The following is a 115,337-nucleotide window of genomic DNA, read 5'->3' on the forward strand; positions in this document are numbered from 1 at the left end:
GGTGAAAGCTGTATACAATGATTATAAAATTATATAACTAACAAGATTATATATAATTATGTGATTATATGCCATCATTTATTATATAAATTTTCTCATGACATTTATTGTAGTACATGTATTTTGTATATTATACAGTTTTACATATATTGCTACAAAACATATTATTTATCCTTTATGTGTATTACACATGTTATTTTGTAAAACAACATGTGATATATTACATGTGATATTTAACAACAGAATTACATATATGTTATATGATATTTTAGATATCCAAGGGTTGATAGAGTGGTTTAAGTGGTAGACTGCCGGCCTAGGAAGCTTGAGGCCCTGAGTTCAAGCCCAAGTACCACCAAATAAAAAAAAACAAAACAAGAGAGATTTCCAATTAGTCCAAGTCCCAAATCTTGGTGTGTGTGCCTATATATGTGTATACAGAATATTAAATATCTAAACTACTACATAATTTTGTACATAATTTTCAATTACCTTTTATTTTCTACCCTAGTGTCTATGTGGTTTCACCTTAGATTTTGTTCATTTTGTTTGTTCTATCTTTTTTTTTCTATTTGTGGACTGGGGATTGAACTCAGGGCTTCCTACTTTCAAAGCAGGCATCTACCATTTGAATAAAATGTCCAACCCTTGTTTTTTCTCTATGTCTCTCTTTTTCTTGTACTTCTAATTTACTGAAGCAGGGTTAATGGTAGTTGTCTCCAGCCCATAACTCACTGTGAACCTTCCCCATGGCTGCAGGAAGAGAAAGAGAGACAGGGGGCATGTGTCCTGCCACTAAGAAGCCTCTTTGTTTTCCAGCTTCTCAAAAGCCTTCAAGGGTTGGGATTTGCCTGAGTGGCTGTGTGCATAGTTGGCAACCTCCCTCTTTCTTGTGCTCCAGTTGAACTTTGAGGCCCTGAGTTCAACATCCAGTACTGCCAAAAAAAAAAAAGGGGGAAAAAAATTAAAAACCAAAACCACAAAATTTTAAAGTTCTTGGCATAAAAGGATTCAATCAACGGAATGGAAGGCTACCTACAGAATGGGGAAAATATTTGAAAATCATATATCTGATAAACAATAACAAAAATATATGAATAATTCCTTCAAATCAGCAAGAAAATCTCTGGCCAAAAAACCCGGACATAGGGCTAGTGGAGTGGCTCAGGTAGTAGGGCACCTGCCTAGCAAGTGTGAGGCCCTGAGTTCAAACCCCAGTACCACCAAAACAGAAAAGCAAACAAACAAAAAAAAACCCTGAACCTATGTGGATGTGGTGGCCCATGCACTTGGGACGCTGAGGCAGAAGGATCACAAGTTTGAGACCAGCCTGGGCCACATAGCAAGAACTTTTCACAAAAATGAAAAGAAAAGAAAAAAAATTACAAATTTGCCCTGATTAGGACTTGAGGTGTGGCTCAAACAGTAGAGTGCCTGCCTTGCAAGTACAAAGCCCTGAATTTAAACCCCAGCGTTAACACACGGCACACACACACAAAAGGATCCTGGTGCTCACTCTGGATCCTTCCTAAAATGGCCATCAGAACCCTTGAATATTTTTCTATCTAGACCATTTTATAATGAGAAAAGGGAATGAAGCTGGTAATATGCTATGTAGCTTTGGTACTATAGTCAACAATAAGACATAGCAGAATACAAGAGGGAGATATGTACACTCTGACCACAGGCACCATTGGGGCAGTGTTTGAGGCTAGGCTTTTCATCTTGACAAGAGGGTGACCAATTGCCTAGGGAGATGGGGCACCATATTGGCTATAGTGACACTGGAATCTTCCATCCCTGTGTTGCTGTCATTTCTTGCTTTGGCGGCTCTTCATCCCCTGACCCATCCCGCTATGGGTAGAAGCCACGGTGTGAAGTGTCAAAGGACTTCATGCTTCAAATCGGAAGACCAGTAAGTCTCCTCGCCACCCTTCAAGATTGCCGAGGAGGTTAACACACTCATTAAGGACATGGGAAACGTCTGTCCAGTGCTGAGTGCACAGGAGTCTGACTGAAGTGTGTGTGTGTGTGTGTGTGTGTGTGTGTGTGTGTGTGTGTGTGTGAATACCAAAAACAAAATAAAGGAAAACCCAAACAAATAAACAAAAAATACTACAATGTCCACACCTCCAAGTGATGTACAGATTCAATGCAACCCAGATCAAATACCCATATCAGGCCAGTGGAAGTGTTTCCCTCAGGGCACATGATGTCTCTCAGGCTCCATGTCCCAGCTTCACTTGTCACCTACATGAGCCCTGGCAGGCCAGGAGCTCAGAACCCAGAGCTGCAGGAGAGAGTGGAGGCAGCTTTCTGGCAGGGCAGGGGCTTGGAGGAGGGAGGACAGCTCCTTGTGGGTGGTATGTGGTAGTGCTCAGGCAGGAGGGAGAGGAAGGAAATGCACAATGTGACAGAGAGCAGAGCGCACTTGGCAGGTAGGGGGCAGAGGGCAAGGAGGGACAGCCACCTGCCACAGCACACTCAGAGCTCTGCCTGGGATCCTCCACTCCTCGGATCCCCTCTCCCCTTCTCTTTTCCTCCCCTCCCTGCTTCCTGATGGTTCCCTGAGGGCTGTGGTGCTGGTGGCCTATGCAGGCAGGCACTGGTTTTGATCCAGTTGCAGAACAGAGTGTACCGATGTCGAAATGGGAGCCCAGGAAGTACTGAGGGGGAACATTAAAAGGAACCCCGCAGCCCTGCGTGGAAGTGCAGCCTGTAATTCTGCATCTCAAGATGCAGGCTGGGGGATGGGCTGAGCAGAGGGATCCTGTCACAGGAAAGGAATGCTGTTCTGGCTGCAGGCTATGCTACGGGAGGCGCCAGGGCTTCTGCCCTGGTAAGCTGTCCCCCTTCAGGCCACGGGGAGCTCGTTGTCATCCTCAGACCCCATCGCGTTCTCGCCCTCCACCCTCTGCACCTAGATGTTTTCTCCCGGATCTGGATTTTGTTTTGTTTTGTTTTGTTTTTGATATCGTGAAACTGCTAGAGAAAGAACTGCACGGATTCCTTCTCCCCACCGACATGCCTTAGTTTGGGGGTCCGTGGCACCCTGTCCTCCGCTAATGAAGTCCCCTTTCCCCCTGCGACGAGCGATGGAAACGCAGGTGATTTCTGCAGAAGGAAGGATTTGCAGCTATGTCCTCTCATCTGCCATCTGTCTTTTCAAACTGCTTGGTAATGCAGGCAATATGGGTGAGAAGAGAGAGACCAAGCTCCTGGTAGGATTTTTTCGGCCTGTGTGCACTTTTCATATTCTTTTTCTTTGCCCACATATTTTCCTAGATCACTTCCTCTCTATTGCTGGCTTCGGCTAAGTCGTTTGTGACATCCATGTGTCACACGTGTCATCTCTTTAACAAATGGTTTTCTAGCCACGTCTTTCATGCTCTCTTTACAAAACAATTTGTAAGTCTGTGCACGATGGATACCATGAGAATCTTCAAACCTTCTTCTCCTGTCATATTTTACCACAAACAACATGGAGAAATCAACTCATGCTTCAAGACTTTGGATAGAAACCTCAGCCAAAAAAAGAAAGAAAGAAACCTCAGGCAAGCTGGAAGAGTAGTCAAGTGGTAAGAGTGCCTGCCTAGCAAGTGTGAAGCTCTGAGTTCAAACCCACGTATCACCAAAAAAAGCAAAGTAAACCTCGACCAAATATCCAAGTTCGACACTAACAAATTCTACTTTTCACGAAACACTAGAAAACAATTTGGCAATGTTCCTCGCTCCCCTTCTAACAAAGATAGCCACTTCTTTTTTTTTTTTTTGTAGGATTGGCATTTGAACTCAGAGGTTTTGTGTTTGGGAAGCAGGCACTTTACTGCTTTAGCCACACCTCCAGTCCATTTTGTTCTGGTTATTTTGGAGATGGGGTTTTGGCAACTATTTGTCTGGGCTGGCCTGGAACAGGTATCCTTCTGATCTCAGCTTTCCTCCCAACTAGGTTTCTAGAAAAAGATCATAATTTCTGTACATTCAATAACATGGCGCTCATTTCTAAAACCTCACCAGAAGAACCTTTAACATTTGTATTTCTTGCGTAGGGATGTAGCTCAGTGGTAGTGTGCTTGCCTAGCATGAATTGGGCCCTTGATTCCATCCCCAGAACCACAATAAATAAATAAACAAATGCATAAGTACAAACATACATAAGCAAAGTTAAAAATGAAATAAATAAAATAGCTTGCGGAGTGGCTGCCTAGACAGCATGAGGCTCTGAGTGCAAGCCCCAGTACTGCCAAAATGAATAAATAAATAAAACTTAAAAATTCATATTTCCACCACGAAAATGTTCATGATGATATACATAGTCAATAAATTCAATAGTATTCTGTACAGTTCTTGTTTTTTGAGCTTTCACTACAATCCTCTTCAATGTCCATATTTCATTGTGGCAAATACCGGAGAGAAACAACTTAAAGGAGGAAAGACTTATTCTGGTTCGGTTTCAGAGGTTTCAGTCCAATGTCAGGTGGATCCACTGCTTTGGGTCTGAGGTGAGGCAGAATCGTGCCAGTGGGCCTGTGACAGTGGAGCCTCCACATCTCATGGCAGCCAGGAAGCAGAGAAAGAGACAGACAAGAAGGGGCCAGGACAGGATACAACCTTCAGAGAAACCCCAGCGATGTACTCTCTTCAACCCGGCCCCACCTGCTAATAGCCCATTCAGCATGAACTCATCAGTGGGTTAATCCATTGCCGAAGTCAATGCCCTCATGATCTAATCCCCTCTCAATGACTTGATCTACCATTTGGGGAGCAACCCTCCAATACTGAGACTTTTCAATGTGGAGCTAGGTACACCCCTCAGACCCCAAAGGTCCTTGCAGCTATAAGACTTAGGTGTGACTTTGCTTAGTGTCACCTTAGGTGACCAAGTAAATTCAAACCCCAGTACCACCAGGAAAAAAAAAAAAAAGCAATTGAAAAATGTGCAAGCTGGTGGAGTGACTCAAGCAGTAAGAGTTAGAGCATCTGCCTAGCAAGTGTGAGGGCCTGAGTTCAAGCCCCAGTACTGCCAAGAAGAAAGGGGGGGGGAGCAATAAACCTAAATAGACAGATCTCCAAAAACATCATACAAATGGCCAAAGGTAAACAAATCAAAACCCCAATGACTCACCTCACTCCAGTGAGAATGGCTGTCATCAAAGAGAAGATTACCACCATCGAAAGTTAACCTAGACCCTACCTCCTCCAAAACAAAATTCTACACAGAAAAGTAACCAATCATTAGAGTGAAGAGACAATCTACGGGATGGGCAAAAATCCTTTTAAAGTGTATGTCTGCCAGGGGGTTAACATCCTGAACACATAAACTCCAAAAGAGAACAAACAAAAAGCAAAATTAAATGACCCGATTGAACAATGGGCCATAGGCCGGCAGATTGGGTGAAGGGGTAGAGCGCTAGCCTGGCAAGCGTGAGGCCCTGAGTTTAAGCCCCAGTGTCACCACCAAAAAAAACCCAAAATGGACCGGAGGTTCAGCTCAAGTGTTAGAGTGTCTGCTTTGCAAGCAGTAAGCCCTGAGTCCAAACCCCAGTCCCATTTAAAAGAGAAAGAAAGAAGAGAAAGATGGGCAACAAACCTAACAAACATTGCTCCAAAAATAATACAAATGGTCAAAGGTAAAGCAAATCAAACCCCCAGGAGAGTTCCACATTTTCCCCTTTCCCTTCTCCTCCTGATCCACCTGGGGACCTCCTCTTTTGGCCCCAGGTGATGTGGCAAGGTGTCTCTTCCTGCCATCTGTGAGTAGGACAATTTTCTCCTGATTGGTTCCAAGCATCGTAACTAAAGAGTAGTGAGAGCTCTAGTTTGGAACAAGTGGTGCAGGAAGCAGGGTGGGTGGCCTCACACTGGGAGGCCCTCCACTAGGCACTGTGGGCTTTCCAATAGTGCAAGGGGGCAGCAGCCAGCCCTGGTTTGTTCCCTCACTGCCACTGCTGCAGTGGCTTCACACCAATTCACGACTTGAAAGCTGAGTGCCCTGCAAGTGCTGGTCTGAGCTGACTTAACTTGCCTAGATCCAGAGGTTACAACCCTGGGGCCGTGCCTTTTACCTTGACTAAATCAAGTTATACAAGAGTCTTCTGAGCCAGGAGCCAGCGACAGAAGTCAGGAGGTTTACAGTTCAAAGCCAACCCAAGTAAACAGTTTTCGAGACTCTATCTGAAAACACCCAACACAATAAAGGGCAGGTGGCGTGGCTCAAGTACTAGAGTGCCTGCCTAGGAAGCATGAAGACCTGAGTTCAAACTCCAGAACCACCAATATATATATATATAAGTTCTTCAGAAGAGAGTGAAGTGTGATGTGTAACTTCCCTCCAAATGTTATGGGGCAGGCCTGGCTTGTGTGCCTGCTCAGAGGACAGGGCAGCACTGACAAAGTGCACTGCTGTTGTCCCATCCAGCCCCATCTTCCTTGTTGAGTAAAGGAGAGTCCTATTTGGGGACTGGCATGTGTGGTCAGCCAAACACACAATCAGTATGTAGGTTCAAATCAGGACCCTGGGTGTGGCACCCAGCCATAGAGGTTCGGGATTTAATACCCCTTACCATCCTTCTTTTGCAATTCTTTTCCAGATTCAGTGGGTAACAAGATATTACACTTTGGAGATCAGAGGCAGGATGGTTAATGAAAAGGAAAGGGAGAGAGAATATTTTATTGTCACCTTGCTCTAAACACACACACACACACACACACACACACACACACACAAGCCTTTTGGGGGGGTTGCCTGGGAGATACTGGGGTTTGAACTCAGGGCCTCACGCTTGCTAAGCAGGAGGTCTGCCACTTGAGCCATTCTGCTGCCCCTTTTTTGTGTTGGGTATATTTGAGATAGGGTCTTGATTCTTTCCTTGGCTGGCCTCAAACCATGAACCTCCTGATCTGTGCCTCCTGAGTAGCTAGGACTACAGGCACAAGCCACTGGCTCCCAGAAACACATACTTTTAACAACATGTAAAATGTCTGTCCAATGCCCCTGGGCCCTGTTGCATGCTCCAGAGGTCTTGGGGCCTTGCCAAAACATTCTGCCCTCCTTGTTCTAGTGTTGGCTTTATCTAAACCAGGATGAGGTCTATGGGACATGTGTGAGAGAGAGAGATGGCTGCATGGGGTTAGGGCAGATGGGAACCACAAGTGAAGGGCGCCAGTCAAAACTAGGACCATCTGGAACCACAGCAATGTGGTAGATACCCATCCAAAGAAAGAAGAGAAAATACTTTTAGTCTATGTAGAAATACAAGTCATTCTGAAGCTTTTGCTTAATATAACAAAAAAGGGACAGAGGGACTGATAATCTGCCCTGTGTGTGTGTGTGTCTGTGTGCGTGTGTGTGTGTGTGTGCGCGTGTGTTGTGCGTGTATAGACATCCCAGGGATAGACTCCTGCCTAGACATACCAAATCCATTCCTCCTCTTAATTCCCTCTTCTCTTCCAGACACAGAAACTAAGAACAGCAACTTCAGGCCTCTAAAATATTAAAGAAAAACTTAAAATTTAAAAAGCAGCAAATACTGCAGCTCAAGGCAGCTACCAGTCCAAGGGGGAAAAAAGAACTTTGAACTCTAAGCAGTGAGCAAACACCAGGTGTAGCTAGCACAACAAAAGCCCTAGATTCCTAGATTACTTATTAATTTATTAACAAAGCACTAAATAAAAAAGGCTAAGGGATGACGATGGTGTAGCTCAGTAGGAAAGCATAGATTACCATGTAAGGGAGGCCCTGGGTTTGATACCCAGCACCAATAACAAAACAAAACACTTAAAAACAAATAGGGTCCAGTGCCTGTGGCTCACGCCTGTAACCCTACCTACTCAGGAGACAGAGACCAGGAGGATCTCGGTTCAAAGCCAGCCTGGACAAATAATTTGCGAGACCCTATCTCAAAAAAACCCCTCACCGAAAAGGGTTGGTGGAGTAGCTCAAGGTGTAGGCCCTGAATTCAAACCCCAGTACCACAAAAATAAATAAATAAAACAAAAACAAACAGGGCTAGCCAGGCACCTTTGCCTCACAACTGTAATCTTAGCTACTTGGGAAGATGAAATACGGAGAATCGAGGTTCTAGGCCAGCCCAGGCAAATACTTCACGAGACCCCATCTCCAAAATAACAAAAGCAAAAATGGATTTGGAGGTGTGGCTCAAGTGGTAGAGCATCTGCTTTGCAAGTGCAAAGCCCTGAGCTCAAACTCCAGACTCAAAAAGAAAAACATTGGGCTCAAGCTGTAGCTAAGTTGTAGAGTGCTTGGCTACCATGTGTGAGACTCTGGGTTTGATGTGCAGGACAGTTAAATATATACACATATATTTATATATATATATATTTATATGTATAAATTTATATATACATACAGACATGCACACCTATATACATACATATATATACATTATATATGTATATATACTATTCCAATATGCACACATGGGGTTGGCATTGTGGTTCAAGTGGTACAACTTTTATGGGGGACAATTGCAATTGGGTCCATGGAAAAAGTATCGTTAGTTTCACTAGGTTTTTGAAATATCAGTATTTCTTCTTTTTGACTCTTTTTTTCTTTGGCAGTACTAGGGTTTGAACTCAGGCCTTTGTGCTTGCTAGGTGGGCACTCCTCCAGCCCAAAATACTAGTTTTTTTTTTTTTTTTCTTTTTCTTTTTGCAGTACTAGGGTCAATCCCAGGGACTAGGCAAGCACTTGCCACTCACTGAGCCTATCTTCTTTGTTTGTTTGTTTTTTTTTTTGGCAGCACTGGCGATTGAGCTCATGGTTTCATGCTTCTAGGCAGCAGCTCTACCACTTGAAACATTCCACCAGCCCTAAGCCCTTATTCTTATTGGTTCTCAAATTGTCCCAGTTTTGGCCTGTGGGATCCTTTCTAAATTGACAGCTTTGATAGGATACAGTGGTCTTTGTAAATTTCCTTGTGTTCTGTCCAAGAAAAAATCCTAGCCCCCAAACCTGAAATCAGCCATTATCCCAGGAGGACTCATTCCTTAAGGAGAAGAGAAATGTGGAGGCTCCATTCTGGGCGTTGTGGGTGCTTGCTCTTAATGGATTGGTACTTACTGCAAGAAATTTTCAGTAAACACATTTGTATGTCATGTTAATATACTACATGAGAGACTACTGAACCTACAGCTTGAATTCAGGACATGAGTAAGTTTTAAACCATACTATTGTTAAATCCGTATCTCCTTTCTCCTAACCTAAAACAAAAAGCTTATAAATGATATCAACAAAATATCTAGTTGGTAATGTCCAAACACACACAAAGACACATACACCACAAATAAAAGGTTACTGATCCTACATTGGTTCTGGTTGTGTTTTTACACTAATTTTTGTTCTTAGGAAAATAATATTACATGTAACTTACATGATTAAATACTATGTCTTATATTACATGATATGCATGATACAACTATTTCCTTCATGTGGTTATTATATTATACAATCTATATTGCAATAAATGAAATCTAATGTAAAAATTATATTTAACGATTTACAAAATATGTGATTTCCATAATAAACATTATAAGTTCTACAAATATTTTAAATCTAAGGTATGCTATATAATATACATATTATGTGTCATATAATTGTGCTAGTTAGTTTTCCATCATTGTGGCAAATATCAGGGAACAACAACTTAAAGGAGGAAAGATTTAGCCTGGCTCCTGTGGTTCACGCCTATAATTTTAGCTACTAGGGAGGCAGAGATCAGGAAGATTGAGGTTCAAAGGCTGCTTGGGCAAATAGTTTGTGAGAATCTTTCTCAAAAATACACAACACAAAAAATGACAGAATGGCTCAAGTGGTAAAGCAAACATGAGGCCCTGGGTTCAAACCCCAGTACTGTTAGAAATAAGACCCCTGAAGACCATTGGAGTCACAATTGAAGACACAGAAATGGAGAATTGTCACAGCAAGGCAAAATTTGCTTCTGCAGAAGGTGCACAGGCACACAGACAGCACACACAAAGAGGCAGGGCAGTCTGTCCCTCCTTATATTTCTGATACGACTGACCCTGCATCTTGGCCTGGATTGGTCCAGATCAAAAGTTCACAATCTTCTCAATTAACTGAAATCCTATACTAACTAGGGGGAGGGGTTAAGAAACACAGCACAGAGGGCCATTTTTGCAGGCAAAGGGGCTTAGCAAGAATCCAGAAGAAGAACCCGGAACTACAGACAATGTAGGTAATTAAAAAGGGTGACACACTGATAGAAAAGACTGCTTTCTCACAGTACTGCCAAAGAAACTAAAAAAACAAAAAAAAAAAAGGAGGAAAGACTTATTCTGGCTCAGTTTCAGAGTTTTCAGTCCAAGGTGAGCCAGATCCACTGCTTTGGGCCTCAGGTGAGGCAGAATTGTGCCAGTGAGCCTGTGATGGTGGCGCCTCCTCAACTCATGGCAGCCAGGAAGCAGAGAGAGACAGACAAGAAGGGGCCAGAACAAGATGTAACCTTGAGAGAAACCCCAGCGATCCACTTCCTTAAACCAGGCTCCTGATCTAAAAGAATGGGCAAATTCCTGGACCCATACGTCTTACCAATATGGAATCATGAAGAAGTAGAAAACTTTAAAGAGGAATTGATGCCAATTTTTCTTACCTTAATCTAAAATCTTCCTGAGGCCAGGGTAACCCTGATACCCAACCAGATAGACAAAAAAACAAAAATAAAAAACCCCAAAACTGTAAGTCAATATATTTCATGAATAGAGAAGCGAAATCCTCAAGAGAATACCAGCAAGCTGAAGGCAACAGCATATTAAAAATATTATTACAGATAGCAACCGTATAAACCTGTAGTCCCAGTTACTAGGAAGGGCAAGGCAGGTGGACCAGCTTGGGCTACATAGTAAGTCCCTGTCTAAAATGAATTAAAAAATATATAAAAATTAAAAACACCACCCCCAATTCTATTAGAACTAACGGAGCAATTCATCAAGGCGTCAGCATACAATATCAGGCCCATAGTTACTCAGATGGCAGCCACGGTTATACAGAATATCTATGAAATGGCACGCTCAGGTTACATAGAGTATCTATGAAACTAATCTAGAAATAAATGTAGCCAGAAGTGAAAGATCTGTACAAAGAAAGCCCTAAAACATTGATGAAGGAATCTGAAAAGGACACACACAATGAATGAAGAGACATCAGTGTTTATCATTGGAAGAATAAAAACTATGATGTCCATGCTACTAAGTGATCTACAGATTCAATGCAGTCCAGATTAAATATCTGTATCAGGCCAGCGGAAGTGCTTCCAGCAGGCAGGGCACGTGATGTCTCTCAGGCTCTGTGTCCCCAGCTTCACTTGTCAAATACGTGAGTCATAGCAGGCTAGGAGCTCAGATCCCAGAGCTGTCTACTCTTCAGCAAAATTGGAGAAAAGGGCAGACAGGTTCTGCTTGGAAGCGAGGGGGTTAGGGAAGAGAGGAGGGGTGTGGGGGTGGGGGCAGGGCAGAGAAATGGCCCCAACAATGTAGGCACATATGAATAAAGAAAAGAAAAGAAAATACTGGGGAAACATTGTGACATTGGACTTGCCAATGATTTCTTGGATACAGTATCAAGACATAGGCAACAGTGCCTAGGGGTGTGGCTCAAGTGGTAGTGTGCTTGTCTGGCAAGTGCAAGGCCTTGAGTTTAAACCTCAGTACTGCCAAAAGACACAGGCAACAAAAGAGATAATATACAAATAGGAGTAAATAAAAATTTGGGCAGGTGGAGTAGCTCAAGTGGTAGAGCACCTGCATGTAGTGAACTCTAGGCCCTGAGTTCAATGTCCAGTACTGCCAAAAAAAAAAAAAAAGGGAAAAAAAATTAAAAACCAAAACCACAAAATTTTAAAGTTCTTGGCATAAAAGGATTCAATCGACGAATGGAAAGCTACCTACAGAATGGGGAAAATATTTGAAAATCATATATCTGATAAACAATGACAAAAATATATGAATAATTCCTTCAAATCAACAAGAAAACCTCTAGCTGAAAAACCTGGACATAGGGCTAGTGGAGTGGCTCAGGTAGTAGGGCACCTGCCTAGCAAGTGTGAGGCCCTGAGTTCAAACCCCAATACCACCAAAACAGAAAAGCAAACAAACAAAAAAAAACCCTGAACCTATGTGGATGTGGTGGCCCATGCACTTGGGACGCTGAGGCAGAAGGATCACAAGTTTGAGACCAGCCTGGGCCACATAGCAAGAACTTTTCACAAAAATGAAAAGAAAAGAAAAGAAAAAGAAATTACAAATTTGCCCTGATAAGGACTTGAGGTGTGGCTCAAACAGTAGAGTGCCTGCCTTGCAAGTACAAAGCCCTGAATTTAAACCCCAGCGTTAACACACGGCACACACACACAAAAGGATCCTGGTGCTCACTCTGGATCCTTCCTAAAATGGCCATCAGAACCCTTGAATATTTTTCTATCTAGACCATTTTATAATGAGAAAAGGGAATGAAGCTGGTAATATGCTATGTAGCTTTGGTACTATAGTCAACAATAAGACATAGCAGAATACAAGAGGGAGATATGTACACTCTGACCACAGGCACCATTGGGGCAGTGTTTGAGGCTAGGCTTTTCATCTTGACAAGAGGGTGACCAATTGCCTAGGGAGATGGGGCACCATATTGGCTATAGTGACACTGGAATCTTCCATCCCTGTGTTGCTGTCATTTCTTGCTTTGGCGGCTCTTCATCCCCTGACCCATCCCGCTATGGGTAGAAGCCACGGTGTGAAGTGTCAAAGGACTTCATGCTTCAAATCGGAAGACCAGTAAGTCTCCTCGCCACCCTTCAAGATTGCCGAGGAGGTTAACACACTCATTAAGGACATGGGAAACGTCTGTCCAGTGCTGAGTGCACAGGAGTCTGACTGAAGTGTGTGTGTATGTGTGTGTGTGTGTGTGTGTGTGTGTGTGTGTGTGTGTGAATACCAAAAACAAAATAAAGGAAAACCCAAACAAATAAACAAAAAATACTACAATGTCCACACCTCCAAGTGATGTACAGATTCAATGCAACCCAGATCAAATACCCATATCAGGCCAGTGGAAGTGTTTCCCTCAGGGCACATGATGTCTCTCAGGCTCCATGTCCCAGCTTCACTTGTCACCTACATGAGCCCTGGCAGGCCAGGAGCTCAGAACCCAGAGCTGCAGGAGAGAGTGGAGGCAGCTTTCTGGCAGGGCAGGGGCTTGGAGGAGGGAGGACAGCTCCTTGTGGGTGGTATGTGGTAGTGCTCAGGCAGGAGGGAGAGGAAGGAAATGCACAATGTGACAGTGAGCAGAGCGCACTTGGCAGGTAGGGGGCAGAGGGCAAGAAGGGACAGCCACCTGCCACAGCACACTCAGAGCTCTGCCTGGGATCCTCCACTCCTCGGATCCCCTCTCCCCTTCTCTTTTCCTCCCCTCCCTGCTTCCTGATGGTTCCCTGAGGGCTGTGGTGCTGGTGGCCTATGCAGGCAGGCACTGGTTTTGATCCAGTTGCAGAACAGAGTGTACTGATGTCCAAATGGGAGCCCAGGAAGTACAGAGGAAAAGGAATCCCATAGCCCTGTGTAGAGGCGCAGCCTGTAATTCTGCCCCTAGAGATGGAGGCTGGAGGTTGGGCTGAGCAGTGGGACCCTGTCTCAGGAAAGGACAAAGAAAAGAATGCTGTTCTGGATGCAGCTATGCAACAGGAGGCTTCAGTGCTGCCGCTCGGATTGCTTTCGCCCTTTCAGGCCACTGGGAGCTCCTTCTCATCCTCGCACCCCATGGTATCCTCGCCCTCCACCATTTGCACCTAGATACATTTTCTCTCAGACCTGGATTTTTTTTTTTTAAAATAGGAAACTACTAGGGAAAGAACTGTGGAGGATACCTTCTTTCTACTGACATGCCTTAGTTTGGAGGGGCCAAGGCATCCAGTCCTCAGCAAATGAAACCCCAAGCCCAGAGGGATCAAAATGAAGGGAATTTCTGCAGAGCAAGGAGGGCTCTGCAGCTAGGACTTCTCGTCTGCCATTTCTCTTTTCAAACTGCAAGATAAAGCAGGCAAGATGAGTGAGAAGAGGAGAGCAGACTCCTGGTCGCAGAAGAGAAACCTGTAGAGGCCCTGGGGTACTGTGGATGTCCTCTCCTACTTAGCACTGTGGCTTGTGCGTAACTCAGATAACAAGGCCTAGGTAGCCCCTGCCTGACAAGGGAGGGAGAACCTGGTCTGGATGCCCCTGGAATCTGTTGCCAAGAGGTGAGTCAGGACCTCTGACCTAACCAGGGCAATCACCTTTAATGTTCTCCTTTCCTAGCCCCACCCCTCTTTATGGAGTGGTTGGGGAAAGGGGAGAAGACATGTTGAGGTAATGGCAAGGATTATAAATGATGTTAACTACCACTGAATCCAGACTAGTAGGAGATCTTTGGAAACAGAAACAGAACTGTGGGTTTTGTTTTGTTATTTGTTTTTTGGAATATAAAGAAGTGGATTTGGCTTACAGTAAAAAAGAACACACACTTGAACCTTATTTCTAGGTTTAGATCACTTTTTAGGAATCCATGCTACTTTCATTACTCAAATGTTACCAAATGTATAGAATAATTGTTAAGGAAGCCAGACTTTGAGATTTCCTTCCTTCCTTTTGTTGTGGCTGGGAACCTAGAGGACAGATGAGTGAGTCGGTATCCCATCCCCCACGAGAGCACTGTAAGCCCTACATCCTGTAAAGGCACATGCGGTTTCACAAGTCACGGCCCCCTGAGGATGCCTCAAAAATGCCACAAGGTCGATACCCAGGAAGCTTTCACAGGACTGTGTATATACTCCTGCAGAGATATGTTAAAAGACCACTCCACCCCCTGACTCCCCTGACTCCCCTCCCCAACAAAAAGGGCTCCCTGTCCGTCTCTAGGGGTAGCTTTTCCTGTCTCTCTAATAAATCCTACTTTGTGTGCTGACTTTGTCTCACGAGTCAATCTGTGCCTCACGAGCCAATTCTTTGGCCCATGAAGGCAAGAACTCTCAACACCGGCCTGCAATATTTCTGGTGAGCCAGATGGGACACCTCTCCTGGACCAAGGTCAGTACGACTGAGCACCAAACCAGCAGGAGTTTCCCTAAGGTGTGACCGTGAGCCTCTGGCGCCCTGCTGGATACTCCTGCTGGGGGAAACCCCCTGCTGAGGACTAGCCAAAAGCAGACTTCCCTGTGCCACTTCCCTTGTCTCTCTCTCTGTTCCTGTCTTCCTGAGGGACGTTCCCGTCACAATATCGGACCAACAGCTCCTAGCAAACTTTTGCCTCATGGCAATTCCAGCACTGGGGGGCTGTCTGCTCCCTCCCTGCGAGTTGAGACCGAGCCTGGAGTTGATTCGGACACACCTTATGCTACGTTGGAGGAAGCCTGTTTGGTTTCAGAACCTGGCGTTCTTCTTCTTCCCCCACCTGTGAGAGTGGAGATTTTGTGTGGCTGACAGTGTTCCAGTACCACTTAGTGGGAACGACCCGAAAGCACACCTAATCATTAATCTCTCGAGCATGTGTCATGTCTCTCAGCTCTGTTCCCCTTCCTCACCTAGGATGTCAGGTTGCACATCCTGCCCTCGCCAGAGGTGGCAAACATTCTTCCCGGACTGTTGGGAACAGACACTCCCTCAGTCCTTTTGCCGCCTTGTCGTGAGCACTTATGGTTCGTTACCAATCGAGTAGGGTAAGCAGTACTCAGGAGACTCTTACTTCAGAGAACAGGATTTTGTTCAAACAAATCCCCATGGCACTCTCACACGGATCCTAATGTCCTGTCCTCTACTATCCTAGCCAGCCAGGAACCTACTCAGGCCTTCCCCAAGCCTCACTCACCGTGTGACATCTTCTCAGCCGATAAGGGGAGTCCAGCCGAGCTCCGGGGAATCTTTACGGCCGACCTCAGTTGCAGGCCCGGTCTCACAGTTCACTGATGACACCCTGTCGCCGGGACACAGGGCGCACTCTCAAGCGGCGGCTGCCTCTGTGTCAGAGCTTCCGGACGGGCTCCGACAGCACAGTCTCCAGCGTTCAGAAGGCAAGCGATGAGTGGTAGCGAGGCTCGGGTTTTTATGCTTGGTGGTGACCTCATAGTTGGTGTTATTGGTCTAACCAACTTAGGGTTGGCTCATTTGCATATCGGCCTGTCATTCTCTGGCTTGGTTTCTTAGTCCTAACACCCACTAGCTAATAATTCTTATTACAACAATTTTCCATACTTTAACACAATACAATCATTCAATAGAACAGCAATCTTATATGTGTTCACCACACACCTCCTAAGTCATCTCTGTCCTCCACTCCCTCCCCAAGCCTGTCCTTACTGTGACCCCCACCTTCCCATGGAGACTATGCTCTCTGTCTTTCTATGACCTCTTTGACTTCCTCCAGCATTTACTCTACCACCCTCCCTGGCCCAGGGGTGTGATTGTGTGATGATTAGGGAAGAGCCTAGGGAAATTTGACATCACCATGGTGGCCCAGCCTTTGCTCTGGGCTTGTCTGGGAGAATGCCCCTGGGAGGAAGAGGGACACCCCTTCCACCTTGTAAAGTATAACGTTCTCTTTTGGGGCTCTCCTGGAAAATACCTCCCCAGAGAAAAGAAGACATGTTATCAGCCCTCTTCCTCATGTACAGCGCCTTTATGGTGGTTATCAGTCCATTTATTCATAGGATCCTATTTAATTGCCTTGCTTCTTTTGGTGGAAGCATATCAGATGCTTAGGATATAGGGTAAGGAGACAAGGCACCTCATCAGTTAGCGACTTCAGTAGGGTGGCTGGAATCCAAGTCACAGTTTTATTTCCTTTGGTCCTAGCCACGGGCAGGTGGTAGAAGGGAGTCATGATGTCATGGGGATGACCGCCATCATTCAGTCAGCTCCTATCAGGATGCCTTTAAAGGGGGGGACTCTGAGTGTGAGTTCCTTGGCCTTGTAGATGGGACCTGCTCCTTCTTGTCTTCCGGCCTCCGTGCCTGAAAGATCCCCACTGGTTTGCCTATTGTAACACTGGAAGAACCCAGACCCCAACAACCTTAAGAAGAAATCCCTCATCTTTCTTTGTTCTGAGGCCTGGCCCCAGTATCCCTTGGATGACCAAAAGAAGTAGCCTTCAGAGGGCTCCTTAAATTATAATACCATACTCCAATTAGACCTTTTATTTAAAAGGGAGGAAAAGTGGACTGAGGTCCCCTATTTACAGCTTTTCTTTTATCTCTGGGACCAACCAAAATGGCTCCACAATTACTATCTAGATACTCAAACCCTGGCTGTACTTTGCAAGCCACAGGATAAACATGGGGGAAGGAGGGCAAAAAAGCCCCTTACCAGTGATAAGGCCCCCATCCCTACTGCTCACTCTACTGCTCCAGCCTCTGCCCCATCTACTGAGCCACCTCAATATTCAGGACCTCCTAATGAATGTTTCCCCCTTCAACAGGCATTGGTAGGAAGAGGGCAAGTCTATGTCCCCTTCCAGTTGTCAGATCTAAGGGAGATTAAAAAGGATCTGGATAGCTATATTGATGCCTCAGACCAATATATCCAGGCCTTTATCTCTGTGATCCAAACCTTTGAATTGGCATGGAAGGATATCATGCTTCTCCTGGACCAGCTCTTTCCTCATTAGAAAACCAACTGGTCCTGGCCCAGGCCACTCAGGTTGGAGGCGATTTCCATCTACAATGAGCCTCAATACCCTTGGCACCTGGAAATGAGGAAATGAATATGCTCACGCCCATGGAGGCACAGGCAGGCCCCTTGGCAGATCCACATTGGGATCAAAATGATGAGGGGGATGAATGGCTTCGATGCCAGTTCATCCATTACAGTGGAAGGGCTAAAGTTGGCCAAAGTTAAACCTCTAAACTATTCCCAGGTGACTCTAGTACAACAAGGCCATGATGAACACTCCCTTACCTTTCTTCAGTATCTTAAGGATGCTATCAGAAAGCATACCACAGTGGACCCAGAGTCACAGGTGGGAGATGTTCTCCTCAAAGATAAATTTCTAACTCAGTCAACCCCAGATACCCACAGAAAAATTCCAAAAGTCTGTGGCTGAAGACAAAAAGTCATTAGACCAACTAATGCAAGTAGCCATGTCTGTGTATTATAACCGGGACCCCACTAAAATGATAAGAAATAAAAACACCATGATCTAATCGCAACTCTCAGGGAGTGCCCTACCTGATGGGGCCCTACATCCCAAATTTGCTACCATTGTGGACAGGAGGGGCACATCCACAGGGAATGCCCCAAAGGGGGACAGCCTGGGAGACAGCCCTGGCCCCCATAGGGACCTTACCCACCCTACAAAGGTAACCACTGGAGGTATAAGTGTCCCTGTCTCCAGGTGGAAGGCAGGGTGCCACCTCCTATGGACTGATGAGTTCTGGGGCTTCCTGTCCAGGTTCCACTTCTTGACATCAATGTTGAGGATCCTCGGGTAGCCGTAATAGTAGACAGGCAAAAGGTTACTTTCCTCCTAGACAGTGGACCCTGTTTCTCTGTCTTACCATTCTATCCTGGTCCCCAGTCCAATAATAAGGTTATCGTTTGGGGCATACCTGCTCAACCCCTAGAGTGCTATTTTACTTGGCCTCTGGCCTGCTCCTGGGGAGACCTCCACTTCTGTCACTCTTTTCTCATAGTCCATGAGACTCCAGTGCCCCTGCTGGGATGGGATTTACTATCTCAACTAAAAGCTCAAATTCTGCTCCCCCCTGGGGACTATCTCTGCTGCCCCTTCTTAAGGAACAAGTAGATCCCACAGTGTGGACTGATGGAATGACTGTAGGGTGAGCAAAAACACCCCTCCTGATTTAAATAAAACTCAAAGATCTCTCACCATTTCCACATCAAAAGCAGTATCTCTTCAAGTCTGAGGGACAATGGGACCTCTTACCTATCATAAATTCCTTAAAAAAAAACAAGGGCTACTAATCAGTTACTCCAGCCCCTACAATTCTCCTATTCTTGCTGTCCAAAAAGGACCAGATAAATAAAGACTTGTTTAAGACCTTGGCTCATTAATGAAGTAGTCATTCCCCTCCACCCAACTGTTCCCGATGTCTATACTCTATTGGCTGAAATACTCTCAAAAGCCCAATGTTAGTCTGTACTAGATTTAAAGGACACTTTCTTTTGCATTCCTCTGCATCCTGACAGTCAGCCTCTGTTTGCCTCTGAAGACCCCACTAACCACCTCACAACAACTAACTTGGACAGTTTTGCCACAAGGGTTTAGAGAAAGTCCTCATCTTTGTGGACAGGCCCTAACCAGAGACTTATTAGATTGGCATTACCCAGAGGTCACCCTTCTTCAATATGTTGATGACCTACTTCTGTGCGGAGCCACAGAGCCCCTCATCTCCAGGGCAGCTGAGTCCCTTTTAAACTTTCTGGCCTCCCGGGGATACAAAGTCTCCAAGGAAAAGGCCCAGTTATGTTTCCCACAGGTCACCTACCTAGGCATGGTCTTAAAGGGACAGACTCGCTCCCTGAGTCACCAGTGGATCAACACGATCCTCTGTTACCCACTACCCCAAACCATAAAGCAGCTTAGAGCTTTCTTGGGAGTTACAGGATTTTGCAGAATCTGGATCCCCGGATATACAGCCCTTGCCAGGCCCCTGTACCAGCTCCTAAAAGATGCTCAGCGAGGCTCTCAATCCCTTTTAGAATGGGACCCTGAAAACAGAAAAGTCTTTCAGGCCCTTAGTCACTCCAAACAGCCCTGGCACTGAGCTTTCCCACCCAGCTCTGAAGGCCCACTCCACAACCAGTGGAGTTGGACACCAGAGCTTGACGCATCCACCCCGGAGCCACATCCTGCTCCACCAGCCTACTCCTGTGAGCCAGTGGAAGACCTCAAATATCTTTTCAAATGGAACACTTCAAACACGTAACTTTATGTCTTCACTTTTACCCTTTTTGTGGGCTGTTTATATTCTGGTCCCCTTTGTTCTGAGTGTCAGTTTGTGGGCAACTTCTCTCCCTGAGTGGATATGGCCCCAATGAATAGCCTTAACTGGTGGGTATCTCATCCTGTGCACCCTGCTCTTTGTGCTCTCCTTCCTCCTGTAGTCTGTGCCTTGGCTGCGGGTCCCCCTCCCTGCCCCCACGATTGTAGTTACTACAACGCTGCGCCTGTTTGTTCCAACAGCAACTTTCGTTGTTTAAGAAATGGACAACTATACGGAAAGGCCTTAGGCACAGGCTTTGTCGGCATGTGTGGTCCCACCCAATGCCTTCAGAGAGCAGGCCAATGGGTCTGTTGGCCATAGGAGGGGACAACGGGAAAAAATTAAAAAAAAAAAAAAAACAGTTTATTAGAAACAAAAGTCAACATACTGGCTGACATGTCACATCAGGATCACGTAAATTATGTATCACAGAGACTCCCACTTCCCACTCCCCCTCCCAGAAAGACAATAAGACCCCCATGGCCTCAGCCCACTCATGGATCTAGATCCCCAGATGTACAGGTTACTCAACTCTGCCCATCATCTTTTAAACTCTACAACCCTCACTTTTGCTGAGGATTGCTGGCTTTGTCTCTCTCCAAGCCTCCCACAGGTATTGGCAACCCCCATGGACTCACCTGAGGCCTCACCAGGTAATAAACTAAACCCTTGGGGATGGGGGACTAGCTCAAATGGTAGAGTGCCTGCCTAGCAAGTGTGAGGCCCTGAGATCAAACTCCAGTACCACAAAAAAAAAAAAAAAAAAAAAAAAAAACAAAGAAAGAAAGAAACCCTCCTCAACAAGACCTAATATTGCCAATATAAAATAACACATCCTGCTCCCCAATGCCTCCAAAGTATACAGGGGTCAATTCCCCTGGGGGAAGTCTCTAAGAGCCTTTGCATCAATATCACACAGTCAACAAACAATACTCAGGTGTGTGTTTTCTCCTGGAACTTATTTTGTTTGTGATACTGTCTCCTACACTTGCCTACCTCCTGGCTGGAAGGGAATCTGTACTAAGGCTCTCCTAACTCCACAAATTGATGCTGTCACTGGTAACCAATTCCTTCCTATTCCTCTAGTGGCCTACACTCGATCAAAGAGAACTATCCAAATCATTCCTCTACTGATAGCCATGGATATCACGGCTGGAATAGGTACTGGCATTGGGGGCATTTCCTCGTCAGTCTATACCTATCAAAAGCTGTCAAGAGAATTTTCTAATAACATAGAACATGTCACACAGTCCTTAGTGGCTTTACAAGAGCAGGTAGTCACTTGCCTCAGTAGTGCTCCAAAATAGATGTGCACTTGACCTATTAATGGTGGAAAAGTGTGGGACGTGCCTTTTCATAAACAAGGAGTGTTGCTTTTATACTAACAAATCTAGGGTGGTCAGAGACATGGCCCGACAGTTAAGAGAACACATTACAAAAAGGAGACAAGAGCTAGCCGATTTGTGGTCCTTCTGGAACAACATATGGAGCTGGGCTCCTTGGGCACTACCTCTGGCTGGCCCCCTTTTTATGCTCCTTCTCATATTCCCATTTGGGCCTTGTATAATAAATGCTCTCTCCAGATTCATATCTCAACAGCCAACGGATCAAATTCCAGCTCTTAGTCAAGGAATACTCACCTCTGCCTATGCATGAGCCCTGCATCCAGTTCTATCAGGGGCCTCTGGAGACTACAGGGGTCAACCCCTGAGACAAGTACCACCACACTTACCCCATCCTCACCCCATTGTCAGCAAGAAGCAGCTAGATGAGTCATCGCTCCTCTCCCCAAGAGCAGTTGGGTACTTGTCTCAGAGGGGGAACTTGTTGGGGCTGGACAGTTGAGTGAGTTTCCCATCCCCCATGGAGAGCACTATGAGCCCTGCCCTCTGAGGAGGAGATACATGGTCTCATAAATCTGCCATGGGGCCGATAGATAGGATGCTCTCAAGGTGGATTCCCCCCAGTAACGGGCAAACAGACCAGCTCATCGAAGAGAGCTTGTGTACACGAATCCACGACCAATGGAAAGAATCCACCTAACCCTTACCCTAACCCAGAGTTAAGCATCCATAAAAAGGCCAAGCCTTCATCTGAGCAGGGAGCTACCAGTTTCCAGGCTCCACTGCACTGCTCTAGCTGCAGCCTTTTCTTTCTCTAATAAATCCTACTTTGTGTGCTGACCTTGTTGTCTCACGAGCCAATCCACTGCCTCAAAGCCAGTTCTTTGGCCCATGTGGGCAAAAACTCTCGACACCAGACCACAACACCTATATCAGCCTTCACAGCCAAGTAGCTTAAGCCCAGAGCTGCAGGAGAACCAGGCTGAGCAGTGGAAGCAGCTTCCCAGGAGGGCAGGAGCTGGCAGGAGGGGAGGGCAGCTTCTTGGGAGGGCTGGGTGGGGGTGGGGGTGGGGTGCAGGCCTCTGGCATTCACTCACTGCAGCCTGTGACTGGAGAAGACCAGTCCTTCCTGGAGGAATTGAGCTCGGGCAGGATGGAGGAGCAGGAAATGCAGAGTGAGACAGCCAGCAACACACTGGCAGGCAGAGGGCAGAGGGCAGAGGGCAGAGGGCGAGGAGGGGCCGCCCCGCACCTTCTGGTGCACTGGGAGCTCTGCCTGCTGATCCTACACCCTTTCCCCTCCCATCTTCTGTGTCCCCTCTCCTCCCCTCCCGCTTTCTGCAGATCCTTGTCTGATGGTTCCCTGAAGGCTGTGGAGTCACTATAGATGATAATAGTGTGCTGACTATTTCAAAATACAGGAAGATGCTTAAGGTTTTCTCCATAAAAAATGATCAGTCTTTGCAGAGATATGTTTAATCTGATTAAACAGTATAAAAAGCATACATTTATCAAAGTGATACATGGTATCCAATAATTACTTATAATTTTACGCTTTTATATCTCCATTAATTTGAAATATTAAAAGGAACGGTACCAACATCTAAGTAGAAATTACCCTAGCCCAATAAAATTCCATACAGCAAACTAAACAACCATCAGAGTGATGACACATCTACAGAAAGGGCAAAAATACTTCTAAAGTATTCCATGACAAGGGGAAGTTAATACGCAGAACATAGACGAACTCCTCAAACTCAAGAGAACAAACAAAAAGCAAAACCAAATAACTGCATTGGAAAAAAGGGTAATGAACCTAAATAAACATTTCTCAAAAAAATTACTACAAATGGTCAACAGGTAAGGGAAATCAACCCCACGAGAGTCACCTCACTCCACTGAAAATGGCTACCATCAAAAAGACAAAATGAAGCAAGTGCTTCCCTGAAGACCCCAACAAAAGCTGTTGCCCACATCTTCCCTTTCCCTTTTCCTCCTGACTGAGCTGGGAGCTTCCTCTTTTGGCCCCAGGTGATGTGGCAAGGTGTCTCTTCGCGCCATCTGTGAGTAGGACAATTTTCTCCTGATTGGTTCCAATCATCATAACTAAAGAGTAGTGAGAGCTCTAGTTTGGAACAACTGGTGCAGGAAGGAGGGTGGGTGGCCTCACACTGGGAGGCCCTCCACTAGTCCCTGTGGGCTTTCCAATAGTGCAAGGGGACAGCTGCCAGCGCTGGTTTGTTCCCTCACTGCCACTGCTTGAAGCCCTCCACTAGGCACTGTGGGCTTTCCAATAGTGCAAGGGGACAGCTGCCAGCCCTGGTTTGTTCCCTCACTGCCACTGCTGCAGTGGCTTCACACTTTCAGTTCACAACTTGAAAGCTGAGTGCCCTGCAAGTGCTGGTCTGAGCTGACTTACTTGCCTAGGCCCAGAGGTTACACCCTGGGTGCAACCATTTTACATCCACTAGGTCAAGTTATAAAACAGAAGAGAGTGAGGTAAGTGTTATGGGACAGGCATGGTGAATGTGCCTGCTCAGAGGACAGGACAGCATTGAAAGGTGGTGGGACAAAGCTACTGTTACTTGGCCATCCACCCCTGCCTGGCCTGTGTGGCCTGACTTACCCTAAGCAGCCCTCCCACCAGCCCCCCACTCACCCCGGAAGCTGTGTAATTCATTCAGGAATGTAAAGTGCCCAGATAATGGCCAAGGACCTTAATTGAGTGCTCTTGCTTACCTCCACATGAAGGGATTCTGCTAGCAGAATAGGCCACCTTTAAAAACAGAAGCAAAGTATGAAAAGTGGCTAGAAGTGTGACTCAAGTGCTAAAGTACCTGCCTAATAAGCAGGAAGCCCTGAGTTCAAACTCCAGTACCACCACCACCACTATCAAAAAAAAAAAAGAAAAAAAAAAACAATGTCACGGGCACGAGATGTCATGGGGGAATCCACGGACGCGGTAATGGGCTCTTGCTCTCAGAACACACTCAGGAATGAGAGGCTGGAGCACCTGAGTTACAGGCAGAAAAAAAATTTTACTCATAGAGAGCGGCAGATCGGAGAGATGCACAGTGAGGTCTGGAAACCACGGGCCCCCCAGCGTTGGAGTGGGGGTGATATATACATGTAAGGCTTCCACCCTAACCTAAAGAACAGTCTGTAATGGAATCCTATAGGTCCATTCTTGGCGCGCAGGCCTCCAGTACATCCTGGTCATCTGGCCAAGCTGGTTCCTCAGCTTCTCCCAGGTTGGGGAGGCTTCTGCATTCCTAAGGTGTCATAGGGCTGATTTATGTTCTGGGACTGCTAGCTGCGCTTTCCCTGGAACAGGTTCTAGCTCTCTGGGCAAACCCCAATTCTTGAAGGCATTTTGGGAAGCTGGAGAACCAAGAGGCTGCCTAGAGGCAGGACACAGGGCCCCTGTCCCTCCTTCTCTTCCTGCAACCAAGGGGGAAGGCCCACAGTGAGTCATCAGCCCAGGACAACAACTAATAACCTTGCTATAGGTAACTAGAAGTGCAGGAAAAAGAGGGGCAGGAAAGAGCAAATGAACAAAATCTAAGGTGAAAGAGCTGTAGGCTTATGTAGTCTCTGTTCAGAAGACTCCCAAATTCTTTGTGTCCCTCATAGAAGCATCCATGCATGTGGGTGTAGTAAGAGAGGTAACAGTTTACTAAAGGTTCAGGAGAGGAGTTACAAAAGTCATGATGTGCCAGGTATGAGGCAGAAGCTGAGAGCGAGTTCTCTTTTATCAACGGTTTTTAAAAGGTGTCTCTAGGCAGTAGGTGGAACCTGAGCAGTTCTTGATCAGCAATAATCGATGAGACGAGAGGGATTTGGGTGGTGTTTTGAGCTGTCTATGGGCTAAAGTGTGAATTAATCTACAAATGTTTGTAATTGAAAAGAAAGCTGAGAGGTAGAGAAAGAGTGACAGAGAAATTTTCAATGTAAAAGATAATATTAAGCCATAAGAATCGGGGTCTTTCCCTATCTTATCCTGCCTCAAAACATCATAGATGCTGGACGTTGGAGGTTCACTCCTGCAATCCCAGCTACTCAGGAGGCAGAGATCATGAGCATCTCAGTTGGTAGCCAATCACAGCAAATAGTTCATCAGACCCTAGCTCAAAAAAAAATAAAAATAAAAAAGAATCACTAAAAAGGGCTGGTAGAGTGGCTCAAGGAATGGGCCCTGAGTTCAAACCCCAGTACCTCAAAAACAAAAACAAAAACAAAACAAAACAAAAAAACAAATCATAGATACTGGTATAGAAAATGAAAGAGAACTGAAAATTAAATATATATCAGATATTTACTTAATATTCTGTATACGCACAGGCAGACACAGAGATTTGGGATTTGGCATAATTGGAAATCTAAGTATCATCTTGGCCTGGCACTGGTGGCTCACACCTATAATCCTAGCTATTCGGGGCACAGATCAGGAGGACTGCGGTTCGAAGCCAGCCTGGACAAGTAGTTCACCAGACCCTATCTTGAAAATAGCCATCACAAAAAAGGGCTGGTGGAGTGGTTCAAGTGGTAAACTGTCTGCCTAATTATATAACATACATAAACATGTACAAAAATGTCATGAGAAAATTTATATAATAAATGATAGTACGCAGAGAAACTAAAGCAGATACTTTAAAGCAATTGAGGCCAATAGGAGAAGGGGACCAGGAACTAGAGAAAAGAATTAACTTAGAACATAACACACACGTACAGGGAATCAATGCGAGTCAACTCCCTGTATAGCTATCCGTATCTCAACTAGCAAAAACCCTTGGTCCTTCCTATTATTGCTTATACTCTCTCTTCAACAAAATTAGAGATAAGGGCAGAATAGTTTCTGCCGGGTATTGAGGGGTAAGGGGGGGTAAGGGAGGGAGCGGGTGGGGGGGAGGGTAGGGGGAAGGGAGGGGGTGGGGGGAAGGGGGGAGAAATTATCCAAACATTGTATGCACATATGAATAAAATAAATAAGTAAATAAATAAAGGAAAGAGTGCATGCATCTAGTAAAAAGCATTACAAGAATGTCCATAACATCTTTAATAAAAATAAATAAATGATTGTATATATTCACATAAATATATATAATCTTACATGATTCTGTAATCACTGTGCATAGCATTATTGCATCTTATTAAATGTTATGTACCCACACTATAAAATATATCATAATTACATTAATTATAAACCATACTGTATAATATAAGGTGAATAAGTTAAACTTTTATATCATAAAAAGTGGATTATAACATACTATAATATTTGTTATACAGAAGAATATAAAATACATGATACCACATCAAATTATGTGTGAGGCTAGAGATCTGATCCTTTGTTCAAACCCTAATATCCTTCACGAAAAGAAAACTAGCAAAATAAAAAATAAAATCATTTGTGTTAGCTGGGCACCGGTGGCTCATGCCTGTAATACTAGCTACTTAGGAGGCAGAGATCAGAAGGATTGTGGTTTGAAGCCAACGCAGGCAAATAGTTTACATGACCCTATCTTGAAAAAATGCATCACAAAAAGGGCTGGTGGAGTGGTTCAAGGCATAGGCCCTGAGCTCCAACCCCAGTAGCACACACACACACACAAAATTCATTTGTGTTTCAACATTTTCTAAAATATTATATAATTTACATATAACTATGATATGAAAAGATTCTATCATGTATACCATTTGTGGCACATTACATATAATATAGAAAATGTACAGTAAGTTTTTAATGGTTTTTTTTTAGAGGTTCTGGAATTTGAACTGAGGGCCTCACACTTGCTAAACAGGTGTTCCTACTGCTTGAGCAACTCTGTCAGCTCCACAATAACTTTTATATTGTAGTACAATTCATAGTATGCAGAAATATGTGATATATAACAATTATATAATCTTATATTTGAGAATACAAATTTCATCATAGTATAAAGGTGCATAAAGAGAACGAATGATATTGTCATATTTTTTGCAAAATATAAGATATGCTATATATAAAATATATGATATTTGGAAATCCCTATACAATGTTATATGCTGTTCACAATATAATATAGTATACTCGGGTTCCATTCACTCACAACTGTAATCCTGCCCAAGAAAAGCCAGGTGTTGGTGGCTCACGCCTGTAATCCTAGCTACTCAGGAGGCAGAGATCAGGAGGATCACGGTTCAAAGCCAGCCCAGGCAAATAGTTCTGTGAGCCCATCTCGAAAAAAACTTCACAAAAAAAAGGGCTGGTGGAGTGGTTCAAGATGTAGGCCTTGAGTTCAAGCCCCAGTACTGCAAAAAAAAAAAAAAAAAAATTATATTACACATTACATATACAAATTCATATGACATGTTGCTATGACTATTTAATTATAATAATGTTTGTATACTGTGGGCAGGTGACAGTGGCTCAGGTCTGTAATCCTAGCTACTTGGGAGGCTGAGCTCAGGAAAATCCAGGTTCCAGGTCAGTCTGGGCAAGCAGTTTATGAGACTCCCATCTCCAAAATAACCAGGGCAAGACAGATTGAAGAAAAAAACAGATAAAAACAGCAAAAAGTACAAAACAAAGCTGGGCACTGGTGGCTCACACCTATAATCCTAGCTACTTAGGACAGAGATCAGGAGGATCATGCTTCCAGGCCACCCTGGGCAAATAGTCTGCAGGACCTTATCTTCAAAATATCCAACACAAAACAGGGCTGGTGGAGTGGCTCAAGTGGGAGAGCGCCAGCCAGAAAGCCTGAGTCCCTGAGTTCAGACCCTAGTACCATCAAAAAAATAAAAAAGTTTATTGTTATGTATACAATTATAGTTTATGTGCCTATATCTTCACATGTAATATTTTGGTATATTAGACATATAAGTACATATTGTACACATTATTCTTTTATTACATGTAATTATGATTAATTATTTACAGATTATATATCATATCATGTGCTTAGTATTGTATATTTCATAGATCACATCCTTGAGTTATATATAATGATATATTATACAATATTTACATAACTACACATAATTCATTAAACATATTCATAGCATATATGATTACATATGTAGTTATATATGTGGTTATAAATGTCATATACTACTACATGAGGTATGCTGAAATATCATAATATATGAAAATATATGACTACATATCATAGAATATAGGCAATAAAAAATATGTTATATGTAATATCAATAATGATGTGGGTGATAATAGCTAATGTATATGCACATATTTCCCTTCACCAGATTACACAATTATATACATGTTTTATATATATATATGTACAATACCCTTTAGTCACACACCCAATATATGTGTGTTATTATATGTAAGTGATAATGATTTTATACTATATATATCAATTGTAGAAATTTTGTGTATGATATAATTTGAAATTCTTAATTTTATGTGATTATATTGCACAATGTGTAATAATAGACAATATACAAGGCCGTAGAGTTATATATACTTTCATATAATATATAATAGATAAAACAGGTAATATTATCACATATATTTTCTTTTTTTGGCAATACTAGTGTTTGAACTCAGGGCCTCTTGCTTGTCAGCAGGTGCTCTACCACTTGAGCTACTCCACCAATCCTATTTTCTCATATATTGCATAAAATGTAATTTTTACTGTGACAATTTTATATATAATGATGTATTCAAATGTGATGTTCCAGTGTATAATCCTTGCTCATAAGATGATCATATATAATTTTATGTGATATCTGTTATATTTTACACTAAATATGACCATTTTTAATATGCAACATATTATGTGCATACTATAGTTATATAAGACACATGACAATTAATTATATAGTATAGTGACATATGGCATATGAAATTATATCATTTATGAATATAAACAAAATAGATAACAGGTTGTATTTCATGTCACTTGTGACATAATGTATTATTAATTAATTATATATGATATGGTACAATGTAAAAATATCCCAATGGTATTATAACTATTCAATTATATATAAGATTATATTATATAATCATTACGCATATAATCATTATATATAATTACATGTGATATGTATAATACATTTGAGATTACATCTGCATCATATAGCATTCTATATGGAATTCAATGTATTAGTTATTTTTATGGTTATATTATACAATGTATACAACTCATGAGATATAATTTACATGCCGCAAACAATATTAATGTGCTTTTACAAATAATACTGAATATCATACATTACATTCATTACACATTGTGCATTTGATATTTTATATAAAATGTATGAACTATCCTTATCTAAACTGATTATTCAAAACTCATTTACGATTAAAGACACTGCCCTCTGTGTCCAGGAGCAAGATGCCTCACCTGTGGATTATTACGGGGCGGGGGCCAGTTCAGAGAGGTGCAAGCAGGAGGCCAGTGGATTGCTTGGTTCTCACAGCTGGCACACTACTCTGCAGAACTCAGTGCTCTGTTTGCTTACTTCACTCTTTGAAGTACTCAGGGATAGACTTTGGCTGGTGGTGCATCTGCCACATCCACATCCATGGGTGCACAGAGAGGGGGCCTCTGCAGGAAGTGGAAACCTGGCCCAGAGATAGCAAGGCTCAGTGGGGTCAGCACTGGGTCTGGTGGGCAAAGAACAGAACGGTGTGACTTGAATGAGCATTGTGCTGACAGCACATCCTTGATGGGACAGCTCAGCCTGCTGACAGCACCACCCTGTTCCCTGGGAACAGAGGGATTAAATAGACCCCAGCTGAGACCTAGGAGCCCCCAATTATTGAACCAGAAAGAAGTTGCTCCAAATGAAGGACCTTGGGTAGGAGGAATATTGTTTTTTATTAGTTTTTCTCCTCCCTCCCTTTTTCTTCCTTTTATCTAAAGTTATTCATGTATTTGAATTTATTTATTTTATTTTGCAGTACTGGGGATCAAACCCAGGCCCTGGTGCTTGCACTCTACCCCTTGAGCTACACCTCAGATCTTTTGTTTTATTTTGTTTTTGAGATACTTAGTCTTGCTAACTTTGCAAAGCCTAGCTTGGAAGTCATCACCCTTGTGCCTCGGCTTCTCAAGCAGCTGGGATGACGGTGTGTACCTCCGTGCCTGACTACCTATTTCACTTTTATTCTTCTATTGGATGTTTTATGTCTTGCTCTTTGCTCCTCTTCTTTCACATATTCTTTTACCTTTTTATGTCTGATGTCTTCTTTTTTCCCTTTCCCTACCCCTTTTTATTCCATTATTTCATTACCATTACTTTTACCTTTCTTCATTGTTAACCTCTTGCTTTATTGTCTATTACTTTGTCCCTTTCTCTGATTATTGTTGGACACACAACAAGTTGCACAGCTATTTGGGCTCCAAACCACTTTCACAAGAGCTAAGGAAGCCAGGTAAGAGACCACAGGGCCTAGTTTGACTATAATAAGAAAATATTCATTGAAGAATTCACTTCTCCCCCCAGTTCCAAGCAGCTTGGACAGAGATGCCTCCCACTTGGGGGAAGGAGAAGCAATTAAGTCCAGGCCTTAGACTTGAAACCCAATGGAGACCTGACACAAAGAAACCCAGTGCTTGTAGAACACTGTGATCCCTGCCTGCCCACAGGACAGTACCAGCGGAATGATCCAAGAACTGGAACTGGTTAGCCAGGTGGTCAAGGGACCGCCTCCCCACCCCTCCCCCTCCCCCACCCCAGCAGGCAGCAAGGAAGTAAGACTCCACCCACTGGGGAGCTGGGTGTGAAGGCTAATCCAGACAGTGCCTTGGAGCTGTTTCAGCCTGGCAAGGGATTCAACAGAGGAAGAAAGAGGCCAGAGCTTACGGAGGGAGCCCTCGCAGCAGCAGGTGGAGAGCAGCACCCTGCTGGGATACGCTGGAATTTCAGCCTGCATTACTGCCAGCTTTGGAATGTCCTGGGACACACTGCCTCTGTGAACTACACAGGTCCCTGTGCTTGTGTGACTCAGCGGTGACTCAGCTCAACAGGAGCCTTGGCAGCCAAGGGAAGGTTTCCAGCGCCTCTCCTTCAACCTGGGGCAAAGCAGCTATCCCCAGACTGCTCCTCCATATGAAGCCTGGAGACTTGGACCAGCACAGGCAGAGACCTGCACACAGTGGGGCAGAGTTTGTCCCCCATCAGCGCCAGCTTCAATGTGGAGCAAGGATGCCCCTCGGCTTATGTAGGTCCCTGCAGCTATGATTTAGGTGTTGGCCCAGCTTAGTGTCAGCCTGGGTGGCCAAGGGACTGCTTTCACCAAGGTTACCACCACCTCAGACGGCAGAGTGTGGAGGAAGATTCTAGTTGCTAGTGGTGGGAGAGGTAGTAAGCACAGCCTTACCAAATGCAACTAACCAACATGGGATCACGAGAAAAAAGAAAACCTGAACAGAACTGATAACGACTAACTGCAGTGAATCGCTAATACATACATGCCTTTCGCCAATGAAAGACCAGGAACAAATGGCTTCACTGCTGAGTTCTACCAAGTATTTAAAGAAGAATTTAGGGCAATTTTTCTTAACTTATTCCAAAAGATTAAAGAGGAAGGAACTGAAGGGATTGTTCCCAACACATTCTTTGAGGTCAGAGATACCCTGCCACCCAAAACAGGTAAAAGACACAAGGAAAGGAAAACAACAAGTCGATAAGCTCGAGGAACACAGATGCAAAAATCCTTAAGTGAATACTACCATACTGAAATTAACAGTATATTTAAAAGATTATTGTAGACAAGTGCAGTGGCACAGGACTGTATCCCAACCACTTGTGAGGAGGAGGAGGAGGAAAAAAGTAGCCATTGGAACTAAAACCAATTCCGCAAAGTTGCAACATATAATATCAGCATCACTATAAGCCTCTCTTGCATTATGTGAGATGGAAATCAAGAAACCAATCTCAGGTACAGTACTTACGAAAAATAACCTAGGAATAAATTTAGCCAGAAGGGAAAGACCTGTACAAGGAAAACTCTAAAACATGATGAAGGAATCTGAAAAGGACACACACGGCGAATGGAGAGACACCATTGTTTATCATTGGAAGAATAAAAACTAAGATGTTCACGTACAGATTCAGTGCAGCCCAGATCAGGCTAGTGGAAGTGCTTCCTGGGGGCACAAAGGTGTCTCCCCCAGCTTCACTTGTCACCATATCCCTCACAGCTCAGAGCTCAGAGCTGCAGGAGAACCAGGCTGAGTCTTGGAGGCAGCTTCCCGGGAGGCAGGAGCTGGGGGGGGAAGGGAGGACAGCTTCTGGGAGGGCCGGGTGGGGGTGGGGGTGGGGCGGAGGCCTCTGGCATTCACTCACTGCAGCCTGTGACTGGAGAAGACCAGTCCTTCCCGGAGGAATTGAGCTCAGGCAGGATGGAGGGGCAGGAAATGCAGAGTGAGACAGCCAGCAACGCACTGGGCAGGCAGAGGGCAGAGGGCGAGGAGGGGCTGCCCCATAGTGGAGCTGTGCCTGCTGATCCTACACCCCTTCCCCTCCCATCCTCTGTCGTTCCCCTCCCCCCACCCCCCTTCCTGCAGATCCTGGCTGATGGTTCCCTGAAGGCTGTGGCACTGGTGGTCCATGCAGTCAGGCACCGGTTTTGATCTCGTTGCAGATCAGAGTGTATTGATGTCGAAATGGGAGCCCAGGAAGCACCGAGGGGAAACATTAAAAGGAATCCCGAAGCCCTGAGGGGAGGCGCAGCCTGTAAATCCCGGCAATGGAAGCTGGAGGTTGAGCTGAGCAGAGGGACCCTGTCACAGGAAAGGACAAAGAAAGGAATGCTGTTCTAGCTGCAGGCTATGCCACAGGAGGCCCCAGGGCTGCCGCTCAGAACTGCTTTCGCCTGTTTAGGCCACGGGGAGCTCCTTCTCATCCTCGGACCCCATCGCATCCTGGCCCTCCACCCTCTGCACCTGGATACATTTTCTCCCGATCCTGGATAATTTTTTTGATATTGGAAACTACGAGGGAAAGAACTGCGGGGATTCCTTCTCTCTAATGACTTCAAACTCTATTATCATCAAAAAAGAAAAACAAAGTAAACCATTTGCTGACCATTGATTACAGAGAAGATACATGTGACTCATGGATGTAACACACACCTCAGCAAAATCCAGGAATAGCTGGGTGCTGATGGCTGACGCTTGTAATCCTAGCTACTTAGGAGGCAGAGATCAGGAGGACCATGGTTCAAAGCCAGCCCAGCTAAATAATTCCACAAGACCCTATCTGGAAAATCCTTTCACATAATTAGGGGCTGGTGGAGTGGCTCAAGGCGAAGCCTCTGAGTTCAAGCCCCAGTACCACAAAAAAAAGAAAGAAAGTAAGAAAAAGAAAAGAAAGAAACATTGATCTCATAGGAGTTGCCAGCAGAATGGTGGTTAGCAGAGGCTGGGAAAAGTGGGGATAAGGGTGGAGGAGGGAAAAGTTGATGAATGGGTACTAAATTCTAGGTAGATTGTAACAAGAAGTTCTAGTGGAGTCACTATAGATGACAATATTGTACTGAGTTTTTCAAAAAACAAGAAAAGATTTTTAAGGTTTTCTCCATAAGGAATGATCAATCTTTGAGGAAATAGACATGTTTAATGTGGTTAAACAGTACAGAAAGTACACATACATCCAAATGATACATTGTGTCCAATAATTATTTCTGATTATGTTTTTATATCTCCATTAATTTGAAGAATTAAAAGGAACAGTACCACCATCTAAATGGAAATTAACCTAGCCCCCCCACAATAAAATTCCATACAGCAAACTAAATAATCATCTAAACAAACAATGTAGATTGTGAAGATATTGTCTACAGCCAGGTACAGGCTGTTCAAGGTTGTAATCTTAGCTACTCAGGAGGCAGAGATCAGGAGGATGGAGGCAAGAAGCCATCCCTAGGCAAATTGTTCCCAGCACCCTATCTCCAAAAAACTCATCACAAAAAAATAAGGGCTGGCAGACTGGCTCCAAGCAGTAGCAGCTGCACCTGTTTAACGAGGGTGAGGTCCTGAGTTCAAACCCTTGTGCCACCAGGAAAAAAAAAAAAAAGACAGAGACAATTTACAGAAATGGCAAAAATACTTTTAAAGTGCACATGTGACAATGGGAAGTAAATATACAGAACACAGAAGGAACTCCAAAAACTCAAGAGAACAAACAAACAAAAAAATGCAAAAGCAAATAACCCAATTTAAAAATTGGTAATACTCCTAGATAGACAGTTGGGCATGGTGGTACTCCTTTGTCAGGAACATGGTAGGCCTTTTCTGAAAAATAACTAAAAAGGAAAAAAGATCTAGGGTGTGGTTTATGTGGTAGGGCACCTGCCTAGGAATCTCAAGGCCCTGTGATTTAAAAACAAAAACAAAAACCCCCTAGTAGTCACCCCCAGAATGCCCACACATCACTACTCAGGAAAATACAAATGAAAGCCACCATGAGATGGTCACCTCACACCAGCACAAATGGCTATCATCAAAAAGACAAAAGTTAAACGAGGGCTAGGGAGGGCACGGAAGAAAGAAAAGAGTTGCACACTGCTGGTGGGAATGTAAGTGGGTACAGTCCTTATGGAAAACAGTGTGGAAATTCCTAAACAAATCAAAAATAGAATAAGCACATGGTCCAGCATTCCATCTCAGGACTGGGTACATAATCTAAGGAAAGAAATCAGTATGTGAAAGAGACATCTGTACTCTCTTGTTTACTGCAGCACAGTCACAATATACAAAGAAAGAAATGGTAGCATTGTAAGTGGACATCAATAGACGGATGCAATACAATGTGCTATCTTAAATGTGAAAAAGTGGCAGTATAAAAAAGCAAAAGAAGTGAGCTGGAGCCATGGCTCAAGCAGTACACCACCAGCCTACCAAGTATGGATTCTGAGTTCAAGCACCAGAGCTGCCAAAAAAAAAAAAAAAAAAAAAAACCCAAAAACAAACAAGAAAAAAAAAAAAAAGGTAAATGAGGGACCTACACACAGTGAAATTCTATTCAGCCTTAAAGAAAGAAACCTTGTCATTTAAGATAACATGATGGACTGGAAATGATTATGTTAAGTGAAATAAGCAAGACCTGGAAAGACACAAACTTCATGATCGTACTGCTATGGGAAATATAAACAAACCGTTTTATGAGATCAGTTCTATTCTACCTCACGGAATATAGTTTGTGTCATAGAATATCAATAAATTGTTCTTATAGTTATTGGGAACAGAACAGTGGTTACCAAGGGCTGAAAAAAAGTAGGGATAAGGGTGTAATGGGGAAGGGTTGATCAATCAGTGCTAAGATACAGTTAGATCGGAATAAGAAATTCTAGTGGAGTCACTATAGATGATGAAAATGTACTAATTATTTCAAAAAGCTAGAAGCAAGATACTTAACGTCTTCTCCATAAGGAACTGGTCCATCTTTGAGAAGATGGGTATGTTTATGGTGATTAAATATTATACAACATACACATACATTAAAGCATCACATGGTTTTCAAATATATGTATAATTCTATGTTTTTATGTCTCCATTGAAAATACATGTAGAGGACTTCGGATGTATGTCAGCAGTTGAGTGTTTGCCTAGCATGCATGAGGCCCTGGGTTTGATCCCCGGTACTGCTACAATATAAAAATAAATAAGTGAATTAATAAATAATAAAAAATAAATTTAGGGCTGGAGGTGGAGTACCTGCTTTGCAAATGTGAAGCCCTAAATTCAAACCCCAGGCCAACAACAACAAAAAGGTGGTGGATGGCAGAGTGGCTCAAGCAGTAGAGTGTCTGCCTCAGAAAAGGCCTTGAGTTCCAATGCCAGTATAGCCAAAAAATATTAAAAATGAATAAGTTGAGCTGGGCGTTGGTGGCTCATACCTGTACTTCTAGCTAGTCAGGAGACAAAGATCAGGAGGATCACGGTTTGAAGCCAGCCCAGGCAGATCCTTCATGAAACCCTATCTCAAAAAAGCCTTTACAAGGGGAGGCGGGTAAGGGAGGGGGCGGGGGGAAGGGGGGAGAAATGACCCAAACATTGTATGCACATATGAATAAAATAAAAATAAAACCCTTTACAAAAAAGGGTTGGTAGAGTGGCTCAAGGTGGAGGCCCTGAGTTCAAGCCCCAGTATCACAAAAGAAAAAAAAAAAAAGGAATAAATTTACATATAAAAATTTAAAGGGAGCATCATCATCAACTCAATAAAAGTAAACCCAGCTACACCAAAAAAGAAATAAAATAAAATTCAACACAGCGAAGGAAACAAATATCACAGTGAAGTTACAAGTGAGAAAATGGGCAGAAATCTTCGTAAAGTATGTACCTGACAGGGGATTAATATCCAGAACCTAGGAGGAACTCCAAAAACTCAACAGAACAAGCAACCAAACTAAAAATCAAATAACCCAGGTCTCCAAAAAAGTCACACAAATGGCCAACAGGGTTACAAATCAAAACCCCAAGAGAGTCTCCTCACTCCAATTAAAACGGTTATCGTTGAGACAAAATGAAGGGAGTGCTTCTCTGGGAGACCCCAGTTAAAGCTGTTGCCCGCATCTTCCCTCTTCCTTTTCCTCTTGACTGACCTGGCAGTTTCTTCTTTTGGCCCCAGGTGATGTGGCAAGGTGTCTCTTCCTGCCATCTGTGAGTAGGACAATTATCTCTTGAATAGTTCCAATCATCATAACTAAACAGCAGTAAGAACTCCAGTTTAGAACAAGTGGTACAGGAAGCAGGGTGGGTGGCCTCACACTGGGAGGCCCTCCACTAGGCACTGTGGGCTTTCCAATAGTGCAAGGAGGCAGCTGCCAGCCCTGGTTTGTTCCCTCACTGCCACTGCTGCAGCGGCTTCACACCTTCACTTCACAACTTGAAAGCTGAGTGCCCTGCAAGTGCTGGTCTGAGCTGACTTACTTGCCTAGGTCCAGAAGTGAAAGCATTAGTGATTTGTTATGATTATATTGTACAATTTATACATCTTATGACATGTAATTCATATGTAACATATAATATCTGCTTTTATATATAATATTGAAGTCATACATTACATGTATTATACATCTTATATTTAATATTTTGTATAAAATGTATGATTATCTTTATATAGAAATATATTCTGAAATTCACTTACAATTAAACACCATGATTATGTAATTATGTATTATTGTATATGCTATAACACACTGTATATTTTCCTAAAATATTATAATTGTCACAATATTCATTATATACTTTTCTAATATTATATGGATTATATTGCAAACTTAATATACATATGCTCATATAATTATATGCAATGTTCATACATAATTTATATAATCTCATGCATAACAACTGCACATAAAATATTGTATAGCCTCATGAAGTTTACATTGTTGTATATATTATAAAATGTAATATCTTATAATTTATCATATAGGATATAAAATTATAACTAACATAATTGGTATAATGAGTATAACTATATGATTGTACAATACAACCATCATAAAAAACAACTATATACAATGGAACTGTATACAATGATTATAAAAATAATCCAATATTTTATATACTTGCCATTATTTGTAATTTATTATATAAAATTTGTCATTCCCTTTCAGGTATACTAGGTACTACAAAGTATATTTCATGTATTATATGTAAATGTTATATTGCATTACACTGCCTATACTAGATTATAAAATGTATTATCCATATTTCATGCTATGCATAATACATGTCAAAAACAAAATTTTAGGCAGGCACCTGTGGCTCATGCCTGTAATCCTAGCTACTCAGGAGGCAAAGATCGGGAGGATCATGGTTTGAAGCCAGTCCTGACAAATAGTTCACGAGACCCTGTCTCCAAAATACCCAACACAAAACAGGCCTGGTGGAGTGACTCAAGTGGTAGAAAGTAAAAAAAAAGTAAATAAAAGAGGACCTTGAAGGTTTAGAATTTATTAAACTTGAGTGTATGTAAAGATACAGGTATAGGCCAAGAGAATAGAATACAGAGCCTGGAAACAAACCCTCGTACCATGGCCAAAAGATTTTTTGACCAGAGTCTTTTCAACAAATGTTTTTGGGATTGTTGGATACCTACATACAACTGATTTTCTACAAAGTCACTTAGAACACATGCTGGAGAAAAGAAAAAGTCTTTTCTGGTTTTTTTTGGGGGGGGGTGTACTGGGGCTTAAATTCAGGGCCTTTACCTTGAGCCACTCCACCAGTCCTATTTTTGTGAAGCATTTTTCAAGATAAGGTCGTGCAGAACTACTTGCCTGGGCTGGCTTGGAACTGCAATCCTCCTGATCTCTGCCTCCTGAGTAGCTAGGATTACAGGCATGAGCCACCAGTGCCTGGCAAAAAAAGTCTGTTTCAATAAATGGTGCTGGGGAAATTGGATATGCACATGCAGAAGAATGAAACTAAGCCTCTTCTTACTCATCATTTCAAGACATTAGCTACCAAGGCCAATATGGGTAAAAGTTTGTGAGGCCCCCATCTCAACCTATAAAAGTTGGGTGTGATGGTGCACTCTTGCCATCTCAGCTACCTGGGAAGCATAAATAGGAGGACTGCAGTCCAGGCCTGCCAGGAAAATGTGAGAAAATATGTGAAAAATTACCAAAAAGCAAAAGGGGTAGGGGTGTGGCTCAAGTGGTAGACTACCTCCCAAGGATTCTCAAGCCCTGTGGTCAAACCCCAGTAACCATCCCCTCAAAATTGCTCAAAATCACTACTCATCAGGAAAATACAAATGAAAGCCACCATGAGATCGTCACCTCACTCTAGCACAAATGGCTACCTCTCATGGCCAGTGTGAGCAGTTCCCTTGACCTGACTGGGAGCTACTAGGGGTTGAGAAAAAAGACAGAAAGACAGGCATATAGAGAAGCTGAGGTTGGGTGGGTCCGACACTCCTGATGGGAGATGCTGGTGACCCCCTCCACCTCCAAGTACATTTATTTATGCAGAATGTATGGGAAGGCGGGGTGAAACACAGGTCGAGTTCTCATGAGTCCAGTCAAGTAGGCGGCGGGAACAGAGCAGATATGGTATGTCGTTATTAGTCTGACCCAGTCAGACTATCCTGACTGGGTCAGCGTGTCATGTTTTTCTTGCAAGGTAGCCTTGCTGAAGCTTGCGTCCCATGCAGAAAGACAAAAGTTGAACAAGAGCTAGGGAGGGCACAGAGGAAAGAAAGCAGTTGCACACTGCTGGTGGGAATGTAAGTGGGAACAGTCCTTATGGAAAACAGTGTGGAAGTTCCTAAACAAATTATAGAATGAGCACATGGTCCAGCATTCCATCTCAGGACTGGGTACATAATCTAAGGAAAGAAATCAGTATGTGAAAGAGACATCTGTACCCTCTTGTTTACTGCAGCACAGTCACAATATACAAAGAAATAAAACGGAAGCTTCCTAAGTGGACATCACCTGTACCAGCAAAATCAGTCAGTCAATAAATAAACAAACAAAACAAAATAAAATAAAATAACAAAGTTGAAAAATATACTAAGAAAACTCTATCAATGTGATTGAAGGCATCAATAGCAGAATACACCATACAGAACAAAGAATTAGTGAGATTGAAGATAAGCTATTTGAAAATAAACAGTCAGGGGAGATTTTAAAAGGGTTTGTTTTGTTTTGTTTTAATGAGACTCATGGTAATCACAAAGCAAATCTACCATAGGAAAACTGAGAAAACAAAAAGTTTATCACAACCAACCCCTACATCAAAAGAGGAGAAAGATCTGTAATAAACTCCAAAAACTCAAGAGAACAAACAAACAAACAAACAAAAAGCAAAGTTAAATAACTGAATTGAAAAACGGGCAACAGACCTAAACAGTCATTTCTCCAAAAGTCATGCAAGTGGCCCAAGGTAATACAAATCAAACCCCAATGAAAGTCACCTCACTCTTCTTCCTTTCCTTCTGACCCACCTGGGAGCTTCCTCGTTTGGCCCAGGTGATGTGGCAAGGTGTCTCTTCCTGCCAAACTGTGAGTAAGACAGTTGTCTCCTGATTGGTTCCAATCACCATAAACTAAAGAGCAGTAAAAGCTCCTGTTTAGAACAATTGGTGCAGTAAGCAAGGTCCATGGCCTCACACTGGGAGGGCCTCCACTAGGTACCTTTGGGCTTTCCAATAGTGTAAGGGCGTAAGAGGGGCAGTAGGGAACCTAGGTTTCCAAAATGGAACAGTTGAAGAATACCAAGAAAATACTGAGGGAAGCTTTGTGACATTGGACTTGTTACTGATTGCTTGGACACAGTGTCAAGACACAGGTAACCCAACTGAAAATATATAAACTGGAGTAAAAAATATTTGCAAGTTCTGTGCATTAAAGGTTACAGAACGGAAAAGGAAGGAAGGAGTAACTATTTGATACTCATATGTCTGGTAAACGATTAGTAATAAACATATATAAGAGGCAGGAGTCATGGCTCAAGCTTTTGAGTGCTTGCCTGGCAAGCATGAAACCCTGCGTTCAAACTGGACTATTGCCAAACCAAATCAAACAAACCCAACAAACAAAAAAAGCGTGTACCTCCAGCACAATAAAAATAATAATAAGTTTTTTAAAAAGAAAAAAATTGTGAATATTATTTTGGACTGGTGGTGTGGCTTAAGTGTTAGATATGCTCCTGTCTAACAAGTGCAAGGCCCTGAGTTCAATCCCCAGTATTGCCAACACTAACTAACTAAATAAGGGAATAAATAAAATATATAGAAAATTCCTCCACATCAAAAGAAAACTTCCATTTATAAAACTGCACGTTTAAAAACAAAACAAAAAAAAAACTGGACGAAGCCAGGTGCAATGGCAGCTTAAGAAGGAAGATTAAGAGTATCAGGGTGGAGCATGGACTAGGTAGCTAGATAGTGTCTGGAACAAAAAGAAAAAAAAAGAAAATGAAATTACAAATATGTCCTGGTGCCATTCTGGATATTCCCTTAAATGGCCATTCAGAACCTCTGAGTCTTTTTCAAGATTTGAAGTTGTTTCCATTTCTATCTAGGATATTTTATAGTGAAAAAAGGGAATGAAGTTTGTAATGCACAATGTAGCCTTGTAGCTACAGTCAACAAGGTGGTGATGGGGGCATGGGGGTGGGGCGCAGTTGGCAGCTCCTAAATTTCACTCACCTGAGCCACTGACTGGAGAAGACCAGGCTGTTCTGGTCTAATTGAGCTGAGTCAGGATCTAGAAGCTGGAACTGCAGAGAGCAAGACAGAGAGCAGAGGGCAAGTGGTGACTAGGGCTAGGAGGTCCTTGTGCCTTCTCTGCTCGCCCACAGAACCTCCACCTCCTCCCCTCCCCTTTTGTCACCTCCTTTCGCCTAATCAGCCTGGGCCTGCCAGACCCAGACTAAGAATTGTTACCTGAGGGCTGTAGTGCTGGCCACCCATTCAGCCTGGCACCAGTTTACAGCAACAGAACACAGTTTATTGATGTTGGAATGGGAGCCAAGGAAGAAGGGAAGCAAAACATTAAAAGGAATCCTGCATCCCTGAGTGAAGGCACAGCCTGTAATTCTGCAATTCAGAGAAGGAGGAAGGAGGATGGCGAGTTACAGGCCAGCCTGGGCTACATAGGGAACCTTGTGTCAGGAGGGAAGAAAAAACATTGAGAAAGAAAGAAAGAGAGTGCAAAAGAGAGGGAGGGAGGAAGGAAGGAAGGAAGGAAGGAAGGAAGGAAGGAAGGATGGATGGAAGAAGGAAGGAAAAGAAACAAAAGCTGTTCTGGCTGAAGCTACGTCTGCTTTTGTCTTTTCAGGCCACGGGGAGGTCCTTCTCATCCTCAGACCCCATCATTGCATTCCCGCCCTCCACCTTCTGCACCCAGGTGCGGTCTCTCCGCAGCTGGATATGTTTTTGATATCTTGAAATTAAGAAGGAAAGAACTGAGGTGATTCTTCTCCCTATGAACGTGCCTCAGTTTGGGGGTCTGAGGCACCCCGTCCTTGGTGAATGAAGCCCTCCCACCCCCACACCTCCATCCTGCCCCACCCCGGCCATGAGGGATGGAGATGAAGGGAATTACTGCAGAGGAAGGAAAGCTCTGCAGCTAGGCTGTCTCACTTGCCATTTGTCCTTTCAAACTGCATGGTAATGCAGGCAGGATGAGAGAGGAAAGAGAGAGACCAGGCTCCTGATCAGATGTCTCTGCCTGTATTCACGTTCAGTGTTTCTTTTCCTTGCCTTCCTCTTTCTTGCCTGACTCAGGCTGCAGAGGCGTACTGTGGGCATCCTGCTGGTCAGCAATGTAGCTCCTGGGTAGCCCAGGGTGACAAGGCCAGGTTGGCACCCGCGCTGCTACTGCCCCTAGCTACAGAGAGGAGGGACCTCCACAGATATTCCTGGATCACTTCCTCTCTATTCCTGGCTTCTGCTAAGGTGTTTGTGACCTCCATGCGTGACATGTGTCACCTCTTTAGCAAATGATTTTCTAGTCCCGTCCTTTATGCTATCCACAGCACTATTTGTAAGGCTGTGTGTAAGACGTGTTCAAACTGCTTTGCTGAAAAGCACTGACTCCTTACTTGGGCACACGAGTTAACTAAAAACAGGAGAAGCTTGGCATCCCGGCCTCCATTTTGTATCTGTCTTTGTTCTAAGCCATTCTCTTCAGTCACTTTGCATTCACCTTGGATTCCAGAAAGGACAGAACTGATAACATCTTTATGACAAGAGACTGAAACTTCCCATATGAACGGTGGAGACTTGCAGAACTGACCACCCCTCCAAAGGAGGACAATTACCTATAATGAATGAGGCTGCACCCTGGAGCAAGAGCAACCATCATTTCATGAGAACCAGACTGCTCCCCTCAAGTGATGACAGTGATATCATCTTCTCCAGAACCCCTCTCAGAATCCTTGGACCGAGATAATGGACAACCAGAACTCACCTGTGACTGGGACTGTTTATGCACACCTTTTGTCCCCTGCTCCCAGTTCTTTTGTCTACTTAAACCTATAACTCTGTATATGTCTGTACCTGCAGGTGGGTGAAGATGAGCTGAGTGCTTACTCTGTCTCTTCTCATGGCATGTCACCGAGCCATGTAATAAACCTCCTTTCTCTGCCTTCACCATGTCTCTTCATTTGGCATTTAGCGGTGGGTGGCTTGACCTGGCATACGGAATCTCAGGAGTTTGGGCCTTGCGTTCAAAAACTCCACTTTCCTGTGCACTATGGATAGGGTGAGAATTTTCCAAAGCTTGACCACTCATTGCTTGGTTGAACACACACTTCTTCAACATAGCTCCCTCCTCTCATATTTTACTATAAGCAACAAGGAGAAATTAGCTCATGATTCAAAACTTTGTTTAGAAACCTCAGCCAATAAAAATATACGATGGGGAAAAGACATCCTCTTCAACAAATGTTGTTGGGAAAAGTGGTTATCTGTCTGCAAAAAACTGAAACTAGATCCATGCTTATCACCCCGTACTAGTATCAACTCAAAATGGATCAAGGACCTTAATATCAGACCCGAAACTCTGAAATTGGTACAGGAAAGAGCAGGAAACACTCTGGAAGTAATAGGTACAGGCAAGGACTTCCTCAATAGAACCGCAGCAGCTCAGCAACTAAGACAAAGTATGGACAAATGGGACTCCATAAAACTAAAAAGCTTCTGCGCAACAAAAGAAATGGTCTCTAAACTGAAGAGCCCAACCCCAGATTGGGAGGAAATGTTTGCCAGCTGTACATCAGACAAAGGACTGATAACCAGAATATACAGAGAACTTAAAAACTCAATTCTCCCAAAATCAATGAGTTGCCCAATCAAAGAAATGGGCAACTGAACTAAACAGAACTTTTTCAAAAGAAGAAATTCAAATGGCCAAAAAACACATGAAAAAATGCTCACCATCTCTGGCCATAAAGGAAATGCAAATCAAAACCACACAAAGATTCCACTTCACCACTGTTAGAATAGCCATCATCAAAAACACCACCAACAACAGGTGTTGGCGAGGTTGTGGGGAAAAAGGAACCCTAGTCCACTGCTGGTGGGAATGCAAGCTGGTGCAACCACTCTGGGAAAAAAATTGAAGGCTTCTTAAAAATCTAAACATAGACCTGCCATATGATGCAGCAATCCCACTCCTGGGGATATACCCAAAGGAATGTGACACAGGTTACTCCAAAAGCTTCTGCACACCCATGTTTATTGCAGCACTATTCACAATAGCCAAGTTATGGAAACAGCCAAGATGCCCCACTACTGACAAATGGATCAAGAAAATGTGGTATTTATACACAATGGAAATTTACTCAGCCATGAAAAAGAATGAAATCTTATCATTCTCAAGTAAATGCATGGAACTGGAGAACATCATTCTGAGCCAGGTTCGCCAGGCTCAGAAGACCAAAAATGATATGTTCTCCCTCATATGCGGACTTTAGATCTAGGACAAATACAGCAATGTGGTTGGACTTGGGTCACACGATAAGGGGAGAGCACACACGGGGGGCGGGGGGTAGGGGAGGTAAGGGGATAGCTAAGAAACCCAAAACATGAAAGTATTTGATGTCCCCACTACAGAGGAACTAATACAGAAACCTGAAAGTGACAGAGGTCAATATGAGAAGGGGATCAGGAACTAGTGAAAAGGTCAGGTAGAGATGAATCAACATGGGTTGTAACACATTTGTACATGGAAGCAATGCTAAGAATCTTTCTGTATAGCTATCCTTACCTCAACTAGCAAAAACGCTTTGTTTTCCTTATTATTGCTTATGTTTTCTCTTCAACAAAATTAGAGACAAGGGCAGAACAGATTCTGCCTGGAAGCGAGGCAGGGGGAGGTGGGGGGGGGGCAGGGAGATGGCAGGGGATGGGGGAAGAAATGACCCAAACAATGTATGCACATGTGAATAAATGAATAAAAGAAAGAAAGAAAGAAAGAAACCTCAGCCAAATATCCAATTCCATTAGTTACAAATTCTGCTTTTCACAAAACTAGAAAACAATTTTGCCAAGCTCTTCACTCCCATCTAACCAAGATTCCCATTCTTGCTCATTCCAATAGCATGATACTCATTTCTGTCTAAAACCTCACCAGAAGTGAGGCAGGCTACTGACAGGGAAAGTAACCTGCCTTGGGAACTTCATCCTCTTCAGCAAAAGGTCACCCCATGCTGAATTCCTTCTCCCCACCCAGTACCACCATTGGACATCCCCTCAGTTATAAATTCCTTTTCAGTTGTAAATTCCTTTGCAGACATAAGTGCCCCCAAAAGACAAGAAGCCTCTTGGCCAGTTCAGACTGGAAAATGACACATGCCCAGCCCAGTAAAAGGCAATCTGTCCTCAATTTCACCTTTCAGGTAAAGCTCTCTACTTAAGACCTTATGAAGGATGGCAAGAGAAGGAGGTTAAGAAGGTGAATAAGGTTGATGTACTTCCTATATAAGAATGAATATTGAATTTTTAAACCTGTGAAATCACCATAAGAAAGGGACTAAGATAGAAAGGAGAAAGATAGAGGGGATGAACCTATTTGAGTTATAATACATATATACTTGGAAATGTCACAAGAAAGCTCCCTGTATAGCTATCTTAAACAAACAAAAATGTCATTTTGTTGTTTACAAACACGGAGAACAGGAGGGCAGAACAGGTCCTGCCTGGGGGTTGGTTCCGGTGGGAGGGGAAAGGAGATGGGAAAAAGGCATAGGAGGGTGAATATGGTGCAAGTACTGTGTACACGTGTATGCAAACAGAAAAATGATACCTGTTGAAAGTATTCCAGGAATGGGGGAAGGGGAATAAAGGAGAATGATGGAGGGGTCAGTTTCACTAGGAGATATTGTAAGAACTTCTGTAAATATCACACTGTACTCCTAGTATAGCTATAACAAAAAAAATTTTTAAATTTAGTAACACCTTGTGAATACTGGTAAATCTCATATATATAAGTAAAGGCCTTTTCAATCAAACCTGTCAATCACCTGAGCTCTTCCTGCTAAGGCTGCCCAGATTTGTCCCTGACATTTGAACTTACAGCTTATAAATTGCGGTTCATATAAAGATCTGTGTTTCTTTTCCACGTGGCCAGGGCCTACCACTGTTTTTTCTTTTGTGGTGCCTATTCTCTCCTTTGTCTTTCAGTAAAACCCAGCTATGGGTTTGCAATCTGTGTCTCCATCCAGTTCTCTCTTCAGGAGATACAAGAGGCTGAGATCTTCTAGACCAGGGTCTTCTTAAGACCACCCATCTGGTACCAGAAGGACACTTAACATTCATATATTTTTCCTGGGGATGTAGCTCAGTGGAAGTGTGCTGAGGAAGTGAGTAGGGTACTTGATTCTATCCCCAGAATCACAAAAATAAACAAGCAATACAATAAATAAAATAACGTGAAGAAACTACTATCTCTACCAGCACTATGTTCACGATGATATATATACGTGGCCTATAAATTCAATAGGATTGTCTATAATTGTTATTTTCTGAGCTTTCACTACAATCATCTTTAATGTCCACATTTTTACTGAAGTCCTTGAAGGCAATGAAGGCTTTTACTAAGATGCCCCTATTTTAATTGTTATTTTTTCAAAATCCTGTCTCGAAACACTATACTATCGTGAGGCGTTGAGGGTTAGGGGTTCGATACATGAACCATTACAGGGAAAAGCACAGTAAGGGCCATAACAACATTACTACTTTTTCAATGATCAGAATTTCTTGCCTATAATCAATCCTAGCTACTCAGGAGGTGGAGATCAGGAGGATCTCAATTCCAAGCCAGCCTGGGCAAACAGGTAGAGAGACCCTACCTCAAAAACACCCACCACACAGGAAAAAGGGCTGGCGGGGTGGCTCAAGTGGCAGAGTGCCTGCCTAGCAAGCATGAGGCCCTCAGTTGAAACCCTAGTTCCTCCAGGAAAACAAACAAAAACAAAAAAGAATTTCTTTTTGCAGTACTAGGATCAAACCCAGGGACTAGGTGAGCACTACACCCCTGAGCTACCTAACTCTCCAACTCTTATTTTTATTGGTTTTCAAATTGTCCCATACTGGCCTGTGGAGTCCTTTTCAAACTGGCTGCTGAATCTGTTTGACAGAATTCAGTGGTCTTTAATTTCCTTGTCTTCTGTACATGAAAAAATTCAAGACTCTAATCTGAAATCAGCCATTTTTCCAGGAGGACTTCTTCAGGGAGAGGAAGGAGGTGGAGGCCCCATTCTGGGCCTTGTGGGTACTCACTCCTATTGGATTGGAACTTATTTCAAATAATATGCCTTATGACATAATACTGAATCTACAATTTCAATGCAGTACCTGAGGGCTTTTTGTTGTGGTGGCTTTTTGTTTTGTTTTGTTTTTTAGTACCTGAGTATTTTCAAAACTATACTGATGATACATCTGTATCTCCTTTTTCCTAACCTGAAAAATCCAAGTTTATAATACTAACAAAATTTCTAGTTTATATTGTGTAAACACACACAGACACACACATACACACACACACTCATGCAAACACTGCCCACAGTTTAATGAGCGATCGTACATTGGTCTGGGTGTGTGTGTGTGTGTGTGTGTGTGTGTGTGTGTGTGTGTGTGTGTGTGTTTTAGTGATTTTTGTAGTTAGGAAAATAATATTACATGTAACTTACATGACTAAGTATTACATCTCATATAGTGTATAGTATGCATGATACAAGTACTTCTTTCATGTAGTTATATTACACAATCTATATTGCAATAAATGGGATATAATGTGAAACTTACATTTACGTATTTAAAATACCTATGATTTTTCATATAAACATTGTATGCCATACAAATGTTTTATTTTTTTCCCCATTTTTATTAGCATATTTTCATTGTTCAGGAGGGGATTTATTGTGACAATTCTGAATAGCCTTACATTGTACATTGGTTAGATAGTCCCCTCTATGTCCCTCTACCACCCCTTCCCTGTCCTGCTTAAATCAATTAGAATGGGTTTCATTGTTCTATTTCCTTTAAGCAAATGAAGCCCATCAATCATATTCCTTCACCTTCATCTCCTCCATTCACCATCCCACAACTCATTGTACCTATTTTATAGTCTTGTCTTTTGATTTCAAAGATAATGTTCAAAGGGATTTCTCAACGTATCCCAGCTGTAAATATGCTCCACTTTGGTCAGTTCGACGCCCTCTGTTAGTCTCTCTTACCCATTCCCTCCAACGCCCCATTATTCGGCAGCTTTCAATACATATCAATATATCCTCTACCTGCACACGTGGTAGGTATTTCCCTGTTGTTGACCCTATCATTTTCTTTTCCTTTACCTCCCCACCGGGTTCCATAGTGTGGTTCAGCATTGCCAATATAGTCTACCTGTAGACGTTTATATCATTGAATTTGTTTTTGTGCACACATTTATCTTTTGGATCTATCTTCCACATGTGAGAGAAAACAAGTGACCTTTGTCTTTCTGAACTTGGCTAACTTCACTTAACATGATGTTCTCCAATTCCATCTATTTACCTTCAAACCATGTAGTTTCATTCTTTCTTATGGTTGAATAAAACTTCATTGTATATATTTACCACAGTTTCTTAATCCACTCATCAATTATAGGGCATGCAGGTTGTTTCCATAGCTTGGCTATTGTGAACAGTACTGCAATAACCATCAGTGCACAAGTGTGTCTATTATATCCTGACTTACATTCCTTCAGGTATATGCCCAAAAGTGTTATCACTGGATCATGTGACAGTGGTATTTTTAGTTTTTAAAGGCATCTCCATACTGCTTTCCGTGACGGTTGTACTCATTTACATTCCCACTAACAGTGTATAAGTGTTCCTATATCACCGCATCCTCGCAAACCTTTGGGGTTGTTTTTGTTCTTGAAGACAGCCATTGTAACTGGGGTGAAAAACAGCAGAATTAATAGACACCTTAGGCCAAATGGACCTAACAGACATCTACAGAGTGTTTCTTCCAACAACAGAGAAATACACATTCAGAAGAAATACATATTCAATACACATTGTTCTCAGCAGCTCATGGAACTTTCTCCAAAATAGACCATATTTTAGGACACAAACCAAGTCTTAATAAACTTAAGAAAACTGAAACAACCCCCTGTATCATATCAGATCACAGAGGGACAAAACTGGACAGCAGAAAATATTCAAACACATGGAGGCTGAACAACATACTGCTCAATGACCAAGTGGGTCATTGAAGAAATAAGGGAAGAATTCAAAAAGTTCCTACAATGCAAACAAAAACACAACCAACCAGAAACTGTGGGACACAGCAAAGGCCATGCTAAGAGAAATAAACAACGTAACGATGCACCTTAAGCTTCGGGAAAAACAAGAACAAACCAAACCAAAAACTAGCAGATGGAGAGAAATAATAAAGATCAAGGCTGCTATCAATGAGATTGGGACCAAACAAAATGATGAACAAAACAAAAAGTTGGTTCTTTGAAAAGATTAATAAGATTGATAAACCCTTAGCCAATCTGACTAGATGGAGAAGGGAAAAGACCAATAAATAAAATTAGAGATGAAAAATGGGACATAACTACAAATACTAGTGAAATCCAGAGGATCATAGGGAATCCTTTGAAAACTTATATTCGAGTATACTGGAGAATCTAGAAGAAATGGATAAACTTCTAGATGCATTTAGCCAACCAAAATTGAACCAATGAGATATTAACCACCTAAACAGATCTATAACAAGCAATGACATTGAAGCAGTAATACAGAGTCTCCCAAAAAAGAACAGCCCAGGACCTGATGGATTTTTGGCTGAATTCCACCAGTCCTTTACAGAAGAACTATACCAATCCTCCTCAAATTTTTCCAGGAAAGAGAAAGGGAAGAAACACTACCAAACTCTTTCTATGAAGCCAGTATAACACTCATTCCAAAACCCAACAAAGATTCAAAAAAAAAGAGAGAGAGAATTACAGACCAATATTTTTAATGATATAGACGCAAAATTTCTCAACAAAATACTGACCAGACAAATTCAACAACACATCAAAAAGATCATACACCATGACCAAGTTGGTTTCATTCTAGGGATGCAAGGATGGTTCAACATATGCAAATCTATAGAAGTTATACAGCATATAAACAGAAGGAAGAACAAAAATGACATGATCCTCTCAATAGATGCAGAAAAAGCCTTTGACAAAATTCAACACCCTTTCATGATTAAAGCACTGAAGAAACTAGGACTAGAAAGAATATTCCTCAACTTAATAAAGGCTGTATATTACAAACCGAGCTAACATTATACTAAGTATAAAAGATTTCCACTAAAGTCAGGAATAAGACAAGGATGTCCACTTTCTCCACTCTTATTCATTATAGTTTTGGAATTCCTACCCAGAGCAATGAGACAGAAGTGAGGCCTCATGGTTTGCTAGGCAGGCACTCTACCACTTGAGTCACTCCGCTAGCCCTATAAATTCTACTTTTCACAAAACTGTAGAAAACAATTTCCCCAAGTTCTTTGTCCTCATCTAACCATGAATGCCGTTTTGTCAGTTCCAGTAATATGGCACTCATTTCTGTCTGAGACCTCATCAGAAGGACCTTACCATTCGTTTTTCTGATCTGGGGACGTAGCTCAGTGGTACTGTGCTTGCCTAGCATGCATGGGGCCTTCGATTCCATCCCCCAAACCACAAAAATAAATGAGTAAAGTAAAAATAATATGAATTAATTTGTATTTCTACCAGCACTATGTTTACAATTATATATATATATCCCATAAATTAAATAAGATACTCTACAATCCTTGTTTTCTGAGCTTTAACCACAATCATCTTTAATGTTCACATTAATACTAACAGTCTTTCAAAACAATTAAGTTTTTTTTTTTTTTTAACTAACATGTCCCTTCCCTTATTTTGTCTTTTCAAAATCCTGTCTCCAAATTCTATTATATTCTGAGGTGTTGAGGATTAGGGATTCAATACATAAATTACTACAGGGAAAAGCACAATTAGGGCCTTGTTAGTATCATTACTTTTTCAGTTATCATTATTCCTTTTTGCAGTAGTGGGGTCGAACCCAGGGAGTAGGCAAGTACTCTTCCACTGAGCTACCCAAGCCCTTCGCCCTTATTCGTATTGGTTTTCAAACTGTCCCATACTTGGACTATGGGATCCTTTTCAAACTGGCTTGATTTCTTTGACAAGATCCAATAGTGTGGAGTCTTTGATACCATTTCCTGCATGAGGAACAGCAAATATTTCTCTCTCTTTTTCTCTCACTCTCCCACCTTTGTATAGTTTACCCTGTTATATTAAAATAAATCCTTGGTAACATTTCAAAAAAAAAAAATACAATGGTCTTTGTTAATTTCCTTGTCTTCTGTCCAGGAAAAAATTGTAGCAATCTAATCCATTTTCCCAGGATGATTCCTTCCTTAGGGAGAAGAGGGTTGTCGACACTCCATTCTGGGCCTTGTAGGTTTTCTCTCTTCCTGGATTGGTACTTCTTTCAAGCAATTTTCAGCAAATACATTTATATGTTAATATACCTTATGACAATAATGAATCAACAACTTGAATTCAGTGCAGAAGTATTTTTTAAACCAACGTGTCTCCTTCCTCCTAACACTAAAAATTCAAGTTTGTAATGACACCAACAAAATTTCTAGTTTGTATTGTGGAAACACACGCATGCATGCACACACACACACACACACACACACAATTAAACGTTTTAATGATTTCATAGTTTTTCTGGTTGTGGTTTTGAAGTGGTTCTTGTACTTTGAAAAATAATATCACATGTAATTTATATGATTAAGTATTACAGCTCATATTTATCATATATACTGTATGGTATGCATGATACAAATACTTCTTTCATGTAATTGTATTACACAATCTATATTGCAATAAATGATATAATGTAAAAATTATATTTAAGTATTTACAAAACACTTGCTTTTTTATGTAAACATTGTAAGCCATACAAATATTTTAAATGCTAAGGCATGCTATATTATGTGTCATTTAATCATGTGAGTCACTTTTCTGTTGTAACAAATACCGGAGAGAAACAACTTAAAGGAGGAAAGACTTATTCTGGTTCGGTTTCAGAGGTTTCAGTCCAATGTCAGGTGGATCCACTGCTTTGGGTCTGAGGTGAGGCAGAATCGTGCCAGTGGGCCTGTGACAGTGGAGCCTCCACATCTCATGGCAGCCAGGAAGCAGAGAAAGAGACAGACAAGAAGGGGCCAGAACAGGATACAACCTTCAGAGAAACCCCAGCGATGTACTCTCTTCAACCCGGCCCCACCTGCTAATAGCCCATTCAGCATGAACTCATCAGTGGGTTAATCCATTGCCGAAGTCAATGCCCTCATGACTTCATGCCCCTCTCAGTAATTGGGTCCACCAGCTGGGGAGCAAGCCTTCAATACTGAGATTTTTCAATGTGGAGCTAGGTACACCCCTCAAATCCTGCAGGTCCTTGCAGCTACAAGACTTGGGTGTAACCTCACTTAGTGTCAGCTTTGGTGACCAAGTGACTGCTGTCACCAACATTACTACCAGCTCAGGTGGCATAGTGTGGAGCAAGATTCTGTTTGCTGATATGCAACTTAGCGCCTGCCCAGCAAGGTCAAGGTCCTGAACGCAACCTCTAGGACCACCCAAAATAAATAAATTCAAAGCTGACTAATAGACCAAGAAAAAATCTAAAAATGTAATTAAAGGCATCAATAGCAGAATAGATGAAACAGAAAAAGAATTAGTGGGATTGAAGACAGGCAACTTGAAAGTAAACAGTCAAAGGAGATTTCAAAATAGCTTATTGTAAGCAAAAGGATTTTTGTAAGACTCATAGTAACCACAGTACAAAACTCCACCTTAGGGCAAATGGAAAACAATTTTATCACAATCCACCCTGATATCAAAACAGCAGAAAGATCTCCAAGAAACAGCCTATTGGTACATCTAAAGGAACTGGGAAAAGAAGAACAAACCAAACCATAAAGTTTTCGAAGGAGAAAAATTCTACCAATCGCAGTAGAAATATAAGAAACTTTAAAAATTCAAAGACCGACAAAATGAAGATCTAGGTTTTTGAATATACATGATCAACAAACCTAGAGCCACACTAAGAAAAACAGTGTTCAAGCGTATGAAATCAGATGGAAAGGGAGACATTACAATCAACACCATAGGAACAAAAGATTACTAGAAATTATTATGAACAACTATACACCAACAATTTAGTGATCTAAAAGAACGGCCAAATTCATGGATCCATATACCTTACCAATATGGAATCATTAAATAGAAAACCTGGGAGTCTGCTCCCATTTCCTGGGTGAGGAGCAGGAAATGCTTCTCTTTCTTTCCTCCACTTGTCCACTTTATCCCATTAAACTAAAACAAATCCTTACTGAAACTTGGAAGGAAGGAAGAAAGGATACCTGAACAGACGGATTATGAATAATCAGTGAATGAACAAGCCCAGGACCAGAAGGCTTCACTACTGAGTTCTACCAAACATTTAAAGGCTTAATCCTGATTTTTCTTAACTTATTCCAAAATAATTGAAGAGAAAGGAATAGAAGGAATTGTTCCAACACATTCTAAGGCCAGAGTTACCCTGTTACCCAATCCAGACAAAGACACAAGGAAAAGAAAGTGACAAGCCAATATGCTTGATAAACACAGATGCAAAAATCCTTAAGTGAATACTAGCAAGCTGAATGCATCAGTATATTAAAGATTATAATCCCAGCTATTTGGGAGGAGGAGGCAGAAGGATATCAAGGTCCAGCCCAACTTGGGCTACATGCCAAGTTCCTATCTCAAAAGCAAACTAAACAATAAAATTATCAAGAAAAAAACCTCCTGGAAGTAAAACCGATTCATCAATTTTGCCACATACATCAGTGGCAAGGCTTTAAGCCACTATTTAAGTACTTGAGATGAAAATCAAGAAAGCAGGGGCTGGGGATTTTTGGTTCAGTGGAAGAGCGCTTGCCTGGCACGTGCAAGGCCCTGAGTTAGGTCCCCAGCACCAGGAGAAAAAAAAAAAAAAACAAAGGAAGAAAGTTCGTTTACAGCACCTATGAAAAGTAAACTAAGAAGAAATTTAGCCAGAACCGAAAGATCTAGGAAAACTAAGACACTGATGAAGGAAACTGGAAAGGACACCCACAACAAATGGAGACACCGGTGTTTATCATTAGAAGAATAAATACTAACCTGTCCACACTACTAAGTGATGTACAGATTAAATAAAATCTAGATCAAATATCGACAGCAGGGCAATGGAAGTCTCTCAGGCTCCCTGCCCCCCAGCTTCCTGCCTCCCCTACATCAGCCCTGAAAGTGAAGGATCAGACATCACAGGCTAAGAGTTGGAGGCAGCTTCCTGGGAGGGCAGAGGGTTGGGGGGAGGGGTGAGCAGCTTCCTGGGAGGATTGGGTATGGGAGGTGTTGGGGGATGGGGCGGGGTGAGGGCGAGGCAGCTTAGATTCACTCACAAGAACCAGGCTTTCTTGGTGGAATTTAGTTCAGGCAGGATCCAGAGGCAGGAATGGCACGGAGGAGACAAGGAGCAGAGAAGGAAGAGTGCAAGCGGAATGCAGAGAGCTGAGGCCGAGAAGAGGTAGCATGCATCTCCTGAGCGCTCAGAGCTTGGCCTGCACACCCTCCACCCTCTTCGCCACCCTTCTCCTCTACTTCCTAGGTCTGCAGAACCTTCTTCACACAGTTTCGCGAAGGCTGTGGCGCTGGCAGCTTATGGAGCCAGGCACAGGTTTTGATCCAGTCGCAGAGCAGAGTGTACTGATGTCGAAGCGGGAGCCCAGGAAGCACCGAGAGAAACCTTACGAGGAGCCCCGCAGCCCTGTGTGGAGGCGCAGCCTGTAAATCCGCACCTCGGCGATGGAGGCCGGAGGATGGGCTGAGCAGAGGGACCCTGCCACAGGAAAGGACAAGCAAAGGCAAGGATGCTGTTCTGACTGCAGGCTATGCCACAGAAGGCGCCAGGGTTGCCATCCTGGTCCGCTGTCGCCCTTTCAGGCCACGGGGAGCTCAATCTTATCCTTGGACCCCCATCATCGCATCTCCGCCCTCCACCCTCTGCATCTGGGTACGTTTTCTCCCCGACCTGGATGTTTTTGATATGGAACTAGGAGGGAAAGAACTGCGGGGATTCCTCCTCCCCACCGCCATGCTTTCCGTTAAGCGGGCCGAGGCATTCAGTCCCTGGCAAACGAAACCCCTCCCCCAGCCGCGAGGGACGGAAAGGCAGGGAATTTCTGCAGAGGAAGGAAGGCTCTGCAGCTAGGTCCTCTCTTCTGCCATTTGTCCTTTTGTTAAGGGCAACGGTGTAGTCTCTGGTCAAAAGATCTCCACATTTTTGTGTCCCACGTGGAAGAATCCGTGGTGAGACGGGTGGGTGTTAATGGAAGGTTACAAACGACTTGAACAAATAACCCCGTCTTAAGGCTACCTCAAAATTCCTCTCCTCCTCTGAACTGTTGCAGGTCTTGCAAAATGACGTATTTCGCCCAACCAGGCACCTGTTCTCCCTTCCTGGAACCAGGTACCCGGTGACCTTTTTTCCTCCTCCCTCCTTACTTAAGGACCGTGCTTTACCACAACCATGTGCCACTTACTTTGGGATTAGTCCAGGGGTATTTTGCTCCCCTTTCTGGCTTTTAATAAAGGCCCCTCCGGTCTGTTGAGGTCGGTTCATTTTCTTTCTCATCTATCCTTGCTTCGTTAACTAGTTTGAACTTAACAGGCGTACATGGAGTTTATTAAACGTTAGGAAGAGAATTACAGAAGGAGGAATGGTGGGAAAGTTAGGGAAGGAAATTACAAAATGTGGCATGGTGGGACCACGTGGAAGCTGGAAACAGAGAGAGCGTCTTTCTCTTTTCCAGGTGCTTTTAAACCTTATGCTAAGGTATGAGAAGAGAAGAACCTGGTGATTTCTAACCAATAGTTGATGAGTGGGGAGGGGCAAGGGTGGTCCCTGAGCCAGGTGAAGGTGGTTTTAGTTGTCCCTGAGATAGGGTGACTAACCCACACATATTCGCAATTGAAAAGAAGACTCCCGAGAAAGAGAGGAATGTTCCATCTGAAACACAATATTAAGTCATATACCTTCTAAGATTCCCGAACTTTCCCTCATTCTAGCCTGCTTCACTTTGAGTGAGGGAGACCAGGCTCCTGGTCAGATTTCTCTGCCTGCATTCAGCAGCCTACTGCTGAGAGAAAAAGGAAGGCAGTAGGCCTTGACTATCTGACTTCAAAGTATACTACAAAGCTGCAGTAATATGGTATTGGCATGAAAACAGGCACACAGGCCAATGAAAGAAAGTCAAGAGATTAGAAATAAAAACAAATCTATAGCCAACTGTTCTTTAACGGAAACACTAAGAATGCACCTCAGAGAAAAAAAAGAGTCTTTTCAATAAATGGTGCTGGGGGAATTGGATAGCCACATGCAGAAGAATGAAACTCGACTCCCTTTTACTGCTTCTGGAAGTCATCGCTAAATGAATTAAGGATTTTAATGCAAGATCTGAAACTATGAAACTACTAAAGAAAAACAGGGGCAATGCTTCCGGACATTGGAATGGCAAGGACTATTTGGATAAGAGAGCAAAGCACAGGAAACACTATAAAAATAGACAAATGGGATAACATCAGACTAAAAAACTTCTGCAAAGGAAAGGAAACCGTCATCCAAGTGAAGAGACAACCTACAGAATGGGAAAAATTACTTTTAAAGTTTACATGTGACAAGGAGTTAATATCCAGAACACAAGATGAACTCCAAAAACTTGAGAACAAAAATCCAAATCAAATAACCCAATTGAAAAAAGGTAATGGACCTAAATAAACCTTTCTCAAAAAAAGTCATACAAATGGCTAACATTTAATGCAAATCAAAACTCCCAAGAGTTATCAGGTCAGTCCAGTGAGAGTGAAAATGGCTGTCATCAAAGAGACAAAATGAAGCAAGTGCTTCCCTGGGAGACAGCAATGAAATCTGTTGTCCACATTTTCCCCTCTCCCTTTTCCTCCTGACTGACCTGGGAGCTTCCTCTTTTGGCCCCAGGTGATGTGGCAAGGTGTCTCTTCCTGCCATCTGTGAGTAGGACAATTATCTCCTGATTGGTTCCAATCATCATAACTAAAGAGTAGAGAGAGCTCTAGTTTGGAACAACTGGTGCAGGAAGCAGGGTGGGTGGCCTCACACTGGGAGGCCCTCCGCTAGGCACTGTGGGCTTTCCAATAGTGCAAGGGGACAGCTGCCAGCCCTGGTTTGTTCCCTCACTGCCACTGCTGCAGTGGCTTCACACCTTCAGTTCACAACTTGAAAGCTGAGTGCTCTACAAGTGCTAGTCTGAGCTGACTTACTTGCCTAGGACCAGAGGTTAGACCTGTGGGGGCAGCCATTTTACATCTACTAGGTCAAGTTATAAAAGACTCTTCTGAAGAGAGTGAGGTGTGATTCCTTGCAACTGGTAGGGGACAGGCTTGGCGTGTATACCTGCTCAGAGGACAGGGCAGCACTGACAAGTGGTGGGGCAAAGTGCACTACTGATGTCTCGCCCTGTTGAGTAAAGAGATCACTCTTTTGAAGCTGGCATGTGTGGCCAGCCAAACACACAAGTCATTATAAGGGCTCCATGTCAGGACCCTGGGGGTGGTACCTAGCCATAGGTGTTCTGTGTATAAACTCTTGGGGTATCCCTTACCTTTCTTCTGTTGTACTTCTTTCCCAGCAGTGGGAAATGCAAGATCATACCTGGGAGACCAGAGGCAGGATGCTTAATGTTAAAGGAAATGGGGAGTGAACAGGTTAATCTTGCCTTGATTTAAACACATACACGTGCACACTAGCGCTCAGGACTTCTGAAGAGGCCTGAGCCTCTTTATACATTTTAAAAGACATAGAAAACGTGTCTAATGCCCTTGAACTCTGCTGAGTCCTCATGAGGTTTTGGGGCCTTGCCAAATGATCCTGCCATCCATATTCTAGTGGGTCTATTCAAACCAGGATGAGACCTATTAGAACATGACAGAGAGGGAGATGGCTGCCTGAGAATGGGGCTGATGGGAACCACCACTCACAACTATGGCCATCTAGAACCCAGCAATGAGAGCTTTAAGCATCCAAAGAGAAAAGAAAAATATTTTCAGCTGCCTAGCTATACAAGCTATTCTAAAGATTTTACTTAAAGTGAGAGTTTTCCACTGCTGGGGAGGTGGGGTAGGATGGGGAAGAAGAGGAGGTAGTCCTAGACAGAGACTACTGCCTGGAGAAACCAGGTCCCTTCTTCCTCCTCATTTTATTTTTTCAACCAAAAACAGGAAGAGCAGCTTCATGAAGATAGCAGCCTGAAAAACAAACCTGGGGGAAAAGAACGCTATTTCAGGTTGTTACAAATCCAAACCAAAAGGGAGGGCGACTTTGAACTTTAAGTAGTGAGAAAACACCAGGTCTAGGAAGCACAATGTGAGCCCTAAATTGCTTATTAATTTATAAACACAGTTCTAGATAAAAAATATAAAAGCTAAAAAATAAAATATATACATGCAACATTTTAGTTATAATTATAAATTGTCCATATGTATATATTACATATAACCCAGCACAATTTTCCATAATTAGGCACTATTTTAAATTCAAAATTTGTACATTAATTTCTATACTACACCAGGCTTGGATGCTGGTGTTTGCAGTCCCAGATAATGAGGAGACAGAGGCTGGATCACCTGAAACGAGGGGTTTGACGCCGGCCTGAGCAACACAGGGAGACCACATCTCGAGAGACTTTATACGTGAACTTATGTAACAAAATTGTTTAAAAATGCTACTGATTGACTTTTTGTGCCTTTACAACACAGATTGCATCTTAAACTTAACAACTGTTAAATGCACCAATTCACAAAATTCATCGGGGAAGTTTATCACAATGTGGTGTGTGTTCCATGTGCTATTTTCGACTGTCTATCCTACAGCTATAAGATAGAATGTTATGTAGTTTCTTATTTGATCTATGATGTTATTTAATCTCTGTTAATTTTGTATTTCAACCTCTTAAATATACATATTCTAAATTTCATGCTGTTATTGATTTCAATTTCATATCACTGTAGTCAAAAATATATGACCTACCCTGAAAAATGTTCCATGTACAGAATGTAAGTTGTGCTGTTGCTGGATGGAATTCTCTACACATTAGGTCACTAGTGTGTAGTCCAAAACTGATTCCTTAATTTTGTCTGGATTGTCTAGTCATAGCTCAAAGTAGGATGCTGAAATGCCCCACTATTACTGAATTGCAGTGCATCCCTCCCTTCATATACATTAATATTTGCTGTATAGACTTAGGCACTGCTATGTTGGGTACATAGTCACACTGCTTATTTGTCAAGTCAAATTGATGAGCTTATGATTACAACATAAATATCTTTGTCTCATTTTACACCTGCATTTAATTCTCTTTTCAGGGGAAATGAATCTCTTGTAGGCAGCATATAGTTATTTCTAGCTTTTTATCCATTCAGGGCTCTACATTTTATTGGAGAATTTAATCTTTTTTCCATTTAAAGTAATTACTGATTGGTAATGACTTAACTAATGGAATTTTGTAAAGTGTTTTCTGGTTGCTTAGTAGATCCTTGGATTCTGCCCTCCACCCCCACCAGTGCTGGGGATTAAATCCAGGGCCTTGCACATGCTAGGCAAGTTCTCTATTACTAAGTCCTTTATTCCCTTTTTACCCAATTTACTATCTCTGTTATTAAATAATTTCCCTTAGGGATAGTCTTCAATTCCTTCTGATTCTTTAATTATCTACTATAGGCTTTTGTTTTGTGGTTATCATTAGGCATAGTAAAAGCACCTTACGGTTGTAAGAGGCTATTATAAGATGTTAACAACTTACCTTTGATACAAACCCTTCTACACTTTTACTCCATTTCTTCCAAATATCAAACTTTAAAATTTTTTTAATTTACTGTTTTTATTAGAATATATTAATAGTACAGGTGGGTTTCATTATGCTGTCTTCATATGTGTGTGTAACATACTTTAATCCTTTCCTCCTCTCCCATTTTATGCTCATATTCCATTATTATTACTATTACTATTATTATCATCATCACTTTAGGTCTAGATTCAACATGAGTGAAAATGGGATATTTGGCTTTCTGAGCTTGGCTTATTTCACTCAACATGATGATCTTTAATTTCATCCATTTTCCTGTAAATGAAATAATTTCATTCTTCTTTATGATTAATACTCTGCTATGCATTTTATTTATCCATTCACCAGCTTTTGGGAACCTAGGATGATTCCAAAGTTTGGCTATTGTGAATAATGCTAGGATTACAGTTGTAAACCAGTGGCGCCTGGTGTGTTTTTTTCTTGATGATTGCCAATCTGATTGGAGTGAGATGGAATCACCCAAATACTGAATTTTTGACGTCCTTATTTATTTATTTGTTTATTTACTTATTTTGTGGTACTGGAGCTTTAACTCAGGGCCTTCATCTTGAGCCACTCCACCAGCCCTTTTTGTGACATAGGGTCTCATGAACTATTTGCCCAGGCTGGCAAACCACAATCCTTCTGATCTCTGTCTCCTGAGTAGCTAGGGTTACAGGCATGAGCCACCAGTGCCCAGCTCAGACATCTGATTTTTGACAAAGGATCCAAACACATACATTGGAGAAATACAGCTTTTCAACAAATGGAGTTGGGAAAATTGGATGTTCACATGTAGAAGACTGAAACTAGATCCCTGTCTCTCATTCTGTATGAACGTACCAGTAAATTTTATACCATTATAATTTTATGTTACAAAACTAGTGTCCTTATCTTTCAGCTTGAAAAATGCCCTTCAGCATTTCACTTGTTCTAATGAATAAGAGAGACTATGATTGATGTCTTCAAATATATTGATGGGTTAAGTTTTTTCATTCAGTTTTTGTTTCATGTTATGATGAAGCTCTGTTCTTAGCTATATCCAAATTATGGAATTTAGGAATTATCACTGGTGATTTTCCCTGTCCTGTAACCGGAACATTATACCATTCTTCTTTTAGATGCTGTTCAGTTAGTTTATCATTTTTCTTCCTGTTGCTTGTAAACTGTTATCCTACTCCATTTATAAACTGTTTTCTTTTTACTTGATAATTTAATTTTTACACAATATGCTAGTTATGTTACAAAGGCAGTACACACATCACCCCAATTTCCTCAAAGGTGACATCTTCCATAAATATATACAATATTCAAACCAAAACATTAACATTGGTGAACTGTATTTATCTGGAATCCATTTTATCACATGCATAGAATTGTGTAACTACCACAGCAACCAAAATGCAGAACTATTCCATCATTACAAAGATAGTCCTTTATAATCACATGCATGGCAATCCTCTACAATCTGTAATAGCTGTTTTCTAAGCTCTGCAATTTTATTAGAGAAAGACATACAAAACAAATCATGTCACAACTTCAGATTGATTTTTGTTTTTTCCAGGATAATTTTGTTGTAATATCCACATCTTCATGCATAGTAATGGTTGATTTCTTTTCACCATACACTAATATTCCATGGTATGGATGTAACACGAAAGTTTTTAAAATTCTCATCCTGAAAAACGTATGGGTTGTTTTCTTGCTGTTTCAACCTAAACCTTTCAATTACAGGTTTTTGTGTATATGGACGTTTTCATTTCTATAATACTCCAAGACAACAAATGCTGTTTGTGTGTATGTGTGAGCCATACCTCCAGCTCTATGTGTTTAGTTTTAGAAGAAACTGACAAGTAATTGGCAACAGTAGATAAATTTTATATACCCATTAGCAATGGGTATAAGGTCAATTTTTTTCCTCTCCATCATTAGCATTTATAACCATCAATATTATTTACCTTACCTCTTGTAACAGGTACATAGTAGTATCTCATCCTGGTACTGATTTTCATTTATCTAATTGTTAATGATGTTAAACATCTTTTCATACTTATTGACATTCATGTAAACCTTTAATAAAAAGCTCCTTCATAGCCTTTGCTCATTTTATAATGGGAAAGTTCGCATTTTTTAGTGTAGCTTTGAGATTTATATATTTCAGTTACAGGACCAGGACAAAACACAGGGCTTAAAAATATATTCCCTCAGAATGCAGTTTGTCTCCTTATTCTATTCATGAGATATGCAAATTGAAAGTGTAAAACTTTGACTTTTAATCAACTTACCAATTTACTTTTATTAGTGGATTGTGCTTTCATGTTATTATACTTATGGATATACCTAGGTCCAACAGATTTTTATCTGATGTTTAGGTCCAAAAACTTTATACGGTTGTGTTTTACATTTAATCTTATTATCCATTTTTAGTTAATTTGTGTAAAATATGTGGATTATGTTAATATGTAGTTTGAACTATGGATACTCAACAGACACATAATCATTTATTTGAAATTATTTACCTTTATTGAATTTATAGTCTTGTCAAAAAAATCAGCCATGTGTATTTGTGTAGATCTATCTCTGGTTTTTCTATTGTGTTTGTTTCATTGGTCCATGTCTTTCCCTTGGCAAAACCACATAAGCTTGATTATGGTTACCAGGTGTTTTAAACATCGGTTATTTATTCTACTCATGATATGTTCCTCATTCAAAATTCTTTAAATTATATCACTGTCCACATATATTTTATTTTTTGGCAGTATTGGGATTGGAACTCAGGGCCTTGAGCTTGCTAGGCAAGGGCTCTACCACCTGAGCCACTCTCCTAGTCCTCCATATATATTTTAGACTGAGCATGTCTATATCTATAAACAATCTTAGAAGAATTTCAGTAGGAATTGCATTAAGCCAGCGTATTAATTTGGGAATTAGTATTTACTGTATTCAGTTATCTGATCAGTAAACATGGAATAGCTCTCTACATACTTAGATTTTTATTTCCTCAGAACTGCTTAATTTTTGCCATAGAAAATTTATACTTATTTGTTAGATTCATCCTTACATCTTTTATTATTTTACTTCTAAAAAATTTTTTAAAATTTTTTTAGAATACTAAAGATTGCACTCAGAGCCTCACGCTTGCTAGGTAAGTGCTCTACTATTTGAATCAAGTCCCAGACCTCTTGCTTTCAATTTGTTTTCTGGATAGGATCTCACCCTAACTTTTTGCCTGGGCTGGCCTCAAACTGCAATTCTCTTACTTCCACTCCTTGGGTGGCTGGGATTATAGATGTGATCCACCATGTCCTGTCCTTCATTTCATATTATTTTCTACTCACATTTTTTAATGAAACCAATCTCTAACACTCTGTCTTGTAAAACTGAAACTATACGCATTAATACATTACATTTCCAACTCCATCCAAACCTTGGCAACCACCATTCTACTTTCTGTCTACATGAATGATTGGTCTAGGTTTCTCACAAAAGGGGTAATAATGGGAAATATTAATCATTTTAGTGACTGCCACTAACTCACTTAGAATAATGCCCTCAAGAGCCAACCATGTAGCATGTGTCAAAATTTCTTTCTTTTTTTTTTTTAGCTTAATATTTCTTTACATACTGGGTGCCTTCTGAAATTTGACTTATTGTTAATGATGCTACTAAGAAAATGGGCATGCAAATATGTCTTAAAAGAACTGGAGTTCTATTCTTCAGGGCACATACCAATAAGGAGAATTGTTGAGAGTATAAAGTAATATTTTTACTTACCACATACAATTTTCCATAGAAGCTGTACCACTTTACATTCCCACCAATAGTGAGAAAGGTTTTAATTTCTTCCATGTGACATTAAGTGCAAATTCACATAATATTTCATAACCGTATTTCTTCCACTGTAGGGACACTTGCTTACAAGGGTCACAGAAACAAATTAACTTCAGGAATAAATCCAGGTAATCTCATCTTGGAGAAATCAAGGAGAGGTATAAAATCTGTGGTGGGATATCCTTAAATATGCTATGGCATTATGACCAGGCCTAAGTCGCAGAGAAAAAAAGTGTTTTTGGGTTTTTTTTTTTTTGCGGTATTGGGGTCTGAACTCAGGGCCTCACACTTGCAAGGCAGGCACTCTACTACTTGGGCCACTCCGCCAGCCCTTTTTAGTGTTGGGTAATTTTGAAATAGGATCTTGCAAACTATTTCCCTGGACTGGCTTCGATCCTCCTGATCTCTGCCTCCTGAGTAGCAAGATTACAGGTGTGAGCCACTGGCACCTGGCATAAGCTATTATGTCTAGAATAGTATTATATACATGAAAATACACAAAAGTAATTATTAGAGTTCTATCAACATATATATATGTGTGTGCGTGTAGCCTCATATCAAAAATAGGCTATTTCATATATCATAAAATATAAATTCTAGTTATATAATGATTATATATTCAAATACTTTATTATATGTAATGGTGAAATATTTTTATAATGGACAAGATATAAATTAGTATATTAATAATTATATACTTGAATAAATTAATTGCTATGTATTTTTTTGTGTTGTAGCTTTTGTTTTTGTGTTTTATTTTTTTAGAGGAACTGGGGTAGGATCTCAGGGCTTCGTGCTCACAAGGCAGGTGCTCTACCGCTTTAGCCACTCCTTTAGTCCATTTTCTTTGGTTCTTTTGGAAATGGGTCTTATGAAGTATATGCCTGGCCTGGCCTCAAACCATGATCATCCTGATCTCAGCCTCCCAAGTAGCTAGGATTACAGGCATGAGCCACCAGTGGCTAGCTTCTAGGTATTGTTAATGGAATTGTTTTCTTTTCCAGATAGTTCATTGTTAGTATATAGAAATTCTACACTCATATATTGGTTTTGTATTCTGTAATTTATTCAATTCATTTATTATTTCTAACAGTTGTAGGGTACTCTCTATATGATGAAGTCATCAACAAACAGAAATTTTCAATTCTTCCCTTATTATTTAGATACCTTTTATTTTTTCTCTTGCCTAATTTACATGGCTAAGATTTCCAGTACTATGTTGCACAGAAGAGTTCAGAATGGGCATCTTTGTTTTGTTCCTGATCTTAGGGAAAAAGCCTTCAATTCTTTATCATTGACTAGAAAGGTAGGCATGGAATAATCATGCATGACCTTTATTGTTTTGAGGTACATTCATGAAAGGATGTTCAATCTTATCAAATGCTTTTTCTGCATGTATTTAGATAATTATGTAGTTTTGTTCTTTACTCTGAGGATATTGTATATCACATTTATTGATTTTAGTATTCTGAGCCATCCTTGCATTCCCAGAATAAATCATACATGAGCATGACGAAACCATTTAATGTGCTGTTTGAATTTGGCTTACTATCTTCATCAGGGATATTGGCCTATAAACTTCTTTTCTTATAGTGTCTTCATCTGAATTAGGTATCAAATAATGATGATCATATAAAAAGTTTGGAAGTACATCTTTCTCTTCAAATTTTTTGGATGATTTTGAGAAGAAATGGTATTGGTTCACCTTTAAACGTGTGGTAGAATTCAGCAGGGAAGCCAGCAGTTCCTGGGTGTTTCTTTGATGAGAGAATTTTTTAAATTAATTTTATTACTAATTCAGTCTCTACTACTTATTAATCTCTTCTTGTTTCCTATTTCTTTGGTTTTTAGTCTTGATAAGGTGTTTCTAAGAATACACATTTCTTCTTAGAAATGGCTATCCAATTTGTTTGCATGGAATTATTTATAATATTCTTATGATTCAATTTGTTTGCATAGAATTACTTATAATATTTTCTTATGGTCCATTTTAACTCTGTGGTATTACTTGCCATGTTTCTTCTTTTGCTTTTCTGGTTTGTTTGGTTTTGCGGTATTGGGGTTCGAAGTCAGGGTTTTGTGCTTACTAGTCAGGCTCTCTCCTTGCTTAAGCCACACCTCCAGCCCTCTTCTTTCATTTTTGATGTTTAGCTAGATAAATGTCAATTTAATTTTTACAGAAAACAAACTTGCTTTGTTGATTCTAACATTTTTTAGTATCTATTTTATTAATTTCTAAAACAATTCTGTACTTTTCTCTGTTAACTATGGACTTAGTTAATTGCATTTCTAGTGACTTGGTAGTTTTTCTAGTGACCTGACAGTTCTTATCTTAACTTCTATTTTGTCTGATATTTCTAACCCTGTATTCTTCTGGTTTCTATTTGCATGGAGTATCTATTTCCATCACTTCAAATGCATGTATTTCCTTAAAAAGGAAGTCTGTTGTAAGTAGCATATAGATGGATCTTGTTTTTTAACCATCCACTCATATACTCAATGTCTTTTGACTAGAAAATATAATCTATTTACATTCAATGTAATTTTTTTTTCAGTGCTAGGGATTAACCCAGTGTCTCCTGCATGCTAGACAAGTACTATACCACTGAGCTACATTCCTAGCCCTATGATATTCCTTCTTTCTTTTTCTTTTTCTTTCTGTTTTTGGCAGCAATGGGGTTTGAACTCAGGGTCTCATGCTTGCTAGGCAGGTGCACTTACCACCTGAATCACTCCACTGGCCCTTTTTTGTGATGGGCTTTTCCAAGATAGGGTCTCATGAACTATTTGCCCTGGGCTGGCTTTGAACTTTGATACTCCTGCTCTCTGCCTCCAATAGAATAATTTCTTTTCCACTTTATTATTTGGTGGTGACAGAAAATTATGATTCACAAAACAGAAACATGCAATACTCTTCTGTTTTTACTTCACTTGCAATTATCCTTACTCTCAGTTAGTAATGACATCATCTCTTGAAATTATAACAACCAATCTAAGAAACACTCTCCTCTTTTTCTCTCCTGAACTTATTCTTTTCTGATTCATACTTTTCCTAAGATGAAAGGAAGTTTTGCCTTGAAGGTCTTCATTTCTTAGAGAAAAAGTCTTTATTTAAGTAATAATCAGATTTTCTAAGACTTCCTGTTTAAAAAAAGTCAAACACAGAAAAGTATAAAAATTAAACAACAGAATTTAAAACTGTCATTATCCAAAACCAGGTTTAACATCTAGTAAAGATTTTGGGGACATTTTTCAGCATATAATTTACAAAGAAAAATGTAGGAAAACATAGCTACAAATAACTTTATTAACTTAGAAATACATCACAAAGTGGCTGCTAGAGAGAGGGGAACTGACTGGAAAGCAGCATAAGGAAACTTTCAGGAGTAAAGGAAATGTATTCTATTTTGTCAAGTGTAATACCTATGATGAAGTTTAATGTATGATAATTATACCTCAATGTTTTTAAAAAGGATCATATGTGCTTTTTAAATTTATTTTAAATTGACAGATAAGATTGTATATATTTATCTGTCAAGTTACTGTGTACAACTCGATGTTTTGAAGTATGTATATAACTGTGGAATGGTTAAATCTAGATAATCAACAAATACATTACCTGATGTTGTTATCTTTTTTTTTTTTTGGTGGTACTGGGGTTGAACTCAGGGCCTCATGCTTACTCGGCAGGCACTCTACCACTTGAGCCACTACACCAGCTAGCCAAGTTGTGTTAACATTTTTGCTGTGAGAATACTTAAGTCCACTCTTTGTATTTTTCAAGAATATAACATATCATCATTAACTATGATCATGATAGCTTTTATTGTACACTATTCAGTTTTATTTTACTTGATTTAAAAAGAAAAAGAGCAAAATGACTGAAAGAATTACTGAAATTCAGATAAATATTATTTCACAAGAACTACCCAAAAATATCACTAAAGGGCTTTCTCTGATGAAAAGAGGGTAAAACACGATATATAAAAAATATTATGTATATAAAATATAATATACATTAACTTTAGAGTGTTGACACCATACAATGAAGAATGAGATTAACACTCAATAATTATAATTATTCCTAGCTTGCCCAAAACAAGTTTCTATGGCTCATATAATTCTGTTTCATTAAGTTTTATAAAAATTGTGTGTACACATATAACTGTATTACTTTTTCTTCTAGTTTTACACTTACATAGCTTCAATGCTTAGTACTAGCCCTTGTTTCACAGCTCCTCTACTCCTGTGATCCTCATTTTCACTTACTCCTTCATTGATTATATTTTGGTGCTAAATACTTTTATCAAAAAGGGCTAATAGGCTGGGTACCAGTGGCTCATGCCTATTATCCTAACTACTCTCAGGTGGCAGAGACCAGGGGAATTGCAGCTTGAAGCCAACCCCCAGCAAATACTTCATGAGACCATATCTCGGGAAAAACTCTTCATAAAACAGGGCTGGCAGAGTGGCTCAAGTGGTGGAGCACCTGCCTAGCAAGCTTGAGGCCCTGAATTCAAACCCCAGTACTGCCAAAAGTAAAAAAAAAAAAGGGGGGGGGGAGAAGGGCTCATGATAGCTAATTCCATGAGTTACTTTACATTTGATAATTTCTGCCTATCTCCTTACTTGCAAATCACCTTGTCTGGTATTAAAAAAACTGGAGAGGTCCAGTCACTATGATTAGCTTAAATGCTGATGAAAGCCTCACCTAAACCAACTCAAAGCAGAAATCTTAGACAAAACAGAACACACTAATAAAAATATAAGATGTACTAAAAGGTAGAGAAGAAATTCTTTAAGGTAACAGAAAGAAATACAATCCTATGCTTGTAGCTTATAAGCACAAAGAGGAGTTTGGGGGAGGGGCTGCCTGCATGAGACCAAAGCAACAATTGTCAGAAAAAGAGTGACAATTAATAATTCCACAAGCAACTTATAAAAGTATCCCTTCTGGGGCTGAAGGCATGGCTCAAATGGTAGACTGGCTGAGTAGGAAGGACTACTTGCTGAGTTCAAACCCCAGAACCACCAAAAAAAAAAAAAAAAGAGCACCCATTTCCCATCACTATTAATTTTATCTCAATTAGTAGATGAGAAGGAATAATTGCCATGTTCATTTCAATGAATATCCCTTTTGTGCACTGATTTGGATAAGCATCCCCATAGAATTATGTAATCATACCTTTTGCCTACTTACCTACTATTTTTCTTACAATTCACTGAAAGAAAATAATTAGGGAGCCTTTATTATATGCAAAGCAAATTAGGTTTCTTTTGAATGTTTGTGGAGTATTTTACCTACCACAAATGTTATTTTTAAACTTTACATATTTAAATCTATCTTCATGCTCTTCATCTGGTATTAGATGTATAAAACTAACATATGAAAATCAGTAGCTTTTCTATATACCAATAATGAATAGGCTGAGAAAAAAATTAGGAAAACAATTTCATTTGCAATTACCCCCCCAAAAAAAATACCCTAGGAATAAACCTAACTAAAGATGTGAAAGACTTCTACAACAAAAATTCTGAAACTCTGAAGAAAGAAATTGAAGATACCAGAAGACAGACCTCTCGTGATCATGAATCAGCAGAATTAATATAGTGAAAATGGTATACTATTGAAGCAATCTACAAATTCAGTACAATTCTTACAAAATCCCAATATCATTCTTTATAAATACAGAAAAACCAATGCTAAAATTCACATGGAAGCACAAAAGACCCTGAATAGCCAAAGCAAACTTGAGGAAAAAGAGCAATGCAGGAGGAATCACAATACCAGATTTCAAATTATACTTCACAGCCATAGTAACAAAAAGAAATTGGTATTGGCACAAAAACATGAAGTGCAATGGAACAGAAGACCCAGAAATAAATCTATGTAGCTATACCCACTTATTTAATTTTTGACAAAGAAACCCAAAACATACATTGGAGAAAAGACAGCCTCTTCAACAAATGATGCTGGGAAAAGTATGCTCCACAAGTAAAAGACTGAAACTAGATCACTATCTATCACCCTGTACAAAAATCAATTCAAAATGGATCAAAGATCTTAATGTAAGACCTGAAACTTTGAAACTTCTATGGGAAAACTTTAGAAGATATAGGCATGGGCAAGTATTTTCTGAATAGGACTTCAATTGCCAAGGAAATAAGGACAAGAATTAACAAAAGGGACTGCATCAAATTAAAAACCTCTACACATCAAAGAAAACAATAAGAGACAACCCACAGAATGGGAGAAAATCTTTGCTAGCTATTCAATGGTGAAGGATTAACATCCACAATATGCAAAAAACTCAAAAAAATATTAAAAGAACAAATAATCCACTTAATAAAAGGGCAAATGAGTTAAACAGACAGTTCTCAAAAGAAGTACAAATGGCCAATAAACACATGAAGAAATGTTCAACATCCTTAGCCATAAATGAAACACAAAGTAAAACTACATTGAGATTCCATTTCACCCCAGACAGAAGAGCAGTCATCAAGAAAACAAGCAACAACAAGTGCTGGTGAGGATAGGGGAGGAAGGAGAAGGAATACTCATACACTGCTGGTTCTGTAAACTAGTTCAGCCACTATGGAAATCAGTATGGAAGTTCATCAAAAAGCTAAAAATAGGTCTACCTTATGATCCTATTATACAACTCTTGGGCATATACCTGAAGGGGTGTAAATCAACAGAAAAGAGGGATACCTGTACACCCATGTTTATTGCAGCATCATTTACAAAATAGTTAAGCAGTGGAATCAGCCTAGGCTCAATAAATGATGAATGGATGAAGAAAATGCAGTATATACACACACAATGGAGAATTACTCAGCCACAAAGACAAATGAAATTATGCTGCTTGCAGGATAATAGATGGAACTGGAGATCATCCTATGAGATAGAAGTATATATTTTGGAAGTGTACATTCATTATTGAATCAAGTAAGGAAATTCAGATCAAAATGTTGAGGTGTGGGGAGTGTGTGGGGGCAGTTTATTTGGAGATCTAAATACAGTACTCAGAACTCAAGACCTCACCTTTGCTAGACGAAACGCTCTACCACCTGAGCCATACCCAGTCCAAAGGAATGCAACTCTTAACATAGTCTGAATAAGTATATTATCAACAATCATTTCCATGCAAAATGGAGTGTTATTCAGTAATATAGAATGAAATTATGTCATCTGCAGTGTTGGACTGAAAGAAAGCATGTTAGACTGAAAATGTATGGAGAGATGAGGAAATGGAGGTGTTAAGACTGAAAGAGGCACAGAGAGATAGGCGAGGAGACGGCTCAATATATCAGCACATTCTAATTTTTGTCTTTACCCAATACTTATTTAGAATTGGATTTAATGAAGCCTCAACATCACTACTATGTTTTTTATCTCTTATCAGTATGAGGCTGGGAAATTGAGGGTCCAAACTCTAGTGTGTATGTACTAAAAGCCTTCACTGAAAAAGTCTAGTTGGATATGGGTCATTTATATATCTTTGGTGAAATATTTAATTACTAGTGTAAAATTTAAAAAATTCTTTTATTATTGTGTTAGGTGGCATCCACAAAAGTTCTTACAGTATATCAAATATATCATACTTGAATTCACCCCCTCCATCATTCTCCTTTATCCCCCTATCCCCCCATCCCTGGAATAGTCTCATTAGAGTTTAAAAAATGCAAACTAAAAATACAATGAGATACTATTTCACACCAACCTTCACGGATGACTCCTGAAAGCAGAAATCAAAACACAAATCTAAAATACATGGCAAAATAATTTTTAAAAGAAGTCGGGGGGGGGGGTTAAGTATATAAAGAGATTTACATGAAAGTAAGGTTTCTACGTTTTACTTTAAAAAATCTACAAAAGTGATTTTTACATATGTATACTGTAATCCCTACAGCAACAACTAAAATAGACATTAAAGAGATGTAATAAAAGTTTAAAAGTACATTAAAATGGAATAGTTAAAAATATTCAAATAAGCAAAGGAAAAAGTAAACAGAAACAAATGTACCATATAGGGGGCAAAAAAAGTATTATAACCTCCCTTAACAAAGAAAAGACTTAGCTGGGCACTGATGGCTCATGCCTGTAATCCTAGTTACTCAGGAGAGCAAGATCAGGAGCATCATGGTTTGAAGCCACACCAGGCACACAGTTCACGAGACCCTATCTTGAAAAATACCCAACTCAAAAAGGGCTGGTGGAGTGGCTCAAGTGGTAGAGTGCCTGCCTAGCAAGTGTGAGGCCCTGAGTCCCAAAAAAAAAAAAAAAGGAAGAAAATAATTATTTGCTTGACCTTATCAGAGAACTGGGGTTAGGAGACAAAAAAAAAAATATGAAAATCTAGAGAAAAGCAGGTACCTATAGGAAACACACACACAATCTGAGCATTTGATTACCGGGACATATGCCACAAGCCATGTAAAATCAGATAGGAAGGACTGGGGATGTAGCACAGTGGCAGAAAACTTGTCTACACATGAAGCCCTGAGTTCCATCCCCAGCACCACATTAAAAAGGAAAGAAAAAAAGCAGATAGGAATGTTAAACCAAAAACTATAATGAATTACTAAAAAACAAGGGTAGGCTAACATAAAAAAATGGAAGTGAGGTAGCAACTACTGCTGCTTTTACTAACAGGTAGCATCAAGGAAAATCATAAACAAACATCCCATTGGTGCTATCTATGCGAGAATAGCAGGAGCTATTGCAGGAAATTGGCCCAAATGCATCCCTCTTTAAAAAAAAGAAAAAACAAAAAACAGTTTTTAATTTACAGGAAAGGTCATTAAAACTTGTAGCCTGAAGAACTGAGTAAAGGAATAGAAGTTATCCCAAATCCCTCCCCACATCCCACCCATGTCATGTGTCTTCTAAGGGTGGATGCCCAACTGTGATTGGGTAAGGGGAACAAGGAACAAAGAAAACTTTATACCTGGAGAGGGAATAAGACTTATGAAGGCTATAGGCAGGAAACCCCTATTCAAAGTGTATGCTGAAGACTGAGTTTTAATCACATTAGAGATTATGTCCCCTTTTCCCCCAACTTCATGCTAATAAGTGTCAAGTAAAATTAGCATAATACACAATGGAAAGCTGAAGGAGACAGACCTCTCTAGGGAGCAGTGCCAAAGGATAAATTCAAAGCCAAGAAGGGACACAAAAATAATCTTTTCAATTTCCACAGTTACAGTTACCCAAGGTCAACTAGTACAAAAAGAGATAAACAATTCATGTTTTAAACTGCATGCCATTCTGAGTAGTGTGATGAAATATCATACTGTCTGTTCTGCCCAGGACTGGAATCATTCCTTTTTTCAGCACATCCACACAATATAGTCTACTGCTGGCAATTCACTTTGTAGCCCGTTTGATTAACAAAACAACTGTTTGTAATTGAAATGATTGGGTTCAAATAACCCTTATTTTACTTAAGAATGGCCCAAGGCCAAGAATAGAGAAGCTGTCAATTCACATATACCAAAGCAAAGTTGTAAAGTGCTTCCTTCAAGTAAAAAGACTACCTGGCATTATTTAAATTACAAAGAATTCAGAATATTATATAAATTTAGTTGATAGAGCAGTGGAAGCATTTGAAAGGACTGACTCCAATTCTGAAGGAAGTTCTGCTTGTGGGTGACATGTTGAAAGGAAAGCCCTGTGACTTACAACATACCCTTGACTTCACTGGCCCAAAGTCCTCAGCCCACATATAGCACCAACTTGTATAGGAGGAACAGAGACAACTACAATAGACTCCATCTTTCCCGAAAGACCTCAGGGATTCCAAATAAGAGGACCCAGAAAGAAGCTTCTCAATTCTTTTCTTTGCTTTTTTTTTCTTTCTTTTTAAAATTTGCTTATTTTCTTTTTATGGCATTTTTAAATTATTCTTTTTATTGTATTTTGTTAAAACCTTTTTATATTTCTACTTCTTGTTCCTCTCTTTACATTTACCTAATTTTATTTGCATGTTTTTTCTTTATGTTGTAGCAAGTTTTTTTTTTTTTTATATATAATCAGGTATTTTTACCTATTCCTCTTTTTTTTCCTCTTCCTAACATTCTTTTCCTTTTTCTTCTTTTTCTTTTATTTAACTTTGCCTCTTTTTTCTCTTTTTCCCTTTCCCAGGCCCCCTCATTGACTTCATTCTATTTATTTTTGCTCTGGGGGGTCTCAAGAACTATTTGCCCAGGCAAATATGAGAAGAGAAATTAATGGAGACTAAAAGAACAATACCAAGGATCAATGAAACAGGAGTTGGTTCTTGGAAAGATAAACAACAAGGATCGACAAACCCTTAGCCAAATTAACCAAAAGACTGACAGAGAAAACCCAAATTAATAAAATTAGAGGCAAAAAAAAGGGGGAGATATTACAATAGATACCTCTCATATATAGTGGATCATTAAGGAACATTTTTGAAAACTTACATTCCAATAAACTGGAAAATTTAGAAAAAAATGGATAAATATCTAGATACATATGACCTACCAAAGTTGAGCAAGATGACATAAACAAACTAAACAGATCTTAAAAAGAGCAATGAAATTGAAAAACTAATAAAAATTCAATAATGAAATGCCCATGACTGCACAGATACATTATTGAATTCTATCAAGACCTTTAAAAAAAAATTAACAGCAGTGCGCCTCAAACTACTCCATAAAATAGAAAGGAAAGGGTCCCTTCCAATCTCATTCTAGGATGCCAGGAATATGCTGACACTAAAACCATATGAAGATATAACAAAGAAAAAAAACTATATGGCAATTTCCTTCACGAACGTATATGTAAAAGTCCATAGCAAGCGAGGAATGGGTTCATGGTTTGAGGCCAGCCTGGGCAAATAGTTTGTGAGACCCCCATCTCCTTGTTTTTTTTTTGGTGGGACTGGGGTTTTAACTCAGGACTTTGTGCTTGCAAATCCCTATCTCTTAAGCCATACCTCGAGGCCATGAGACCCCATCTCCAAAATAATCAGAGCAAAAATAAATAGACTAGAGGTCTATTTATTATTTATTTACTATTATCTACTCAAGCAGTAGTTCCCTTGCTCAGCAAACATGAAGCCTTGAGTTCAAGCCCCAGTTCCACCAGAAATAAAAAATTCACAGCAAAGTACCTGCAAATGGAATTCAATGACACAAATTACAAAGACCAAGCATATGATGTTCATTTCCTTATGGGAATGCAAGGATGGTTCAACATATACCAATCAATAAATGTAACACAGTACAAAAATAGAATCAAGGACAAAAAAAAAATCACATGATCTTCTCAAAAGAGGCAGAAAAGGCCTTGACAAAATTAAATACCATGAAAAAAACCTGAAGAAACTAGGAAAAGGATCATAACTCAACCTAGTAAAGGCTATAAACAACAAACCTATGGCCAACATAATACAAAATTAGGAAAACAATACCATTCATAATGGCCTCAAAAGAAAGAAAAAAATTCAGAATAAACCTAATAAAGGAAGCAAAAGACCTCTACAATGAAAACTATAAAACACTGAAGCAAAAAATTCAAGACACTAGAACAAGCAAGTACCTCCTATGTTCATTAATTGTCAGAATTAATATTGTGAAAATTGCCATACTACCCAAAGCAATCTGGAGATTCAATGCAATCCCTATCAAAATTCCAATGACATTCTTCACAGAAATAGAAAAAACAATCCTAAAAGTCATATGGAATTAAAATACACCAAACAGCCACAGCAACCCTTAGCAAAAAGAGCAATGCTACCTGACTTCATACTATACTACAAAGTCATAGTTAAAAAAAAATATTGTGGTACTGAAACAATGACACATAGACAAATGGAACACATTAGAGGACCCAGAAATAAACCCAGGTAGCTACAGCCATTTGTTTCTCACACATGTATGTTGGGAGAAAAGCCAGCCTCTTCAAAAATGGTGCTGGGAAAATTGGGCATGCACATGTAGAAGACTGAAATTAGACTCCTAATTAGACTCACCTCGCCCACTTAACAAGTGGTATTGGGAAAAATGGGTGTCTGCAGAAGACTGAAATTAAATACCTATCTCTCACTATGTACAAAAATCAATTCAAAATCGATCAAAGTCCTTAATGTAAGACCAAAAACTTTGAAACTACTAGAGGAAAAAATAGAGAAAACACTTCAAGATATTGGCACAGGCAATGACTTTCTAATTAGGATTCTAATAGCTCAGGAAATAAAAGCAAGAACTGACAAACAGAAGTGTATCAAATTTAAAACCTTCTGCACAGCAAAGGAAACACAGAGTGGAGATAGCTCACAGAATGGGAGAAAATCACTGTCAGCTATTCCTTTGAAAGGAGATTAATATCTAGAATATATAAATAATCAATTCAAAATCGATCAAAAACCAAAGGAACCAATAATCACCAAAGGAACAAATAATCTAATCAACAGATGGGCAAATGAACTAAACCGACAGTTTTCAAAAGAAGTACAAATACGCCAAGTGCCAGTGGTTCACACTAGTAAATCCTACCTACTTGAGAGGCTGAGATCTGGAGGATCATGGTTTGAAGCAAGCCCAGGCAAAAAAGTGCCTGAGACTCCATGTCAAGCAATAGCTAGGCATGGTGATGCAGTCTGTCATCCCAGCTACTTGGGAGGCTAAGATTGAGAGGACTGCAATTCCAGACTGGCCCAGGCAAAAAAGTGCATGAGACCCCATCTCAGCAGAAAAAGCTGAGTATGGCATCAAGTGCCTGTCATCACAGATATGGTGAAAAATTTTAAATAGAAGGAGCACCATCCAGGCTGGCCTGTGCAAAAAGTGAGACCCTATCTCCAAAACAACCAGAGCAAAAAGGGCTGGAGGCATGACTCAAGTGGAGAGCACCTGCCTAGCAAGCGCAAAGCCCTGAGTTGAAATCCCAGTACCTCCTAAAACAAAAACAAATAAAACATAAGTGACCTATAAATGCATGGGAAAAAAAATGGTCAGTATCTTTAGCCAACAGAAAATTGAAAATCATAACTATAATGAGATTTTATCTGATCTCAGTCAGAATGGCTATCATCAAGAAAACAAGGCAGTCATGGGGTATACCCTGGTAATCAACGAGGTAAACAGGATGAGGCAGGAGGATCATGAGTTTGAGAACAGCCTAGGCTATAATTTTGCCAGGTGCTGGTGACTCACGCCTATAATCCTAGCTATTTAGGAGGCTGAGATCTTGAGGACCCTGGTTTGAGGCCAGTCTGGGCAAAAAGCTAGGGACCCCATCTCAAAAAGCAAGCCAGGTGTTGTGTATACCTGCAACCTCAGGTACATGGAAGGTATAAGGTATAGAGATCTTGGCCCTATGCTGCCCCAGAAAACACCCTATTCAAAAAATAACTAAAGTAAAAAGGGCTGGGATGATGCTCAAGTGGTAAGGCCCTGAGTTCAAACCCCAAACTGCACAAAAGAAATAAAGAAAAATATTAACAAATTGAATTCAACATTGTATAAAAAGAATATACACCACAAACAAAGTGGGGTATGCACCCTTGAATACTAAGATAACAACAGTCAAACAGTATCTTCAAATGAACCCATCAGTGATTTTAAAAAAACAAACAAAAATACCTAGCAAAAATAAAATGGTGTCAAACACTGCTCCCAAAAAATACTACTAGCATGTAGTCGGTGTAATTTCAAACAAACACTGAAAAAATGGTAAAGTTTTAAGCTTTATGTAGATTTCATCAAGTATTCTGCCTTCCTAAAGATTGAAAGTTTAAAATCTTGAATGTTCTACACAGTTGTCTACAGGAGTGTTCAACTAATAAAGTCCTGTCCTGGACCTAAATGATTGCTAAAATGTTGTTATGTCTGAACAATCTCATTTCCTATAGATGCTTCCAAAGCAAAGGAAATTGTTCCAAAGCAACAAGTGGAGACTCAAATCCCTTGAAATTGAGTTGGGATTGAGTGAGGGGTTTCCCCTCAGTTTCAAGCACCTTATGGAACACTCATTATTTGCTCGAGGTTGCTTTCACTGCTACCTGCTTACTTTCTTTTCCTCTGGAGTATAGTCTAATTCTCTTTGACTCAAGTGCTTACTATAGTCTTCCCTCAAGAAATTACAGTAATCCAAATAACTGCTAGTCATTAACAGACAGGCATTTATGTTTTCTTCTTTTTCATTAACTTTTCTTTTTTAAATTCATCTTCAATATTTACAAAAATAGCCCATGCTAGAAGTTCATATGTCACAAAAATTTAAGAAATGCATGATAAACATAATCACTAAACTTAAAATAATAGTTACCTGTGGGGACAAGGGAAGAGAGAGATGCAATCAGGGATGGCCACACAGAGAACTTCAATTATAATGGTAATGCTTTGTTTTTATTCTGGGTGGTGAGAACAGAAGTTCATTGTATTATTCTTTATAATGTTTGTATCTGTCTTAAATATATCATAATATATAAAGCTCCCCCCAAAGATAACGTTAATCTTACATTCCTTCATCATCTTCCCACACACAACAAAAAGATGACATTATACTTTTCTGAAAATTACTTTTTTCATATAACAATCCATCACATGCTTTACAGCAGTCAAAATATTCAATATTGCTAATTCAAGTTCATTCTAACATTGTCCTAGTGATGGACACACAGGTGTTTCCAGTTGTTTGTCACAAAAACAAAGCAGCAACAGCATCCTTGTTCATGTGTCCTTCTATAGTGGTACTTTTATTTCTGTAGGCCAGATTCTTAAAAGTCAGATTATTGAGTTTCTGTATTTGGTCAAGTGATACCTGCTTTTTTTTTTCTCCCTAAGTATTGCCAAATTATTTTCCAAAGGACTGCAGCAATTCATACTCTCTTTGGCAACGCTTAAATGAAATATGGGCAGTTCTTAACCAAAATTTCTTTTAACCACCTAAGCATTCAACAACATTCTTTACTGTCTTCCTCATTATATAAATTAATTTTCACCATGAAATTTGAACAAATCTATCTTATTTCTTAGTAATCAACCTAGCGATCTACAAAATGTACCAAGTTCCCTAAAGATTACCTGTTACACACACACACACACACACACACACACACACACACAATTCGGCTTCAGGAAGGAATATTAAGTACTCTATACGCCACAGTCCTCCTTTGTGGTACATATGAAGGGGTTATAGGGGGAAAAAAGTTTCATCTAGACCATAATCAACACGTTAGAAACAGGTTAGTTTTATCAACACTTCTAAGTGTGGACATGAAAGGTAAAGCCAAGGAAATAAAAGTAGGCCCAAGGGGTTCAGGGGTGTTCCTAAGAAGCCCTGGAGAGATGTAATGTTTCATTTGGAGCAGTACGGTATTAATAAAAACTCAACTTGACAAGGAAAAACAGGAGAACAACCTTGACAGAATCCCTGCCTCCTAGCCTCACCAATGGAGGGACGGTGACAGGGAGACAGAATTATTCTCCAAAACTCTGAAGAGAGGGAAAAGAGAAACAGGAAACACAGGCAGGCTCCTCCTCCCACTGACAGACCACGCGATCCCGAAGTGTGTGGCCTAACGGCCACCTCTCAGGCTCAGCACTCACCACGACACATAAACTAGCGAGTTGCTGGACATTCATTACAAGATTCATCCTTTACCCACCTTGCCAGACCCCGCAAGCACGCAACTGTGCAAACGCCGCCATCTTAAGTGTCACAATAGCCCTGGTGCACAGGCCTGTGAAAGCCTGGGGTGGGCGTCACAGCTAAATAGGCCCGCGCCCAGCCGCGGAGCTCGGCTCAAATGGCTCCGCCAGCAACGTGACCCGCACTCCCTGCGGCCCCTCCCCCAGGCTTTCTCGCTGCCATTGCTTATTTCCTTTGATTTGTCTGCCTTCTTTCTCCTTTCTCTCTCTCTCTTTTTTTTTTTTGCCTCCCCATTTCTTTTAACTTTGCTTCCTTCCCTCTACTTTGCCTCAAAAGTGTCTAACAAAGCTGTCATGCACTTCTGTTACCTCACTAAGCTATACAGTATAAACTAAGATGAGGACAGATTTTTCCCTGTTTTATAGATGAAAAAACCAAGACCCAAAAAAGTTACCCAATTTCCCAAAAGTTCCAACTGTTGTTAAGTGTCAAAGTGTACTAGAATCTAATTCTTTTCACTCGAGTAAGCACAGTGTTCCTGTAGTTCACAGTCTTCCTCAACTCATGGAAAAGATGGAAGAACAAGCCTGAAATGGAAGTATTTGGGCCAAACTGAATTCAAAGCAAACTGCCTAGCTGGGTGTAGTGGTGCAAGTCTGTATTCACAGCACAGCGGAGGTGGAAGCAGGAGAACTGGAAATTGGAGGCTACTTTGAGCTACATAGTGAGAACATGTTTCTAAAAACAGAGGGCGGAGATGTGGCTTAGTGATAGGGCACTTGCCTAGAACGCACAAAGCCCCCGGTTCAATGCACCACAAATGAAGAAGTTTCCTTGTTCAGTTCTGTAACAGGGTTTGCTTAAAGAGAGTGAGATGCTATAAACCAGCCTAAAAGTCCTTCCTCTCTCTCATTTTTCTTTCTTTTTTTTGGGTGGGGTGGGACTTGGGTTTTAACTCAGTGCATTTAGAAAGCAGGCACTCAACCACTTGACTCAGGCCTCCAGCCCGTTTTGTTTTCTTGATAATACCCCTTTTGATGGGGGGTGAAATGTAGTCTTAATGTAGTTTTTTTTTTTTTATGGTACTTAGGTTTGAACTCAGGGCCTCACTCATGCTTGCTAGGCAGGTGCTGTACCACTTGAGCTACTCCATCAGCCCTCAATGTAGTTTTGATTTGCATTTCCCTGATGACTAAAGATATTAAAACTTTTTTCATATATTTATTGGCCATTTGTATTTCTTCTGAGAACTATCTGTTCAGTTCATTAGCCTATTTAGAGATTTGATTATTTCTTCTTTTAATGTTTGATTTCTTTGAGTTCTACATATATTCTGGATGTTAATCTCCTGTCAAATGAATAGTTGACAAACATATTCTGCCATTTTGTATACTCTGTTCACTCTGTATTAAATGTTTCCACTGGTGGTCAGAAGTTTTTTAATTTGAAGAAAACTCACTTGTCAGTTCTTGCTATTATTACCTGAGCTATTGGAGTCCTATTCAGAAAGTCATTGCTTATACTTATAGCTTGAAACGTTTTCCTCTGGCAGTTTTAAAGTGTCAGATATTAAATTCAAGTCTTTGACCCATTTTGAACTGATATTTGTACAGAGTGTAATTTAGGGACCTAGTTTCAGTCTTCTACTGTGGATATGCAATTTTCCCACTGTTAACGGTGCTGGTTCAGTCTGTGATCAGAAGAGAAGAATCCATAGCAGGACATGTGGGTGTAAAGGGAGTTTATTAAAAGTTAGGGAAGGGAAATACAAAAGGAAACATGGTGAGGCCCAAGTGGAAGCCAAAAGCCAAGAGCATATGTTTCTGCTCTTCAGGTGCTTTTAAAACATACAATAACCTATGGGAAGGGGAGAACAAGGAGATTCCCACCCAATAATTAATGATTGGGTAGGGGCATGGGCAGTTCCCAGCCAGATGAAGGTGGTTCCTGAGCCAAAGCATGGTTAATCTAAGATGTAATATTTTTTTCATGAGTCCTAAATTTAGCCTCCCTCACCAGCACCATTTGTTGAAGAGGCTGTCTTTACAACATTTATTTTTGCCACTTTTGTTGAGAATCAAATGACTATAACTGTGTGAGTTTTCCAGCTTTCCATCGTTTTAAGTGTCTATTTTTGTGCTAGTACCATATAGTTTTGTTTTTGTTTTGGGATTTTTTTGGTGGTACTGGGGTTTGAACTCAATGCCTCACACTAGGCAGGCTCTCTGTTGCAGGAATCTCAAGCTGAGATACAGGACACTGAGGCAGTTTAGCAGGAAGTAAGGTTTTATTGTGCTGACACAGACTCAGTGGACTCGTGTCCAAAGGCTTTCCCCCTGCTACATTATCAGAACACAGACTTGTCTGTTTCTTTTCTGGTCCTCCTCCCTACTACATTATTCCCTCTTTTCATGTTCAGACCCACCTAGGGTCAAAGAGCATCATCTTGATTTAGGGGTTTGTATTTTTATAGCATCATTACATGGGCAGCTATTTTTCTCTCTGTAGTGGCCTCTATAATGGTCCTGATTGACCACAATACCAAGGGAACCAGGTAGGGTAACACCAAACATGCTCCCAAGATAAGACCCATCACTCCGCTTTTCATGACAAATGTAGCCTGTATTGTTTTTTTTTTTTTTTTTTTTTACTCTGGGACTTTTAGTATTGCTTACCAGCAACCTTGCAAACCTCAGGAGTATATGAGCTGATATAACACCTGACCTGTTGGTGGGTGTATGATACAAAGTATGGCTGTCTGGAGGTCCCAACAACAGCTCTCTTATAACATTCAACACACAGGGAAACTTTGCAAGGGCCAACCCAAAAGGTAAGAATCTAAGTGTATAGAGGAGAGCAGGGGTGCGTCCCATAATCAAGCTTCTGCTGTGCATAGACTAGTCAGCTTCTGGAGTGACTAGAGCAGGGCTGTTGTCCCATTGCAGTGGGAATAGACAAAATAACAACAAAAGGGCCCCTCCAATGGGGATTTAATGGTTGCACATTTTATTCTTTTACCCAGAAAGTATCATATATAACAGTATATATATATATCTCTCTCCAAGAAAATGCATTGTTTTAAAAAAAGTTAAAACCACCATCTTTAAGTATCAAAGGACATGTTTAGAGCCAGTAAAAATAGTCACTTTGTCTCTATTTAAGTAGAAGACCCTGTCTGAAAAAATATGAATTTGTGTCTGGAAAGGCTTTAATGCCAGATAGTCACACATGTATAAGAACCATTTCCTCAATCCTCTCAGCCTTGGTTATTTTTGAGAGGTCTGGCATGAGTGACTCCATTTGAACTTTGACAGCATTTCCCCCTTGTCTCCAAAATGCTTGTCTCTGAGCAGCCTCCTATGAAGATCTTTCTCCCATCCAAATACTAACCAGGCCTGACCCTGCTTAGCTTCATGAGACCAGACGAGATCGAATGCATTCAGGGTGGTATGGCCATAGACTGAAGATATTTTTCGATTGGTCATTTTTTTCCTTTATCATGAAGATTTGTTCTTTCCTGGATATTGTTTGGTTGTTTGGTTTTGGTCCCACATTGGGGGGAGGGGATAATGAGCAGATCAGGTGGGAGTCAGTGCCAATTAGACCCTTTTGGCCAAATTTAAGCAACAAAGAGGCTTAGAAGGAGTGGCTCTTAGGCAGTGGGTTTCTAGACAAGGATAATACAAAACAAAATCCAACAAAAGCAGACGTCTAAAAAGTTAACCTGGTGGACACATAAGTACTTATTAGAGTCATTTTTTATGGACTTGGTTGTAAATGCCTCAGAAGGCATTACATTTGTAATGACAAAAACTTAAAAGAGCCATGGTTAAAATTCTGATGGACAATTTAGCAACTAACAGAACAGTATATCAGTACCACTAACTTTTTGTTACTGTGTTTATCTAAATTTTGTATTTTAGAAGGCTTGATATACTAGAAAAACATAAATATATTTAGTATACAGGAACCAGCAACAGCATCACAGATCTATAGAGGTTATATATGCATATTAGTTTAGTTGTTGTTCTTGAAGTAAAATCTTAGATTTTCTCATCAGTTGGAGTGGGGAGGGGAACAGTATCAGTGACCCCAAATAGCCCAGTCACAGACACATATAAGGTACCAACTGCATTTGAATCACTCAAGACAACAGTTGTTTAACCATGAGGTCATCTAGAAAATTTTACATAAACTCTTAAATGAATTTTTATTTAGTTATGACTCAGTTACCTTAGTAGTCAAAACCCTGACAAAAATCACCAGAGAACACAGGTAAATATTTATGGGGACTAAGTGTGAAGTCAGGAAACCTAATGGCCAAGAATCAAGGCTCAGATGTTGATAAGGGATCATATCCCAGATTGTTGATATTAATAGATAGCTTATGACATATAGCAGAATCCCACCAACCAATAGTCAATGGAGCTTCCCTAAAATAACAGGCTCAACCTGGCCATCCCAGGCCAAAAATTCCCTTTGCCTGACATGTGGAAGGAGTAGGACAATGTCTTCACTCTGTTGACTGTAATAAAAACTGGAGGTCTTGACCTCCAGTGTAGTGCTCCTTTTTGAGTTTTCTTTTCTTTATCCTATCTGGAGGGTGCACTTTGGCTTTGCTTTTATTTTTTTTTACTTTGCTTTACCCTCATGTCTCAACCCTCATGAGTGCAGCAGCACTCCCTGTGCTCAACTGCCTCTTGCCTCTCTGTGTTTTAATAAACTTTTACTGTCTTGATAAATTTGTGGATTAACCTGTAGCACTAAAAATTCCTGACAGCTATCTTGACAATACAAAAACCATTTTTAAGACAGTTTTTTGTAAATGTTATCAAGAACAATATAATATTTTTAAGATAGCCTGGTTGTTATGCGCTTAGAGAATAAAGTTTTAGTTTAACATCAGTATGTTAAATTTTGACCTTACCAAACCTTTAATGTAACTGGATTTTAGTTAATTTAATCATTTGTACAAGCGTTTATAAGCTCCATCTTTTTATGACAAATTACTCTGTACCTTTATGACAACTTATTTTGCATCCTCTGGGGGAGCTTGTTTTTAATCTTGTTTTTAAAAGTATTTTTAAAAAAACTGTATCCTTAATAACTTATATATATTTTTGTTTCTTGTTGAAAATAACTCATAAACCCTTTTAACTTAGAGTCTTATATTTGTGTGAAAAAAGAAATCCAGAAAAAAAAAACCTTAAAATTATTTTTTTGTATAAAAACAATTTATAGGAGGCCCATTTGTTAATAGATCCATGTATTATAAGAGAGAATTAAATCCCAGATTTTATTTATGACGAATGGAACAGGCTAAGGTCATTTTTTTAACTACCCAAACTTTAAGATTCCTGCTGCAGGCTGTGTCTCTCCTGCTTCCCCACCCCCCTTTCTTTCTTTTTTTTCTCCTCTGGTCTGAGCCAGAGTGTTAACCCCTGAATGCCTATATCCTAGTGAGACCTGATTGAAATAAGTTTGAAAACTGGTTTTCTTAAAAGTAGTAGTAGAACAGAGTAATGATTTTTTTACATTGACTCTATAATAGGAACCATCCTCAAGATGTTTACATATTCATATGTAAAAAGTTTAAGCAGTTTACAACAGAGATCTTTAAACACCCTGGTTTTTTGTTGCCTTGAATATCACATTAACCTTATAACAGCAGTTTAAGAACCATTTTGAAGATACTTACACGTACACACATATACATAACATATACATACATAAAAGGTTTATAAATTAAGCATGCCAGAAAAAAAGTGTCAACATAAGCACACATAAGATGAGCTGGAATTCCGGGAACAAATTAAATTTTGCTCAATGTTGTAAACAAATTGACACACAAAATTAGAGTGCACTCTCAGAAAAACCTTTCTAAACTATAACCAGAGGGCTATCCGGTGGAATGGTGGATGATATATTTATTCTCTTGTGAATCTCCCTCTTTGGAACTGAATTTGTGTTACCCATCCCTTAACCTTGGTTGTAGCTATTTTCAAGGAAGAGCTCAACACTCACACACACCCCCCATACTGGAGGTTTCTTGCATTTTACCCAAAGTGCTTTTTTTTTTATTTGTGTTGTTTCTCATCCTGGTCTATCTTACTGGTGAGAAAACCCAGTAGGTGCTCAACCTCCCTAATTCCTGGAGGTGTCTCACACACTTTTGCCCTGCTCCCCAAACCTGAGAGACCCAGTTTCACCCCAGACAGGGTTACTTGTGGGTCTCTGGGGGTGATCAATCTCCCTTTCTGCCTCCTAAAGGCAGGCCTATTATTTGAACCCGGGTTCTTACCAGTCTGACGAGTGGTGCTTTCCTCCCCTCACTGGTTCCCATGCCTCACTGGGTTCCATTGTGCATCCAAGGCCTTCACCCCAACTCACCAGGAGGATGAGTCCCTCCTCCAGATCAACCTGTTCATTGGCACCTAGTGGGATCACTTCTCCCAGCAGTCCAAGGGGATGCACCCCAGTGACGAAAGAAGTGACAAATCACCATCTCCACAATCCCAGAAGTGAGCCCCCAAGAAATGTTGCAGGAATCTTAAGCTGAGATATTGGACACTGAGGCATTTTAGCAGGAAGCAATGTTTTATTGTGCTGGCACAGACTCAGTGGACTCATGTCCAAAGGCTGAGCCCCGAGAACAAAGGGGTCTCTCCTTATATACCTTTGCAAGCAGATTACAGAAGCAAAAAGCAAAACTTAACCCATATATGGTTGCAATGTGACTTTATTGGCTATTTCATTCCCCCAGTGCTATGCAACCTTCTTCTTGTTTCAATTCTTTAAGTTTTATCTCTCTGCTACACCACCCCTTCCCCCTGCTACATTATCAGAACACAGACTTGTCTGTTTCTTTTCTAGTCCTCCTCCCTGCTACGTTTCTACCACTTGAGCCACTCCCCCAGCCCCTGCATCTTTCACTTTTAAAAATCTATGAATATCATAAATTTTCCTTTTCTTTTTTTGGCAGTACTGGTGTTTGAACTCAAGGCCTCATGATTGCTAGACAGGGGTTCTACCACTTGAGCCACACAATCCTAGCTATTTTTTAAAATAAGCTTTGCTGGATATACAGTTCTTTAAGTTTTTCTCTTTCAGTGCTTTGACTATGTCACCCTATGACAATCTACTTTAATGGTGTATTTATGGCCACAATGAGTAGAAATTAGGTGTTAGTCTAATGGAGGATCCCTTGTATCCAAGTCAAGGCAACAATGAACAATCTCAAATCAATTTTTAACTAATTTTAGCATACTGAAGCTGCTTTTACAGAATGCCACTGTGACCAGTGTTATTAAAACAAACTTTTCAAGATATTTCCACATTTGTATATGATTATACTAAGCAAATTCATTACTCAGTTTTACAATATCCAAAGTCAATGCTCACTTTATATTACAAATTACTGATTTTCCTATCACTTACAACAATTGTCATATGAAATTTCTGTAGAACTTCAGTCATAAAAATAGTTAGCCAAGTCATTGTCTTCTCTTTCTAATCAAAAGTGTTCATAGAAAACAACTTTCTCCAGTTAAAAAATGAAAAATGAAGCCAGGCATGGGGGTATTCACCTGTAATCCTAGCACTTGGGAGGATGAGGTAGGATTATCATGAGTTCCAGGCCATATAGAAAGTTACAGGCCAGCCTCTAGTAAGACTTTGTCTCAAAAAATCAAACAAAACAAAAAACAAAGAAAAAAGTTGGCTGGAGTTGTGGCTTAAGTGGTAGAGTATCTGCCTAACATGTAAGAGGCCCTCAGTTCAAATCCCAGTCCTGCCAAAAAAAGAAGAAGAAAAAAAAAAAAAGAAAATTCTGTCATCAGTGAAATTCAGAAGATCACATGGGAATATTTTGAAAACTTATAGTCCAGCAAACTGGAAAATCAAGAAGAAACTGATAAATTTCTCAATACATATGACATACCAAAATTGAACCAAGAGGACATGAATAACATAAACAGATCTATAACAAGAAATGAAATCAAAATAATTGTAACAACCTCCCAACAAGGAAAAGCCCAGGCCCAGATGGATTCACTGCTAAATTCTACCAGACTTTTTTTTTTTTTTTGTGGTACTGAGGTTTGAACTCAGGGCCTCAAGCTTGTTGCTAGACAGGTGTTCTCCCACTTGAGCCACTCAGCCAGCCCTCTACCAGATCTTTAAAGAGCAGCTAACACCAAATCTCCTCAAACTATTCAAAAATTACAAAGGGAAGGAATACTACCAAACTCATTCTACAAAGCCAGTCTTACCCTAATACTAAAAGCCAGGTAAAGACACATCAAAAAAGAAAGCTGTAAGTCAAGTTCCCTGATAAACATAGACAGAAAAATCCTCAATAAAATATTTGCAAACTGAATCCAACAACACATTAAAAAAACCATACACCATGATCAAGTACATTTTATCCCAAGAATGCAAGATTTGTTCAACATATGCAAATCAATAAAGGTAGTACAGCATATAAACAGAGTCAAGGACAAAACTCATATGATCATTTCAATAGATGCACAAAAATCCTTTGACAAAATTCAACATCCTTTCATGATAAAAGCTCTGAAGAAACTAGTAATAGAAAGAACATGCCTCAACATTGTAAAGGCTTTTTATATGACAAACTCATAGCCATCATCATACTAAATAGGGTAAAATGAAACCACTTTCTCTGAAATCAAGAAGAAAAGAGTGTTCACTCTTCTCGCTCTTATTCGATGTAGTACTGGAGTTCCTAGCCAGAGCAATAAGACAGGGGAAAGAAAGAAGTGGCATTCAAATAGTGAAGGAAGAAGTCAACTTATACCTTTTTTGCAGATGATCTTATACCAAAAAGATGCTAAAAACACTAAAAAACTCTTAGATGTCATAAACACTTTCAGCAAAGTAGCAAGATATAAAATCATTATAAAAATATAAGTAACACCTATACATCAACAATGAACAAACTGAGAAAGAAATCGGGAAAACAAACCTCACAATAACATCAAAAAATTAAATAGAAATAAATTTAATGAAGAAAGTGAAAGATGTACACAATGAAAATTATAAATCTCAGGAGAAAGAAATTGAAGAAGACATTAGACTATGGAAGGACATCCCATACTCATGGCTTGACAGAATCAATATTATGAAAATGGGTATACTACCTAAAGCAATCTATATGCTCAATGCAATCTTTACCAAGATTCCAATGATATTCTTCATGAAGACAGAAAAGCCAACCTTAATGATCACACATAAGTGCAAAAGACCTTGAATAGCCAAAGCAATCCTGAGCATCCCAGCAATGGCAGAAAGCATAAAACAGGAGGATCATAGTCCAGGACAGCCTGAGCAAAAAGCCAGACTCTATCTCCAAATTCAAAAAGTTTTAGCTAGATTAACATAGAAAAAAGTAAGAAGACAAATAAAATAAAAATGAAATGGGAGACCTTCCAACTGATACTATAGAAATACAAAGGATCACAATGAACAAGTAGGCAGGTAGTTAGGTAAAATTAGTATAGCTAGTAGGAAAGAAGGACCCCCTGGAAAACTCAATAATAACGTCCCTGTGACCTTGAGGGACAAAAAGAAGAAAAAGCAGGACATACCAGAATGAGGACACTACCAGAAGTAGTAGACATTTCAAATCCCCATGGTTTAAATGGCACAACAAATCAGAGCTTTGCAGGCACAGCTAATCAGAACGCTGCTTTCTGGATACCTAATTAGCATAGAGATTGAACAACGCTCTGGGGTAAATGGATAAAAACCTTGGACCACATCACTTCAGTGGCAACTTATTTGGGACCCTCTCCCTGTCTTACCTGGGAGCTTTGTCCTTTCTCTTAATAAACTTCTTGGCTATATATTTACTCTCTGTTGTCTGTGTACTGCATTCTTCATATTCATGAAACAAAGAATTCAGTGTGAATTGGTAACTCTCTGCCACTGAGCTAAAAAGAGTTGTGGCCTAACCAGTGCAGCAGAACCAGAGCTTACAAGAAGATCCCAGTTCCAGCAATAGACTACTGCCAGGTGGGCACCTGTGGCTCACACCTACAATCCTAGCAAATAGTTTGTGAGATTGTATCTTGAAAATACCCATCACAAAAATGGGCAGGTGGTGTGGCTCAAGGTGTAGGCTCTGAGTTCAAACCCCAGTACTATAAAAAAAAAAATCCAAGAGACTACTATGAATATTTATAAGACAACAAATTGGATGATCTAGATGAAATAGATAAATTCCTAGAAACATATAACCTACCAAGAACCATAAAGAAATATAAAGCCTGAACAGTTCAGTAATAATTAAGAACTTTAAAATCAGTAGTAAAGCAACTTCCAACAAAGAAAAGCCCAGAACCTGATGACTTCGCTACTGAATTCTTCTGTATATTTAAAGAAGAACTAATACTAATCTTTCTTGAGCTCTACCAAAAAATTACATAGGAAAGAATACTTCTAATCTCATTTTATGAGGCTAACATTACTATGAAATCAACAATGAAACTATTAGAAAATGAAATTACAAGCTAATACCCCTGGTGAACATAGATGTAAAAATCAGCAACAAAATACTAGCTTACCAAATTCAACAACACATTAAAGGGATTATTCACCATAATCAAGTGGAACTCATCCCAGGGGTACAAAGATGATTCAATGTAGGCAAATAAAAATGACACATCATATTAGCAGAATGAAGGACAAAAACCATATAATCATTTCAATAAATGAAGAAAAAGTGTTTGATGGAATTTGATATTCTTTTATCATGAAAATTCTCAACAAATTAAGTTTATTAGCAATGTATCACAACACAATAAAGGTTATATCTGGCAAATCCAGAACTGACATAATACTTAACAGTAGAAAAGTCAAAAAGTTTTTTCTCTAAGACCTTGAATTAGGCAAAAGAAAGAAATAAAACACACTCAAATTGGAAAAGGAAGTCAAATTGTTAAATTGTTCAGATGACATGAACTTATATAAAGAAAATCTTAAGGACCACCAAAAAACTGTTAGATCTAATAAATGAATCCTATGAAGTAGTACAATTCAAAATCAATATATAAAAACCAGATGAATTTCTATACAGTAATAGTAACTATCTGAAAAAGAAATCAGGAAAATGATCCTATTTACAATACATTTAAAAAAAAAACTTAGGCCAGGCGTGGTGGCATACACCTGTAATACCAGCACTTGGAAAGCTGAGTCAGGAGGATCATGGGGGTATGTGGGGGGCACTGAATAAGGGGTTACTATGTAGAACAAGCTGATCTGGAACTTGCTATATAACCCAGGCTGGCCTGAATTCATAATTCTCCCACCTCTGCCTCCCAAATGCTGGTATTGAATATAGCCTGTTGATGCAGTTAAGAGTATGGTAAACACAAGAAGTATGAGGTTGCTGCTGGCATAACACAGCATACTATTTTCTTTGTGGAGCTGGGGTTCAAACCCAGCATCCTGTACATACTAAACAAACACTCTATCACTGAGCTAAACCTCCCTGATCAGTATTCTATTTTACAGTAAACTTTTTTTAAAATCAGGAGTACACTGTAAAATAATAAAGAATAATACAGTAAATACATAAAGCAGTAACATAGTCATCTGTTCGTGTTGACTATTATGTACTGTATGTAATTGTATGTGTTGTATTTGCACATCTGCACCGCACTGCAAGTTCTTTACACCAGCATCACCTCAGAAATGTGAGTCATGTGCTGCACTGTAATGGTCCCATAGATGTAATAGGAATTTTTCAGGCCAATTATTACTTATGGGGCCACAGTTATATATATTGTTTTTCATAGATCAAAATGTCATTATATAGCACCTCACACACATTCATACACATACACATACATACACAAACACATAAATAACAACATAAGAAAGAAATATGAGATTTCAGTCTTCATTTCTATAACTGCTTATGTGCTATCAGCCAGTATTTGTAACTACTTTCTTCCACTACACATTCTGCATTCACTTTGCCTTCAACAAGCACCTCAACTGGTTATGCTTATTTACCCAGTGGGCTTGTTAACAGCAAAAGGTGTTTCCAGAAAATCTTGGTTCTTGGGCTCTGGCATGGAAGAATCCAAGCAGAACATGTGGGTGTAGGTGGGGTTTATTAAATGTTAGGGAAAGGGAAATACAAAGGGGAGCATGGTGGGAGCAGGTGGAGTCTGCCAGCAGAGAGAGAGATCTTCTCTGGTTAGGCATTTTAAAATTTACGCTAATATATAGGATGGGAAGAACTAGGTGAATTCCATCCAAAAATCAATGAGGGGGAGGACCATGGGTGGTTCCTGGCCAGGTGATGGGTCCCTGGGCAGCCTACATATGAAGCCTGAACTTTCCCTAGCTCTAGCCTACCTCAAATTCCCCCTGAGAGGCAATATTCCAAAAATTTTTTTTTCTGGGACTGCTGAAGTGGGGGCAGTCCATCTTCAGTATCTGTTTCAAGCTGACAAAGGGCAGCAGACCCTACCTACAAAGGGAAATTGTCTCTCCTATTTCTTTCACTTGGGCTCATTTGGACACAAGGTGTCTGAACTATTGTTGAATACAGTTACGGTTCCTCATGGAGATCTGGGTTGCTCATGGAGATCTTATTTGTCTGTAGCGATCAATTGTCCTGTTATCTTGTGATTTGGGTCCTAAAAATGCTTTTATTCTGGAAGAAATAAATCTGGTTTAACAGGGATGACCCGAACATGAACATTGATAGGAGCATCAGAAGGGGCCCTGCCAGGTGTAGCAGAAAGGATAGAGAACCTGTTTATTTTGAAAAGTGACAATCTTATGGTTACTTTACCTATAGGTATTTATACCTATAGCTATTTTTAACTCTTATATGGCCCTCTATTTTAAACTGCCACTATAGTGATCAGTTAAGGGCTGTTTGGAATAGTAGCTACATTAGGGGTCAGGTGTACCAGGGGGTAGGAGTCAGTCTAATTAGAGAGTAACATCAATGAGTCAATTTTTTTTTCTTTTTGTGGTACTGGGGTTTGAACTCAGAGCTTACACCTTGAGCCACTCCACCAGTCTGTTTTTGTGATGGGTTCTTTTCGAGATAGGGTCTCGCAAACTATTTCCCAGGCTGGCTTCAAACCGTGATCCTCCTGACCTCTGCCTCCTGAGTAACTAGGATTACAGGTGTGAGCCACCAGCACCCAGCTAGTCAGTTCTGTACAGAAATAAGTCTTACAGTGTTCTTAAGCAAAAGTTAGATACCACTGAGAGTTATATTGCCTTTACTTAAACAGAAGGCCTTGGCCAAAGACATGAGTTTGCCTTTTGCCAGAAGCCTAGAAGGCTTAAATGTTAGAGCCCATTCATAAGAGCTCCTTTTTAAAAATCTCTCTGCTTTGGTTACTTTTAGAGGTTGGCATAATTGACTCCATCTAGATCTGGAGAAGTCCCCTCATTTGTGTGGTCCTTTTAAACTGTCTTGGGTGGCTGAATGCCACTTGTTCCTCTAAGAAGTTGGGGGACGCCGACTGCTCAGAGTTGTGTAACTAGTTAGCATGCCAGAGTCTCGTTCGTTATTGGAATTAACCAGACAAATCGCTCTACCAAGCCTTTACCCCTGAAAGGTCTGGGGCATTACCAGTCCTATCTGGATTGGGTTGTTGTATTATTCATTGACCTCAATTACAGGAATGGAAACACTAAGAGATGTCCTAAGAGGTGTGTATTTGAGACATACTCTTCAAACTTATATTATGGAGTAGTAGGCCAATTTCCCATTGGTAATCAGTCTGCACTTAACTGTCTATTGATACAGACTCTTAAAGTATTAACTTCAAGTCCAATGGGATCATTCTAGTGTCTCCTGGTGGAAGCATTTCTCCCCCTGAAACTAAACTTCTGGGCCAGCAGAAGTTGCAGGAACAGGAGGTAAAAATTTTTCTAGTGGGTCACTAAGGGTAAATTGTAAGTGGTGCTACTTCCATTTTCACTCCTTGATTCCTAGTGCCATGAATCCCAGCTACAGAAGAAACAACATCATATTTTGGATGCTGACTCAGCACATACAGTCTTCTAGAGAAACTTGCTCCATCCTTGACTTAGCTGATGCTATAATCGAGTCTTCAGAAAGACACTCTACCATTCTCTCAAGCAGCTGCTTCAGGATAGAGGAGAACAAGGTAACACCAATTAATTCCATAAGCATGGGTCCATTGCTGCAATTCTTTGCTATTAAGTGAGTTCCTTTTACCAAAAACAGTGCTGTATAGAATAGCATGATGGTGGATAAAGTTCTGTTAGTCCATGGATGGCAATTTTGGAAGAAGCACTGCATTCAAGGAAGGTAAGTGCAGGTCTGAGTCTAATACAACAAACACAAAACACTTTCCATCCCATAATGGAAGCAGCTAAATATAATAAATAAATATAATAAACCTGCCTTACAGATATGAGCAATCACTGAACTTTTCAAGATGTCAGGGCTCGCAAATTTATTTTTCACAGTATTGGTAAAAGGTATGTCTTCTGGACCTTCACAGTGTGACAAATCTACTCTAAAATTCCAATCTCCTTGAGCTTCAAAATGTTGGAATTGATAACCCTCTGGTGCCAAAAACAAACACACAGGAGGCAGAAAATCTTGACAAGGCAATTTTCTCTTGATCAAGAGGGTGCAAGCATGTGCTCACTCAGCTAAGCAAACACACAAGCACAAAATGGCTGATGGTGGCTCCTCCTTATATCCCTGATGCAGTTGTACCTGCCCCTCACCTGGGATTTGCCCAGGTCAAATGTTCACAATCTTTCCTGATTGGCTAAAAGGCTTGGGGGATGGGTTAGGGCATGCAGTTTGGCAGGCAATGGAGTTGTACAGGAATCTGGAAGAAGAAGCAAGGACCCTTTAAACATACAAGTCACCTAAGATGGTGACCTGAGGAATTTTTAAGTAATCTAAGAGGGTAACAAATACTTTGATAGAGAAGATCACTTTTCTTACAAAAGCATTTCCAATCCACTCCTACAGACTGCCTTTTTGTTTGTATTTTCAGCCAACATATCAAATAAAATGTTAGTCCTTTCTAACTCCCCAAAATGCAACATAAAATACAGATTCTGTGTTTATGCACATTGTACCATTATCTCACACACTTAGCATCTATTCTCACAAATGCTTCCTGAATTTCTGTCTATACAAATTAATTCTTTTTTTTTTTTTGCTGGACTGGGGTTTCAACTCAAGGCTTCATACTTGCTAGGCAGGTGCTCTTGCCTCAAGTCCTCAATAGTTCTTTTGAATGTTAGTGCACTTTCTCATTGGTCACACTTGTCCCTGACCTTTAGAGTCCTGCTGGAATGTGAGTTTACTTATAGGTCTAGAAGCAAAGATGGTGAGGTGGGGATTCTGGAGACAATGACCAGTAATGACCTGAGGTCATTACAATTCCTCAGGAAATGCAAATTTAATTCTCTCAGATGGAAGTAGAAAGACTTTTAGCACTGGAGGTGGGGGATAGGAACCTCTTCTACTGACAAAGAAGACTCATCAGAATTTAAGGGCACACTTTTCTCACCTCATCAAGTTCTTCCCAAACACATTTTCATTCCATCTCACAAGTATTCTTTCCCTGTCAATGCACTAGTAGATTCCCTCTGAGGCTGGGAGTTCAATTTGCATTGCAATACAGCCAGTCACAGTATGTGATTCTGTTTGACTTTTAGCAATCTCAGCCCTGAATATATAGATGATGAAGGTCTCCTTCAGGAAATACATATAACTTTGGATGAGAATTTGAATCTCTAACCTCATGTTTTTCTTATATCACTTTGTCCAGCAACATTAGGAGCTATCAGATAACCTCATTTTTTATATATATTTCCAAAATGCTCAAAAGTATCATGCACAGTCACCCAGCTCCTTGCTTCTTATAAGTGGTTGGTTAATAGTCAATGCAGATACTTTGTAGATAGCTTTCTACCTAGATCAAGCCATGGACTCTCAGTGCTCTAGATATGGCCTGGGGCCTTTAGGAGGTAATTAAGTCATATGGTTAGAATTTTAATGAATGGGATTAGTGCCCTTATAAGAGAAGCTCTAGAGTGACTCTTTGCTCCTTTTCCAATATTATGATACAGCAAAAAGATAGCCATCTATGAACTTGCACTGCGCCCTTGTTAGACACTGACTCTACAGGCTCCTTGATCTGAGACTTCTCAACATCCCAGAACTGTGAGAAATAAATTTTTCTTGTTTATAAACTACTCAGTGTGTCATTCTTATTTTCACTCTAGAGAAGACTTGCTTTTAGTCTATTGAAAGTGTTAGAAAAAAGTTAAATGTTAGACATTAAAAGCAAGAAGAGTGTGGGGTGAGATCTTCTGGGCACTGAATGAAAATAACTTCAACCCCAGGATACTCTACCCAGCAAAACTATCATTCAAAATAGATGGAGCAATAAAAGTCTTCCATGATAAGCAGAAACTAAAACAATATGTGACCACAAAGCCACCACTACAAAAGATTCTGCACACAGAAAGTGAAACCCAATGTAACCATGAAAAGACGGGCAGCACCAAACCACAGGAAAAGAAAAAGCAAGACAGTAGAGAGTAACCCCAACTTACGTACACACAATCAAACCTTCAAACAACTAAGACAACTAAATGACAGGAATCACCACATACCTATCAGTACTAACACTTAATGGTAACGGACTTAATTCATCCAACAAAAGGCACCGCTTGACGAAATGGATTAAAAAGGAAGATCCAACAATTTGTTGCTTACAGGAGACCCATCTTACCGACAGAAATAAGCATAGGCTTAGGATGAAAGGCTGGAAGAAGACTTACCAAGCCAATGGCCTCCGAAAACAGGCAGGAGTTGCAATACTTATCTCTGACAAAGTAGACTTCAAACCTACATTGATCAAACGAGATAAAGAAGGACATTCCATACTAATAAAAGGGGAAATAGACCAAAAGGAAATAATAATTGTCAATCTGTATGCACCCAATGTCAACGCACCCAATTTCATCAAACATACCCTGAAAGACCTAAAAGCATATATAAACTCCAACACAGTGGTGTGGGAGACTTTAACACCCCATTATCATCAATAGATAGGTCATCCAAACAAAAAATCAATAAAGAAATCCAACATCTAAAATATGCAATAGATCAAATGGACCTAGTTGATGTCTACAGAACATTTCATCAAACTTCTACACAATATACATTCTTCTCAGCAGCCCATGGAACCTTCTCCAAAATAGATCATATCCTAGGGCACAAAACAAGTCTCAGCAAATATAAGAAAATAGAAATTATACCGTGCATACTATCTGATCACAATGCAGTAAAAGTAGAACTCAACAACAAAAGTAAAGACAAAAAACATGCAAACAGCTGGAAACTAAATAACTCATTACTTAATGAAGAATGGATCATCGATACAATAAAAGAGGAAATTAAAAAGTTCCTGGAAGTCAAGGAAAATGAAAACACAACCTACCGGAACCTATGGGACACAGCTAAGGCAGTCCTGAGAGGAAAGTTTATAGCCATGAGTGCATATATTAAAAAGACTGAAAGATCCCAAATCAATGACCTAATGATACATATCAAACTCCTAGAAAAACAAGAACAAGCAAATCCCAAAACAAAAAGAAGGAGAGAAATAATAAAAATAAGAGCTGAAATCAACGAAATAGAAACCAAAAAAACCATACAAAGAATTAATGAAACAAAAAGTTGATTCTTTGAAAAAATAAACAAGATCGACAGAAGAAAAGGAGACTGAAACCTCTACAGACCAGACCATGCTTTATTTCACAGTGGTGAGGGGCATCCTCCACTCCCGACAGATTGAGATGCAAGCCATACCAGGTTATAGGGATAAGGAGCTTTTATAGGGTAGGCAGCCAGGGAGCAATAAAGGGAAGTGTCCCTGTGATTTCAGACAGCTGTGCCTTGCAAGCAGTAAGGAAGTGATAAGGGGAAGTGTCCTTGTGGTCTCAGACAGCTGTGCCTTTCTTTACATCAGAGGTTACTTAGGCAGCATGGGGGTCTCTGCTTGGGACTTCTGGGACTCTGGAGAGTTAACCCTTTCTTTCAGTCCCTGAAGGGATATAAAGAAAGGGGGTGCTGTGGTCTCATCTGGCTAATTCCTGCTGAGAAGGGGTAGCCTGGTGGGCCTGGGGTAAATAGCTTGTAATAGCAGTAGGGTCCTGAACTGGTCTTGTGTTGTGGCATTTTCTTGAAGAAACCAGTCAGCAAAGAGATGTAGGGTTGTTTATCTTAAGTGTTAGCCCGGGTGGAGGGTTCTTGTGTCAGCAAAATACACGAGGAACTGGAATTTTATTTTTTGTACCCGATGAAATATAAACTTAGTGCATTTATTATGCAAGGCCTGAATAGGAGTAAGAGGAGGAGCATAAAAAGGGGGCTGGCCAAAGGTAATGCCCACGGATCCCAGCTCCATATGTTGTTCTAGAAGGACCATGAATTGGCTAGCTCTTGTCTCCTTTTTCTAATGTACTCTTGTAACTCCCAGGCCATGTTCCTGACCACCCTAGATTTGTTAGTATAAAAGTAACATTCTTATTTTAGGAAAAGGCATGTTCCACCCTTTTCAGCAGTTAACAAGTCCAGTGCATGTTTGTTTTTGAGTACCACGGAGGCGAGTGAATCCATCTCATCCTGTAGGGCCACTATGGACTGTGAGACCTGTTTGAGGTCATTGTTAAATTCTGTTGACAATTTTGGTGGGTATAGATCAATGAGAAGATGCCTCCAATGCCTATACCTATTCTAGCTGTGATCCCCATGGCTACTTGCAAGGGAATAATTTGGATAGTTCTCTTTGATTGCATGTAGGCTGCTAAGGGAATAGGGAGAGGTTGGTCATTAGCGACAACATTGACTTGTGGAGTCAGGAAGGCCAGAGTGAGAGAGCCTCGGAACTGATGGGTTGGAAAGATCAGAGATCTGAGGTTAGAGTTGGGATGGATTTTCTTGCATATGGAGCAGCCTTGGGCTAGGTGTTGTAGGTGTCCTGAGAGGTGAGATGTATATGAGTTTTAAGGAAGTTAGTTAGTGATTGTAGATTAGGGTGAAACAATTAGAGTGAATAAACAGGTAGAAGGGTTTGGAGGGTTGGGTAAATGGAAAGATGAGGCTCGGCTAAGTGATTTTTTGAGAGTAATTAGACTGGGGGCTAGGGAAAAGTACCAGGAAGGTCACTAAGGGATACCATTGCCAGGCAACCAAGAAAGATAAGATGTGGTTAGGTCACTGTCTGCTCAACTGTCCTTGGCACCCATCCGGAGATAAAGGTTAACAACTGTCCCTTTGGAGATAAAGGTTAACAACTGTCCCTTTGTCAGTTTTTGGGGTTGGGTGGGGAGTTTCTAGTAAGCTACCTGCAAGGGGGGAGGGGGTCTGCTCCTAACATGGCTGTCCTCACTGTTAACCCCAATATTCCTGCCTTTTGATAGATAGATAGATAAGAAAAAGGATAATGAAATTTCATTTAGCTACTTTTTGCTGAGGTGGGGTGTTGAGATTTCTTAAGGAGAGGGGTTATCAGCAGCGTCTTCTTGCTATAGCAGGCCTGTTGGAGGAACAGGATTGAGTTGATCTGGGTAACGTCCTGGATGAAAGCCTGGAGCCTATAGCCCAGCATTTGTCTTCTGTCAGAGGTGCCTGCAAGGGTTTGGATGTTTAGTAGCCCTGCGTAAGATCACTTCTGTAAAACCTTTTGTCTTTAGTAAATTTTGTGAGGTCTGGCACAGATGAGTCCATCTAGATTGTGACAAGAGGGGAAACTCTTGTCTTCAAACTGTCTCTGTAGAGTCTCCTCTGAAGATTTTGTCAATTAACCATTTTGGTTAATGAAAATTCCTTGGTACCAGAATAGCTTTTCCAATGTTCTTGACATTGGAGGGGAAGAACCAGGCAGGTCAGGTGAGAATCAGTGCCAATTAAGGCCCATTTGGCCAAATTATAAGCAACAACAGAGGTTTAGAAGGAGTGGGCTTACCTGGCATCCATTTTTAGTTCTGTCTGGGCTACAGATATCTTGACAACTTAAAAATGCTGCAGAATGTCAACAGACAATAGTTAAAAGTTTTCCAGAAGCCAACAAAAGCAAATATTTAGAATCCTGACTCAATTGAAAAATAGGTACTTATTAGAATCATTTTTGGGAGTTTGATTGTAAATGCTCCAGAGAAGAACCCAGACTGCTAATGGTAACACTTAGAATAGTCAGGGTTAAAATACTGAAAAGTAGTTTAGGAATTATCAGAATATCTACTATTTTTATTGTAGAGAACATTTTGACTGAAAGTATTAAAGAGGCAACACTAAATGCTCCTTGTTACAATTAGAATCACATGGACATAACATGGCTGCTTGGTGAAGTTTTTTTTTTTTTTGGAGTGAAATTTATAATTTTGGCTAGTAAGATAATAGATATGTAGCACTGATAAAAGTCAAAACTTTAGATCTCTTACAAGTTAGGGGGAAAGTGCCTGTAATTTTAATGTACAAGTACATTTTATATATACATTACCACTTATTTGGTTAAGATAAATATAGGCCAGATTTTAAGTAGCTGGATTGCCCAAATGGCAGGTTGTTTTTGAATGTTACTGATTACAAACAGCAGAACTGTCAAAAGTTTTATTAACCATTTTATATGTCAAAGGTTTAGATGGAATGCTTTTGGATAAAGGAGAGCTTTAGCTGGTCATTTTACATATATTAAGCTGACACACTTTTAACTCTGCAAATGTTTGTACAATATTTAGACAAAGTCTAGACATATAGCTCTACATACTTTTAGTCACAAATCTATAGTGTACCAACTGTGCCAGAGTTACCCAAAACAACGTTGTTTAATCACACAAATATAAGAAAAAGTCATTTAAGAGAATTTTACATGAACAAATACCTAAGTGAACTCTGACTTAGTTAAGGTTTAGTTTTTTAGGTATTTAAAAGTTTGATAAGATCAAGAGAAAACATAAGTAATTATATTGATAAAATCTTTTTTATGACAGTTTTTTACAGATCTTACTTAGAGCAGAACAATGTTAAGATAGCCTTGTTATTTTATAGACATAGCGAGCGAATCAGGTTCTAGTTTAACATGACCCTACAAAATCTTTTAGGTAACTCTTATATTATAGTCAACTTTAACTTTATCATACACCAAAGCTTTTATTTTACATTTTTAAGACTTGCTTACAACCTTTTATATAACATTTTGAACCTTTTGATGGCTTGTCCTTACCCCTCTTTTTCATTTTTGGAACAATTTTTAGGACAAATTTTTATAAAATCCTTTTTATTTAACAGTACTTTTTACTTCCTTTAACTTAAAAAAAAAATGTTCCTAATACCATTTTATATCCTTTATGGACCCATGAAGAAAGGCAATCTTAAACCATTATTTACACAATAAGTAACTTATAAAGACACCATTTGTTAATAGATCTAATTATAAAAGAATTGAATATAAATTATAGTTACACAGGATGAAACAGATTAAGGTTGCTGTCCATAAAATTATGCCTATTGGGCCTGATTGGCATAAAACGTTAAAAAAAAAAACTGATTTGTCTTAAAAGTAGCAGCAGAAGAGGTGAGGGAGAGAAAAGAACAGAAGTCTTATTTTTTTACACTGACTCTATAATAAGAATCATCCTAAAGATGTTTAAACACAGGTATATGTAAAAAGTTTTAAATTAGGCATACAATAAATGTCAATTTAAATGCACATAGATTCAAGAGCTCAAGAATGCATAAAAATTAACTGAGTGGCCATAATACATTGATCAGTTATTTAAAAAATTTTTAAGAGAGAATTGAAGTGTGTCCAATTTTGTTCTTTTGGACTCATTTAGGGAGGCTTGATAGCTGAAGTAAGAGTCAATTTTAGGAAAGTGTTTAAGTCAGTCTCAATTTTTAATAAGACTGTTGTCATAGCTATTAGATTTTTGTCTCTAATAAGTTAATCATACAATAGACATACACAAAGTTTACATAATGACGCATAAAACAATTACATTAATTTTAAGTGTACTCTTAGTACTCTTATTGTACAATTTTAAGTGTACTCTTATTGAAGGCTTTAGATTTACCTCTAGAGGGTTTTTTTTTTAAATCTCTAATAATAGTTTACCATGGGCTACAGTAGCTTTGTTATTAGCCAAATCTTTAGTAAATTGAGGGAGCCTAGTCTTGTTATCCCATATCCTCATCTGGACAAAGGATATGGGATGCACGAGGGGGTGTACAAGTTTATTCTCTTATTTTATATTAAAAATTTGTTTTTAAATTAGAATTTGTATGATAGGCTGGGAAAAGGGCAGACTGTTGTGGTAAAAAGAATTACATCTCCATTGAAAACTGATAGTAAGCATGGGAAAAGGTAGGATGAATTAGCCACTCAAAACTCAATTTTAGGTAAGGAGCCTAATGAAAAAAATCTAAATGCCTTGTTGAATCCATAGCAGAACTCAGGAAGGCTGTCCTTTTGCCTTTTAGTCAATGTCATAACCTAGAAAACTGAAATTTTAATTTTAAATACAGGGGGCATTTTAGACAAAGAATTGAATTTTGTCTTTGGTCCCTTTAGCCTGTGTACACATGAGGCTGAGGGCATGGGTCCATAGTTCTCACTGCATTCTGCCTTGGCCAGGAGAGCAAACAGGCCAGCCTGCAGTGACCTGGATATAACGGTCCACCTCCTGGATTTAACATGTCTGCAATGGAAACCCACCCATCTCAAAAGCAAGACTAAAAGGAGAAAACTGTTAAGGCAGATTTAGAGGCTTAGCATTAGGTAGGAAAAAAATCCAGGAGGTTGAGACAGAAAAGTATCTCAAATCTTCAGCCATATATCATTTAGATTTTTAATTGATTTTATGTTTGTAGTCCTGGGATAGTGTGAGTCACTCTGGAGGCTAAGAAAATTGACAATGTAATTTAAGTAGGACTTTTCTCTCTCTCTCTTTTTTGTTCCTTGTCTATCTCTGTCCCTGTTGTCCTCACTTGGATGGCCAGTCCAGAAGAGGAGATAGGAGCAGGCTATGGAGTAGGAGGGGTGAAAGAAACCTCCATGATGGCTGAGACAGATTCAGAGAGAAGAATTTTAAAGCTAAAGCTTATATTTATATATATATATAGTAAGATGAAGGAAGAGGAAAGGATTACAGAGTTGGGTACAGGCAGAGGAGGAGGGGTTTTTAATAGAAGGCAGAGGAACCCCAGGGGGATTTTTGTTTAGGAGAATATGATGAGGTGAACAAGACTGACAGATGGAGAGTCTATAGGGGAGATAAACAAAGGCCTAGACATAGGGGTACCTCAGACCATTTGCCGTTTTGTTGAAGAAATGAGTTCATGTCCTGGAGAATGGTGGGGTCGAAAGTGCCATATTCGAGCCAATGATTACTATTGTATAGTTGGTATTGAGGCCAAATTTGGACACAAAGGCGTGTGAGTTTTTTGGGTTTGAGGTCCGGTGTTAAACCGAAGGCCCCAAGGTTTTTTAGAAGGCAAAAAAGAAGACCATCCGTAGGGATAGATTGATTTGACCCCATGTTGAGAAGGAGAACAGGGAGAGGAGAGGGCCTGTGGACTGGCAAGAGGGCAGACCCGGTTGCCTTGTCTGGGCCGGACAAGGGGTCCTTGGTCGAGTGAGCGACCTCGGCTTTGGGCTATCCAAGGGGTCCACGGGACCCGGAGGGAAAGAGTTTCCAAAAAGAAGCATTGTTCTTGGGGGCGGCTCCAAGAGCAAAGCGAAATCCTTACCCTGTGTCTCCCATAATTAGTGGCCGGTGTTGACCGCAGAGAAACAAATGGCAAAGGTTGCTGGCCTGGAGGTCTCACCTGTCCTATTTGGGAGAGAAAGAGAGAGAGAGTGAGAGGCAGACAATAGCAGTGGGTTACTTGGTCAATCCAATATGGCCTCCGTTGGGAGGTCTTTCCCGCTCATGTGACAGAGATTCACCGTGCAGTGTTGAGGGTTAAGGGTTAAGGGAACAAGAGCAAGCAAGAGAAAGGAAAGAAGACAATAGAGAGAGACACAGAGCGCTGGAGGAGGGAGGAAAGGAGGACCTAGGCTAATGAACCGGGAGCCCTCCTCCTGGGTTTTGGCACCAAATGTTAGAAAAAAGCGAAATGTTAGAAAAGAGGACACAGAGAAGAAAAGGAGACTGAGACCTCTACAGAAAAGACCACACTTTATTTTGCAGTGGTGAGGGGTGTCCTGCACTCTCGACAGGCAGAGATGTAAGCCGTGCGGGGGTCTAGGGGCGAGGAGCTTTTATGGGGTAGGCAGCCAGGGAGCAATAAAGGGTAGTGTCCTTGTGATTTCAGACAGCTGTGCCTTCCAAGCAGTCAGGAAGCCATAAGTGGAAGTGTTCCTGTGGTCTCAGACAGCTGTGCCTTTCTAACGTCATTTTAACCTTTAACTGTCAGGTTACTTAGGCAGCATGGGGGTCTCTGCTTGGGACTTTTGGGACCCTGGAGAGTTAACCGTTTAGAAAGTGTATTCCTTTCCTAATAAGCTTCACTATCATATTCACTATATGAAAAAAAACAAAAACAACTCAGTGTATGGTATTCTGTTATAGCAACCAAAACAGACGAAGACACTTTACTACTGGAAATAGAGTCATTAGCATCTTTAAATATAATCATATTAGTCAATTCCAGAAATCCTAGAAACAATTCAGAAAACTCATCCTTAACATTCTGTTTCTCTAGATTCATTCTTGGAACCAGAATCTGCTTTTGTCAGGGTATGTCCAATAGAAGACAGGTAGATAGATAGATAGATAGATAGATAGATAGACAGATTGATAGAAAGTCATAGATAAAAGAGATTTATTTAGTTGGCTCCTGGGATTATGGAGGCTGAGAAGTCTCACTATCATCTCTTGTCTGTAAGCTACAGAAATATGAAAGCTAATTACAAAGTTCAAGTTCTAAGGCCTGAGAACCAGTGTAGCCAATGGTGATTCTCAATACCAGTACAAAGAACACTGATGTCCCTTCCTTCTGAAGCAGTCAGAGAGAACAAATTCATTCTTCTTCCACATTTTTGTTGTGTTCAGGCTCTCAAAATGAGGCAGGCTAGAAGTAGGAAAAGTTTGGGGCTCATGTAGGTTGCCTGGGGATGGGCCAGATCACCCTCACCTGGCTGAGAACTGCCCATGCCCCTTCCCACTCATTCATTTTGGGTGGGAACCTCCTGGGCCTGCCTTCCCATGGGGTAGGGTAGGTTTTAAAGGCAGTCTCTTGGCCGGCTGACTCCACCTGCACTCATCATGCCCTCTTTTCCTGCTTCCCTTTCCTCACCTGGCAGGACAGGTGACCCCTTCTCTCAGTAAAGCTACCCTACCTCACCCCATCCACATGCTCTGCTTGGATTTTTCCATTTGGAACACAAAAACCAGGATCTTCTGATCACAGACTGCATAGAGCACCATTAACAAAAAGATTAGATGAAGGCCTCTCACATTAATTCACATGCTATACTTACCCAGAAATACCCTCACACATACCCAGAAATAATGTTGAATCAAATAACCTGGATATTCCTTGACCCAATCAAGCTGACACATAAAATTATGTATCACAACATGGTAGTTAAGTTCTCAGCCTAGACTATAGAAATCTACTTAACTCTTGTAAAACTAAACCAGAGATATATTAAGACTGATTTGACCTCTGGGTCCTAGAAGAAGGTCCTATTATTCATAGGTTGGGACATAGGGGAGGAAATTAAGAGAATTACTTTCCCTCTCATGGGCAAGAAGGCAGTTCATCAGCAAAATACTCAGAGATGTTTGTTTTTGTACTGTCTTGGTTTATAGAGTCCCTTTCCTTAGACACTTGAATGCCAATACTCTCAGACTCATTCTAGGTGATCATGTTGTATTAGTTTCTATTGCTACAAAACAACACAAACTTAGTGGCTGTAAATAACAGCCACTAACTGTTAGTTCACAGTTCCTATGGATCCTCTACCCAGGTCTTACAAGATTTAAATGAAAGTCTCAGTCAGGACCAACGTTCTCATTTGGCTGTCAGGCTCCTCTTCCAATCTCATTCAAGTTGTTGGTAGAATTCAATGTCTTTCACTTGTTGTTGTGTCAAACAGCATGGCTCTGTTAGAAATAAAGTCAGTGGTGGTCCATTTTCAAGGCATTTATGCCTAGCCACTTACTTGCATATCAGCTTGCGGATGTTGGGGCAGGGGCAACTGATAAGGGAACTTAAATTGGATGGGGTAAATCATGATATAGTGAGGGAATGGGTTAAGTGCCAGAAAGCACATATCACATGGAGAACTTCCCCACCACAAAAGCACATAACCACCTAAAGCCTGCCTCTAAAATTTGACCAATCCCAAGAGGCACATTTTAAATAACCCAATAGGAATTAGGTGACATCCTGGAAAAGAATATAAACCCATAGTACTCAGCCAATGATTAACCGGGGGAGGAACTTGCACACTAGACAATATAATGCTTATTGTAACAGATTCCAGGGTTTCTGGTTATCAGGCACTCAGCTTGCAAGGTCATCATTGAAATCTCACTTTCATTGTACGCCATGTATCTCTGAGTCCATTCTTTGAGTTTGGACAGATGAGTGTATTTCTCACAGCTCAGATTATATGAGTACCCTTTGCCTGCCACTCTCACCACAACTAGAAACCCAGGCAGGAATTCCTTGAGAAGAAAGGATAGTTTTTCTTGTTTTGTTTTGTTTTGGTGGTACTGGGGACTGAACTCAGGGCCTTGTGTTTGCTAAGCAGGCACTCCACCACTTGAGCCACACCACAGCCCCAAAGGACAATGCTTAACAAGTAAATCACTCCCTAGTTTCCCAAGTTTTCCTGGAAATTCTTAATGTCTTCCCTATTTCCTGTTTGGAAAGTGATTGTCAATTTTACTTATTCTTTACTCTTAAATAATGCTAATTGTTAAATCAAATATCTTCCAGGAAGAGGAGTCAGCCCTCACTGGATGAAAGTTTTTTTTTTTCTTTTGCAACTTACCCATCAGTCAGATAACCTGTCTACCTTTGCAGAAGGAGACTAACCAATACTCCCTCGATCCCCTGCCAGAGGAGAGGGATTGGATACAGGAGGTGAAAGCAAAAAGTAACACTTGAGGAAAGAAGCAGCAGCTGTAACGGCAGCTCTAGGAGAGCTTTGGTCCTTACCTCCCTTCACTGTGCAGCCATGTGGCCTGTATCTACCTCAGCCATGTCCTACATTTTCACCAATTGTCTCCTGGTACCTGTTCAAGACTACCCCTTCCTGAATAGCCTGCTCAGGAGGAATATCAAGTGTGTAGTGTTTAGAGGAAGCCAGGAAGGAAAGATTGGGAGAGAATGTTTGGGGAGTATGTCTGGTTAGGGCAGGGAGACAGAGGGCAACAGAATCCCAGGGCCACCTTTCCTTATTGCAAGGGCAGATCTTCTAGTGCCTGGGTGCTTAGCTGACCACAGTGAATGACTGAGAGGTCTGACTGATGGGAAGAGGCCATGAGGACAAAGAGAAAAGAATTCACTCAGAAGGATGCCATCAATCAGGTTGAAAGGGGTAGTGAGATTCCAGAGCCACAGGGTAGGCTACTGATACAGGAAACACAGAGAGGTGAGGTCTTGGAGCTGAAAGGACGACTTAGGTAGTTGAGCCTGTCCCAGGGGGCAGTAGCTGGGAGATGGAATAGAAGTCTCCTTCTCTTGTCCCAAATTCACAGGTGGCTTATCTGCAACTTAGCATGCTATTCATCCTTCACTCCCTCTTCCTCATGAAGGGAAGAGATATGTCTTTCTCTACTGCACCCATCGCCCTCATTCTTCCCTTCTGCTCTCTCCTGGAGTTTAACTAAGACATTTTTTGGAAAAATCACCATTCTCCAAGATTTGCCTATCCTGGAAAGGAATAAAATTATAACCAAGGTCAAGCAAGACAATCTTTCAACCCCAAAAATTGTCCTGCTTCCAAGGGCTCCTTGGAATTAAGGCAAAGAGAAGGAGATAGAAATCTTTGACATGATTATTACATATTATTTACATGTTTTAGATTATAATACTGTGACTGACAAATACATATAAATACATATCAATAAAAAGTAAAAGTAGAAATAAATTCTTAAAAAGAGATGGTAGAGTAGCATAAGGTGTTGTCTTTGCCTTGTTGTATAACCCTGGTAGAAAAATAAAAATTCCTTTTAGTCTTCTTCCACCCTCTTCTCACTCCTCATCTGGGATTCCTCCTTTCTTACTGAAAGCCCCAATATGTAAATGCCATTTCAAGTAGATTCTGAACTCTTGCAGTAGGGCATCTACTACCCATACCTTAAGAGTCAGAAATAATGAGCTGAGAATTTTGATGCATTTTTCCTTTGTTTTCCTATGTCACTGAACTTGTTGCTTTCCAAGTTTGCGATTTTGTGCTCTTTTTATTATTTGTTATTTTATCATTTCATATTTCATATGGAAACAGAAACTGAGTGAATTCATCCCTTCATACAACCAGATGCCTTCCCATCAGAACACAAAGGCCCTTTATTTGAAAAAGATGAAATAGGAGCCCCCTCTTGCTCGTACATCTTTAGATATCTTTTCTCCCTTTACTATTTCATTAAATTATTTTCAAAGTCTAAGACACAATCTTGCTTCCAAGCTTTGTTTCAATTTCCAATTCTGTCTCTTAAGATGCTCCTAGTGGCTTCCTCTCCAAAACTGGTAAACAATTCAGTATCATGGTCTAATGACCATGAGCTCATATTTTCCCCACTCTCCCAACTCCTGTTATGTTTTCTTACTTCTGTTTCTTTGCTGTTTTTCTCCTGCCTAGCCCCCACTCTCCATATTCTAGTTTAGGTTCTATGGGCTATGCATGATAAACTGATGAGAAAAGTTAGGTGCAAGGCAGCATGGCAGTATTCTCTAACCTGATAACAACTAAATTACTGAAAATGTGTGATTATGTGATTCTACATAGGGTAGTGCTTGGCTCCTAAATTTTGATATTTTTTCAAATAAATGGATGCCAAAATAAGAGTCATTAAATGACAAATGTATCTTGTTTTTTTTTTCAATACAATACATTATATCTTTATTTCTGTTTATTATTATTATTATTTTTTTTTTGGTGGCACTGGAGTTTGAACTCAGGGCCACACACTTGCTAGGCAGGCCCTCTTACCACTTGATCCACTCTACCAGCCCTTATTTCTGTTTTTTAGTGAGCTTGTAAGTTTGACTAAAATGCCATTTTATACAGTTCTGCGTGATGGCCCATGGTTGTAATACCAGTACTTAAGAAGCAGAGGCAAGAGAATTGTGAATTCAAGGACAGCCTGGGAAGACTCCGTCTCAAAAAAATAAACAAAAAACCAAACAAACAAAACCATTTTAATGAAACTCATACAATTTGTATTCCTGGAAAGAAATAAGAAGGAAGAAATGCTGAATAAGGCCCATTTCTTTATCAAATTAAAGAGTGCCTGCTCTGTGCTAGGTATGGGGAGTGAAGCTAAGGATACAATCATACATGAATAAGCCATGGTCCCTGCTCTTAATGGTACAGCATTGTAAGCATTCTAGAGGTAGTTTAAAACAAATGCTGGAAGAGTTGAGAACAGGAATCAACCATTTATGATGTGTTGATTGAAATGGGAAAGAACACATTTCACATAAAAACATAGAGGTGGAAAAAGGCAAGGTTTGGTTGAAACAGAAAGTATATATATGTAAAACTTGGGTGATAGGTGACAAAAGCTAGAAAGAGGATAAGCTGGAGACAAAGTCATCAGGCTTGTCTTCTTTGGGGTAGGTCATTAGCTGGACAGTCTCTAAGGCTCCCAGGGTCATCACCTTAAACCTTTCCAGCCCAGTTAGGGAGCAGGAAGTATGGCCCTTGAGCAGGAGCTAAGGACAGGGAGAATACAGTGGTAAGGAAAGGGAAAACAAAAACAGTATCAATATACAAGAGAGAACTTAAGCTCTTTGAAGCTAGAGTCCTAAGAAGGAAGATGGAGACAGAGGCCTAGAGGTAAAAGAAGAATGAGATTTCTCAATACCACAGAGAAATGGAATAGCAAAGAAGATAGTCTAGGAGAAGATAGTCAGGCTCTGCCATTACCTGGCTTCATGACCCTGGGCAGGTCATTTCCAGGGTCCTCAGTCTGGGCTTCAATTTCTCCACCTGTGAAAGGAAAGGGGAATTGATTAGTGAATCATTAAGATACTTTCCAGTTTTGACATTTTACGACTTAAGATTCTGTGATTACAAGTGAGACCAGAATGGCCACAAGTCCGATCTCATTGATGATGTAAGGCATAAACCTGGGAAAAGTAGAATGTATAAGGCTAGGTTTTGTTCTTTGTTGTCTTGTGAGTGGTCAAAAGCTATTGTGAATGGTTCAAGCATCGAAGGGTATGGAAACTAAGAACTTAGTGGCTCTAGAACACTCAGCATCCTGGTTATGCCAACACAGTGACGCAAGGAAGGGCTCGCTTTCTTGTCCTTTTATTTGAACCTTAGAGTCCATTAGCTGATTGTGAATTTTTACTCTGTTGGACTGTTAGAACCCATAGTATGCTGCAGGGTGAGCTTATTTACAATGGGAGTATGGACATGCTTGAAAATGGATGCCTTTTTCTTCCTAGAAGCTCTTATTACCTTCTCTTCTCTGTCAGCTTCTAACCGTCTTGGATCTCCTTATTCACCAGAAGTCTGAATTAAGATAAAGAGAGTGTTACCTTCTGAGTAGAAGGCCGAAGTTGACCACAAGAGAAATTAGTAACCTCTGACTTGGCCTCTTCATTTCTAATCAATCCATCTTAATATTCCCCAAGAATAAAAATCTGCTAATAAAAACCTTTCAATATTTTTCCAATGCCTCTACAATAAAGTCCAATTCCTATTTGTGAAAAATTTTCAGAAGATGAGGAATAGAAGGGAACATATTCAACTTGATAAAGTCTACAGACTAATATTACACTTAACGATGGAGGTCACTGAGCTGGGCACTGGTGGCTCATGCCTATAATCCTAGCTACTCAGGAGACAGAGATCAGGAAGATCATGGTTCGAAGCCAGTCTGGGAAAATAGTTCACAAGACCTTATCTCAAAAAAAACCCTCACAAAAAAGGGCTGGTGGAGTGGCTTAAGGTTTAGGCCTTGAGTTCAAACTCCAGTACCACAAAAACAAAAACAAAAAACAACTTTGCTTCCTTTCAGTTGCTGATGTGACAAAATTACATCTTTATTACGTTATGTGCCTCAAAACATCAACTAGCAATAATTTAAAATGAGCTAGCCTCTTAAAATTATGTAGAAAACAAAATGTGGAGTCACAAACGAAAATCATTATAATCCTAGCTTTTATAATTGCCCTTTATTGAGATTTTTAGTCCTTAATATGGCTTTGAGTTACTCTACTTAATGTTCTTTCATTTTACCCTGCAAGGCTCTCAAGCAATTCTTGCAGGACAGGGTTAGTGGTAACAAACTTCCTTCACTTCTTTTTTTTTTTTTTAAATCTTGTATAGATTCTTGGTTGACAGTACCTTTCTTTTAGCACTTTGCATGTTTTCACTCACTGCCCTTCTGGCCTCTGAATTTTCTGATGAGAGATCTGCTGATGGTCTTATTTAAGATTCTTTGTATGTGACAAGTTCATTCTTTTTTTTTTTTTTCCATTCTTTCTTGTTGCTTTCAAAATTTTGTCTTTCAAAAGTTTCATGTGGGTTTCTTTGAGTTCATCTTAAATGCATATTGTTGAGCTTCTTGGATGTTCACATTCATACCTTTTATCAAATTTGGTAAGCTTTCAACCTTTATGTCTTCAAATATTCTCTCTTCCCCTTTCTCTTCTCCTTCTGATACTTTCACAATAACTATGTTGGTCTACTTAATGTTGTCTCACACATCCCTCAGGCTCTGCTCACTTTTCTTCCACTATTTTCCTTTCTGCTTCTTGGATAGGATAATTTCCATTGTCCTATCTTTAAGTTTGCTGATTTGTCCAAATCTGACTTTGAATCCCTCTAGTAAATTTCTCATTTCAGCTAATATACTTCTCAGTGATTCTGAAGCAGACTAGGTTAGGGATAGTCTGGGACTGCTCCCTCTCTTGGCTCAAGGGCTCCTCCCCCTAGCCTACAGGTGAGAGGAGCCAGGTAATGATGTAATGTCTCCCCACCTCTAAGTTCAAGGTGGTATAAAAATGACCTACCAAGAGACTTCTTCAAGCTCTTCTCCTCCTTCTTCTTCCCTTTCCTCACCTGGCAGAACGGGTGACTCCCTTTCCCTCACCCCATCTGCTTGGATTCTTCCATTTGGAGCACAAAAACCAAGATCTTGTGAGAACAACGATTGCTGATAACAATTGTATTATTGTGCTTCAGAATTTCCTTTTAGCTTTTCTTCTTTTCATTGGCATTTCCATTTGGTTCATACACCATTTTCTTGATTTTCCCCACATCTTCCTTTACTTATTTGAACATGTTTAAGACAGTTGTTTTAAAGTTTTTGTCTAGTATATATGCCATAAAGTCTTTTTTCTGGGACAGTTTCTGCTGATTTTCTTAATGGGATGTGCTTTCCTGTTTCTTTGTATGCTTTGATTTTTGTTGTTGTTGAAAACTGGACATTTGAATCTAATAATATGGTAATTCTAGGAATCAGATTGCCTGTATTCCCAAAGGCTGGCTGCTTTTTGTTATTGTTATTTTTTTTGACAGCACTGGTTTTTGAACTCAGGGCCTCATGTTTGCTAAGCAGGCACTCTTATCACTTGAGCCACTCCACCAGCCCTGTTTTTGTGAAAGGTTTTTCAAGATAGGGTCTTGTGAACTGTTTGCCTGGTCTAGCTTTGAACCACAATCCTCCTGATCTCTGCTGCTTGAGTAGCTAGGATTATAGACGTGAGCCATCAGTGCCTGGCAATTGTCTCTTTTTATTTCTTTATTTATAATTTTTTTTTATTTATTCATATGTGCATACATTGTTTGGGCTATTTCTCCCCCTTGTCTCCCACCCTCCATCCCCCTCGCTTCCAAGCAGAACCTGTTCTGCCCTCTTCTCCAATTTTGTTGAAGAGAAGACATAATAATAAGAAAGACAGTGTTTTTCCTAGTTTGAATTGTCATTTTTTAAATTGCTGTAGACTCTGTCAAGAATCAGCATGAATATAAACTTAACGTCTTCAGAGGTCTTTTCTGAGCCTTTCCCTAGTCGTACAGATTACATTCTAATTTTCCTTGTACATGCAATTGCTTTTGACTATCCTACTCTTTAATATCTTGTTCTCAAAGGGGACAAAGAGATTAATGAAGGGGGCATGTAAATTCTGTAAGTCATTTCAGTCATAAGAATAGGGCTTTAAAGCAATGGGGAGAGGAAGAACAACCACAGACACTCACCTCTCTGTGATTAGAAATACCAATCAGCAATCAGAGAACATATTCCTGATATATGGAGGACCGTGTCCTTTTTGCCCACCCTGTCAACCACAAAATTTGCACAAGCTACTCCAGGAACATGTGCCTAACTACCTTTTATAAGGCTGGAGTGGAGAATGGGTAACTAATATTATGCCAAGAGTTTAAATTGACCAATATTAACCTAAATTTACCATTCAAGATTTTCTCTGGAAGTTGTAAACCTTCAACAGACTGGAGAGTTAAGAAATATTTACTTGTTCAGATTCTGCCAGTATAATTGTTGTCTATGTTAAGAAACAATTGCTGGTGCTTCCTAACCTGCCATTTTCCAAGACTGTTCAGTATAGAGTGCTTGTAAGGCCACTAAAGCCTTAAATTGTGAAATAACTGCCTACATAAAAGCAAAAGTCAATATTCATATTTTCAACTCTGCCTCTGCCCTCAGTGCTCCTTACAGGCATATATCCCCTCTTTATTTCCTGCTCTCATGTCTATGGATGAAAAAAGATGCTAGTCTTTGAGATGGCTTCGTTTTCAGGCATTGATAAGATGTTTACTCTGGAGCCTACTTTCTTTTTTTATTCTTAGTGCTCTATTCTTCCTTTTAAGATCCTTGAATCCTAAAACTACAGTAATACACAACTCCTTGGATCTGCCTCTACACAAATACATAAAAACATGCAGACATACACTTCACATAGACATTTCTTTAAATCAAAGTTTACTCTGGCTTTCTTGATAATTTACAGTGGGTATGGTCAATCTTTAATTCTGGGGAACATGCTGTAACATTGTCACTACTTTGCTATCTCTTCCCTCACAATGACAGAAAATGCTATTTTTCCTGTAGGAGCCTGGGGAACAGGAATTCAAAGAATACCATTACTTGGAAATACAAAAAAGAAAACTGCCTGTAAACAACATTTGCATTTTGCCTAAGAAAAAGCTTCACTGAGACAAAAGGAAGCTATGTTGTTTTCCTGTTGAACTTGCATTGAAGACTACAGTGCCTAAGAATTTTGTTGAGTGAGAGGGGGAAGTTTCATTTGGCAGTGGGGACACAGCTTAATTTTTGCAGCAACCTATGTAGTGCTTGTTTTGTGTTACTCTTCAATTGCCATACAGGGTACACAGTACTCTAAATCTCATAGGTCAGGGGTTAAACTAGGATGGCTGTGCCATGTTATAAAACTTGCAGAAGTATGAGAACAGCTTAAATTAATTGTAGTTTAGAACCTCTAGAAAAGTATTCTTAGGGAAGTAAGATAAGTTTTAGGCTTTAAAAATCTCTGAATTAGGCTGTGAAAGATGGCCTTGGTAGCTCTGAATCTAAGCCCTTATCCTACTCTTTCCCTTTCCTTTCTTCAGATGCACAGTAAGGTCTCATGAGGCAGTTCAGTGTGGTTTGCACCCATGAGACAGGATAGGCTTTTAGAAGACAATGTAGAGTAGTGCTTATATCGTGGAATCTGGCATTAAGACAGACCAAGTCCAAATCTCTGCCCTTTCCAAATTCCTAGCTTAGGGGAAATTGAGCAGGCCACTTCACATCTCTGAGACACGATTTCTGCATCTGTAGGATGAAGGTGACTTATAGAGACTTTGTAAGAATAGAAATAAATAATGTATTTAGAGCTTTTGGAATGTAATAAGTGCTCAGTATATGGTGGTGGTCATTATCATTAAATAGAAAGTAAGGCAACACAAACAACTTGAAAATTTTTTGCAGTTAGGATTTCCAGTGCTGTCAATAGGAGTGTTTCTTTCTTTTTTTTTTTAAAATTTTTATTGTTTTATTATTCATATGTGCATACAAGGCTTGGTTCATTTCTCCCCCCTGCCCCCACCCCCTCCCTCACCACCCACTCTGCCCCCTCCCTCTCCTCCCCACCCCCTCAATACCCAGCAGAAACTATTTTGCCCTTATTTCTAATTTTGATGAAGAGAGAGTATAAGCAATAATAGGAAGGAACAAGGGTTTTTGCTGGTTGAGATAAGGACAGCTATACAGGGCATTGACTCACATTGATTTCCTGTGCGTGGGTGTTACCTTCTAGGTTAATTCTTTTTGATCTAACCTTTTCTCTAGTACCTG

The 115,337-nt window shown here is 40.3% G+C and overlaps 2 long non-coding RNA genes across 3 annotated transcripts; one reads left to right on the top strand and one right to left on the bottom strand.

Moving 5' to 3' along the window:
• Positions 1-26,384: 26,384 nt before the first annotated feature.
• On the bottom strand, positions 26,385-79,870 carry LOC141420297 (uncharacterized). 2 transcript variants are annotated; one of them, XR_012444920.1, is made up of 4 exons: positions 79,774-79,868; positions 78,429-78,513; positions 29,698-29,960; positions 26,385-27,634 (listed from the first exon to the last, which is right to left on the bottom strand). It is a non-coding gene; the product is annotated as an uncharacterized lncRNA (long non-coding RNA). The 2 variants fall into 2 exon arrangements; XR_012444919.1 differs by lacking the exon at positions 78,429-78,513 and having other exon boundaries at positions 79,774-79,870.
• Positions 54,741-56,032, top strand: LOC141420296 (uncharacterized). The gene is made up of 2 exons (XR_012444918.1): positions 54,741-55,434; positions 55,832-56,032. It is a non-coding gene; the product is annotated as an uncharacterized lncRNA (long non-coding RNA).
• Positions 79,871-115,337: the final 35,467 nt, after the last annotated feature.

Source organism: Castor canadensis, unplaced genomic scaffold (genome assembly GCF_047511655.1).
Source record: "Castor canadensis unplaced genomic scaffold, mCasCan1.hap1v2 HAP1_SCAFFOLD_102, whole genome shotgun sequence".
Lineage (NCBI taxonomy): Eukaryota > Metazoa > Chordata > Mammalia > Rodentia > Castoridae > Castor > Castor canadensis.